Below are 144,179 nucleotides of genomic sequence, written 5' to 3'. Positions count from 1 at the left end.
AAAAATCAATCAGGGGATGCCAAAATATCTTAGTCAGCATGAATCATTGATATTTGCAGATTTTACTCATTCCAACTCTGATATGGGATTAGACAAGAGTTGGCTCTGAAAAGGGTCCAGGAAATGGCACAAACTTTATTGCATTTATAGACACAAATCCTTTCCATTTCCTTAAAATTCATCACATTGCCAAGAAAGAAAGTCTGTAAGAAAAGAGAACAATGCTGGTTCAAAATGTGTGTGCAGCCAGCCGCAGTGGCGCACACCTGTAATCTCAGTGGCTCTGGAGGCTGAGACAGGAAGATCGCAGGTTCAAAGCCAGCCTCAGCAAAAGTGGGTGTTGTCTGTAAATAAAATACAAAATAGGGCTGGGGATGTGGCTCAGTGATCAAGTGCCCCAGAGTTCAATCCCTGATCCCCCCGCAAATATATATATATATATATATATATATATATATATATATATATATATATATATATGCAGTGTTTTATTTTAGGCCATTATAGACTCATGAGATCTGAGATGAAGAGGTTATTGTTTCAATAATTGCCTACTCCATATACCTCTGGCAGAAACTAATGCTTGAAAAAATATAGGCAGAGAATTTGCCATCTTATAAATAAGGTAACCTCTTTCATATTTGATTTTTTTTTCAGGTGTACTAGCTAAACAATAGCACTTTAGTGAATGTCTGACACTGTTCTCACCCTCTTTGGAACTTTGATCTCACCTCTAAATATTTTATTATTATTTTAGAAATTCCCATGTGTTAACATGAAGGTGTTCTGAGGATTCTCTTCACAGCTACAATGTTTCAGTCAACATTGTCCCATCTTGCTCTTGCTTTTCATGGTGATGTCTAAGACTATGGTGGATATCCAATGTTGGAGACAAGCTAGGCATGGTGGCTCATACCTGTAATCCCAGCACCTCTGGAGGCTGAGCAGGAGGATTGTGATTTCAAAGCCAGCCTCAGGAGCTTAGCAAGGCCCTAAGCAACATAGTGAGACACTGTATGTAAATATAAAAAAAAAAAATGGGGATGTGGGTCTGTGGTTATACAGTCTTGGGTTCAATCCCTGGTACCAAAAAAAAAAAAAGTTGATGACATTCCAGTGACACTTGTCAAACTTCAAGGACTGAGCAGAGAACAACCTGAGTGAGAGATGACAGGCCATACTCATAGCCACCATTGTTCTGTGACACTTGGTGCACTATTTTGTTATTATTGACTTGTTGCCAAGTTTTCCCTATTGTAAGATGCTTGAAAGCAAGAACCATGATTTATTTGGTTTGGACTGCAATTATTTGTTGAATGAATGAGCAACTCTAAGCATATGTCTTCAGACAAAATTATGCAGTGTTCACTTTTCTTTTAGTAAGTTCTTTTCCCAGAGAAGGCTGCCTGATGAAACATGTAAATGGACCTCTTGCAGTTCAGTTCCTTATACTCATGGATGGCTCAAATTTGGGTGAAAAAATTTTAAGCTTAAATTAGAATACATGCTAGATTCGTGAATTAATTTCATTATAAAATGAGACTGTCTTCTGTGGACCTACTTTAGCACAGTGAAACTACATAAAATAATACTCCCTGTAGGGCATGGCTGCCTGCTTCCTTGTCTTGAGGCTGCACATGTGGCTGGGACAGCTCCTGGAGATCAGCCAGGAGGTGGTGCTATGGGCGGTGACGGAAGAGGCGGACCACCTCAGGATAGGTCCAGGGCTCTTCCGTCTTCATGGACAGCTTGTGCCTTCCCTTACAGACTATGGGATGGGTGTACATGTGAACTTGCTCCACTCCTCTGACCTGTATTCTGATTGGCTCCTGTATAAACTGTGTGTACTTCCTTATTAAATGAGATCCTGCTTTGACTGTTCTCCCTGGCACATCTGATTGTCCTCCCAGGAGGCAGCCAGTTGACCTTTACCTTTCTTGGCTCCTCTTGGTCTGGGTGTGCTTTTCCCGCTGGCCAGGAGGAGACATGGGCTAAAAACCCTGACAATTCCCCTTTCAGGTAAAGGATGGTTCTATTAGGGTCTCAAATATATAGCTTCAAATTACTCTTTCGAGATAAATTTTAAAAGAGACATGGAAAAAACAACTGTCAATAACTCCATTACTTGGAGAAAAATTTTAAAATAATAAAAGCTGCTAAGTTTTCAACTTTTATAAAAGAGTCCTTTGTGTTTTCTTGTGTGCTAGAAAAGAAGATAGGAAAAAAGTCATGAGAATGGAGACCTTTGAAGTGGAGATGTCAGGATGTTCAGGATTTATTTATTCATTAACGTCAGAATATTTATTGACTAAGGGCATACTGCTGTGACAGATGCTGACAGCAGTGAACTGGGTGGACAAATTCTCTTGACCTCAGTGAAGCTTATGGCCTAGTAGAGGACAGACAACAAGTGCAGTTACTCAAATTATTAGTGATAATTGTAAGTACAGAAGTGGTCATATGCCAACCTAACAACTTCATCCAAAATAATCACTTGGAACAGTGAGGGCATCATGCCAAGAAATCTTTTGGGTAAATAGAAATCAAATTCCAGGAGATATTAAGAAACTCTGAAATTTATTTATTTATTTATTTATTTATTTTTTTTTTTTTTTTTTACCTATTGGGACATGAACATATTAAAAAAAAACTTTGTAAAACATTTTTCAATTATTCTATGTAGATAATTTGTATATTCATTGCATTTTAATCTCTCTGGTGGAAAGATTATTCTCATTTATAGGGATAAAGTGACTAAAAGATTTATAAATGGAGACGAGTGATTACATGTCAAAAATTACTTAGACATGGTAGTTTGTCTAATGAAATCACCTTCCTGATGGTGTTTTAACCTTTGAACACACTCTTTTAGACAAAATTTTAGGTACCAGTCTCTAGTCACATGTTTAAGTAGAAATCAGAAATCAAACTCAACTCTGTTTAATTGTGTCTGATTCATCTCTTTTAAAAAATATTTATCTTGATAAATCATATTATTCTATATTTCACTTTTAGTTGTTATTGTTTTAACTTAGAACCCCAGAAATACTAGATAACCAGTGTAAATCCTTCAATTTTAAATAGGAGAAAATTGGAATACAGATAGACAATGTGACTTGCTCATAATGTCACTAAAATTAGGCCTTCATTATCATAATCTGCAGAAAGTACTACAAAATATATAATTCTTATATGTACTTATTTAAGCATATATTATAGTATATATGGCATCATTTTCCTGGAAATTTTATTACTAGACATCTTTAGGAAAAAGTTTTGAAGAGAACTTTAGATATGAAGATGATACCAACCAGTGAGCATCTGCAATTCTCTCTCTCTCCCCTCCACCTATTGACATGGATACAATGTTACAGAAGATAGGAAAATAAATTTTGGTGTTGTGTCTAATTTCAAGTCTTAGTGAAAATTATGCCAAACTCAGGGAGGAATTAAGGCTCTAATTTATACACCTAGAGGTTTTTGTCATGTGCAGACTTAGAGCTTATTTTCAGCAGCTACAATTATTCATTTGTAAATGTGGAATTTTGGTGTGAGAATAAAATTGGTCTTTATTCATGAATTTCTCTTTCCATCATATAAAATATATCTTGTAAATTGAGTTTTCAAGATCTATTATTGTGGTGTTCATTTGTTGTGAGTGAATTTTTTAAAAATTGTATTTGACATGTACCTAGTTAAGTACTTGTTTTCAGCTTTTAGTATAATAAGCATTATGTGCTATCATAGCTTCAATTTTCCTGCCAAGTAGAGAGTGACAGCTGTGTGGCAATATGTAATGCATATTTTCATCTACAGATAAATTGGAAGGAAGGAAAAACAGCTTCTGGGTGGGCAGGTCACCATCATTTAAATGAATCGTTAAAATTATATTTTTCCCTAGAAACAAAAATGTAATTGCTTTTCTGGTTAGATGCACACTGAAAGGTCTTATTTATATTATTGTAACATATTTTCTCTCAATTTACAACTTTCCCAAGATCCTTCAGATTTTTTCATTTCTGTTACTCTTTTCCATTCAAGAAATGTGCACTTATTTCTTTGTAAAATTCCATCATATTTGCAGAAATTTTCCCCTGAAGGACAGTCTTACTCAGTATGTAGCATTATGATACAGAGCAAGATTTCCACATTCATCTGATTGGTGAGGTAGGGATTGAAGCTTCCACTTAAGGAAAGTTCTCATGTTCACCTTGATTGAAAAAGGTTACAGCCCTGGGCTCAGACTTTTAACTGTACAATATTTTAACTCAATTTCAAAGCAAAATGTGAAATATCATTTATTTATTACTTTTTTTCTTTTTTGTATTTGACCATGAATACATTTGCCCATAATATATTTGCCCATATCCAGGATGGCTTTACAAGTGCTTCATTTCCAAATTGTGTATCAAACCTTAAAATTCAGTTAACAATCTGTGACTGTGGTATTCATTTCATGGTTGGCATGAATAGCAAGCAGAGGCAATCTTTCCTCCTCTCAGATGGCTTATATGTAAACAATATTTTGGTATTTTTATGTTCTGGCATGTTTCTAATTTGAAAATACAACAGAACAACTCTTCATGAATTATTTGATATTCTGAAGACATTTAATTACACTTTGGACTGGGATGATGTCATTTACACTTAAAAGAGTATTAGAGAAATAAATGTTATCCTTGATGATCATTAGTACAATATTTAGGCCTATCAGATGAATCACACATTTGGAGACATTACAGAGGGAAAGAAAAGCTAAGTGCTATTTCTTAAGAGTTTATTTAGTATTTGAGAATTTTATTGATTCAAAGCCAATAATAGTTTGTTTTCTCCCAAGTACATGAAGAAGTTAACTTTGTATGTAAATTTAATCAGTGCAGTCATACTATGTGGAAGTTGGGAGGGTTCTTCCAGCATAGTATAATGATTTAATAAATTTTTTGAATTTTTTTGCATAGAAAATATTTTATAAGTCTTTGTTCAACATTTAAAACAAGGACCTGTCTCATAGGTCTTAATGTATGTCCCTTTCAGTTCGTTTTTTTCCTTCTCTTAAAGTCTGCATTATGCTGATAAACCAGTCTCTGCCACACCAGTGCCATCACAATAACTGATAGGATGTCTCCAAATGCTCTTAATACATTAACTTGAGAATCATTGGTTGTTTCTGTCAAGTCAGACCTGCAATCTAAGAGTTCAACACCCAGATGTCTTTTCTAGCTTACTCTCTTTATACTTGCAGCATACCTGACTGAATTCTAGTTATTCGTTTCCTAAACAGCTATCAGTTGGAGCTGTGTCGGGCCTTATGAGGAACTACTACTGCTCCTTTCAAACTTAACCACGTCCTGTAGATGGTTATATTTCTACATTATTGTATCTGAAAAATTACCTGTATGTTGTTTTATTCCTTTGCTTCCATTTTATCCTATCTTAGGCTAGATTCTATAGAAAATAGGCCCTAGACCAGGATTTGCATTCAGGATACTTATGGAGGGGGTAGGGGTCCTCCTGTCAACAACAATTGAGACAGAGTAAAGAATACATAGCTGGGGAGAGTGAATTGAGATGCAGTTGCAGAAAGGGCTTCCCCTAACCCCACAGATTCTGCTGAAATTCAAATGTCTGTTCAGAAATGAGGCTGAGTGATCCTCTGAATCCCCTCATTGACAACTTATGGGTGTGATTTTTTGGTCAAGAGCAAGATCCAAGCAAATAGTTAGCTGTGTTCTCGGAGCAGCCAACATTGTAGCTGAGGGTAGTGAAGGCCTCAGTCCAAAGGGAATGGGGTTGATACTATAAAACATATACAAGAACCTTCCCTCCTTTTTTTCCTTTTCCACCTGGAAAATAATCTAATTCTCCATGGCTCACTCTCTCTCACCTCTTCTCTCTCATGACACTTAATTTGTATTTCTTTTCTTTCTCTTTTAATCTTTTAGTACTTTTTCTAGTGGATATGAGTTAGTTTCATAACTAGAAGGGCTGGGAAGTTAAACATAGAGACTCTATGCTGACTGTATTTCTTAACTATCTTGGACACAATGAGTTAACTCTTTTAAACAAATCTCTAGCAAGAATAATGGCCCATAAACTTACTCTTCATTATTCAGTTATAAAGAAAATAAACATAAAATAATATTTATGCATATGTAGAGTTATGAGAGATATAATGAGGAATTTAATAACTTTATTTTACTTATAGATTAATTGTACACAGTCTCTGGCTTCAGATATTGCATCTTTCACTTGGGATATCTTGGGACAGATGGCCAGTTCCTGATCAAGAGGAGGAGGCGATTACTACCTATAACACAACATCTGCGGCTATTAAGCTACTCACTCAGAATATATAAGTAAAACTTGAATCTAGCAAAAGTAGTATTATCATATCTCCATATCTCTAATCAGACACTGTTTATACCTTATATTCAGGAGAGCTTCTAATGATGATCAAACTTAATTTACATATAGAGAAATCTGAAGTTGTTGATACTAATCTTCTAAGAACAACAAATATCCACTTTGCAAAGAGTTATGGACAGTTTCTTACAGGAAAAGATTTTTAATTCCACTAATAAATGTGACTGCATGTACTACTATAGTGGATTTACCTGATTAATGCATCTTACCACTATAACACTACAATAAAATCTTATCACATATAAGCATCCACTATCTCAGCAGTTCTTTTTTACTATTTCATAACTTCAGAGTTTTATTTTTATTATTCTTGGTTAGATATCATCTTATTTTCAAATTGCTTCTTCCGGTGTATTTTGTAAACATGAATAAGTGATAAGCATTAGGCTCCTATAACTTCCTATTTGAGACATATGTAACATTCTTAGAATTCTGTAGTTTTCATAATTTCCTTCCTTGATTAAGTTCCAGTGAAAAGGAAAGATTCTCTTTCATTTCTGTGAACCAGCTCATTCATTCAAAAACCATATTAGCACTCCAGTTGTATACATAGAGGATATGAAAATGAATAAGTTGCTTTTGTTTCCCCTCTCAAAATTTTGTTTCCCCTCTCTAATTTCTGACAACAGATTTACTAGAAAATAAAGTTACTGAAGGAGTAATATTTGAACTAATTTTTGATGGTTGAGCCTGATTTCTCATGGGTATCATGAATGTACATGAAAAACACTTTCATTATTGCTAAAAAAGGGTGGGAGGGGGGTGATAGCAGAATGTAATAAATACAAAACTTAACGTCAGGTATCAAAGGGCCTTAAAATAATTCTACCCTATATTTAATGGATGGCCATTTAAGGATTTATTTTTCTTTTATTTTGTGAAAGGGAATAGATTAATTATATTATATCAGAAAGGAAGTTTTGGTTACATAATACAGGATGGATTATGAACAGAAGCCTAAATGGGAGCCTAAAGAATCTAGGCATGAAAGTGTTAAAGAATGAAGCAAAGACAACTACAAGAGGTAATTATTAATAGGGAGATGGAAAAACTTAGTAGAGGAGAGTTGGTGAATTGCTGTAGTGGGAGGTGGTAGAGTAGGATATGTAGAAGAATCAGAGCATGACAGGAAATACTAATTCACTGCAAAAATGTTGTCACCTTCTCTATGATTTTGGCACAACCCTTTATGTTTGTTCTATGTGTAACTCAGCCTCATAATGCATAGGCTTCATTACTGTAAAAAATATACATTTTATATTATTGAAGTTATTACAATTATTGAAATGAATGAGATGGGAAGAGAGAATGAGAATAGAGAAAATGGAAAAAAATGAGGTTGAAGAGAAAAAAAAATGAGATATCATTATATCCTATTCCTGGTTAAATGTTCCCTAGTGTACTTAAAATCAAATACACTATTTAACGTTATGCTCCAAGGACTTTCTCCATATCCTTGTGGGATGAAAAGTGTTTAGGATGTTGGAGTTAAGCATATTTTGAGGACACAAATAACATATGTGATATAATAATGAAACATTTCAATGTCATGGGAAAGATACTATGAAACGGCATCACCTTTATATTACCTAACTGACTGGAAAAGAATCCTAGTATTTATGGTCTAGTTTTCATAGGTGATAATTATTTAAACAGAATTTAGGCCCAAAGCTAAATGGAAGATGAGTTAGCAAAGAAAATTTTCTTCTTAGTGACCTACATTGCCTAAGGAGATTTTCTTTTAGAGCGAAAGTATATATGAGAAAGGGAAAAACAAAAAATGAAACAAAATCCCAAATTATCCACTTTTAAAATACTGGCTTATTTAAAATATTTTGGTTTAAACTAGAGGTTCATGTTCTCTTTACTTCCCCCAACATTATTAAGGTATAATCCACATGCAAAAAAATGTATGCTTTTACAGTGTATAGAGTGATGTTTGGATGTAGGTATACATTATGAAATGACTACTACAGTCAAGCCAATTAACACATCCTCAACTTCATATAATCATCTTTTTGGTATGTTTATGATAAGAACACTTAAGATCTATCCTTTTAGCAATTTCAAATATTTAATATAGAATTATTAACTTTACTCACCATGCTATTCAATAAATATCAAAAATGTATTTATCCTAATGAAACTAGATACCCTTAGTCTAACATCTCCCCATTTCACCTCTTCCCACACCCCCTGGTGACCACCGTTCTACTGGGTCTGTGAATTTGACTTTTTAATATCCCATGTACAAGTGAAATCATGCAGTTTTTGTCTTTTTGTGTCTGTTGTAGTCATTTAGCATAATTTCTCCAGGTTCATCCATGTTGTTGCAAATGCCAGGATTTCTCCTTTATTTAGACTGAGTGATATTCCATTTTATATATCTATAAACACACACACACACACACACACACACACACACATATATCTCCATGCAAACAAACATTGTTACACACTTACATTGATTCCACATCATGCGTATTATGAAAAGTGCTACAATAAACATGGGATTATAGATATCTTTTTGACATTAATTTCATTTCCTTTGCATATATACTCAGAAATAGGCCTGTTGGTGATATGGTAGTTTTTTAATTTTTTGAGGAATATTCATAATATTTTTCTTAATGTTTATATTAGTTTGAGTTCCACTGGTGTATAAGTGTTTCCTTATCTTCAAATCTGTTATGATTTGGATGTGAGGTATCCCTCAAAAGCTCCTGTGTTAAGACAGGAATGTTCACAAGTAAAGTCATTAGATTATGAGACCTGTAACCGGATTAGTCCATCCTAGTTTGAATGAACAAGCTGGATGGTAACTGTAGGAGGGTGGGTAGAACTAGAGGAGGTAATCACGGGAAACAGGGGGGGGCTTGCCCTGGAAGGGGTCTTCTTCCCTGCAGCACCCCCTGCTTCCTTCCTGTCATGAAGGGAGCAGCTTCCTGCTACCACATTCTTCATTCATGATGTTCTCCCTCACTTTGGTCCAAAGGGATAGAATTAACTGGATATGGACTGAGACCTCTGATATTATGAGCAAAAATGAACTTTCCCTCCTCTAAGTTGTTTTGATTGGGTATTTTGGTCACAGAAGCACAAAATCTGACCAAAACAACAATCTTACCAACTCTTATCTTTTCTCCTTTTGATAATAACAATTCCAACAATTGTTGAAGTGATGTCTTCATGGTTTTAATTGTATTTCCCTAATGACTAGTGATTTTGAGCACCTTTTAATATACCTGTTGGCCACTAATAAGTCTTTTGTAGAAAATTATCTTTTCAGGTCCTTTTTCCACTTTTTATTTGGATTTTTTCTTTTTTGGCTATTAGTCAGCTTTTCATTACTGTAACAAAATACCTGAGACAATAAACTTATAAGGAGGAAAGACTAATTTTGGCTCATGGTTTCATAGGTTTCAGTTCATGATTAGTTGGCTATCTTGTTTTTGAATCTGTGATGAGGCAAGGCATTATGTCAGGGAGTTGGGGGTGGGGAGAGTGAGAGGGAGGGAGCAAGGGACGGACAGGATCCTAATATCACCTTCATCTCTTCAGTGACCTAACTTTTGTTAGTTTCTGAAGGTTCTCTGACTTCCCAATAGTGCCACAGGTTTGAGGCTAAGTTTTTAATATATGGCCTTTGAGACACTTATCAAAACCATATGCTTACTATTGAGTCGTTTGAGTTGCCTATATATTTTGGATATTGGCCTTTTATCAAATGTATGGTTTTTCAAATTCTGTAGGTTGTCTCTCAACTGTTTTCTTGTTTCCTTTTCTGTGTAGAAGCTGATGAGTTTCACGCAATTCCACTTATCCATTTTGCTTTTATTGCATTTATTATTGGTTTTTGGAGTTCTATAAAATAATTATTGCTCACACCTATGCCAGGAAACTTTTCTTATATGTCTTCTTCCAGTAGTTTTACAGAATCAGGTCCTACATTTAAGAAATCAATCCACTTTGAGTTGATATTTGTATATGAGGTAATAAGAGTCTAGTTGCAATCTTATGCATATAAATATCCATTTTCCCAGCACTACTTATCAGATAGTATTTTCCCCATTCTGTATTCTTGGCACCCTTGTCAGAGATCACTTGACATTAAATGTACGAATTTATTTCTTATTTCTCTGTCCCATTTCAATGATCTGTATGTCTGTATTCATGCCAATATCATGTTGCTTTGATTCCTGTAGTTTTGAATCAAGATTCTGAGCTTCACTATGTTCATTTGACACAGACTATACATCTGAAAATCACAAGATTTCTTACATTAGAAATTAATTGGGTTATAAGGAAAAACCAGTATAATAACTGTTTCAGCAAAATCATTTTTTTTTTAAATAAACCAGATGTTGGACACAGTGTTGCACACCTGCTATCCCAGCAGATCAGGAAGCTGAGATAGGAGAATCACAAACTGAAGACTAGCCTAAGCAACTTAGTGATACCTGTTGCAAAAAAAAAAAAAAAAGGGGGGACTGGAGATGTGGCTCAATGGTAAAGCACCTCTAGGTTAAAAAAAAAAAGAAAGAGCATGTATTCCTTATATGTAGTCTGTAGTTACGTCACATAGGAAGAAGTATGTATTTTATATTTTTACATTCAACTCCTTGAATATCTGTTTTAGAATTTCCAATTAAAGGATAAAAAATTACAGTTTTAAAACTTCCTCATGATATCTGAATACTATATACAATAATAAGACTGCTGTGGGTTCAAATTCAGCAATTAGAATAAAATCATTAAAAGATTATACTGGATTAAGATGTACTTGCAAGTTACTGGAGCCAGAGAAATTTTATACGAAAAGGACTATTTCAAAGTCTTCTGGTTCTTTGAAACTTATTTTAGAGTATCTATCAACTTCCAATTCAGAGTGTTCAGTAGATTCTGTCTGGAATATTGCTTATCTTCTTTTCTCAAATTATGCTTTCTGATTCAGTTCTGGAACCTGTTCAATCATAAATATTCTAAAATCAAAGATTTTCTTTTAAATTTAAAAATACCTTAGAAGCTGCCTACTCAAATTAACTGACTCATGTGTAAAGTACATTTGACAAATATTGATTCAGCCTATTCTTAAACCTGCAGAGACTGGTAATTCCCTATCTTTTAACACATCCTATTATAAAGATCTTATCTAACATAAATCTTTTAAAGCTTAGTCTTAACACATTAGTTTCTTGTCCCAAGTTATTTCTTCCTCATATTCATTTCAGTTTGAGTACCTGGTAAGATCCATTTGTATAGGCTGAACTTGTCCATTTAAAAACACATAAGGACATGACAATGTTGTAAGTCCAGGCTTTAGAACCTATAGTCTTACTTAACTTCTATAACTTTTAGTTTTCTCATCAGTAAACTGGTTCTAGCAACAAATACCTTATAGAGGTTGCTACAAAAAAATAAGTAAAAAGGCACCTGAAAAAATACAATAGTTTAACACATTATTATTCTTTTCTCTGACTTTGGTGTGGTCAAAGTCAGACCACTGGCAGACTTACTGGCAGACTGACATGGTATCATCAAGTATTCTGCATGTTACTAAGTAATACAAAGATTTCATTCACTTTTTGGAAATCTTTTTGTGTTATTTACTTACAAGAAGCATTCAAGAAAAGTTAAAATCATTTTATACAAAAAATGCTAACCTTCATACATACACATTTTGAAATATTCTCTCTATATATATTTAATGATTCATGTCAGAATCTGTCTGTGGTCACCAGCTTGTTAAGCCATCTTTTGGAATTTTACCCAACTATCCATGTGTTCCAGGTTCCTAAATTTGTCTTCTGCCTATTTAATAATCATCCCACCTAGAATAGGTGCTAAAAAACAAAACAAAGTTGCTGGGCATTGTAGTTTAAATGTAAGATAAACCCCAAAAGCTTACGTTTAAAGAAATGGAAGAAAGTTTAGAGGTGAAGTGATTGGGTTCTGAGGGTTTAATCTAATCAGTGTATTAATTCACTCAGAGAGATTAACTGTGTGGTTAACCATAGGCAGATAGGATGTGGCTTGAGGATATGGGTTACTGGGGGCATGCCTTTGGAGTTTATGTTTTCTTCCTGGTGGGCAGAGCTCTCTCTCTGCTTCCTTTCTGCCATATCCTGAGCTGCTTTTATCCTCCTAACCTTTCTGCTATGATGTTCTGCCTCACCTGGGTCCCATAGCAATGAAGTTAGCCATCTGTGGACCAAGACTTCTGAAACTGTGAGCACCAAACAAACTTTTCCTCCTCTACATGGAAGCGAATGTGTTGAGCATATAACTCAGTAGTAGGGTACTTACCTAGCATGCACCAGGCCTGGGTTCAGTTCCTAACCACACACACACACACACACACACACACACACACACACATACACATACACACACACAGTAGGAGAGGGCAGACTTAAGCCAGCTTCCTAGGAAAGTATACACCGACCTGGAGCCAGTACTCAATACTCTACACCCTTCATTCATATACCCATTTTTAATCCATTTTGCCTTCTCAGGATCTAACAGACATTTCTCTAGCTGACTACTACCTACAAAGTTAGCTGACATAAAACTATCAAATGCAATCCTCAGATGCAGGGAACAGTTGTATTTGTTGATGAATCCAGGCATAGGTCAGTTAGGGCCATCAACTAGTTTGCTACTGACAGGTTGCAGGTTCTCATGGAAACCTGGAGTGATTAAAAAGCTGAACCCAGAACAAAGTCCTAATGAAGTGGCAGGAGTCAAAGCCATAGAAAATTAAGATATTAATTTTAAGAGCAGGTCTAAAATCTGAGGAGAAATCCAGCAGCTGCAAGGAAATGAAATGGAATTGGAGAGAAAAACAGAAGGATTCTGAGTGTCCATTATGAATGGAAAAGGGGGAGTATTTTTGCATTGCATATGTAAATGCAGTTATTCAAACTCATGGAAAGGGCCAAATAGAATGAACATATAAATTTGCCCACATTTTTGTATTACTTTCCTTTTGTACTTTCATGTTGAGTTGGGGAAAGGAATTGTTTAATGTCACGCAATTTATGGCAAGCCCATTGGGTGATTTTTTGTCTTCCCCTTTCCTTTAGAGCATTTCTGAAAATTAACTTATAGAATATAGTTTCATTTATTTTTTTTATTTTTTTTTAAAGGGAGAGAGAGAGAGAGAGAATTTTTTAATATTTAATTTTTAGTTTTCGGCGGACACAACATCTTTGTTTGTATGTGGTGTTGAGGATCGAACCCGGGCCGCACGCATGCCAGGCTAGCGCGCTACCGCTTGAGCCACATCCCCAGCCCAATAGTTTCATTTAGATCAACATAAAAAGTAGTTTGTTGTTTAAAGGACCTCTCTGTCTATGTCTCTGTCTCAGTCTCCCTATGTGTCTGTCTATCTCTCTCTCTCTCTCTCTGTTTTGAATGCTGAGATTCCTTCTCTAAATTCCAGGGTTGCAGCCTCATTTCCTGTCTCATTGTTTCCTAAAAGTTCAGTGATAAAATCATTGACTCACATGCAATTCTCCTTGTAGCACTGGAATGTAATTAGTCTTTAAAAAAAAAACTTGAACTAAATTACAAGATGTCTCCTTATCATCTCTTTCCCAACTGGAGCTCAAATTCATTTCTGTCAATGTCTTTGATCTGTCTCTTTGGTTCAACAATTATTGTTTCTGTTGACAAGCAACTTAACTTTTTTCACTACATAAGTATTAGCCCTTTGTTGAAATGTTTTATTTTTAGTTTATGATTTGTATTTTTTTCTTTCCTTTTTGTTTGTTTTAATTAGTTACACATGACAGTACAATGACTTGACATATCATACATTTGAATCACATGGGATACAATATCTCATTTTTCTGAGTATACAGGTTGCAGAATCACATTATTCATGCATTCATATATATACACACAGTAATAATAATGTTTGTTTCAGGAGAGATAGGAAGGATAATTTGTATATTTTTTTAAAAAAATCATCATAAATCTTGTTTTCCTAGAAATAGTGTTTCATTTTAAAAACTGAATACAAATGAATCTTATAAAATTTGGTGTGGAAATTTCATATGTTTTTATAAAAATATATAAAATTGTGTATATGTTGCTACTATGGTTGTCCACATGTACGATTAGGAAAATGAAGAAATTGAAAGTTAATTTCTGGCATTTTAGAAATACAAAATGATAATGAACAAACTCAAATATGCTACATAGTTGTAAATATAAGGAAAAGGTTTTAAAAACTGAAATGTCTGCATTAAAATTCAAGGTTGATTATATAAAAGTATTATTTATTTCCATGTATAGTTTAAAAAAAGTCGTTAGATTTTATTTTTTTTCATAATTCATCCTTAGCTGACCTAAAAAATTTTAAGGTGTTTAAGAAAATGCTATTTTATATATTAAACAACCTGACTCTGTGGTCTGGTAGAATATGTGAATATAATTATTATCACATACACATTATGATTTTCTTTTATGAACCACACAAATAGGGCTTTCAATATTCATGGCATGTTAAAAAGTGTAAACATATTTTATTTTGTTACCTGTTAAAAGTATTATAGCATTAACAAAAATATCCTATAATATGTGAAAGAATTAATCTAATATTGAGATGAGGAATACCTTATCTTAAGTGTTTATTATTTTGAGATTTTATAAGTGACCAAACAGATTCAGAAATATTACTTACTGCAAACATTACATATCTGTTGGGAGAAAAGTGATTTAAACCAAATTCCAAATTCTTTTCAATATAATAACCTGCTTCAAATGAAGATATATTCCTTTCTATCTTACTCCTGCCCCCAAAGTGTGAATGTCATACCCTAAGGGAGAAGTTTATGATTACTAAGATTTTAACCCTTCAGCGAATCTGATAACCAGCATGTACTTTTCTCTAGAAAAACTCACAAATGCACATTCAAGAGCCAGACTCAAGTAGTGGCCGTTGTCCGAAAGTTGAGATAGAGAAAATTTAATTACAGGAATTCTTAGGGATAATTTTTTATGTAGTTTTATTTTCATCAAGCTCATCAAAAGTTACCATTTTGTAACTCACTCAGCACTTTGGTATATGTTTCTGCTTCTATGTGGATTCAGTTGGACAACATGATGGACAGCTTCCAAATCCAAGCGCAAACTATTTTTTACATTCCTATGTGTTCCCTTGGTTGGGTGCCATTGTTTCTGTATCATAGAAACCTTGCTCAAAGACAGATGCTAAAGAAGCAACATAGGCTATATAACCACTCTCTTAAGAGGTGTTAGATCCAGTTTAATAGTGAAGTTCAATTTTTTGTCTGAAACAATTATGCTATTTAGGGTTGCAATTCAGGACAGAAGATAAAAAATAACTATTGCTGCCAGTACTCCATTTCTTTACTTTGCCTAAAGCAAAAATGATCTGATCTAGCTCAAAATAGTGCTGGTTAGAGATACTAAGATGATACTGAGGAGCCAGCCAGAGTTGGGGCTCAGTGGTAGAGCGCTTGCCTAGCATGTGTGAGGCACTGGGTTCAATCCTCAGCACCACATAAAAATAAATAAACAAAATAAAGTTATTATATCCATGTACAACTTAAAAAATATTTTTAAAAAACTATACTGAAGGACATCAAATCTTCATGTGTTCTGCTTTCAAACTGGGATGCTTAGGTGTTTTTGTCTGACCCTGCATTTACATTAACTATTTTTAGGGAATTTATAACCACTACTGTTTATAAATATTGCTATATATGTCTTTTTATCTATTTATTCAATGAAACCATACCATGCCAGGAAATAAACCTGTTTACAGATATGCCCTCAATATCAAGTAGAATAATTATCATATTTGATAATATTTATCTAGGTTATAATCTAGAAATTATTTTAAAATTCACACAAAATTGTATTTGGGGAGGAAAAACGAAAATTCACTTTGGTTCTCTCTCTTTGAACTATTCTCAGTTTCTTCTCTGATGTCACCAGGCTTTGTGCTTGATAGAGAAATCATCTTAAATTTTATATCTGTGTACTTAACAATATCACCCTGACATATAGTCATAAAGCAAAATGCCTATAGACTTCAATTGAATTTACACATATATTTTAGAAACCAGATTGTTTTAATGGATTTCAGAATCACCTGCTGTTATACATCATGTTGATTTGGTAAGCATGGAAATATATTGATTTTATGTGTTCCAATTTTCTACTGAGTGGTTAATCCTTTTATGAAACAAATGTATTTTAGTGGGAAGAAAGAAAATACTACAAATATATTTACCTGGATAAAAGTATCCTGGCATCAGAGAAATTGAGTGATTCATTATTAGCTTGCATCCATTGCATTGATGTATACTTAGCAATGAGAAAAAGCTGAAAATTTGTATCATCCACACAAAATGTGTGTTTTTGTCACTGAGAGCCTTAAAACCCACATATGAAGGCTGTTAATTGTATGAAAATCTTTACATATCAGCCTGTGAAAGTGGAAAACCCATAATATGATTATATATTTAATGATATCAGCCTGAGCCCATTTAGGTTTGTTAATGCAACAGTGGAATGCAGCCTCCAGGCCTTCCCATTCTTGCATTTGTCTGTATTGTCTTCATATTTGTTTAAATTAGAAAGTAATACATTTTTAACAGCATTGTTGAGGTATAATTTGTATACCATAACATTTCCCTTCTGTAAGAATAAAATTCATTGATTTTTGACACCTCTATAGAGTTTTGCATCTGTCATCAGTATACAAGTTCAGAACATTCCCATCACCTCCCAAAATTTCCTCAAGCCACATTTGCCATCAATCAAATGTGTATTTTCAAATATAGTGTGTTAATTGCTTCATATATTTCAAATAACTCATCATTAAAAGTAGCATAACACATTGATGAATAGAAACTTGAAAAACATCAACCAAAATCTTTTGTTAAATGTATTTTGAGGTTCTGTATACATACTTGATTAAAATCAGCTTATTTGCATCTGTTCTCTACTGGTAGTTTCAAAAAAGGGAACATACTGAACAGTTGATTTCTTCCTTCATATGTTCTTGGTGGGTGAATGTTGTCATGTTGTTCTGGGTGGGTTTTTAGTTTTAAAAATTTTAGTTGGTTTTGGAGGAAATGTTCAGTTATACAAATGGCACTTTTATATGGCAGTCTGTATAGTACTAATTTCTGAGAATAAATCATACAAAATAAAATGAAGAATAGAAGTTAGACTATATAGTTAAATTAAAACATAAATATCAAATTGTAAATTATTCTTTATTAGGAGTAACTAAAGGAAAGAATGTATTGATCAACTCTGATATTAAATGTCTCAGACTTTAGAACAGAATAACAAGTATTTTAAAAGCTTTTCTTGTCTTTGTTCTACCACTTCATATTAAGATGCTGAGTATAATATAGAAGTACATATGGAATATAAATATTATGTGAGCATATTATACTCTTATGTATAATTGGGCTTCCTCAAGTGATGTTTTTAACAAACTTTTATTATACATACTATACACTATTATTATAGAAATTATTATTTCTGCTTAAAGGTGATTGTATGGTTGGGAAATGCAGATATATTATGTGTAAAATTAAATATTTTTCTAAAAAAGTATAAATCAGATGTTCATGAATTTTGGAAATTAAAAATACATAATGCCTAGCTAGTTCTTAAGAGGTAGGCTATATCTTCTGTTTGTCAAAGTATTTACTCTGAATTATTGGTGGAGCTAACTTTTATTGAGGTTTCTCTGTTGCCAGGTACTTTATTACCAAGGTTGCCATCAGAACCAGAAATGACATTACTCACTATCAGGATTGAGAAAATTGATCTAAAAGACACTGGACAGTGCATCGATCCCTATATTACAGTTAGTGTAAAGGGTAAATAACTGGCAAATTGCATTATGTTTTTTCTTATATGGTGCTGGGAGCCATCATCCAAGTAGGTATGACAAATTCCTTGCCAGCTTACTCCCATGCTGTCTAGTGGAAGGACTTCTGAAAGGTGACCTTGCTCAAGGACCAGGGCGGTTTAGCATAATAGGAGATTAGGGTGTTCCCCCTTTAGAATAGGGCAGTTTAGCATAATAGGAGATTAGGGTGTTCCCCCTTTAGAATAGGGTGTATCCTGCTGCTGAGTTCCTCTTGAGTTCTTAGGGTCAGACAGTATATTTGGGAGACAGAAGCCCATGTGCAGTGGATTTGGGCAGAGTGTTGGATTTGGGCAGAGAAGTGGATTTTGGGAGAAGTGGATTTGGGCAGAGAACGTGGATTTCCCCAGAACGTGTTTGTAGACGGCCGGTGTGAGTTTGGGAATAAAGAATTGCTGTTTGAATCTACAAGCTGTGTGGAGACTCGTGATTTGTGCCCAGCCAGAGACTGCGGCAATATGGGACAAAGTTTTTGACAGGGGATGGTCTTGTATATGTGACATCTTACTTTAATGCATTCTATAATGAGGCAAAATCCTAGAAGAGATCATAACAGAACATAGTTCTGAAAGACTTACAAAATATATTTCCTACTTGCTTTTGAGTTTGTATAGATTTTTGCTCTTCAGATTCCAGCTAATGTGTGGACTAAACATACACATTGTCCTTAACAGCAGCTACAGCCTTCAGGATGTAGATTAACAACAGCACTCCTCACCTTCCATGGGTGTGTAGTTTTCTACACAAAGCCCCATGTCCTGTTTTCCCATCTCTCCTGCTTCAGCCCCTCTTCTTCCTGTGCTACTGAGGTATCTACATAGGTGAGTCCTACAGAGGCAGATGAAAATCAGGGGACAGGGAAGTAGGGTGCGTCCATAACATCCATGCCCTGAAAGCAATCCCGTGGGATGATGATGTGATTAAGGAATAAATTATACCATTTTACAGAAATAACTATAGTTAGTACAAATGGCTTATTTTAATCTGTAGTTTTGCAGCAAAGGAACAGATCGGTGCTGAAATTAAATGGAGGAACTTTTATCAATTGCAGAAATAAAGTCAGATCCATGGGTTCATTAGTGCTAATTAAAAGAAAAATATGACCACAAAGAAAAAGATTTATTTAAAGAACGTAATCCACAGCACTAATACTGGTACACTTTTAAATTCCGATGTTACCAGTTATCAAATATATAGTGTACTGGAAAATATTTACTTTGTTTGATAGACCATTTGTAAAACTGCATACTCATTCAGAAAGTATACTTAAAACACAAAAATATTTAATGATGTTGTAAATATTAAGTTACCTTTGCATATGTTAAACTGAAATATTTTTATGTAAATATTTTTTAATAATTAAATGTACTAAATTGTTTTTGAGCTTTTTTTTATGATTTTTTTTTTAATATTTCTTTATTTTTTTTTAGTTTTTCGGCAGGCACAACATCTTTGCTTGTATGTGGTGCTGAGGATCGAACCCGGGCCGCACGCATGCCAGGCGAGCGCGCCACTGCTTGAGCCACATCCCCAGCCCCCTGTTTTTGAGCTTTTTGAGACTCATAAATGAATAACACATAAACACTGAGGAGTTATTAAATGAGTCCATGTTGAATTTGATTAAACTGAGATTTTAAAACCCAGAAAATTAAAACTACATATAACGTACCATCTGGTTGTTGTAAATTCAGGGTATGTTGTAAACAGTATAATCAGAATTTAGAAAATATATATGAAAAATTATTCATTAACAAAAGGATTTTTGTTGGCTGTTCTCATCCATTTTGGGTTAACAGGGAAATTATGATAAGGTTAGGTTTAAAGACTTTTCTAAATAAGCCATATACTTGATCAAAGTTAGAAATTGGTAGCAGAGCTCCATTGTGGCAAATTATATACTCCAGATTTTTTTTTTTTTGCATAGAAAAATATAGTGGGCTATTCCCTAAGGAAAACATGTTTGTTCTTTTTACCACTTCACTATGAAGATCAAATTTTGTCCACTTGGCCATGTAAAGGCTTCCTTGTCCCCTTCATGAGGTCTCCTATCCAGTCGATATTCATTTCTCTCCACATACCCTATGAACTTCAACAACTCTCACATACTTGCTCACACCAAATAGGAATCTCTTAGCCTGAGAATCTCCTCTCAGCTCTTTCCATGCCTCTTTAGGAACTGTAACCTTTGCAGTTTCTAGATTTTCCATCTGAATATGTGAATGCTCATAAGCAGAAACTTATTTGTTTCTCCAGATCTGAATGGCATAGATTTAACTCTTGTGCCAGATACTCCTGTGGCCTCAAGAAAAGAAGATACATATGTTCATTTTAATGTGGACATTGAGCTCCAGAAGCATATTGAAAAATTAAACAAAGGTTTGTAATTATCAGTTACTGACTTCTTAAGGACTTCTTAAGGACAGTACTTATCTGGGTTTGTGTTGATAGTGTACTTAACACAAGATCTTATGTCACATAGTTATGAATATTGACTTAAAGAAAGTGAAATCAACAATTTTTTTTTAAATATGAGAAATAGCAGTTGCATTATCTAGTTGTGTAATAATGTGGTTAAATATTATTTGACAGGGAAGTTTTTCTCATAATACAGAGTTAAGGAAGCAGGTTCTCTAATAATTACCTTAAGTCCTTTTAGGAACCTAATGATTACTTTCTAACAGTTAAAGAATTATTATTATTTCTTTCAATAAGATGCATTGGGTAAAAAGATACTATAACTGGCAGTTAGTTTGTAAGAATATGGAAAGGAAAATCTGGGCATGGTGGTTTCAGGAGGGAGAGAAAATATCAAAGGAACTCTTAAATTTCTATTCTATCTAATAGAGGTGCTTATTGAAACCATTGCTATAGGTACTGCTGATACTTAAGTAACTTCTGTTTTTCTTGTGGTATTTAATATTTTATATTCTTTGGTAGTTTATGATTCTACCTGTGTACATAACTTACATTCTTGCTCTACAATTTTGTTGTACTTTGTAGAATTAAAATGATATGGAGAAATATCACTCAGACAAGGTAGAAGAGCTTGGAGTGACAGCCACAGTGAGTTATCAACAGTTATAAACAGTTATCAGACTGTTTGACATGTTACTTTGTAAAATCATAGGCTTCTGGTGACACATAAGAAATGTGTGGTCTCTGGCTTATGTGGTTTGTTTTAATTCCTTAGGTGCAGCTATCTTCTTTGAATTCAAACACTACAAGCCTAAAAAAAAGGGTTACCAGCACCAGGTGTTTTGCTTTCATGGAGATGGATGAGATTAAACCTGGGCCAATTGTAATAGAACTGTAAGTGATATACATATAGGATTCATACTGTTCTAATGGTTACTGGTTCATGTTTCTTCTTAGTCCCTCTTATCTAGAATGTAACATTGGAGTAAATCAATCATCAAAGTATTTTAAACAATCATCTTTCTATTGTGGTTACAGATACAAGAAACCCACTGACTTTAAAAGAAAGAAATTGCAGTTATTGACCAAGAAACCACTTTATCTTCATCTACATCAAACTTTGCACAAGGAATGATTCTGACATGAGTAATGTGGAATTTCTGTGAATTTTACCACTCAGTAGAAACCATCATAGCTCTGGGTAGCATATTCATCCTTCAGGAGTCAGGAAGTGAGCCGTACCTATAGGCCAGTGAGTCCTTTGCAAAGCTGTACCACAGAACTAAAGTCCAGCACCTCATTGTTATGACTCCTTTGGATACAAGGTTTATTGTAGATTTTGAAACATGTTTTTACTTTTCTATTAATTGTGCAATTAATAGTCTTTTTCCTAATTTACCACTGTTCCTACCCTGCTTCCTTGAACAATACTGCTGTGGTAGGTATGCTCATCTTCAAACTTTAAAATACAGCAATAAGAATGTGCTAGAGTTTACACATTTGCTCACTTTTGCTCCAATATGGTCTTTTGATTTGAATTAACTTCAAACTTTTGAATTGAAGTGGGTAGGATAGTACCAGATTGCTTTGAAAGGAAATTGGATCAGTTATGGTCTGTCTTATAGGCTGTTCCTTAGAGCTGGCCTAAATTCACCCTCATCTGATAGTTCTACTTAGAAATAGTGTGCCTTGACCAAATCAATATCTTATATGGGAGTGCCCCCCAGATGGTAGCTATGATTTTCTTCCAGATGACCAGATTGTTTTTCTGAAAGTGAGCATATTTTTAATCATGTTGATTAGTTGTTCTACATCACATTGCTATTGTTTCTAGGGTTAACATTAATGATTCTAGGGTTAACATTAAAACCATCTCTCTCAGAATAATTACAAATTTTTGGGTGGCTTTAAATCATGTCATCTAAAAATATATGAGTTAGATGCTAATGAGATACTGCAGGAACAACTGCTGTTTTTCTGACAACTGATTGTGAAACCTTAAAACCTGCATACCTTGTCTTTATAAAGTGATGAGTATGCAAAATCTGGAAAGATATTCTATTTTTTTAAATATAGGTAGATACAACTGCCATTTATATCCTATTTAGATATATTGACATTCATATGAAAATATGCAGGTCATTAGCCTATTATAATTTCACCATTTACATTACTTTTAACTTAATGATGAGACATAAATAAAACTTTCATAGTACACAAGGTGGATATTTGATACACAGAACATAAAAATTTGTGAGGAGGTTTTTTGTGGGTTACATGTAGAACCCATGTATTTTAATATTCACTATTTTAAAAGAACAATGCATAAAGGGAATGCAATACTTGGCCTATTTTTAAACTAGTGTAAACCCTAATCATACTATCTGTTTGCTTTTTAAACCGAATAACAGTTATTTTAGCCCTTGCACTTCAAGAGATCTAGTCTTTAATTTTTCAGTCGTCTGTTAGGTCAATTTTGTTTACTAGATGAATGTTAATAAAACTATATGAGCCTGAAAGAATTCTCAACCAAATTTAGTCTTTTCTTTCATCTGGATTGGGTTAATTTCATAAGTGCAAAAATAGTTCAGTCTACAGTAGTTCTAGGAAATGAAGAATTTGCCTTAATAAAATGTTCACTCAACTGAAACTCTGAGTAGTCAAAATTTCCAGACTGTAAACTTCTCAAGAGAAGGGCCTCATCTTCTCCATGTCATGTAAACTTTACAAGGTGCTTGGCAGCACTCTGTACCCTGTGGAGTACTCAGTACCTTTTTGTTTGATGTTACTGATGTTTGAAGTTGCTCCCTTAAAATCTACTATTAAAATGTAGCAAAACTGATACATTGTTATTTCTGTTTTTTCATAGACTATAAAACATGTATATCAAAGTGATAATTTAAAAAAAAAACAAACCTTTTTTTTTGGTTGTAGATGGACACAGTACCTTTATATTTATATGTGGTGCTGAGGATCAAACCCAGTGCCTCACACGCAACCCCAGCCCCTCAAAGTGATAATTTATATAAAGAAACATTTAGCATCCTTCACATAAGAATGCTTTTTTTTAACCTCTATTTATTTATGTGATGCTGAGGATTAAACCCAGGGCCTTGCCTGCGCTAGGCAAGTACTCTACCTCTGAGCCACAACCCCAGCTGCCACCAAAGAACAGGGTTATGTGAAAAAATAAGAGGATGCTTTGTATGAATGTCTTTCATCAGCATTAAACAAACTTAAATTGAACATTGTCATCAGCTTAGCTTTAATTCAGACCTGAATGACCAAACCTCCCCTGACAAAAAAGGTGGTTTTATCTTGAAGCAATTAACACAAAACAATCTGTATCTCACAAATTAGTTGTTTAAATTTACTTTCTAGTGTGGGAGGGGATGAGTCACTGGACAATAATTACAACTATAGCAGTAATACTTTCAGGTTGAAACACTACTGCTTCACAAATGAAATGATTTTAGTAACTAAACTCAAACACAATTTGCTGGAGAGGACTTCTAAAACTTTTGAGATACAAAAGTATAATTGAATCAAGAGACAGTATTCTCTCACAACTGGTATATGGGCAGCTACCTTGGGCTTTGCTACAGAAGTGGTACAATCAGATGGATGTAAGGAGAGGCAACTATGGGTGGGTTCAGAACTGCTCAGATAAACTACATAGAACGCATTATAGCTTACCAATAGAATAAATACAAAAAAGGCTTTAGAGGGAAAACTACTGTTGCTTTGAATAAAAAAATAAATCTGCCTTTCCTTGAAAATCTATCTTCCTAGCTGACATCACCTTTATTTAAATGCTATTTTAAAATTAGAAGTTTTAGTAACTTCAGCATTGCCTTGTGTCCTATAGAGGTTGAAAGATACATTCAAAATTGGTGTTTGTGACTTAAATTTTATTTTACATGGTTAAAAATGGCATAAGCTATTATATGGTTTTCCTCTTACACACAGCTGCTGCTTCTGATATTAAATGGAGGCTATGTAGATTGAATTCTTCCTAACGGACTCAAATTCTTTTTGATTCTGGGTCATCTTCAGTAGTTTAGAGATGTTGTTTCACAGAGATTTTGTTTCACACTGAAGCTTTTGCCTCTATTTTGAGAATACTTAGGGGACATAAAAAGAACAATGATATGTTCTAGGTTTCAACAATCCTATTACTTTCTAGAACTTTGAAGAATGGAAGAATATGTTCTAGCAGTAAACAAAAGTACCAGGCTTTTATAATTTTATTTAAATCTTAAACCTCTTAAAATGTACTGTTAAAATTGCTGTAATTAAAATTACAGCTCTGGAGAGCTAGTTCTTAGAAACATTGTTTTAAAGACAGTAGTTACAGATTCAGGACTTGCTTTAATTGATTTTTAAATAAAATATATTTGAGTATCTGTAAAAAAAAAAAAGAATTTAATTCAGCCCATAGTTGCTGATTAAAGACATTATAAGCCTTAGAGTTTCATTCATTCTTTCTCAGAGGATTATACTTTTCTAATTTTTTTATCATATTTCTTGAAAATCAGTGGCAAGGTATGGGAAAGAGAAGAGTGTGTGTGTACATTTTTTAAAAGAAATTTCCTTATTTTTTATAGACACAACATACCACCCTATATTTTACTGTTATAATGCAATAATGGCAAAAGCAGTAGAACTTCAGGTCAAACAACTCTTGCTACTAATGTAAACTCATTCTCAGAAAACTATTCTCACATGGACAGTGGTTAGAAAAAAGTACATGAATGTGCTACAAAAATAGAGCCACAAGACTTCTCACAAGTAAAATAAATTCCTCTGTATAAGTCCACAGTTGACCAAGGTCCAGCCTCCTTAACAGTGAGCAACAGGAAATATGCTGCCAAGTCACCATCTTCAGTTCTGAGAGTGAGTTTACATGCTTCCCCAATGGCACAAAGTCTCATGACAATCCAATGAATCAACAGACACTTGGGAAATATTAATAAACAATTTTTTTATGAACTATTACAACAGAGAACTTCAGCAAGAAGGAAAATGAAGTTTATGATCTTTGAGTAAACATTTTTAGCGTAACAGTCTCTGCGGCCAGATATTTAAAGAGAAAAATCAAGCTTATAAAACACCATTTCTCTGTTATCAACTGGAATACACTAAAAAGAGGATAATGGAAATACATGTTCTTAAAGCATTTCCACAGGAAATGTCCATAATTATGACATTCTAAATCATTTAGCAATTGTATATGCTACATTAACTAAAACAAAGGTATTCCTTATTGCACATTTTAAAGTTGGAAGGATACTCTAGTTTAAGTGGGGGATATTTAGGGGGAAAATATTTTGGCTCCAAATGTATACTGTGCCAAGGCAGCTTCATTCTAAAAACATAAACCATTTAAAAAAACTTTTATATTTTGAAGCCAATAATCCTTCAACACAATGAATAGTTCATAGTCCACTTTCTGACTAAGTGTCAGAGGTTAATTTTATGGGCCCTGTTTTAAGGCCTGTGAACAGCCCTCACTACTCTGAGAATCGGGTGTAGTTGGAGGCTCATCTTTAAAGCCTGAAGACATTAAGTCTTTTGCAGCAGGTGGTGGCCCATAGTCTTGGGGACCATGAGTTGGAGGTGGTAATGGGGCACCAGGAATGAAGTACTCTCTTGGGTCAAATGAGCCTAAAGGTCTAAATGGTGCAGGTCCTGGAAAAAAATCACGAGGGTCAAAAGGCAAATCCCGTTGTCCAGGTGGAACACCTGGTGCATATTCTCTGAAGCCTATTGGTGGATGCATATCAGGACCTGGAAAATAAAAAGGAAGTTATGTAAATACCCAGAAATTTCTGAACTTGGGTGATTTCAAGTATGTTAATATAGTCTTTAATTTCTCCCAAGCCTAGAACATCAACTGGTGAACACCCTGACTTGCCAGATGAGGCAAACTGAAATGGATCAGGTTTAGGTTATAGCCTGGCCAACCAGCCATGAAGCAACATATTAAGGATCTAAACATGGCTCTACCTAGCTCCAGGCTTATCTTTTTCTTTCCCTACTATATAATTGCAGAATTATTTCTATCTCACAAGAGCTCCATTTATATTTGGAAGTACTATATTACCATGACAAGATGATAGATTATGAAATAAGAACTTTGCTACATCAAAGAAATTTTGATAAAAGGAAATCCCACTATTTATTACTGTATCCATTAAAAATTCATGAAGTATTTCAGCATGGACTTTACACATGCCATCAGAATCAAGGTGCATGCCCTCCTGGAAAAGGCCTTCCACAGCCACCTAATTAAATCAGCAACATTTATTAGGTCACTGTTAAATCCTCCTCTTTAACACTTCCCTCTGACTTTTCTCAAGGTAAGGAGGGTTTGACTTTTCCTTTTCTATATTCTATAACCTACTGCTTATGCTTCCATTATGGGTGATTACAAACTTTATGCTATAGGATTTTCATATCTGTGACAAAATTTTAAGTTATGGCATGTGTCTCATCCACCTTTCCATCTATTGCAGTGCATATCAACATATTTTCAACAAACATCTGCAGAAGTAATATTTCTGGCTTTTCTCTATATAGCCCCTTATCCTTGTCAATGAGATAGCTATTGCCTATCTCAGTATAAGATTATGTAGTGTCCCATATGTCCCAGAAAACTGGAGGAAAAGTTAAAATGTACTCAGCTGTATCCTTTCATTGTTAAGACCTGAGATAGCAACCAACTGTTTTAGCAAGCAATAGAAATGAAAGATGAATGTGATTTATAAGTCAATCACTACTGTTCAGATCATCATACCAAATGGTGGAGGAATTGGCCGAGGCCCAAAAGGCCCACCGAGCTGAAATGGCGGTCCATACCAAAAGGGAGGTGGTGGAGGCCGTCCCATCGGGGGTCCCATAGGGGGGCCCATGAAGGGTACCCCTGAGAAAGGAGGGGGCCCTTTCATAGCCATATTAACCTGCAATTTAAGATTTGAAAGCAGTTAAAAGTTTTAAAATTCCTATGTATTAAGACAAAGTACCAACACCGATAAAAGCTAAAACCCAAAACAGGCACCTGTCCAGAGAACACCATCAGTGCAACAAAACTCTACCCACCCCTCCTGTGTATACCCACTGACAGCTTACAGAAGTTATAAGGATTCCACAAGAGGGAGCAGTTTGTTACTGATTATATCTGCACAGGAAAGGGAAAGGCAAGAGGACTGGCAGAGGTTATTAACAGAGGTGATTTCTGACCAGTATGTCATGCTGTATTCACTACAACCTATTTCAAAGGGAGTCCCCCCCTCCCCATCACTTCCCTTTCATCACAGTAGCTCATTACTTCCATATTAAGAATGAACAGAATAAAATGAAAAATCCATTCTCTACCCATGTAATAATAGCTACAATTCAGAGTATCTTCAGTACGTCTTTCATATATTATTCAACCTCTGAGATCTTTAAGTAGACTGTCTTGTTTTAAATAAGAGGGAACAAAAGCAAATGGATTATCATAATTTGTTGACGGCCACACTGCATATTAAAGGATCTCAATCCCAGGTTTGCCTCCAAGTCATGCTTTCCCACCTCTACTCCTCTCTAACAACAGGTCTTTGCTCTCTTTTAAATCTTCTACTACAAAGGGGTTTGGGGGTCTTATCTAAGCTGCCCTTAGATTGCTCCAGAGATGTATGTTCCTGGGATATGTATACACTGGAACTTGAGAAGTATTTTCCAACACAATGCTATATACACAAATTAGGAAGACAAGGCTTTAATATTTACTTTCATTTACTGTACACCATTTGAGATATTGATTTATCATTTCCTATGAGTAGTGGGTTTGAAACTAAACAATTAAAAATTTATTTTATTATAAAGCTGCAGAAGACCTACCAGATATAATAGCAACACAGTTACAAGAGAATGCACTTATGTGAACAAATGAGACCATTGCTTGGGACTGGCTCAAGAGGTCATTTCAGATTATCATTGTTGCACTGAAACAGTATTTCACTTTCAGAAAATCTGATACCAATCTAATTCAAATCACTCAAAATAGGGTTTGCTCAAATGGAGGAATTCTTAAATAGCATTCTTCCAAACAAAAATAAAAATGATGAATTATATAATTTATAATGAATTTAATTTGCCTTAGAACATTCAACACAAAACACCATATAAAGTTAGAGTGATAACTTTTCACATTCTGTAGTTCATTATAGTTGTACACACTTAAGCCACATTTCCAAGTTAAGGAGAAAAGTAAGCTCAAAATTGCATGCAGTTTAAAGCAAACAAGATCAGTGTCATGCTCTGAATATCCTTCCCAGAAATGCACAGAATAAAACCCAATTCAGTTCTCAACCTCTAAGTACTTACTCCAACTGGATGCTCAGTCAAAGAAGTAATGGTAGAAACTGAGTGGGTCTCAGGTTCTTGGGGAACAGCTTGCTTTTTAAAAAACAAATGGGATAGTACAAATAGAACACAAAGAAGGATAAAGCAAAGAGCAAGTACTGTAATAAAGCTACATGTTCCTCCATGACCACGTGATTCACAGTAACTACAGAACTTACCTTGCCCTCATCCGTCACCTTAGCTGGAGAAGAACTTCTGGAGCTGCTGTTCATGTGAGCTGGACCACATTCTGGGTCTGTTAGAGATCAAAGAATGGATTCAGACTTATGCTAACATGAAAAGAATAAAAATCCTGCATCCACAATTACAGATTCTTTGAAATTACTTGGTCTCTTTACCAGAGGCAATGGGTTTCCCAGATGCCTCAGAAGACCATTGAGTACGAGGTAAAGGTCCATCCATTGACCCTTGGGAAAGAAAGATCAGAGCCCTTGTATGTATTTTTCAGAAGAAATAAACCACTGGTGGACAGGTCAGGGTTCAACAATAACTAGAAAGCAACATTAAAAATGGGTTGCCCAGGGGTTGGGGTCGTAGCTCAGTTGTAGAGTGTTTGCCTAGCATGTGTGAGGCACTGGGTTTGATTCTCAGCACCACACCATCTACAATTAAAAATATTTTTTATAAAAAATGGGTTGCCCAATACGAAAATCACAATTTATGAAGAGACTTAAGTAAAATAAAGAACTGCCTTGGGTTGATAGAACAGCAAATTAATACGTACTGGTCCTAAACTTTAAGCTATAGACTTGAAGTATGTGTAGGTTGGCTTTTCTTTAGTCTATATAACCTGACTTCCAATCTTACCAAGACTACAGTCCTATTTAGAATTGGAAATAAGACTCAGTATTTCATATTGGAAATACGTATGCTACATAAAGTTTAAGGCTACTTTTATAATATTTGGGAAAGGAACACCATAGAGATTTAATTTAAAGATAAAGGTTTACACTTCACAGTGTAAAATTTAAAAGAAAAAAACAATACAGGGACCTCCAGGAAAAAAAAAATGTTTTCTATTCTAGAACAGATTTTACAGAAAACATTCACTAAGATAAAGTTAGAAATTATCTTCTATATATTGTACAGGCCCAAATTCTATGTTTTCATTAGAATATTCAAAAGGGAAAAAAAACAAAACCTTGAAGCAGTTTACTATAAAGCAACATGCGAATGCTCACCAAATCCATTTCTAGGCATATCTCTTTGATTAAGAGTAGCAGAAGGAGGTCTCCCAGCTGGCTCTGCTTTCAGTGGAGGGGAACATTCTCCACCACTCACGGGGGATAGACCAAAAGAGCCATTATGGCTCAGTGGACCTAAAGACAACAATGCCGTGTTACTACTTTAAGGCAGCCTTCTCCCTGACACCAACCCCCACACCTCCCGCTTTAGCAAATCATTCAGATTATTTCATAACCATTACACACAGAAATAAAAAGTAATTTACATACATTCTGCACCAAGAAATAAAATAGCTCCTTTTACAAAGTGCCCCCTACCTCTCTCAGGAGGATTTTGTAAATTTGGTCTCCCCGGCATTGGTTTTACAATCACAGGTTCATCTTGCCGCATTGCCATCTTTTGGGTCATTTCCAGTAGTCTTGAATATTGAGAAAGAATGGGCTGAATTATGAAACAGCAATCCTAAATAATATCTAGCATAACCTTAAAACACTATAAAACATACAGTAAGACACAAAAATCACATACTTCTGTCTCAAATTAGCAACTTCCCTTTTCTCTTCAGCTATAGCTCTTTCTGCAGAACGAGCTTTGAGCTATTAAAGAGAAAATATTCAAATTCAGTTGCGGTAGGCTATGCAAAAAATAAAGAAAAGGGGGAAAAAAATCTTACCCAATTATCATGAGCTTTCTTCTCATGCATAGCAATCTGAAAAAGACAACACATTAAAAAAATGTTTTTAGGGACTCATTATAATAGCCTATAATTGTCTGTATTAGATATCAAAGAATTCTGCAACTACAGGACAGTATTAATTACTACCTGGTTTTTAAATGAGTGCTCGGTTTTCTGTAATTCTTCTTCCATCTCTTCAATTCTCCGCCTAAGAATTACAACAATTGAATGAAATTTGAAACATTCTGACCATTTTCTCTTTATTCCATCAGCTATACTTTTTAAAGACTTTTATCATACATAAGAAAAACATTTCTGTAGTTATATGAATCCAGTGTGATCAAAACTAATACTACAGACCAGATGCAATGCCACATGCCAGTAATCCCATGCCAGATTAGGAAGCTGAGGCTGGAGGATCACAAGTTCGAGGTCAGTCTCAGCAATTAAGTGGGAACCTATGCAACTGAGACCCTGTCTCAAAGTAAAAAAAAAGGTCTAAGGATGTAGCTTAGTAGTAAAGCACCAAAAATAAATAAATAAATAAATAAATAAATAAATAAAATAAAAACCTAATACTAATAACTTCTTTATCATTTAATTGCTAGAGATTCTGAATTGATAAATTATAATTTCCTTAACTGCTCATCAGTGTGTTCTCAAGTAATTCTGCTAGAAATATCTTCCTCCTTAAAACTTTTTTTTTCTTTTTTTCAAATTATATCCATAGAAGATTTCCAAGGTCTATCAAATGCCACACTTTTGTGGGTCTTGATATAACACACAGCAAACTGATTTCTTAAGAATTACTATAACATAAAAAAACCCCAGAACTGTTTGCATTGACCAAGTTCCCTATGGTCTTGCCCATTGGGTACAAGTAAATTTTTGTTAACATTTTTTATTTGTTAAGTTGAAATTTATTTTTTCTCCTGTGTGAATTGAATGTGTTCATATCCTCTCGTTATTATACTTCCATGCTATTTTCTTTTATCTACATTATGTAAAAAAAGATTAAAAAGAAAGCTAACACTAATTCATTAGACATTGACACCCTCCTTTAGAAACTGAACTCACTTGTAATTTTTAACTTCCTGTACAGCGGAAACCACCTTTTCATCTGCAGCTGACAGCTGCTGCTCTTTTTCTAGTCTCTCACATTCTTCTTGACTCAGTTTCCTAAAATAAAGCCAGTTATCAAATCAAAAGTTTCTCTTTGTGAATATCACTTCCCACAATTCTATAAAATGCTTAGGCACATAAAATGGGAATTCAAACCTGCAATTTCATAAATCAAACTCTGGCAAATCACTTACATTTTCTAACTTCTCCTCTTAATTCTCTACTTACCAGTAAATAAAATAAATGTGAAAACAACATGTACCCCAAGGGCAAGTCTCCTGTGTGTAAGATAATAAAAACTCACTTTACTTCAATGTGGAAGATCAGGACTGATCAACCTAACATAATTAAACATATTAGGATAAAGCAGGGGATGATTCTTTTCTCGTTTCTGCCATGGGTAGGACACTAAGTATATCTTTGTCATGGAGGAACTCTTTTCTCAATCCAAGACTGGTACCATAATAAACATATAGTCAGTCAAAGAAAAAATCTTCTAGAATATGTCTTTTAGCTATGCAATTAACCACAGAACATTTTTCACACTTTAGAATTGTAAATTAAGCAAAAAGACAAATCTGAGTTTTGATAATGTCTATCACCCAGAAAAAGAAGCCAAACTGACCCACTATCAGAGTATTATCTACTGACAAGTTTTAACTCTGATCATGAAACTCAAGATGTTCATCTACTGACACAAAGGTAGCCACATTTAATGATTTTAAAAATACTATTTTCTGCTATCCTTGTACTACTTTAGCCATAGTTCCAATTCAAAAGATAATTAACTTGAAACTTAATTTCCATAAATCAGAAGAACTACAGTAAAAAAGGATTACTGATACCAAATAGAAAAAGGGGATTATATATTCTTATATAGCTTCTCATTTAATTCTTCAGCAAGTATTTTATGAGTGGCTATAATATACTAGTTACCTTGTAAGATGCTAAAGAATAAAAGAGCTCACTGTTTCAGGTATAAATGATGCCTAAAGGAATATAATAATTTTCCCCACTGGCTTAAGAAGGAATATGGAGAAAACTGAATCTTGAAGAACAGAGAGAATTTTGTTTCCAATTATCAAAGAGTTAGTCTGAGAGCACTAAGAACAATCAAAACATCTTTATAAGAATATAAAATTGTGTTTGAAGGGATCCAAGCTAAAAAGTCAGTGAAGATATATGTATGTGGCCAAGATCCATTAGAAAAAGGAATCTCAGAATTACAAGTAAGGCTGGCACTTTAAGGTACTTTTCTCCTATTAAAGATAACACAAAGATATGAGTCTGAACCAAGCCTTCATTAAATTCCTGGGCTTAGAGGAAAAAAGAGGCTACCAATAAAGGTACCCTTAATAAAAGCCCTAGTCTTTGAGTTTAGATTAGAAAGTACTGGACAGTTAAGTGATGAATAGGCAAAAAATCTAAAAGGAACAATACTGAAACATTGAAAAGACAAGTCATTTTTGAATTATCTTAATTGCTGACTAAGTTTAAAGTGACAATCTTACTCAAGTAACCTCAACACTTTTCTATAAGAAGATAACTTCATCTTAGTCCTCAAATTTCATCTATAATTATCACAACAATGTTGGCCAATCAAAACTGACTAGGCACTCCATAAGACAAAATTCTGTGAGAAAAAATCCCACAGAAAAGGAAACCAGCTAATGGGGTTATCTGCACATGTTTTAAAATCACTGTGCTTTATATAGTCAAAAAAGTAAAGTAAAGATTATGAATTTCAGGGCTGGGAATATAGTTTAGTTGGTAGAGTGCTGCCTTGCATGCACAAGGCTCTGGGTTCAAACCCCAGCACCACTAAAGAGGAAAAAAAAAAAGATTATGAATTTTGTCAAAGGATTAGAAACTATAACACCAAGAAATAGTTGGGTGTGGTGACCTTCCTACAGTCGAAGATACTCAGGAGGCAGAGGCAGAATTATGAGATTAAAGATAGCTTGGAAAGCAGTAAGACCCTAGTCCCTTATGAGAAAGAGCAAGGAGTCTGGAGAGGTAGCTCAATAGTAGAGCACATGGCTCAAGGTCCTGGGTTTGAGCTGTAGTACTGAAATAGGACTGGGGTTGTGGCTCAGTGGTGAAGCATGGGCCCCACATGTGTGGGGCACTGGGATCAGTCCTCAACACCACATAAAATAAATAAAATATTGTGTCGGGCTGGGGATGTGGCTCAAGCGGTAGCGTGCTCGCCTGGCATGCGTGCGGCCCGGGTTCAATCCTCAGCACCCCATGCAAACAAAGATGTTGTGTCTGCCAAAAACTAAAAAATAAATATTAAAATTCTCTTTCTCTCTCTCTTAAAAAATCCTATAAAAAATAAAATATTGTGTCCATCTACAACTAAAATAATATTTTAAACCCTGAATTTTTTAAAATCCTGAACTCAATGAATGATTTTAGCAGCAGATTTGGGAAGTAAAATAAATCCTCGCACTTTTAAGACAGGTCAGAAGAAAATATCCAGAAGAAGTAAATCCAGAATGTAGGAGGCAGGGGAAATCAAATTCTAATATGCATTATTATAATCACAAAAGAGAATGAGGTAAAATCAACATTTAGAAAAAGACTCGAAAATTCAAGAAGTGTTTAATGGTCCCAAGCAACATAACTGCAAGAGGAAAAGTGGGTGGGGTGGGGAAAACTACACCTAGGCACTTCCCAATACAACTGTTAAAAAAACAGAGAAAGGACTACAGAAACTAGGGGAGGGATAAGACCAAACAACAATGATAATGGACTCCTTAAAGAAAAAATTTAAAACAGATGGTAATTAATTGGATATTTTTAAATTGCTAAAACTAAGTAACAGTCAAAATTCAGTAGCCAAAAGAAAGATCCTTTAAAAATGGAAACTGGTTTTAACTCTAATCATGAAGTTCATGTCAACCTAATACGGATTATAAAGGTAGCAATATTTAGTGGATAAAATACTATTCTCTGTTTATCCTTGTACTACCTTTGATACACTAATCAAATCTATCATTAAAGGACAATGTTCAAATAGAATGAAAATAATTTCAAATAAGAAACCAACAGTGTAGAATGCAGAACTACAGAAACTTTAAATATGTGTATAAATTGAATGAATGTCTTGTGGAGTTCACAGTATATGAAGTACTAACATATAATGCCACAACAGTTATCTGATTCAGGAGCTACTTAAAGCCCATAAAAAATAATAATAAACCTATTAATCTATGTCAGGTTTTTATTAAATCCAGAATATATACCATGGCCTTTAAATTATGAGAAGATGAATAAAATTATAATTATATAATTATAATTCCATTATAATTTATGATTACATCAAGCATATACAGGGGATGAGGACAATAATTAAAAATATATAAACTATTAAAAAGATACAAGGAAGAAAAAAAGAACAGGTCATCAAATAGAAAGCAAATTCTTCATAAACCACAGGCACATATTGACATGGACAGACTTATATTTTAGAAAGTCCACTCAAGCGGCTTTAGAGAAAACTACTAAGAATTTGAAATAAGTTATATACAAATATAAAAAAATGGAGAATGAAGACAGATGATCTAGGTTAGAAACAGAAAAGATGACAGAGGCATGAACTGACATAGTACCTGGGGATGAGTAAAAAGAGTACAAACCACAGATGATGACTGAATTAATTTTGGAGGAGTTGAGAAAAATAGTGCTACAATTTAATTGCATTACAAAGAAAATTAATTGCCATTTAGGTCATTCAGATTACTAGTAGGGACAGAGAAAACAAGTGTTCTTTAAAAAAAAGTGATAAAATGAGAAATGTTTCTTTGAAACAGGCCAGGAATTTAGAACTGGCCTGAACAAAAATTTGAGATTCTAAAAAGGTCACTTGGAGATCACAGAATTTTAGAAAAGTTAATGGAAAGGTTTCAATATTTAATGCATTAATTAGGCAACAGAAGTCAAAATACCTAAAAATAGTTAGGTCTGTAAGAAGGTCTGTCTTTGCTTTACAAGATATATATATGCCGAAGAGTAAAATCAGGTGCAAACAAATAAAATCTGACACAACCTATTTTTAGAGAATTCAAGTATATTTGTGGATTAAAAACTTCAAATGAACTTTCAAAAAATAACTACCTCCACACTAAGAAGATTAATATATAAATATTTACTCCAAACAAGTACTTCTGTAATCATAACTCCTAAGGTCCTTGCCACAGTTCAATTTTGTGTGAACATCTGAGATATTCAAGTCCAAAACTTGTACCATCAATAAGTAAATATTATTCCTTTTTGAAGTTTTTATTCTACTAAAACATGTCATTCCAAATCACTCAGTATTTTTAAAGGTCCAGAGTTAGAGATACAAGTTCAAAACATTAGAATTACATAACTGATCACAATGAAAGGTAATTAAAATAAATAGGGGGATCATAGAAAGGGTCTAGAACTTTGAGAGGTATTTCCACAGTGAATGTTAATACCTTTTTACCACTTCCTGCCTTCATATGAATTTGACAATTGATTATGATGTCCTCACAGCCTTAGTTTATGGTTCCAACTACCTCAGGACTCTTAAGACTGACGATGGAAAGAAAAATGCAACTTATAGGAAACAAAACACAAAGGAAAAAAGACAAATCTCTACTTATTACAACTAGAAGAAATTGTAAATAATCTTAAGAAAACATAAAATTATCTATTAGTTCACACAGTGATAACAATAACAAGCAATGAAAATCTTACTTTTGTAGTGCCATCTCATTTTTCTGGTAGAGTTCATTTAAAATCTCCACTTTCTGCCTTAGAGTTTTGCATTCCTCTTCCAGTCCAACTTTAGAAGACTGTAGTGAATTGCAGTCACCTTCTAATTTCTTTATTTGGTCTGTAAAGGATAAAACAGCTTATCTCTATATGTGTACAAGGACTTAAGAACTTGTTTGAGGGAGTAGTGCCAAGAAAAGTAAGAAGCATGAAAGCAAGAAGCCATTCTTTATCTTTCCAATAAAATTTTAAGTCTTTCCAACATGGCAATTTCTTCTCAAGAAGAACCCACCTTCTAGATTACATTTTGTGGACATCGAGGCTCTTAGCATAAGTTGTAAAAGTTTTAGATCCTCTTCAACTACTGATATTGTAGTTTGTGTCTAAAAATTGCAGAAAAAAGAGGTATTCTTAAAAGTGAGGCACAGGAAGAATTCACAGGTACTATGGGACTCTTACAAAGAACTATACCTGAGAGACATCCATCATCTGCTTAATTTGATCTTTGATCTTCTCGTTCCGATCACCTAAAAAACAAAAGACTTTAGCTTTTTCTTTCCTTACTTTTAACTCTATATTCTCCTAACTTCCCCAAACCAAATATTGATTGTGTTCAAACACCAGAAGAAAAAAAAAATCAATTAAATAACTAAACTGATTAGACTAATGACTTTTAAGAGAATTGCAAGATTAGATTAAAAAAAAAAGAGAGAGAGAGAGGTGAATTTCAGGCTGGGGTTGTGGCTCAGTGGTAGAGTGCTCACCTAGCATGTGTGAGGCACTGAGTTTGATCCTCAGCATAAAAATAAATAAAAGTACTGTGTCTGTCTTAAAAACAAAACAAAAAAAAAGGTGAATTTCTAGTTTGCACAACTAAAATGTTATCTATGCTATTCTTGTAAGATAAAAGCTTTTCTTCTCTCTCAGATCTATTTTCACCTGGGCAAGTAAGTGTCTTATTTAGAAAGATTCAATCCTCTATTTTCTCCCTGAATCTACTACCAGGTGTGGTTTGAAATACTTGCTATGTAAGCAATATCCAACTTGGGAGAAAACATCTGGAAATATTTTCCTCATCAGTAAACACTGTTACACTCCCTCTCTCTAGTTTTCTGATAGTCTCTAGCCTCTGTTCTCACAGCCTTAGTTTATGGTTCCAACTACCTCCAGACTCTTAAGACTGACTGTGGACCTTAAAACCACAGACCCATAGAGATGATGAGTATCAAAATCAACTATCATCTGCATAAGTTAAGAAATAAATTTCTCTTACTGTACAATGTTCAATACTCTAAGTATTGTACAGGATGTGACTATTGTAGCTGCAGTGTACTTACTAGTTTTCAATGGGATAGAAAAAGTCAGTGTTCTTCACATGCCTATTGCTACATTATACCCCAGCAACCTACCTCTGCCAATGCAACAGACATATCTATAGATCCAGTGATATGTGTCTACAACCCTGAAGCTTAAGAAGAAAATCAGCCAGCTGAAAAGTGGCATCTGTATAAATACTTAATTAAAGACAGGAAAGCAAAAAAAAGGATTCAACCTCCCTGAGACTGATCTTACCTGCTACCTCTCCGTTGGTTAATTCATCTGACTCATCTTCTCTATTTTGATCCTCAGATTCAGATTCACATTGTAACCGATTCAACTGTGTGATATAATTAGTCAAAGCCTAGAAAAGAAGCAAAAGGTTGGAAGACTCTCGATTTTAATTCAGAAGATTTCAGGAGAAATCATGAGATGAAACATGTATTTGGAGTATAAACTTACATTAATAGTATCATCTTTGTGATTAAGAAATACAAGTAAATCTTTCTGGGACTTCTCAAATGATTTGATGTGTTCACTGAGCTCAGCATGTGATGTACACCAGTCTTTGACTTCCTGCTGCAACTGAAAAGTCAAAACACATGAATTCCTATGGGTTAGGGAGGGATTTCTGCACTGGATACATCAGGACTACAAGACTTAGACAAAGAAATACAGAACCATACTCCTTGGTGGCCTTCCTCAATCGAGGAGGTTGAGACCTTGGTTAAGGAAGAGGTCAGAGTGGCCCCAACTCTCAGAGCTGCAGTAAGAACATCAGAGCTCTCAGGAAGTTGACCCTGTTTATTACATTCCCCAGAAAATTGCTGCCAATTCAAATAATTTACCTCCAGCAGGAATGGCTGGGCACATATGACTGTCTCCTAAATTTAGACTCCTTATCATGTAATCTTCCCTTGGCCGGTGAATCAGTAACTACTCAAAAGAGGATCATAAAATACTTAATTTTCTGGTTTAAAAAGTTTCTTTGAGGCAATGCAAGTTAATAACTGATTGACATTTTAAGAAAATACACATATACAAGATAAAAATCAGGATGAATAAAGTTTATTACAGTTTAACAACCATTTTAATTGACTTTGCACTGAAAAAATACACATTTTGTATAGCTTTCACTGGACAGACTATCAGGAGGTACATCTTCAGGTTTTATGTCCATTTCCTTTTCTTTCAATGTCTGTTCTCAATTTCCCTTTGGTTTTCATTTTCATTTTGTTTAAGTTTGTGCAACGGCAGAGAGGACAAGACAGAAAGAAAACCTGTCATCTTAAAAACAGCATATCATTCTTCTGTACTGGTATGATGTGAACCAGAAAGTGCTTGAAATAATATTTAACTACAATTTATCAAGAGATCAGCAGTATCAAGAAAAGGATAAAATATTCAAGTGTAGAGATGAAAAATGTTTTAATGGCTTCAAACTAATATACTCTATATAGTGTGGCAATAAGGGTTGTCAATAAAGGTTGCTCCTTGGTAGAACAGTTTCTCCTACAGCAATGCCAAATTCAAATTATCTTAAACAGAAAGCAAGGCATTTTGACTCCACCTACCTTACATCTAAGTGATCACCAATATGTTAAGCTCAGTAACTATAAAAATACGTCACCAATCAACAACAAAGACAAACAAATCCTACTGCATTGTTGATCTACTGTTCCTAAATGCACCAAAGTCAATACTACCTGTGTTTGCGTACTGCTGCTGCGCAGCTCACAACACAGCTTCTCTCTTCCAGCAAAAGACAGCTGCTTTAGTGCTACCAACTCTTCTAAAAGCACCCTTTCTCTTTCTGAAACCAGGTTTTTGTTATTTAATGAGGATCTCTAAATAAGAAAAGAGGTCATGGAAGAATATTGATTGCGATAGAGGTAAAAAGCAGAAACATCAAGCAGATTTCTTTTAACCCCTTGGGACCAAGAGACCTTGTTTCTACCTTATGATTCATATTTCATTATTAGGGATTAAAAGGCACATATGAAGTTCAATGCAAAATTCGCAACTTTAGAAAAAAAGTTATTTAAACTTAAATATTCAGGAGTTTGTATAGTTCGAGTAATATTTTCTCTGTCAATTTTTGCATTGAAATTTTAGAAGAATAAATTCACAAAATGCAATGAAGAAAAGAAAAACTGATTTTTCTTTTTTTTTAAAGGAGAGAGAGAGAGAGAGAGAGAGAGAGAAAGAGAGAGAATTTTTTTTTTAATATTTATTTTTTAGTTCTCGGCGGACCCAACATCTTTGTATGTGGTGCTGAGGATCGAACCCGGGCCACACGCATGCCAGGCGAGCGCGCTACCGCCTGAGCCACATCCCCAGCCCCACAAAACTGATTTTTCAAATGATATATTTTATTCTCAAATATCAATTTCCCTATTATTTTATATTTAAAAAATACACGTTTTAGTTTTCAAAATTAAATTCAATAAATTTGTTTTCATAAGAACTTTCATGCAAATATTTCTTGCTTTTCTGCAATAATTTTGTGAGTATATTTTATATAGCAGTTGATAAGAATATAGCTCCCAAATACCATGAGATATTTAAATTTAGAAAAGAATGTTATATAAATTTGAATTTCTCTAATCAACAAGAGATGTGTCCTCTGAGAGAGTTCTAGAAACAGATTACTTCAGAAGATTTCCATTCATGATTAAAAAGATGGATTAAAGATAGCTAAAGATGGGCTGGGGATGTGGCTCAAGCGGTAGCGCGCTTGCCTGGCATGCGTGAGGCCCGGGTTCGATCCTCAGCACCACATACAAACAAAGATGCTGTGTCCGCCGAGAACTAAAAAAAAATAAATATTAAAAAATTCTCTCTCTTTCTCTCACTCTCTCACTCTTTCTTTAAAAAAAAAAAGATAGCTAAAGATAAACCTTGGAGATGGTAATTGATAGACTCACAGAACTACAAATGAACATTGAAAAAGTAAATGACAGCAACTGTATACTCAAGTACCTCAGTATAATATTTCCAAAACTCTCAAAGTGCTTTAGCTATGTATGGTCAATAGAATTTTTAAATTTATATTGTAGTCACATTTCCAGTGCCTGAAAGGCAGTTAAATAAAATGATAATGCACATTATATCAGTTGAGTTAGGTGTGCCTAACAAGGTCTAAAGTTGATCCCAGGAACTTCCTGATGTTAAGTATTTGTAATTTATTTGTATCTAGGAAAAATAATTTTGACTTAAAAAAAAGCCACATAAAAAATACCATTATTTCAATTGAGGAGAAAAGAGACTCTAAAGTTCCATACCTGGGCTAACTGTCTATTAAGTCTCTTAATCTCTTCTTGTAGCTGCTCCATGTGTCTCATGTGTGCCTGCCTCAACAGTTCTGTGGCCTGTTGATGTTCTTCATACTGTCGTACAAGTTCTTGCCTCATATCTTCCAACTGTTCTTCATTTGACATCATTTGTCTAGAAGCATCCATGCTTGATGTCAACATCTTACCATGAATCTTTGATAGGAAAAAACACAAGCAAAAAACTCAATCATAACATATTTTGTGGTAATTAGTCAGCACTGATACTTTAACTGAATATGAAAACAATTCTATTAACAACATAAAGCATCTGAGTTTTAGTTTTATTATTAAACAAAAGCATAAATCACTTTTTAAAAAAAATTCTTTTTTAGTTGTAGATGAACATAATACCTTTTTTCATTTATTTTATGTGGTGCTGAGGATCAAACCTAGTGTCTCACCCATGCAAGGCAAGCACTCTACCACTGAGCCACAACCCCAGCCCATAAATCACTTTTTTAAAAAAGTATTTTTCTTATTTATAATTCCAAAACAACATGAAGTTAATTTATTACCACCATACATGTTATTTTCCAAAAGGAAACAGCTACTTACAAGATAGTTTAGCTAAAATCTAATTCTAACAGAGAAAAACGAAATACTCAAGATTCTTTATCCACCCCCTCCAACCCCCACCCCATCCACTTTTTTTTCCGCCCATACTAGAGATTGATCCCAGGGCCTCACACATGCTGGGCAAGTGCTCTACCACCAAGCTACATCTCTAGCCCCTTCTCTTAATAAAGTTATAACTCCTTTATATCTCTTGATATTTTATAATGGGGAAATAATATAAACAACAACAAATACACACACACACACACACGCAAAGTTTATAGGGCCAGGGTTGTGCCTCAGTAGTAGAGCGCTTGCCTAGCATGCATGAGGCACTGGGTTCAATCCTGGGAACCACATAAAAATAAACAAATAAAATAAAGGTATTATGTCCATATACAACTAGAAAAATATTTTTAAAAATTAAGTTCACAAAATATAAGGAATTTTGCCTATTTAATTTTTATTCATTGGTCATCACCGTATTATAGAAAACTGCTTATTCAAAGAAAAATTATAATAAATTTTATTTGGAAATAAATGCTTTACATTTATGAGTTTCTCACACTCATGACAAGTCAATAGGTTCTATGAATACTTCAATCCCTTAAGATACTAATTAAAATCATTCTGCCTTGAACAGCTATAGCTAAATTAGTTTTCATAAACATTTCACAAGTTTTGCATTACATAAAAAGCTGACAGTTTTATTTGAATACTCCTCTGAACAAGATATATCTATCGTGAACACATAAAATAAATTTGAAATTCAGATAATTTTAAAAGAAATAGAATTTATTGTTTTCTAATAAAGGCTGCAATTCGTTGGGGTAACAGATCCTCAACTAACAAGAAAAAAGAATTAGTATAGAGATAATAAGATACTTTGAATTGTCTTCTTGAATTCGTAGCAATTTCCTTTTATGTTCTTACATTTAATTGAGCAAATCATTTGGCCACAGGTATTACCTAGTTATAATATAATTAATCTTCAATTAGTTTAAATAATACTAACACAGGTATAATTTACAATGAGAACTTAACATGTACTATGTCCATAAGACAACCAAGAATACTATGACCTGATTTATTTTATACTTCACACCAATATTGTTTCACTTAATCAAATACCTTATAATTAATAAAATACATTAAAGTCAAGACTGGACTTCATACTTTCATTCTCTATTAATCAGCATTATTGCTACTGTTTTAAACTGAAGATATTATTATAAGTTTTTCTTTTTTTATATTCAAAGAAGCATACTTACAGATTCGCTAACTATAAATGTTTTGTCTTTGGAGAACATTTCTTCTGAAATAGTTAGTTGGTGGACCTCTGATTCTGTTATATCATCAAGATGATCACTGTTTGGTAATAGAACTTCTCCATCTTCTCCTAACTCTTTACTAAGTGGCTTAAATTCTTCTTTAAATTTCATGTCCAATGCATCAGAGGTCTGAAGATTAATTTGATCCTGAGATAATTTCATTTCATTAAAATAATGTTTTTCATTTTGCTGACAGAAAGTAAGTGCTTGTTTTGATGACATAGTATTTTCTTTTCCCTTTGATAGTCTAGATAGTTCAGTTTGTTGAGCAAATGCAACGCTCATTGACACAATGACCTAAAGAAATCAATCAAACAAACAAAAAAGGATTAGATTTATAAATACCAGCTGGATTTAAAAAGTGGGTCATTACTCAAAATTATATGAATTAGAAAAAAGCCTGGCCTCATAGTTTTAAAAACAAAAATAAATCCTCTGATAAAATGATACAGAGATAGGCTATTTTTCAATAAATTTAACATCAAAGTGTTTTACTGCCTGCCTTTTAAAATAAAACAAGCAAAACTTTTCTAACTATAACATCAATAAATGCTCACTACAAAAATAAAAAAAAAAAATAAAAGTCTTTACATTTCTTCCTTCCAAGAAAATTCACTTGGCTATGAGTGATAATGTTCTGTGACAATCCTCCATCAGTATCTGTAGTTATTATCTAACATTACAATAATTTATCAGGGTAATACAACTACTTTTTCTCTTCATAACTTTTCCCTCATTTTTAGAATGCCAAACTCCTTCACAAGGTAACTATTTGCAATGTAACACATATATAAAAACTTGTGGCATTCTGAAAAATTGTAATTACTATTCTATATCAAGAAAAAATGTTCTTTTCAATGAAAAGCACCGCAAAACATTCTATGAAGCAGCAATTATAGTTGATGCTGTTACACAACTGTTTGATGGAATATATATGAAACTTACAAATAAAAACAAAGTACATACCATCAATAAAATCCATGCTTTTTTTGACAGTTCAAAGATCAAGAAAATCTATAAACCAAGAAAACCTTGCAGATAAACTATAAACTTACCTTAGCTATTTCTTCTTCTAATCTTTCTTGGTATTGTTTTTCCAAAAATTTAACCATGTTTGTTTCTTGTTTCATTCCACATTCCTTAGAAAACTAAATTGAAGGGTGAAATATGACAATTTACACTGATTTTATACCATTAATTTTAAGGATGTAGTCAATATTCCAAAAATATCACTATTTTTGGACACTTTCAAATAAAAATAAATTTCAGTTATCTTTAACTAAAAACATTTAATCTAATAATCCTACAAAATAATTACACTTAGTATAAACTTAAAGATGCAAAGAGAGAAATATATTTACATATCTGTAATTATTAGCATAAATTCTAGGGTGGGTTAAAGATACTTAAATATAATTAATAAGACATAGGTAAAATGTTAACAAATGGCTATGTTTGATAATGAAATCATGAGCAAATTTTCTTCTTGGTATTTATTAAAAGAACACAATTTTCCACATACAAATTATTTTTATCAATTAAAAAAATAAATCTTCTTTTAGAAATGTAGATATACAGTCAACATGAAAGTATTTGTTTATTTACCAATTATTTGAATTTCATCCAACAGACATTTAATAAGGGATGAGTGTGGCTCATATCTCTTCTTAATATCCAGAATGAGAATGGGCAATAGTCAGTGATTTTAATTTTTACTAGAATTTAGAATTATTTAGTGAAGATGAAGATGCAGTTGGGGGTTGAAAAAAGTTTTGAATAATACAATGTCGAGGACAGGCAGAGAGTGGTTCAGTGGCAAGCACGGTAAAAAAAGCGTTTTTCTATCATTATTTCTGTTGGAAGGTGGCCTGATCCATTATTCCAGCCCCAGCACCTTGGATTTTAGGGAATCCTATACACCATTCTGAAGATACCCTCCGCTTCCATAATGGGAAGAAAAGATTATGTTGGCCATGGTACTGAAGCTGATTTGTTACACAGTTCATAAAGAAATGTTACAAAGAAAAAATTTAAACTGTAACAGGGGAGGAAAATTCTCAAATTTAACTTTCTCTGTGTTTTTCCTATGCTATGAAAAATATTTCTATAGACATTCTGGATCTTTTACATAAGGTATTATCCTCATGATTTATGCTTAATCTTAGCCAAATATTTACTACATAATTACAAAACTGAAGACATAAAATTGATAGTAAGAAAAAGTATCAGTGTACATAACTGTTTAAAAATGAAGATTAAAAATAACATACCTCTATTGCATGATCAATATTCTTTTTTAGACAACTTCCAGGATGTACTACTGATTTCTGTACATCAGATTCTTTAATTACCACTGAATCAACAGAGAAGCTAAATATAAATTAAAAAGTATATAAAAAAATTAGTGTTGTGTGTTTTATCCAAAGTTTCTACCATGTATAACGTGTACTGAGGCAGTGGGGAGACAAAAATGATAGTTCCCCCAGGGTTACAAGTATTGTAACTTAAAACATTTTTGACTAAGTTTTCCAATTAAAAGTAACAATGAATATTATGTCATTTAATGAATTTCAGTATAAATGTATGATAAAAAATTTATTATGTAAAAAAAAAATTTAATAATTCTTTTAAAAATAACATCTTAGATATGCTTATATAGCAACAGTGTACATAACATACTATATACACTGATACTACACACTACTTATATACCTAAGATATATGATACATATTATTCATATATCATGGATATCTAAATTACAGACACAAAACATATAATAATATAGAATAGATTATATTGGATTAATATATTAAAAGAGCCAGGTACAGTGGTGTGTGCTTGCAACTCCAGAAATTTGGGAGGTTGAGGCAGGAGGATCAAAAATTCAGGATGAGCCTTAGCAATTTAGTGAGACTCTCTTTCAAAAAAAAAAAAAAAAAAAGGTTGGAAATGCAGGAAGATGGCTGAATAAAGTATTTGCTTCCCTGACAGATCTGTGGAGTGAACCAAGAAAAGCAAAAAGGTCACTTTTTTCAATAAGATGGGTGAATGGTCCAGAACTAGAAAGGACTTAACTGGAATTTAATACTGGATACTCAAAACAGATCATGGACTCAAGAGATCCTGTATAATAAAATAAGGGGGAAAGATCCCCAGCTCCAGAGCTGTAAAATAGCTGGAAGTACAAACCAGAATAATCCCTATGTGAATGTAGTAAAGCAATAAAGGAACCCCCAGTCCTAGGAAAACAGAGGTGTTTTGCGGTATGGAGAGCTTAAGAGCTCAGAGATACTGCTCAAACAACAACAACAACAACAACAAAAATCAGTAAGCTGTGCTGCACAGCATGTGTGTACAGGAGGGAAGCCACCAGCTTTCTTGGCGGCATGCATGGAGGACAGCAGAAAGAACCCTTGTGAAGCAGTGGCTGGGGGGCCTGAAGTTAGGTGAGTCAATTATTGGCAGATCGAAGTCTGGCCCCAAAAATGTGCAAGGCAAACCCATGCTGTGTGATAGAGAGTGTTCCAAAGTGACCGGAGAAAATCAAGCATGGAGGGACATTTACACAGGAGAATACTGATCAAGGAAACCCACCTGGCTTTCCCCTCCCCATCCAATCAGCTGCTTGCAGTACTGGCTGGAAGAGAAGTGCCTGACTGTGAATTTGAAAGGACAGGCAAAGAAAGAGATCAAGTTTGGAGACCAAATGACGACCAGGGTTCATGGGGTCTGCAAGCAAAGTTGTGGGCTAAGAACAGATTCCTACATCACATGTGTAGAACCTAAAGGAGATTCCCGAGGTACGGTCTTCCAATGTGGACAGACAATTGCTGAGCCTTGGAGGTGTGATGACTTAAAATCTTCAGACCAATAGGCACGCAGTGAAGAGATTGGAACATACCTAAGCCTACACCTTGGCTCTAGTAGTTCCGCTTCCAGGACTAACACTCTCACCCTAGCAACCCTAACTACCCTGAGGGTAGAGCTAACATCAAATTCCAGACAACATACCTAACTGCTCAGAAGAGAAGCTGAGAAACTTGAACTGTAATGGAAAAAAGTGTTCAATTTTTCATCCAGATTCCTTTTTTTTCTTCTCTCACATGTCTACCATTTTTGAAACCAAGTATTTTTCATGGATCATTTTATTGAGGACTGGGATATCTGAATAGTACATTACAGTTTTGTTATTATTTTCTTTTAAAAAATTATATATATATTCCCCTCTCATTTATCTGTTTCCTTGTATTCTCTTTCTCACTTTTCTCTTGCTAACACCCAACCTCTATTAAGTCCTCCCTTCATTCTTCCTATAATTTTTTAACTACTATCTTTTCTGATCCTTCCTCATAAACATCACACCCTACATGACTTTTGTTCTCTCTTTGTCCACCAATGGAAACTGTAAACTTTTTTGCAAACTTAATGTTTATATTGTAGACAATAATTGAACACATCATTTCAGTTTAATGGAATAAAACTGTGGATGCCTTAATAGGAGCTATTTGGTTTAAGGCTGTATATTATTTGTATTGGGTGCAGTTATTATTTGTCTCTTCCATAAAGGCGAGGTACTAGAAATCTTCAGGGACACTATTAATCTACAGGGTAGACACTGTACTGCTTGAAATCCACACTGCTAGAAGGACAGACATAAGAACAACATGAGAAAACAATGGAACAAAGTGGCCCAAACAAACCAAGATGATCCAATAATTAAACCCATAGACAACACAGTAAAAGAAATGTAGAAAAGGAATTTAGAAAGTACATATTAGACTGACCTGGTACATAAAGAATGATATAGGGAATAAAATCAGAGATAAATTTGAGGAGGTAAAAGATCATTGCAGAGGCAGAGATTCTCAGAAAATTACAACAACAACAACAACAACCCCAGAAATCCTCAAAATGAAACAATCAATAAACCAATTAAAAATTCAATGGAAATTATTATCAATAGACTAGACCATTTGGAAGACAGAACCTCAGGCAATGAAGACAAAATATATAATTTTGAAAATAAAGTTGACTACACAGGGAAGATGGTAAGAAACCATGAACAGAACTTCCAAGAATGATGAAATAACAAGACCAAATTAAGATTTATCGGGATAGGTGAAGGCATAGAGATACAAACCAAAGGAATGCCCAGTTTTTCAATGAAATAATATGAAAAAATTTCCAAAATCTGAAGAATGAAATGGAAAATCAAATACAAGAGGACCTCAAATGTACAAGATCACAACAGACCCACATCAAGACACATCATTAAAAAAAGGTCAAATATAGAAAATAATGATTGAATTTTAAAGGCTATGAGAGAAAAAATATCAGATTATATATAGAGGGAAACTAATTAGGATCTCAGGTGATTTTTCAACCCAGACCCTCAAAGCCAGGAGGTCCTGGAATAATATATACCTAGTTCTGAAGAAGATGGATGCCAACCAAGAATTTTATATCTAACAAAATAAAACTTCAGATTTAAAGATGAAAAAAAACCTTCCATAATAAAAAAAAGTTAAAAGAATTCATAACTAGAAAATCTGTGCTATAAAACATTATCAACAAAATATTCCATGAAGATGGAAAAAAAAGTCAAAAATCAACAAAGGGAGGAGCCATACAAAAGGAATAATCAATCAAAGGAGAAATTAATTCAAAGAAAAAAGTAGAAATAACCTAAAATGACTGGGAACACAAATCATATCTCAAAAATAATGTTAATGGTCTAAACTAATAAACCCAAAAGACATAGATTGGCAGATTGGATTAAAAAAACAAAACCCAAAAATCTGTTGTCTCCAAGAGACTCACCTCATAAGCAAAGACATCCACACAGTGAAAATGAAAGGACGGGAAAAAACATATCACTCACATGGACTGAATAAACAAACAGGGGTTTCTATACCCATGTCAGATAAAGTGTACTTCAAGCCAAAAGTTAATCAGAAGGGACAAAGAAGACATTTCATACTGCTAATGAAGACAGAAAACTCAAATCACTAAAATTCATAATCACAAAAAATATTACAACAGATACTGTTGAAATACAGTAGAGAATCAGAAGCTATTTTGAAAATTTATACTCCAATAAAAATGAAAAATTTAAAGACATCAACAAATTTCTAGAGACAAATGAGCTACTCAAATGGAATTAGGAGGACATACACAATTTAAACAGATCAATTTCAAGCAATAAAATAGAAGAAGGCATCAAAAGCCAACCATTTAATAACGCCCAGGATGAAAAAGATTCTTACCCAGTACTACAAGACCTTTGATGAATTAATACCAATAAGCCTCAAACTATTTCATGAAACAGAAAAGGAGGGAACTCTTCCAAACTCATTCTATGAAGCTAGTATCACCTGATATCAAAATCAAAGACACATCAAGGAAAGATAACTTCAGACCAATATCCCTAATGAACATAGATGCAAAACTTCTGTATACAATTCTGGCAACTCACATATAAAAACATTAAAAATATAGTTGTTATGTTTTGGTTGTGAAGTATCCCCCAAAAGTTCACATAAGACAATGCAAGAAGATTCAGAAGAGAAATGACTAACCTAATCAGTGAATTAATCCCCGATAGGAATTAAAAGAAGTGGCAGGGTATGGCTGGAGGAGATGGGAATTGGGGGGATGGCTATGGAGTATACATTTTTTATATGGAGAGTGGAGTCTCTATATGGGGTATATATTTTGTATCTGGAGAGTGAAGTCTCTGACTCTGTTTCCTGATCACTATGTGAACTCCTTCCCTCTGTCACACTCTTCTTCCAGATGTTCTGCCTTACCTCAAAGCCCAAGGGATGGAGCTGGCCTTCTATGGACTAAGACGTCTAAACACGATGAGCCCTCAAATAACACCATGAGTCCTTTTCCTCTCTTAAAATTGTTCTGGTCAGATCTTTTAGTAACAGAAATAAAAAAGCTGACTAAAACAATAGTGCATCATATTCAAGTGGGATTCAAGGTTGGTTCAACATACAGAAATAAATAAATGTAATTCATCACATCAATAGACTTCAAGAAGAATCATATGATCATTTCAATTGGAGCACAAAAAGCATTTGACAAAATAAAGCACCCTTTAATGTTTAAAATACTAGAAAAACTAGCGATAGTAGAAACAAATCTCAACACTGTAAAAGCTATACATGCTAAACCCAAGACCAAAATCATTCTAAATGGAGAAAAACTGAAGGCATTCCATCTACGAACTGTAGTAAGACAAGAATACCCTTTTTTTTTTTACCACTTTTATTCGATATAATCCTGGAAACTAGCCAGGGCAAGTAGACAGAAGAAAGAAATTAAAGGGATACGAATAGAAAAAGAACTCAAATTATTACTATTTGCCGACAATATGATTCTATATTTAGAAGACCTAAAAAATTCACCAGAAAACTTCTAGAATTAATGAATGAAATTCAGCAAAGTAGTAGGATATAAAATTAACAATTATACATCAAATGCATTCCTATATATCAGTGATAAAGCCACTGAAAAAGAAATTAGGAAAACTACCCCATTCACAATAGCGTAAAAAAATAAAATAGAATATTTGGAATCAATCTAACAAAAGAGGTGAAAGACCTCTACAGTGAAATCTACAGAAAACTAAAGAAAAAAACTGAAGACCTTAGAAGATGGAAATATCCCATATTCTTGGATAGGTAGAATTAACATTGTCAAAATGGCCATACTACCAAAAGCATTATATAGATTTGATGCAATTCCTATTAAAATTCCAATGACATTCTTTGTAAAACTAGAAAAAGCAATCATGAAATTCGTTTGGAAAAAAGAGACCCAGAATAGCCAAAACAATCCTTAGGAAGAAAAGTGAAGCAAGAGGCATCATAATACCAGAACTTAAATTATACTACAGAGCCATAACAGCAACAACAAAAAACAATGGGATGACACTGGCACCAAAACAGACACATAGACCAATGATACAGAATAGAAGACATAGAGACAAACCCATATAAATACAGTTATCTCATACTAGACAAAGGTAACAAAAATACTCACTGGAGAAAAGATAGCCTATTCAACAAATGGTGCTGGGAAAACTGAAAATCCACATGAAGCAAAATGCAATTAAACCTCTATCTCTAATCTTGCACAAAACTCAACTCAAAGTGGATCAAGGATTTAGGCACTAGAACAGAGACCATGCATTTAACAGAAGAAAAAGTAGGTCCAAACTCTACCATCTCAGCTTAGGAACTGACCTCCTTAACAAGATTTCTAGAGCACAAGAACTATAAGCAAGAATCAATAAAAAGATTCAAACTAAAATGGTTCTTCACATCAAACAATCAATAACATGAAGAGTGCCTACCGAATGGGAGAAAACCTTTACCACACATACACCTCAGAGCATTAATCCCCAGGATATATAAAAAACTCAAGAAACTTAACAACAGGGGCTGGGGTTGTGGCTCAGTGGTAGAGTGCTTGCCTGGCATGTGTGAGGGACCTAGGGTTTGATTCTCAGCACCACACATAAATAAATTTAAAAAATAAAGTTTCATCAACAACTAAAAAAAATTAAAAAACAATAAAAACACCAGAAAAACAAACCAATCAATAAATGGGCTAAGGAACTGAACAGACACTTCACAGAAGACATACAATTGATCAACAAATATGTGAAAATACATTCAACATCTCTAGCAATTAGAGAAATGCAAATCAAAACTCCAATGAGATTCTATCTCACTCCAGTTAGAATGGCAACTATCAAGAATACGAGCAACAGGCCTAGGGACATAGCTCACTTGGTAGACTGCTTGCCTCACATGACCAAGGCCCTAGTTCATTACTAAGCACCACAAAAAAAGAAAAAGAAAAAATATGCAACAATAAATGTTGGCAAGCATGTGGGGGTAAAGGTACACTCATACATTGCTGGTGGGACTGCAAATTGATGCAACTACTATAGAAAGCAGCATGGAGATTCATAAGAAAATGTGGAATGGAACCACCATTTGACCCAGTTATCCCACTCCTAGGTTTATACTCAAAGGGCTTTAAATAAGCATAATACAGTGATGCAGCCACATCATGTTTATAGCAGCTAAATTCACAATAGCTAAACTACGGAACCAACCCAGGTGTCCTTCAACAGATGAATGGATAAAGAAAGTGTGATATATATCTTCCCAATGAAGTATTACTCAGCCTTAAAGAAGAATGAAATTATGGCATTTGGTGGCAAATGGATGGACCTGGAGAATATCATGCTAAGCTAAATAAGCCAATTCCAAAGAACCAAAGACTGAATATTTTGTCTGATATGCAGATACTAATTCACAATGGGCTGGGGGGGTAGGGAAGAATAAACATATTTTGGATTAGACAAAGGGCATGAGGGGAGGGGAGGGTTATGAGGGAAGAAAGGATAGTACAATGAATCAGAAATTATTACCCCAAGTACATATATGATTACATCACATATTCTACATCATGCACAACCAAAGAATGAGAAGTTATACTTCATTTATGTATGATATGTCAAAATGCATCCTACTGTCTTAGATAACTAGTTAGGAGAAAAAAATAGTTAGAACTAAAAAATAATAATTAGTTATTGAAACTACATATATAGAAATAATAGTTCATTAAAATTGATTTGTCTAGAATCAAAGTGTGAAATATGATATATCAAGAACTATGTAATGTTTTGAACAACCTACAATAAAAATTAATTAAAAAAAAATTGATTTGTCTAACATTACCCAACTGGTATGTGGTAGATCTGAACATGAGTTATTTTAAATAAAAACAGTAGTTCTGAAAAAAAAAGAAGAGGGATGAGGATGTGGCTTGATGGTAAAGAGCCCCTGAATTCAATCCCTGATACAAAAAAAATTATATATATATATATATATATATATATATATATATATATATATATATATATATGTGTGTGTGTGTGTGTGTGTGTGTGTGTGTGTGCATGTATGTATGTATATATATAAAGATATACCTAAGATATATTACTGAGTTAAAAAAGCTTGTAAATTCTCACTTGCATTAAAAGCCTGTTTTAACATATATGTCTATATAAATAGGAAAATGTCTGAAAGAATACATATCAAAAGTAACAATGATTGCTTATATTGGAAATGAAGTGTGGCAACAGGAAACAGAAGGTTCTTAACTTACAGTTAGTTTAATTTTAACTTACAATCAGTTTAATTTTAATTTTATCTACCCACATATCTTTTGGTATGTATGTCCGAATTCTGTATTGTTATATAAGCATTCACTACTTTGTAACAATGTTTTCTTAAAATGTCTAATCTTATAACAATAAGGCAAGATTAGTATTTAGAAATCATGTGGATTTAGAATACATCAGTGACTTAAATAGACAACGATAAGCTTAAATTCCTAGGCTGGGTTTGTGGCTCAGTGGTAAAGTACTTGCCTAGTGTGTATGAGGCACTGGGTTCAATTCTTAGCACTGCATGTAAATAAATAAATAAATAAAATAACAACTAATAAAAATGTTTTTTAAAAAGGCTTAAATTCTTTAATTGAAAACAAACAAAATGAAACAATATTTCCTCTAAATTTATATATATTTGGATACATAAATTACATACATACATTATTTATATACACATATACATGCACACACACAATGATTATAATGTATTCGTACATATAAAACAAATAATTTTAAGAAAAAATGAAGTAGAAAAGTAAGACACAGACTCTTTGGGGATGATTTTAATTTATGTAGGAACATGACATCTAAGTAAACATCCAAAGGGGATGAGGGTATGGGCATACAAATACCTGCAGAATAATCATTCGAGGTAGAAGAAAAAGCCAATCAATCCCTAAAGCAGAAGCGTACTGATATGTGATATAATTGAGGATCACAGTGTGGATGTATGAGGTTTTTTTTTAATCTTTTAAAATTGTTTTTAGTTGTCAATGGACCTTTACTTTATTTATTGATATGTGGTGCTGAGAATTAAACCCAGGACCTCACACAAGCCAGGCAAGCGCTTTACCGCTGAGCTCCAACCCCAACCCCATGGGATTATATGGTTTGAGAACAGTAAGTGATAAGAAAGTCAGTAGGAAATGAAAGTCAAAGATGTCATGGTCCTCAGGACTAGTGAGACTGTAAAGAGCAGAAAAGGATTAGAGTAACATGATGTAACTGAAATTATAAAAGCAAAGGTTCTGGCACTTGTGTTGACTATATAGAGAATAGACTGTAAACAGAAGTTGAGTAATCCAGGTGAAACACAAAACAATGGCAGGGACCAGTGGAGCAGTAAGGAGTGGCACAGTTGTGATGTACTTTGAAGGTTAAAAAGAAAACAAGATTTTTTTCATAGAATGGCAGAGAGTTATGACAGAAAGGAGTCATGATGGATGAAGATGGCTACAGAAGGAGCAAATTTTAGAAGATCCTGATCCAAGAAAACATACATAGTGGTAATTGAAGATCATTTCTTCTCTCCTCATAGATCAGGGTTCTATTTGGGACATGATGAATTTGAGCATTAGACAATCAAATGGAGTATATTCAAGTCATAGTGGAATGATCATACTTAGACTATTTAAGTACTCACCACATCAACATATCAAAGCCTAGGCATAGAATAAACAAGTAAATGTCTACTACCTGACCTATTTTAATTCAGAAAATAGATTAATAATAACATCTTTAAAAAAGTATAAGTAAAATTCCTATAATAAAATGTCTTTGGTTTATACCAACATTTATTTCACACATTTCAAATACAGAATTATCTCCTGCTCTTATTTCTTAAAAAATGTTACATCCTATCTCTTTGTTAAAGTTATATTTTATTCTTAAAATAACCATTCCAGATGATACTATCATTGTTACTAAGCTACAAATACTGCTGAATGAAGTTTTAAGTAAATAGATACCTTGGGTCCACCGTGGTCTCACTAATGGCTTGAAGCTTCTCCTGCAGAGAATAAATTTCTGCCCTACGATTTTCTTCAGTTTCATTCAATTGTTTGCGCAAAAAGCATATGAAGTTTTCTAATTCTTGAATTTGTTCTTCAAGTTGTTTATTTTTTTTGGTATCTTTCAGAGAAGATAACAGGAAGAGAAGACAATACACATTTCAATACAAACTTCTCAGTGAAATAACAATCATTTTATTTCAATGTATAAAAATATTTATTCTTTGAAAAATGTTTTGAGTGAAACTCAGGTTTTAATTTGACTCATTCTGACTGATGAAAACAAGAAAACAGTGTGATTCAAGATCATTTCTCCTATCCTTATGGTATAGTATCTCTAAATTCAACAATTTTATATCTTTAAAACAATTCAGAAACATGAAACAAAAGAAGTGTTAAAAAGGGACCACAGGAGAGTAGTTAACACCTTTCACTTTCCTCTTTTATTTTTATTTCTTAAAAATGCTGATAATTAATCACTAAACTAACTTTTTTTGCCAATTAAATGAGCCATTAGTTAACATGCAATTTGGGAAATAGTGGACAGACTACCTCAAGAAGATATCAATTTAAAAAAATACAAACTTAAAATATTACTATATTCAAATAACCCCTGAAGTGAAAAAGCATGGTATTATCTGATATGCTTGAAATTCTATTCTGTTCACCAAAGCAATTACAATAATAAAACTCATTCCTAAAAGCAAAAGTGAAGGCTTAGAGATACCTTGAACACAAGAAGTCTAGTTAACTGGCCAAATAATCATGAAAGAAAAACATTAACTGTGACTAATTGTTTATGGTTCATTGTATGGTCCCTTAACACTGTTACTTCCCATTATGCCATCTTGGTCTTTTAACTCACTCTCTAGTTTCCCCTGATAACTCATTCTTGTCCTTGACCTCTTGTCCTTGACATTCATGCTGATTATAAATCTTTACCTCATAATTAAATTTTTCTCCCAGGTTTCAGACTTCTATTTTCAACTAACTCCTATATATTTTTTCAAAGTCAATAAGTATTCTATTCTTAACTCAATATATTTAAAACTGAATTATTATTTTTTTCACAAATTGGTTCCTTTCTATGACTAGAACCATACTCTAGTTTCTTAAGCTAGAAACTTGGGTATCATTCTTAGTTTCTGCTAACATTAACGACAAACTAGAACCAAACTCTAAGTGTTGAACTTAACTTTCTATCATACTCAATTCAATCTGGCTGGTCTTCCCATCAATAATTTCATCTCTTCCAACTGATCCTAATGGTATCAACTTAAAATAAAAATCTTATTGTTACTCCCACTATTTAAAATCCTGCTGTAGGTCTTATCACCAATAGCATAAAACATAAACATGTTTCATCAGAGTACATAAAACATTTCCTGATCAAGCTCCTTCCAATCTCTCCAGTTTTATCTAGCTAACACAACCTGAACTCCCAGTTCTCCCAAAAGGATGCAATCTTAGATAGAGCTCAATGCTTAAGACTCCATAGCCTTCCCCAAATTTCCAACCCAGTTACTCCTACCCATACCCTCATCCTACTCATCTCCCCAGGAAAGACAAAACTCTTTTTTCTCCCTCCATTCTTTACATTTCAGAAATTTTCAGTGTATTTTATATATGCTTTCCCAATGGATTATAATTTCCTATGGGAAAATGACTCAGTAATTTTAGTTTTCTCTAGCACTTGAATGAATATCCAATGTTTATATGAACAAATAAGACTAGGGCTTAGATACACAAGTCACCTTCCCCTGTGAGTTCTAAGGACAGAATTATGAAATGGTGGACTCTAAGTGATGCTTCATGGTAATTATAAGTCAGAAACTATTTACCTGTTTGTGTTTTTACATTCTGTAGTTCTAACTGGTATATTTTCTGAAGCTCCTTGATCTTTTCCTCTTGAGTAGAAATAAGCTCCTCTTTAAGATTGCAAAGAGCTTTATCTTTTTCATTTTCCATATATTCACGAACCTGATCCACGTCAGCTGAATAAACCACTGAAAGGCATATGTACTGAGCTTCCATCTGTAGCCTTAAATCATTCTGAAAGTGAATATATATTAGAAAAATTTAAAATAATTTACTATAAAATAATTTGCTTTTTGCATATACTAAAACAAGAGGAGAAATAATTTATAGTTTAAAACTTCATAAGAGAACCAATGACAATTTTTCTTCATTCTTCATTCAATTATACTTAGCTACTTCTTTTTTCAAGGAGAGTAGTATCATTACCTCAATTTTAGAGCAAATTCTGATATTTGGTATAGCTTATGATTTGTCCATATTGGAGAGTCTTTATTCTGACTGTCTGGGAATGCTCCCTACAGGAACAAGTTGTCTCTGCAGGAAACAGCCTAGAGCCTCAACATTTTAGGATATTTAAAGGCGAAAACCACATCCAGATTGACTTGGCAACCAGCAAGCAAGCAAGCAAGAAGTAGTACAGAAGCTGAATAAAGCCATTAGCGAAACAATGCAATGTCTTAATCAAATTTTCATTTCATTCATTTCTCCTGGGATTTTTTCATAATCATAATCAAAAGAGAAATGGATTAAAGTGACCCTAGTTGAATACAAATTAAAGAATGGCTACTAACATCTAATCAATTATTCCCCAGAAAGGTACACTGCCCAAGGAAAGTGGGAACAAAAGAGAACAATTTTACTTTGTGCAAGAATTGCTATTCTGTATTGCAAGTAGGCTATGCTAGGCAATTAGTAATGTGGTACAGTGATGGGACTTTCCTATGGGAGAAGCTCTTCTTACGTAATATGGAGTCTCAGGGTAAAATGAAGTCTGTTTGGTCATTGCTTATATAGCCTGGCCTATAACATTCCCCACTGGTTTTATGGAACTAATCAAATCATTAATTAATCATCATTGGTTTACAGCTACTGTAGTGAGTATGGAGGACCATCAGTTTTACAGAATGTATTTTTTGTTTTATATATCTTATTAAATAAACAGTTAAAGATGCAGGGTCCAATTAAAAACCCTAAGAGGACTAACAGCAATGGATCGGCTACAGCTGTGTAAGAGTAGTTAGCCAAGGAGACCAGGAGAACAAATTTTCATACCAATTTCTCTCATGTTGTCTTGGCTCTTCCTTATCTTTCTTTTTATTTTCACATAATATTTTATTTTCATGGCACTGGGAATTGAACCCAGGGGTGCTCTCCACCTGTGAGCTACATTTCCAGCCCCTTTTTTTTTTCAATATTTTCATTTTTATGTGGTACTGAGGATTGAACCCAGTGCTTCACATATGTGAGACAAACGCTCTGCCACTGACCCACAATCCCAATCCCAGCCCTTTTTGAGGCAAGGTCTCAACAAGTTGCCAAGGTTGGTCTTGAACTTAGAACCCTCCTCTGCCTTAGCCTCCCAAATAGCTGGAATTACAGGCATGCACCACCATGCCTGGATTTAAAATATTATTTTAAATATGGAAAAATGCAAGCAATAAACTCAAAACCCAAATTAACAAGTACTATAACATTTTCTCTATATTTTTCATTCCCTGTACTCCCCATAAACTTCTATGTTCTCATCACTCCTTTCTCACAGGCAACCATAATCATAGTTTGGTACAAATCCAGTCTAATTCTTACATTATCACTTCTCATTACAATACATTTTGCATTCTCAATGCACTGTATATTTTGTATTTTTATGGACTTACACAAATGATATTAATTTTACAAATTTATTTTCTCATTCAATATGTCTCTGGTATTATTCCATGTAGGTAATGGGGGGTTTAAAGTCCAGTACCACAAACAAACAAAAAATAAACAGCATGAAGGCAACAGGTTAATTCATTTTAACTGTGGTATTATGACTATACCAAAATTTGTCCATTTCCTTTCAGGAGATAAATTGGTTTATTCCTAATTTTTGGATAAATGTGCTAATTTCTTTCTAATTAGTGGTTCTCAAATGTAACATGCATCAGAATCACTTGGAATGCTTATTAAAACAGGTTACTTTAGGAACCTAACCCCATCCCCACAGTTTCTGATTCAGGAGAGGTCAAAGAGCTTTGAATTCTAACCCGTTACCAAGTAATGCTGTGCTTCTGGTCAGGAACCCCACTTTGAGAACTACTTAGAAATATAACTGCTAGGTCACAGATAGTGCATTTTTAACTGTGCTAGATTTGATCAAATTATTTTTATATAACAGTACTAATTTACAATGCTACCAGAAGGTTGAGTACTTATATACTCACATCCTCACCATTCTTTATATCAGACTAACTTCACCAACCTAAATGGGTATAAAATGTTATTTTATTTTTACACTGAATAGTAAGGTTGAAAGAATATTTTCATGTTTATTAGATACTTTGATTTCCTATTCAGGCACATGTCTTTCACATCTTTTGCCCATTATTATTTTGTTTTTGGACCTCTTGTTACATTAATTGTTCTTTCTATATTCTTGATAGCTTTTGTTTGCAACTTACATTCATGGCAAATATGTAGTCCCAGTCCTCAAATCTGTTTTACATCATTGTTTTTAAAAGATACAATAAAAATTTTAAATGTTTTCCCATGCTTTGTATTTATTAAAAGTTTTCCCTATCTTAAGATTCTATTTTCTTCTTATGTGTACATTTTTAACCAACCTGATTTTTTCCCCTAAAGTGACAATGATCTAATTCCCTAACTTCTAACCTCTAGTATCAAAAGTCAATTGTGCTCAAAACAATTTTGTTTTTTTTCCTCCCAAACAATTTTGAATACTCTAAGCTTCTGCTAATTTGGTTTATTTTTTGATTTCCTCTGTCTCTGCTCAAATATCATCTCACCAAAGTAGTCTTCCTTGACCTACCCTATGCAAAAAAAGCCCTACACTTAGGGAGATCTTCTTATCATACTGTAATTTTATTCATAGCACTTAAGACCACCAGAAATATTTGTCTGTATTTTCTAATGTTCATTTAAACCCTAAAAAGTAAACTTTATTCTTCCTTGACCATTTTCATTCACTGTTAAATTATGAATGACTTGAACAGTGCCTGGAATGTAGTAGAGATTCACTAAGTGATTCATTGACTTGTAGGGCCTTCTTGCTAAATTTTTACAAGATACAGATCTGTTCTGGGCTTTTCATTATATTCTACTGATCTACTTAACCATCCTGGCATTAAACCATATTGTTTATAATGATTTTGTAATAAGTTTTGATAACAAATACATACTTTTTAAGATTGTCTTGAGTATTCTTGGCTATTTACTCTTCTATATCAATTTTAGAATCAGTATTCCACATTCATTAAGAAACCTTATTGTAATTTTGACTAGAACTATTAATTAGGAGAGAACTGATATTTTTCTTTGTATCTTTCCATTATGGATATGATATGTATTAGCACACAGTCAGGTCTTTGTCTCTTCAATATTTTATAACTTTCTTAACAAAAACTCAAAACATCTTATTATCTTGGGTTTAAAGTTTTGCCTGATCTGTTCATATTTTTTCTCATTTCCTATTCTTGTCATATTGCAAGAACTGGAGAAGCATTCACTAAGAACTACAAAACCATGTTTCAATAGTAATGTTGACAATGGGTATGTATCCTAGTCCTATACTTGATTCTAATGGAAATGCTTCTAAATTTCACCATCAGAAATATAATCTGTCAACATTTTGATGAAAATCAGCATCATGACTAGAAAATTTCCGTGCTATTCCTGATTTCCTAAAGCTTTTTTTTTTTTACTTATAAATGGGTTGTCAATTTTTTTATGTATTTTTTTCTGAGATGCACTAAAATAATCATGGATTTTGTCCTGCTACATAAAAATGTAGAGATTACAGTCACAGATTTTTTTTTTCAAATGTTTAACTATTTGTCCACTCTTGGTATAACTTGCTAATATTTTATTTGGAATTTCTGCAACTACACTTACAAATTAGATTACTCTACAATTTTATTTTCTTTACAATTCCTATCAGGACTTCATATTAATATTGGCTTTCTAAGGTGAACTGGGTGGTTTTTCTTTCTTCAGTTTTTCTTCTTTCCTTTTTTCCCATTCTCTCTTTAATCCTACTTTAGTGGACACTTACACTTTTGTTCTTGGAGAGTTAATAACAATTACTTGTAAAATGGTCTTAAGTCTAGCATTTTGGTTTGAGATGAGGCAAAAGGGAAAACTTCTGACCACTACTTCAACTCTTTAATGATTACTGACTTATTCATTTCTATTTAATGGTTATTTGAACTTATTCATTTCTATTTGCATTAGTTCTGGTAGTTTATATTCTTCCAGAACACCATCTAGAGTTTGCTTATATTTTCAAATCTATTGGCAGAGATTATTTGTAGCATTTTTTATGACTTTTAAAATTTCTTGTGGTACCTGTACTTATGTCCTTATTTCATTCTTGATTTTGCTTATGTGTTTTTCCCCCCTTGGTCATATTTTCGGAGATCTAATACCTGTAAATAATCTTTTCAAATAATAAACCTCCAAAGTTCTTGAAAAATTTTCCCACTTGTTTATTACAAGTTCTCTTATTTTTGCTCTTTATTTCCTTCCTTCTACTTCCTTTGAATGTGGATATTCTCGACACTTTTCTACACTGTTTAATACTTAACTCATTTCAATATCTCATTTATTAAATTGATAGTATTCTAATTTTATTTATATTGGTCTTACACATTTTTGGCTAATTTTGACATTTATTTTACATTAGGATTTTTGGTTTCTTTGCTTAGATTATTTTTCTCAATTTCTTAATTACACCTGTGAATTATCTACTTCTATTTATGCCATGTATCTTTTTATCTTTGGAATGGTTAGGGCTTATAGAACAATGCTAAATAGCAAGCGACAAAAGCTATTCTGATTTTCATTCTAACATGAAGGCCTATCCTGATTCACAGCTGATTCTTGATAAAGCGGCTTTGTTTATTTCCCCTATTCACCCCTCATTCATCCATTTGTAAAACATTATTAACTGCTGATCATGTGCAAAACATTATTCTAGGTACTAGGGATATAGTAGCTGTCTATATAGCCTATATAGTAGTGTCTCTTCACTCACAGAACTGATATTATGGTTTCTCTTGAGGTTTCTAAGTTCCAGTAGATGTTTCTAAGCTCAGTATCTCTTCCAATACCAATAATTACCTCCAATTTTAAACACACACACTTGAATTTATGGCTTCTCTCAGCATCAATAACTAGCCAATATCTATAATGTTCCTGCCACTCCTTATTTCTTGCACCCCAATGTTGAAAAGACTCTTTGATAATATGGAATTATACTCCAAAACTATTCATTTCTTTCTTTTCAGTTAAAAAATTATTTTTTTCTTTTTCTTTTTTCTTTTTTGGTACTGGGGATTGAACTCAGGGCACTCGACCACTGAACCACATCTCATCCTTATTTTGTATTTTATTTAGAGAGAGGGTCTCACTGAGTTGCTTACTGCCTCACTGTTGCCAAGGATGGCTTTGAACTCACTAGCCTCCTGCCTCAGCCTCCCTCAGCTGGGATTATAGGCGTTTGCCACTGCAGCTGGCCAGTTAAAAATTTTTAACAGCCACATTTATTTTGGTTTCAGTGAGATATATCTGCTCTAATTACTAAGTTTAATACTGAGAGTAGGAGTATTTTGTTGCATCTGCAGTATTTCAGACAAGTAAACAGATTCACTATGTAAGTCACCGCTCAATTTCTTCTGTGAGCTTCCCTCCACCTGCATAAATACCTTACTCCCCCCTCTGTATCAATGATGGCATTTATTTTAATAATGATAAATGGGAGCAATTTACAGACTTGCTTTTCTTCACTTTGTTTAGTTAATTTCAAGGAGAGAGTATCTAAATACCATTGCAAGTATCTTCAATACAGAAACAAAATTCCTATTAAGAAAATTTCACCAATTTGACAAATGTGCTTCAAATTCAGGTCTTCTTCGAATAATGCTTTTTAATAAAATTTAAATTATGTCTGACATTTTTTAGGAGTAATTACCACCATTTATAGTTTTAAAAACAATTTGCAATATTTAACATAGCAAAAGTTGTTAAGCAATTTGAATTTCTTGGGTCTATTCAAGTTATTAAAAACGTAAAGTATGACCACATTTGATAAGATCATCAACATGAACATGTCATTAGAAATAAAAACAGAAAACTTTCCGATGACTTCCTATTGTACTTAGGGATAAAAATCTAAACTTACAAAGTCTATAAGGCTCCCTATGATTGAGTTTCTTCCTTCTTCAAACTCTTTCCAAACTCAACTACATAGGCCTTCAATTCGGTTCCTCAAATTTACTCATGGTACAACTGCTCTAATTTCCATAATGCAGCCTCTTCCCTCTCATTCGAATCTCAGTTCAAGTGTTAATTCCTCCAATCTCCAGACCACCACCCACCCCCACCCATCATTCTCAATTTTTTTTGTGAGCTTCCCTGTTTTATTTTATCACGATATCATGTTTTATTTCTTCATAGACTGTTAACAATATTTCTGTCTTATTTTCTCATTTATTACCTGTCTTCCTCACTGAAATATATACTCCTTAACTTCTTCTCTCTTTCAACACTAAACTCTTATATCTGCAAAAGATATTTATTACCTAAGTTTTAGAAACACATAAGTTTATTTAGCAGGCTACAGTTGTGGCTCAGTGGTAGAGAGCTTGACTAGCATGTGTGAAGCACTGGGTTAAATCCTCAGCACCATATTATAAAAAAATAAAATAAAGGTAAAATGTCCATCTACAGCTAAAAGTTGTTTTTAATTATAAAAAGTTTATTTAGCATTATCATACTGAAGATACACATCAGACTTTTCTGTTATTTCTAATATGAATAGCTGACATAAAAGGAAATAACCTATTATTTTATGTGTTTTATTTCTTTAGCTGTACAGAGAATTAATACTATTTTTTTTCCTCCTCAGGTATAAGACTCAAAAAACTCTAGGGCTTAAGTGTTTTTCTTGCACAAAGGAAAAAGAATTTATAACTATTGAACAACTGCATAAGGTTCTAAAACACTCAAAAGAGTTTGTTTACAATTGTGGAACCTTGAAAAAGACCAGTATGAAATAAAAACTCTAAAAGTCTTTGAAATTGCAACAAAATACTAAGTTATAAAATCAATAACTTTTGTAAAGTTGAGATTCTAAACAATATTATTTAAACTATTGTCTTTACAAAGAAAATATTGCTTTAATTTCTGAGCAGAATACATAATAGATTAGCTAAAAGAAAAACAGTTTAAGAAAAAAATAGGAAAATTAAATGATAAATGATAGATCCAAATGAGAATTACATAATTCACTTTCATTTTCTTTTATAAATTTGTTTTAAGAAGGTGAAAACTCTTTTTAGCATGAAATGTACATTTTCACTGTGCTATACCATATGTAAATAAGTAAACATACCTGTTCTGATTTAAGTACATAAAGTTCCTGATGGAGTTTATCGTTTTCACTTGATTGATCTGTCCCAGGTGAGGACTCATTTGTTACTGATGGTGAAAATAACTGTTCTTGCTTGCTTTCTCTTCTAATAGCCACATTTTCAAAAGAAATTTTCTCTTCCACTACTGTTTTTGATTCTTCTCCAAAATCTTCACATACATTAGATAATGATCCTTGAGAATCCTTGTTTATAATAGTTACTATTCCATCTTGTAAAGAACTTAAATGAACATCACACATGTTTATATTTTCTGCTCCATGATGGTTAATTAGGAGTTCTAGCTCTTGACATCTCAATAGAATTTTCTCTTTTTCTTGCTTTAAAGATTTGACTTCTTCACTGAGAAAATTAACCACACCATGTTTCTGTTTTAATTGTTCAAAGAGATCAGACAGTTTCTCTGACAATTCTAGCTTTTCTCGCTTGGTTACCTCAAGTTTTTCCATAAGTTCTGTTGTATCTTTCTCAACAACTTCACAGATTTCTAATGGCTCTTCGACAAAAGCTTTGTCAGTATCAAGCATGGCACTTTTCACTTTGATTGTAGCTGGATTTATTCTTTGTAAATGAAGCTCTTCATTAAGTGCTTTAAGTTTACTTTTATACTCTAATTCTTGTTTGTTTTTACTGTCTTCTAAATCATCTTTTACCTTGAGAAGGCAAGTATACTCCTCCTGTAACTCTTGATAGTTAGCTTCAAAATTTTTTTCAGCAAATGAAAATGTACTTCTTTGATTTTCAATTTCTTCATTTAGCTGAATACACTGTTGCTTGAGGGCCTCATTCTCTTTTGTAAGCATTTCCATTTCTTTTTGCCAGCTGCAATCTTTGGATATGGACTTGCTGGAGTCAATGAAAATCAATTTTTCTTCTTGTTCAGCAGGAACATAAATTTTCAACATGTCCTCAAAAGCTTTTTTCTCATTTTTAAGAATGTTATTTTCTGCTTCAAGTTGTGAAAACTTTTCTTTAAGGTCATCCTCTTTTTCCTTTATTTGTTTCTCCAATAATTCAATTTTAAGTTGTAATTCCTGAACTTCTTGTTCAAGCGTACCTTTTTCTTTTTTTTCTTGTCTTAATATTTCGATTTCCTCTTGGAGTTCATGCATCTGAAGGTTCATTTCTTCTGATTTTGAATCCATGATGGACTTCTGTAAATCTTTTAGTTTTGAAATTTCCAAAACCAACTGATTCTGCTTAGTTATCAAATTATCTTTTTCAAATTGCATTGTTTCCATCTTTTGACTCATTAAATTTTGTAAGCCATCTATCTGCTGTTTATAGTGAATGCCTAAGCTATCTTCAAGTTTTTCAATATTTATTCGATGTTCAAATTCTAAATCATCTTTTAGTTTCGAAAGTTCTTCTTCATGACTAAATAGGAGCTGTGTTCTCAGCCTCTCTAATTCAGCTTCTTGTGATTCAGCCATTCTGTCTAATACAGCATTTTTTTCTTTTTCCAACATTTCAAGTTTTATCTTGTAATTTGTAACTTTTGCTTCATGTTTTAACTCTAGTTCTTTCCTAGATTCAGATGCCAGAACAATCTCAGCTTTTAAAGTTTCCACTCTACTAAGGGACTTACGTGCTTCATTCAGTTGACTTTCTTGTTCAGCTATTATCATTCTAGCTCTCTGAATTTGGTCCCTTAAAAAGTTCAATTCTTCAAAAAGGTCATCAAGTTGTCTCTGCAGAGTAGATTTTTCTCCTGAAACTATTCCTAGTTCTTCTTGGAGTTTTTCCTTTTGCGCATTAGTATCTTGTAATTTCATATTCAGTTCATTTATTGCCACGTTCATTAACTTTATTTGATCTTCATTAATTGTAATATTTAAATGTGATTTTAAAACACTCTCAATTTCTTCCTTATGTTGTGCTTTAAGTTCCTCTATCTGTGACATGTGTTGCTTTATTAACTCTTGTTTCATCTGTACTATCTGTTGCCCATACATTTCATCCATCTCTGCTCGGAGTTGTTCTAATCTTTTCTGCATTTCTTGTTCCACCATTTTCTGTACCACATCAGATTCAAACTGGCTATCTGTGTAATGATGTCTTTTCTGAAGGTCTTCAACTGTACCCATTAATTGTTTAATTTCTTCAGAACATTGTCTTTCTTTTTGCTTAGAATTAGCCAGCTCTAATTTCATACTTGCAATTTGTTCTTGTAATTCTCTCATTAATTTTTCAGTGGCTGTGACTTGATCCTTTAGCTCAAGATTCTTTTTTTCTTCTTCTATTATTCTTATATTTAATGCCTGGATGATTGCCTCCTTTTCTTGTAATTCTTTTTTATTTGACTTTTCTACTTCATCTTGTTCCTTTAGAAAGAAAAGAAAATGAAAATATAAGAATGACATTTTTAGCTTCTGGCAACTTCTTATGGGTGTCTCCTTTTTATAAAATTCTATAAAAAGCAACTGTTGGGCCTGCCCCCCCCCCCCCCCGTTTTTCCCAGTACAAGGACACCTAGGACTCAGTACATATGAGCAAACAATATAACAGTTTTACCCTTCTTGGGAAGAAATTTCTCTTACACTGTGTGCTGTGATTAAATATTTAAATTTAAAAATGCAATCTAATTTGCCTAGCATGTGTGAGGCCTTGGGTTTGATTTCTAGCACCACCAAAAAAGCAAAACAAAACAAAAACCAGTCTGACTAAAATATCTATATAAACTATCACATTTTCATTTTTCTTATTAACTGGTCAATATTCTAAATATAAGTATTTCTGATGGCTAGTTATAGTACTACATACTATCTAGACACTCTCAGAAGACACAAAAATATAAAAACCTGTCCTCCCCTGGATTCCCATAAGAAACAAAAAAATAAATAAATAAATACCGGTCCTCCCCTGGATTCTAGTGATTTGAAGGTATTTCATGGACAAGTGCTATAAAATGAGAACAACAACAAGAACTAAAGTGGATTCCTTAAAGTCTTCCTTAACTTTATTCCTGGGGTTTTAAGTGAATCAGAAATTTAGGGATATGCAATGCTTAAGTGACTGAACATCAAGTGACACCTAAGACCACTACTGTATATTTACAGCATACCAACTTGGGCTTAGACCCACAGTTCACACAGAAAGATAAAAGACCATCAGATAATTTTCCCCAGTTCCTATCTTTGGAACTGGAGATTAGGCTAAGACAAGACATATTAACGCATATTCATTAAACAGTTAAGAGCTATAGTCCCAAAGCCAAGGAAATAAGTGAAATCCATATAACTGATGAAAATATAGGTAAGGAAGTAAAGTTATCTTAAGGAGACACGAGTCCTTGCCAAACAGGACTCTTAGGCGCCTTGAATAAATGTACTAAGAAAATGTAGGCATTGATCAATTGAGTATAGTTCTTGGAAGAAGACCAACGCACCATCAACCTTTTAGAAGTCTGATCCCTCTCGAAAAACCATACTGAATGCAGAAAACAATGTTGGGAGTTACAGCAAGGAGCATTTAAGAAGTTTAGTCTACAGACATGAACATTACTACTCTGAGATGGATGTAACAGGTTATCTCAACCTCATGCCACTGAACATCTGATTCCTCCAACACCCTTTCATCTAATACTTAATAAACAACTTTTTAAATTATTACCTGGCTTTTAAAATTCATCTGTCCATAGAAAGAATATAAAATCCAATGATCTTAAAATCTGAAGTTTGTGATAATTATTTCTCATTGTAAATTCACAGTCTTATATTTAGACTTAAACATTAACCTCTTGAACTAATTCACCTCTGATATAGCTCAAGAAAAAAAAAATATGACTTCTGAGCCTAACAAATAAAGGCCAAATTTTGCACTACATAAACCAAGGTTATCTTGTGCAGCCTCTTGAGTGAGACTATGAGCTGTTGTCTGAGTGTCACATATTCCTTTTCCAATTACATCAATTATTACCAAGTGCTGAGCCTTCTTAATTTCTACACTAGAATGCAACATTAGTAAATTAGTGTAATCTATTAATCCTGGTATTTCTATCTGTACAATAAAGATAAATTTCCTCTATCTCCCAGAATGTGTTTGAGGTTAAAATAAAATAATTAAGGTATTTTATTTTTACTGAGCTTTATACAAATATATTCATATACTAGAAAGAAATTTATAAATCATTTGGAACCTATATAAAATGTAAAATCAGGACTGGGGCTGGGTCTCAGAGGTAGAGTGTTTGCCTCACACACATGAGGCACTGGGTTCAATTCTCAGCACCACATAAAAATAAATGAATACATAAAGATATCTTGTTCATCTACAACTGAAAAAATTTTTAAAAAAGTAAAATCAGTTCATGATGGTCAATTTTAGCTAAACTGTTAAACAATAACTAGTTTTGAAAAATGTTAACATTGATATAAAAATCTGTTATAATTTTATTTCCTGATTTTCTATAAGATGAAAGGAAGACTCCTCATAAAAGAAAATAACTTAATTCAACACTGTCCAACACCTAATATGATAACCATAATTCTTCATTCAACTATTAAACACCACAAATTCACAGTTTTCTTTGTTTAGCTTTTTTCAAATTACATGGTTTTAAATCACTTGTTCTATGTTACAAAACTGAAAGCCCTTCAGTCAAGGAAACCTCTATTTTTAGAACTACACCTGAAAGAGTGGGGAATAATATACCTCCTGTTTGTGACTACTATAACACAGGAGGTTTGGAGGATTAGGATAATGAGCCTTTGACTATCAATATAGTTACTTCAGCTGCTCTGACAGAACTACTTCTCAAAGGGATTAAATTTTTTGAAAACTGAGAAATTAAAATATAATAATAAGAACAATAAAAGTAGTATTGCTAACATTCAAATAAACAGTTTATTTTCATTACTAAAATGAATTACATAAATTTTAGATTATCTGAAATTATACTGCCTAGTGACAATAAGAAATAATAAAATCCTAGATCCAGGCACTTTCAACTTAGGTCTCAATTGTCTTTCTACTCTTACCCTCCAGAAAGACACTTCCAAAGCCTATTGCTTTCTAAGTAAATTACTTTTTGCTCCCTATACATTTTCAACATTTCAGCCTGGGTCTTTATGCCCACTCCATACCCCACAAAGAATATCCTGCCTATCTCTATTTGTCATGAATTCATAAACAATTCTCTTGATTACCAAATAGGTATTGAATAGCTGTTCCATATATTATACCAATTTATGGGTAAACAAAATATAAATAACACATTATTCCAATTTATAGATCTATCTCAAATATTACTTCCCTGCTGATGTCTACCCTGAATCTTTTCCTCATAAATCAGACCTCGTCAAAACATTCATAACACTTGTTACCTGCACTTACTTTTTATTTTGTGGTAACTTGTGTACATGCCGCACCTCTCCATGGGTTCAGTGAAGAAAGGGGACATCTTAAGGTCCGTCATATATCTTTTGCAAGGGTTACTACAGAATAGGTATTCTGTAAACACTTGCATAATCTTTAAATTACCTTAGTTGAAAAGCATGCCCTTCTCATAATTTTAATTTGTACATTTCCTATTTTTCAAAGAGGAGTCTCTGGAGTCAGATAACTGAGCTTTGAAATCTGGCTCTATCAATACATCACTTCTGCACCTGGATTATCTCCTTCATCTTGCATTGTCTTGGTACCATCATTTGTAAATGATAAAGGTACCCTTATCTCATGGGGTTGTAGTGATAATTCAATGCATTAATATGTGTAAGAGGCTTTGAATACTGCCTGTTATAGAGTAAGTACTTAATAAGTGCTAGTTAAGGCTTTTGTTATCCAAACAATATTCTTGTCTTGGTAATTTCTAAACTTCCTGTAGAATCTTCTAAGTTTATAAAATATGCTGTATTATATATCTTCTCCATCTTCATTGTTCCCAGATTCTGTATTTGCCTACTTGCTCAAATTTATTTGAAACCCACAAATCCATACCAATGGTGCTTTCATAGACATTTGTAGACACACACAGAGTGATGGAAAGAAATTTGAGTTACTGTAAAATGATGTTCAGCTACATTCAAACACGGTGATCACACTGCCTTGTTTCAGCTCTCACAGAGCAAAAAAGAGGACAGAGATGGCAAGGATTAGAGTGCAGTGTAGTGCAAGGAGCTCAGAATTTCAACTCTGGCACCTATTAATGGGGAAGCTTCAGGCAAATCACATCTAAACTTCAACTTCTCAAAAAAACAAAAAAAAAATGGAATCTACTAGCATGAATTGCTTTTAAGATTAAAGATTACAATCCATGTGATACATTTCCTACCAGGAGCACTTATTGACTAAATAATTCCCCCAAACTGGAATATAACTCAAGTGAATAAAAAGAATCAACCACATTTTTTTCTAGTTTAAATTTACAAAATTTCTTTTTCAGAATTTTATAATCATGGCTAAAATAAGAAGAAATACATTTAGTTGGAGGAAAAAGGATAAAAATCCTAGTCATAAAAATAGATTCTCCTGAGACTTTAGTTTAACATAGGCAGATCACTTTTAAGGAGCAGAGTAATGAGTAGTGTCATCTTTAAAACTATTACTACGAAATTCTCAATGTTTTTGAAATATATTATTTTATATACTCAAAGAGTTTGTCTCAATTATGAAATTTTGGGTGCATATGCATAAAAAAAGATAAACACCTCCATTAAAAACTTTAACGTTAATTACAAAGCTGCTACAAGTAGGTTGACTTCCTTAAGACACACATACCATTTCATATACTTTAATTTTCTCCTGTAAGAAATTAATTTGCATTTTGAAGTCTTCTTTCTTTTTTTGATAATATTCTAATAGATGGTCTTGTTCTTCAAGCTGTTGTTGATGAGTGAGAATCTGTTGTTTGGCTTGCAGTAAATCTGCAGCTGTGTTACTGCGAGTGCTGTTTCGTAGAGTTTCACTAGCCTGTAACATGAAAATAGAAAGAAATCTCAAAATATTAAATTTTGAAGTGACACTTTATTGTACCCTCAGCCCACAGGGGTTCTCTGGAAACTATGCTCACTTCATAGGCTTACTATCTCAGTCAACATGTTTCCATGCTGTCAACATGCTGATAGGTCATGTGCACTTTGGGTAATGAGCCAAAGAATTTACCTTTCACATTATAAAGCTGAAAAAATAGGAGAAATAAGACAGGCAGACAGGCAGAGAAAAATGCGGACTGAAAGTTCTTCCTGGATTCTTGATGACTTTTCAAACTCTAGTTCCAATTTCTCTCAGAGTTCTGATTGTATTTCTGCCCTTAAGTTCTATAAACAAGCCTGTATTCTTACCTTAAATTCCTCCCTTTTGTTTAACGCAATTAGATTATAGTTCCAACTAAAGATAAATGGAATATATCCAGTTGTCAGTCTAGTTATAATTGAGAACCTAATTAACATAAAACCATACCAGGGTTGGAAAAAGTAGGGTGTAACTGCAGGTTAAATTTCTGCAAAAATACACCTGATAAGACTTTGTAGAATTTTTAAATAGAGACAGGGAAGAAGTACAAAGAAAACAACAGCAAGAAACTACCCAAGAAGTATAAATTAAATTCTTGATTAACGTAACACTTATTCACTAGTTTTTCCAGTATGAATAAACAAATGGCTTTATAACAGATTTGTCTAGAAAGTGAAAAAATTTAAAAATTCATTATAAAAATCGAGTAAGTCTTGTTCTACTTGTAATACTTACTTGTTGGAATTGAATCTGCAATTTTTGACTTTGCTCCTTCAACTCTAAACATTTTCTCACCGTTTCGTCCCTTTCCCTTCTTGCCTGTTGTAAATTGGCGGTGAGCTGTGTGATAATACTATCTCTTTGTTTAACTGCTGCTTCAAATTCTTGTAACTAAAGGAAATCAGTGAAAATAATTATATTCCAGGCTTATATTTTACATAAAACTGGTTATCATTGTTACAAGCAACTTTTTAAAAAATATGAGATTCAAAACACATCAGTGGAATTCTTACAATTTGTATGCTATCTCCCACATTTGAAAGCTATGAGCTTTAAGAAATTTGTTTTACTTCCAAATCAATCTGAAAGAAATTAATTTGCACATGCAAAAAATTTTCACTTGTTCTGGCTTTTCTATATATCTAATTCTAGAAGCAAATGCCTTTATATTGGGGAGCTCCCCCAATCTGTTACCGGGCAACACCACCAAATTGTTTTTGGAGAGGATGAAACTGAAATCTATTCTGTCATCCTCATTAATATCCCATTTTCATCTTGATTCATAACTGATTACTTAATACAAGAGATCTCACTCTAACTGCAGATAATATTTACAGGGACTTGCTGACATTCTTAATGGGTTTAAGTCATCATTTAAAAAAAAATATGATTTATACCACAATTTTCTTTCAGGCTCATTAGAAAAACATCTGTCCTGAAATCACTGAAGTTATTTTACTCTATCTTATTAAGGTAAATAAACAAAGTAACATACATGTTACCCCTATTAGTTGAATTCTAGGTGTAAAATGGGATTCTTAATACTATGTGCAAGAACCCCATTTTTCTCGTGAATGAGATAATCTTAAGTTAACACCTGTAATTCTCATTAAATAAAAAAAGTATCACTAAAATTTGCTGGAGGGCTGGGGATGTGGATCAAGTGGTAGTGCACTCGCCTAGCATGCATGAGGCATTGGGTTTGATTCTCAGCACCACATAAATGTAAAATAAAGATATTGTGTCCACCTAAAAAAAAAAATATTAAAAAAAAATTTCCTGTTTTTGTGTTTGTGAGTAGCAAACAAAGGCCACAGAAGGTAAATGTACCTGATGCAATCCGTCAGTCACATAGGTGGCCCTCATTTCTTCCAGTTCTCTGTTCAGTTCTTCGGGCTCATGTTCAGGTTTTCCAACTAATTCGTTTTCTATCAACTCTAGGCGAGTCTCACTATAGTGTGCGCCTTGTTCAGAATAAGAATCAACGACACCAAATTCTTCTTCCTAAATTAATCCAATATTTTTAATAATTCAGTACTAGCAACATTCCTGAGAGAGGAATTCGAATATTGAATTCCATAGCAAAATCCACTTTAAAACATCACTCTTCACTTTGAAGTTCACTTCTATGGTAATCTGGTTTGCTATTAATGTGATATTACCCCTAAACAGCATATCTGCAAATTTTGTTCCAATTCCATGTTATAATAGAAATGAGGTAACTTTGTTTTGTTAAGCAGTAAAGAAGATCTAGTAACTTTTAGAAATCACATACAGAAAGAATTACATACAGGAGAAAGCTTGGTTAGTAAGTCAAATGGTTTTAAATAATAAAAAAAAATATTAGTATCATGAGTAGTTTTATATACTGTACCATTAATAAATTGGTAGGCTTTCCTGTTTTCACCACATTACAGCAATCATTTACCTGTATAAAAACAATTTCCTGATATATTATGATAGACCAAATTTTATTTACCTAACAATAATATTTCTACTAACTGTGTATCTTTTACATCTAGGGAAAATGCCTTAATAGCAAAACAAATATGGTAATTATATTTAACTGAAGTATCTAAGAGGCATATCAAATGCCAATCATTCCTCAAACATCTAAGTTCTTACAATGCAAAAGACACTTTCATTTAAGTTAACTGAAGTTCTAAGTGCAGTTCCTATTTAGTCTTCAGAAAGAAAACTAAAAGCTTCAAGTTACTAGATCTTCTTTTACAAAATGCTTCCTTAAAATTAGCTAAATATATTTTTAAAATTAAGCCTTATTTATTTTCAAATAAAACCATTTACTGGTATAAATTTTATTAAAGGCTAGTGAGCAAGCCAAGGGAAATAAAGAGGTAAAGAACACTCCCCTAAAAACTTTCCTCTGGGGATAGTACTATTGCTAGTCATGCAAATCCAGACAGATGTGGGGGCTTTCTTTAACATATCACCACTTGGCTGTAGAACAGATATTTTGTAGTAAGAGAAAGGAGGATGATAGAATATGTATATAGGGTTTAAGGAGTGGGAAATTAATTTCTTATCAATTAATCATTTAATTGCCTTTTTACCACTAAGAATACAAAAACCAACTTCATTCCTGCCCACATTCCTGCCCATATCTTAAGCCTTCACAATTCTATGTTAATAGAACCCAGGAGAATGAAATTGTTAACATTGAAATATGTGGGACAGACTAGTCAGAATGTCTAGAGTTAGGATTAAGTCTGTATGAGCCATGACACATTAAAAAGTAAAAATCCTAGGACTGAAGATATAGCCCAGTTGTAGAGCATCTGTCTAGCATGAGCAAGGCCCAATACCCACAACTGCCAAATAAAAGGGGGAGAGGATCCTAACTAAGAGACTTTTAAAAAATCAGTTTGATTCCTCTACTTTTATTCTAAGAATAATCTCTGAGAAATAAAGCTAAAGGGAAGGCAAAAAAAACAAGTTTTGTTAACACATTATTGTAATTGGTGAAAAACCACAAGAATGTAGAATACTACTTCTAGATATAAAGTCACTTGTGATAATTTTCAAATTATAATACTTCTAAATTTCAATTAGTTTTTCATGACTCAGAAATGACACATTCTAATTTTAGTACACACTAAAATTTCTATTTTGAAGTAACAGTGTAATAAAATGAATATTTGTAAATATCATCAAAGATCATGTCAAATACCATGTTACCAGTATTACATAAATTATTTATCCCGTATAATAGTTATATCTAATACCTCTATAGCAAATATTCAGTTAGTTCTCCTCTAATTCAGTTTAAACATATTTATAATGCCCCACAATGAGTTGGTTAGGATCTATCTCCAAGTACTTTCTGGCCATCATGTTGCCCATTGTTAGTTCTCCTCTAATTCAGTTTAAACATATTTATAATGCCCCACAATGAGTTGGTTAGGATCTATCTCCAAGTACTTTCTGGCCATCATGTTGCCCATTGTAGAGTTGTCTTGAAGTGCCTGGACTGTTATGATCTGCTCTTAGTTCGCTGTTTAGCCCTGAGTGCTAGTCACAATGCAGCAGGTTGAAGACAGCCTACTGGAGGATTGTCACAACCTTCATAACTAAGATTCTCAACTTCTTATCTACGATTTTTTTCATAAGTTTGCAGAAGAGTTCTCAAACTTCACCTCACTCTCCTCCATTTCATTCTTCTCATCCTCATCTTTAGTTAGTTGCAGGTCTTCCCACCAAATTCCCCAAGCTACAGCATATAATACTCATCAATATACAAACTGAAAGCCCTGTTTCTCCACTCCACAAAAGCAGAGTTGCTATCTGATCTTTGCTCTCATCAGTGATGAGACCTGAGTCTCCTTCAGACAACAGACATTTTTGACAGAAAAGTGATCTCACCTCCAGACTGGGAGGTATGATAGTCAAGCAGCTCAGAAAGGCATCAGTAGTTATTGGGAGTCCTCAGAGCTTCTAGGTTTTAGAGAGTTTAAGAGAATGCCTCTGAAATTTTTTCCCTGTAGTTTTCTTTATTTTGTGCCAGCTCAGAAAAAAAGCTCAAGGCAAATTTTAACAATGTCTTTGTGAATGACTTTCAAGATTTTTCTCTGCTGGAGCATTTTCTTGGGAGATGTTCAGAGGCAGGTCCTCAGAGAACCACACCATGGAAAAAGTTGAGATAATTCTGGTTTGCAAGTACAAGGCTAGCCTGAGCAACTTAGCAAGTAAGTTTCAAATAAAAACAGCTGGGAATGTAGCTCAGTGGTAGAGCGTCCCTGGGTTCAATCCCCAGCAACAAACACACACCCACACTCAAACAACAAAAATAAAAACTAATATGTTAATTTAAGAACATAGTTTTTTGAGCTGGGATTGTGGCTCAGCGGTAGAGTGCTTGCCTAGCATGGGCAGGACCTGGGTTTGATTCTCAGCACCACATTAAAAAATAATAATAAAATAAAGGCATCGTGTTGTGTCCATCTACAAAAAAGATTCATATTCATTCTCATTCTCTCTCTCTCTTTCTCTCTCTCTCTCTCTTTTAAAAAAAAGAACATAGTTTTTCTATTAGAAGCCTACAATAAATTCAGACTTATGAAATATACTAAGTTGCGTAAACATTCAGAGTAAAGAATAATTTTCCATGTACTCTAAACTTGGGAGCAAAGAAATGACAATCATATCTAAAAAGAATAAGATAACAAAGTGATACTTATTGCAAACATATAAAGAAGGCAGGTATTTCTTAAGAGACCAATGCCTATTGTATAGTTTATCACCTAAAATAAAAATCATCATTGTCAGGCATGGTGATGCACACCGTTAATCCCATCTTCTCAGGAAGCTGAGACAGGAGGATCACAAGTTCAAAGATAGCCTGGGCAACTTAGTGAGAATCTATCTTAAAATAAAACTGAAAAAGGGCTGGGAATGTAGCTTGGTGACAAAGTGCTTTCCTAGCATGTACAAGGCCCTGAGTTCAATGCCCATGCACTCGCACAACACTACAGCAACATTAATTCCAATAAACATTTATATATATAAATGTGTATATATGTGTGTGTGTATATATATATATATATATATATATATATATACACATACATATATATACACACACTAGTATTCAAACATTTGTAAAAAGCATTACTATAAAAATCATACTAATTATAAAATTTTTAGTGTGTTAAATGGCTATCTTAAAATGGTCATGGATCGTAGAAATGCAGACTCACTTTCCTAAAAACCAAAATAGGGCTGCTATATAATTAAGGATTAAGCAATTCAAACAGTTAAGACTTTAGCTAACCACTGGAAAAAGATACAGCAGTAAAATATAATTTTCAGTTTTTCAATCCATTTATATTATATTATGTTACCTTAAATTATATTAAATATATACAGAAGCATATAAATTTATAAGAAATAAAGTACAAAAAATCAATAATTTCAAAAAAAATATCAATTTTATCTATGACATTTTTAATTGGGATATGTTAGTCTTACCTCCGAAGTGTAATCTTCTGCTGTGGTTGAAATCTCACTTTCCGGCTACAACAAAAGTAAAACATGATTACAATTATGACATTTTCCCCTGCTAAATATCATACTTTACAAAAAAAAAATAATCCTGCTTTACTAAGACGTTGCTGTTAGTAACAATGATATAAAATTCAAAAAAAATACTATTAAAAAACTAGTAAAAATTATCCAAATCTTTAAAAATTTCATTTCATTATGAATTATAATGACTTATAATAATGCATATAAAGTTTATAACAAGGCATTGTTATAAATACAAAAGTACCAAGAACTTTTACATATATAGTAGATATCATCTGTAAGCCAAAAGCATCAAAGACACCATTCCTCTAATTCATGTAACTCTATTAAATAAAAGTAAATCCTTAACATGCCATCATAAAAGTTCAAGTTCTTTAAAAGGATCATCAGTTCTTGATGCTAAAAAGTCAATGACTTTGTCAAGCTTCCCTCAGGTGGATGTTAATGACTTTTCACTGCCACTACTTTCTAATTAGAGGTAGAATGTTTTAAAATCTGGATGAATACTTACATCAATAGAAAAGACCTCCTCATGCTTAAGCATTTCTTCATTGTTTAGAGTTCTCATTATTGTGGATTCAGACATCACGGCTGATCCAACACCCTGAGAACTATTTGTGAACATCTCCTCACTCTTTGATTGATCAATATTCAAGCCATGAACATCATTTTTACTGCTTGAGGTTTTCTTCTTTTTTGGCTTCTTATGAGGGTTTTGTCCATCCAATCGAGCTCTTCTTTGTCGAAACTGGGCAAGCTACAGGAAAAAAGTATCATTATGATAATTTTTCTTTGGGATCACTTTATTTAAAAGATCAAACTATCACCAAATTAAAACGATGATAATAATATAGATGACTTCACAGTTTCAGAATAACTATTGGATTGAATATTCGGGTTGTAAAGGTTGTAAAACTAGGTACTTGTGAATGAACTTATTAAATATTGAGGGGTAAGAAATGAACATGTCAAGTCTAAAGAAGAGGAAATTAGCTGAGTTAGGGGAAAAACTATTCTATAACTAGAATAGGGGAATAGAGGGACTCTCATTCACAGTATAATCTCTGGATTTAAGATTATATGAAAATACACACAAAAACAAGGAGCTCCAAACACACTTGTTCTGGTCTACTACTTTATACAAAAGATATTGTCTATAATTATCTTTTATACAAAAAAGATAATTAGCCTATTAGCTATACAAATGCTCAATGCAACCATATTTATAGTGGGAAAAACCTTACAAGTAACTTAAAATTTTAAACAGCAGTGTTTTCTACCCTTTATCATTTGTCTGTCATCATCAGAATTTGTACCAAATCCTAGTTGTCGACACGTTATCATTTACTTAACATATTTTAAACAGTGTATTTTCTTTAAATTTATTTTAAAAGGAGATGTAATCTCTGGCATAAATTGAAAGTTAATATCGCTTGTTATTTCTTTTAAGAGATAAATTGAAAATAAAAGAAATGATAAATCTATTATTGAAATTTTAGTAAGAGGTTGCTGAAGGCTATGAAAAAAATGGACAAAATAAAAGACTGTTAAAGAGAGACAAGCATCAAACAGATTTTCATTATCATAAGCAGAAAGAAAACTGAAAAAGGTAAAAACTTTCTTACTATACTATCCAAAGTTTTTTAAGACCTAAAATATTTTCTTACCACCTAAAATCAGAAGTACACATTATATACCAGGTAACACTAGAACTAATTATGATGAACTTATATTAAAAATGCCAATGCAAGCAATTGCTATTAAAGACTTTGTGATATAATAGCAGGTATAAAGTAGTATTGTAGCATATCTATTTCTTTTGATGAAAGGAAAATTACACTTCATTTTTTAAAAGATAAGGCAAGTCTCAGGCTCATAGCTTTCAATGATTATATCCAGTATGAATTTAAACATCATTATATTCATAGGCATAGGTAAATTCTGGAAAACTACAACCTTAACAACTTTTGTTTACATTTGGAGTTCAGATTACAGGTATTTTTCCTATTGCTCACTTACATTTTATTTATTTATTCTTAAGAATTTTTTTTGATGGACACAATACCTTTATTTTATTTATTTTTATGTAGTACTGAGGATCAAACCCACAGCCTTGTATGTCCTTGGCAAAGGATATATTGCTGAGCTATTACTGTATTTTTTTAAATACAGTAAGTATTCTGATTTTTATATAAAGCAACTACTGACAAAGACTTAAATTTAATTTGAGCTCCTGAACACTCTTAAGAGGAGAAAAAAGAAGACCTCATGTAAGTTCCTTTCTGCCTTAAAAAGAGGAAATATATGCCTAGAATTACCATAACTCTTAACCAGACCAATTACAAAGACAGGAAATAAATTTCTTATTATCTAAAGTATTAAAGCAATCTTGCTAATGTTACTATCAAAATATGTGGCAAATACATTATTTATAAATAACATTTTATACTTAAATTATCTGCTGTAGATGAAGAAAAGCATATAAACAAGTTCTATTCCCTTAATAAAGATATTTAATTCATAAGTCAGAAATAGCTCATGATTATACTTACAGAGAATAAAAATATATGACATTTAATATTTTTCCCAGTTATTTAGTAACTACCCAGTGTGTTGAGGAACAGGTGCAAGACCAGTTGCCTCTATTTTCACATTATTAAGCTGCTGAAATGTACTTGAACTACTTGGAGCATAGCAGATCATTCTTAAAAATAAACTAACTAGAATATTGGCAAATACTTTATCTATAAATAGAATCAGAAATCCAGGAGCATTATTTAAAAACATCCCTTTGAGAGAATGCAATGCCAAAAAATAAATACTAATAATAACATTTATAATATTTATACTCAATTTCATAAACTTCTTGAAATATCACGTTTCTGCATCAGAATATATTTAGTCAGCAAAATTTATCAAGTCAAAGATGAAGATTTTGCTTAAAATTCCAAGTGTTAGATTATATCAATAATTTATATCTAATATTTATTCAAATATCAAATATATAACAAAGGAAAAAATTATTAACTTTGCATTATAGAAAGAATGACTTAGATCTGGGGATGTGGCTCAGTGGTAGAGTGCTTGCCTAGCAAGCACAGAGGGCCCAGGTTCAACCATCAGTACAAAATGAAAGATAGATAAATAAAGAATGGAAAGTTTGATTTAAACAACAACAACAACAACAAAATAACAAACAAAAAAAAACCCTCCAAAATACTAATATCTGTTACTAAATGCAAAAAGAAGCACACAGATATGGAATAAAAAGTAGAAATAGTTCCATTATAGTATTTAGAATGAATCACTTCTACAAACATAATTAAAGATACTGTTCTAGGCCTATACTACTCATTATATGAGTCATATTATTTTTTCAGAAAAACTAACCAGAAGGTAAACCCCATGAGGGCAAGGATTTTTTTCCTCCCTACTTCTATATATTAAAAGCCTAGAGCAATATTAAATAAATATATGTTGAATTTTTTATCTATTTTTTAAAAAAGATGTTAGAGTCTGTAAACAAGTCTGGATGGGTGCCTGGCATTTTGCCAGAGGGAGTGGTTTGTGAAATAACGCCAGTGAGCCATTAAATGTGGAGATTCCTGATTGGTTGACTGCTGTATATAGTTTATATTAATTAGATAAGCTGTGTGGAATGTATAAATACTGCTCCTGTCCTACAATAAACGGATCCCATTCCTGCTGTATCAACGTACACAAGTTGTTTGTCATCCCCCGGCTAGTTTGCTGCAGCCAGACTGCGGCAAAAAGAGAGAGAGAGAGAGAGAGAGAGAGAGAGAGAGAGAGAGAGAGAAATAGAGAGAGAGAATTTTAATATTTATTTTTTAGTTATCAGCAGACACAACATCTTTGTTTGTATGTGGTGTGGAGGATTGTACCCGGTCCGCATACATGCCAGGCAAGCACGCTACCACTTGAGCCACATCCCCAGCCCCTATGTTGAATTTTTGAAAAGGATAATTTATCTTTTATTGAAAAGTCACCACACTAAGCAAGATCATATAAAAGGCATACCTAATTCTACTTTATTAAAATGTTCCATGGTTTCAAAATTAAAATGAACAATTTTCAAATTACTTGAATCACTCTTAAGAGGTGAAGGATAAAAGAATGAGACTAAGTGAATTTCTTTGTTCCTTAAAAAGAGGAAATATATGATTGGAATTACTGTAACTATTAAATAGACCAACTACAAAAATGGCTAATAAATGAATAAGAACATAAAAAAATCCTTCTCACTATAACCTCCCTCCTCCACCAAGAAAACCAAAACAGAACAAAAAGTTTCTCATAAAAAATAATATCCATAATAGCTTTCTGGTAAGACTACTGTTTTATAAAAATGTGAGAGGAATAAGATTGTATCATGTATTCAATTATTTATAACTATTTAGTTTTATTTTAAATTTGAAAAATGGCAAGCTAGCAGATAAGCAAAAAAAATCTAAATCAATTAGATAACCATCTGATACTGAAATGATGCACTTTAAATTACTGAGAAAACATTTATTCTAAAACATGCTGAAAATTCAGACTACAGCCATCTGTGTTTGTCATTTGGAAGCCAATTATAAAAGTGTTAACATATGTAGTCACAGAAATAGTTGCAAGATTTACTGGAAAGATATTATGTTCACATATTTGTCTTTCAAAAGTAGACCAGATCACAAGTAAATGTCTTATCTTGACCAGAACATGAATAAAAAACTGAATATAAATATATTGAGTTCCTTAAACTCAATATTTATAATTTTATAAATGATCATTCTCAATAAAACAATACATTTTCAAAATGTTATATATAAAAATTTGCCAAGTTTTTATAATGTTCCTTCAAAAATAAATGACTAATTGAAGTCTGTTTAGGTTTTTGTGTGTACACTGACTATTTACTACATGCCAGGCACTGTGCTAGACATAAATGAAACACATGGCCCCAAAGGTAGAACTTCAGAGTATAATGCCAAACTCTATTATTAAATGGAGTGAGAAATAAGGGTTAGAGCACAATTTCTTAAGCCTGGAAATCGTTCCTATATACATATATGGACAGCGAGAAGAGAGAGAAGAGGTGTATTGTGTTATAGGAAACTGTACTGTCCTGATTTTCTTTAAAAAGGACTTCCGAAAGAGATGTGTTGTAGTTTTATGCCTGGAAAGCATAAAAATTGGATTTATGTCAGGTTGTAAGTATATAGTTCAGTTATTTAACAAATACTTATTGACTGCCTATCATGAGCTATGACAGAGCATGTAGTGATAAATAACACATATGAACTCTCATGAATTGTAATCCAGTAAGAAAGATAATATTAAACAAATAAAGAAATACGTACATCCAAGTTATAAAAAGTGCTTTGAAGAGAAAGTATATGCATTAAAGATAGCATACAATGGAAATTCAATTTGTGGGACTGTAGGGAGAGGTCAGAAAATATCTTACTGAGACAAAAATGTAGAAGCTGATATATAAAAATCAATTTGTTAGGGGCTGGGGTTGTGGTTCAGCGGTAGAGCGCTCACCTAGCACATGTGAGGCCCTCAGCACCACATAAAAGTAAATAAACAAAATAAATGTATTATGTAGAAATAAAAAATATTTTAAAAAATCAATGTTACCTGATCAATATTATAATCAGTGGCAAAACAAAACAGAACTAGAGTATCTGACTCCAAATCCAACCTTTCATTATACTAATTTGCTTTCTATGTATTCTTAGGTCCTTTTTCATTGTATTTCACAATCCTAGAACATTAATTTTAAAGCATGAACAAATGAAATTGCCAAACTGACAAGTGTTTTTTGATGACAGGAAAAACAAACGTGAGAATGCACATACCTCAAAGAGAATGTTACAAAAATATGTAATCTGGTAATCTCTATAGTATTTAAAAATAACTATAAAAAGTGATATTTATGTAGAAAATGGAAGAAATCCCAAATAATTCTAATTATGGTGACTATTTGTTCTTTGCAGGGATGTCATAAAGCCTTTTTAATATTTCTTTATGGATGATAAACAAGAAGCTATATAAACTATCACAGAAAAACTTTGGTGGCCTAACCATGGAAACAAAAAGATTATAACGACTAACCTAAAAACCAGCTGAAGAAGGGGAAATGAGAGCAAAGATAAAAGCAACATTTTAGGATGCTCTGAATCATATTTTCCAAAATAACAAAAAGGTACAAACCAGGCCTAGTAGAATGCCTGTAGTCCCAGCTATTTGAGAGGATGAGGCAGAAGGACCTCCTGAATGTAGGAGTTTGGGGTCAGCCTCAGAATCAGCAAGACACACCCCCCGTTCAAAAAAAAAAAAAACCTGTAAGAAAAAAATAGTGCTAAATAAAACTAAGGAAATCAAGAATGGAAAAGACCATAAGACTTTAAATCATTGAGCAACCAAACCTATTTATAGCCTATAATCTCATTCAATTCGATCACCTTCATGTTTAAAAAGAAAACAGATTCTGTAGCTTAAGGAATCATCTTAATTTTGTGTACTTCATGGCCTGGGTATACAGACAACCCAAATATTTCTTGAATTTCAAAACAATATGGACTACATATAATATAGTGCTGAGCTGTCACATAGTACTAGCTATGTGACAGTGGACAAGCCACTTAACATCAGGAGAATTCAGTTTCTTCAACTGTATAATGAAGAGATACATTAGAAGGATCATTTAAAATTTCCTCCAGGTCTTGGGTTTTTTTGAGAAAATTTTTCAATTATTTCCTTTCCTTTCTCCTTTCTTTACCTGCAATTCTAAGGAAACCAGCATTTTACTTATGAAAATTTGTAAACTGTTGCTTGAAAATACAAGCCAACAAAAAGTATATAGCTATTACTAAATAATCCCAACTGAAAAATGGTATAGGATACAGAAAAAGTGGGATGATTCAGTGTTCAGAACGAATCACATCTAACTACATAAAATTACCAAAACATTATTTTATTCTCATGTTATTAAGTATCATTCAGAACAAATTACTAGAAAGTTCCATAAAGGAGGGGATTTTTAATAAAAATCAATCATTATACACTCCAAGTCTAGAACAGTGACTGCATATTAGCTCTGAATAATTGCTGAATTTTTAAAAAAACTGATTTTTTTTTTGTGAAAGAGGCACCTCTAGGCATTAATAATAGGCATTATTTCTCAGAACTTCAGAACTCCTACATAGTTTCTTTAACCAAAAACAAACAAACTAACAACAACAACAAAAAAAAAAAACCCTAAGATGATACATTCAGGTCCATGGCTACACATGGCTATAATTACTTAATGCAATGTAATGTTATGCAGCTGTCAAAAAATATTTTCAAAAAATTCTAACGTGGGAAAATGTTCTCAGTATAAAGTTGGGTAAAATAAGAGCACAAAACTGCATAAAATGAATCAAGTGGAGTTTTTAAATATATTTGTCCATATAAACAAACTATTAAAAATTAAAACAAATTATTAAAAATAATTACTTGTAGATTATGAGACTACAGGTAATTTTTTCTTCTTTGAAAGATCTTTACTGCCTTCTACCCCTACATATCTTTAAAGAATATTCACTGATAATATTATCATGGCTCCATGTGTTACTATAACTATTTTTTATGGTGCCTATGTTTTCCATTTACATCTTCTTATTTTATACATATAGATGCATGTAAGTATATGTGCATACACAGAGAGATCTCTGTATCTAATATGCACATATAAACATATACAACAAAAAATTTAGGTCATTAAACAATCTTTTTAGTTTCTTCCATGAATCAATACAATGATATTAGCACTAGAATACCAAGACAGAGTGAGGAACAAAGTGATAAATGCTAAAGCAGTGGCTACAGTTTCATATTGGAGTCTCATTTCATTTTACTATCACATTGGTTCCTATGTTTATGATGAAAACCAAGAGTGTTTTCTTTTTAGCCTGAAGTCAACTGAATCCAGTACTCCTGGCTCTAGGGCAATCCAAATCAATGTGAGAGTTTCATTTCAGATGCTTGATAGAAAATGTCTAGCAAGAATATCATTTACAATTGCTGCTTGGGATAGTATACTCAGTCTTTGTATGCTTATGTCTCAGGCTGTCTTCTCCCGCCACTGTCATTCCACCACCATTCCACCACCATTCCACCTTCAATAATAACTATTTTCTTAAATAATAATAAAACTATATACCTACTAGAAATCACATCCAAAAGAGTATTATTCAGATACCACCTACCTCTGCTTCATTTCACTGTCATGCAGGCTATTTTATTATTTATTAATTTTTAAGTCTAGGTTATAAATGACTCCTTCTGGTAAGCATATAGTTTTGGCAGGCAATATCAACTCAAAAATACAAGAACTGGGCTGGGGTTGGCTCACTGGTAGAGCACTTGCCTTGCACGTGTGAGGCACTGTGTTTAATCCTCAGCACCAAAGGAAATAAATAAAGATATTATGTTCATCTACAACTAAAAAAAAATAGAAAAAAAAAATAAAAGAACTGCTACCTCTGTTCAGGTCAGTGATCCATGTTAATTGTCAATGGGTATCAAGTGTTCATCAATAGTTCCCAGGGATGTCTGTTTGATGATTTATATAATGAAACCATGTAGATAATATTAACAAATACAAGTTTTGCTTTTTTCATTTTTTTTATATTTTAGTGGTAGATAAACTCAATTCCCATTTTATTATTTTTATATGGTGCTGAGGACTAAACCCAGTGCCTCATATCTGCTAGCCAAGTGCTGTACTACTGAGATACAACCCCAGCCTCACCAGGTTGCTTTTGATTTCACTCCCTCTTTCTACCTCATTTTCAAAGACACTCTCTAGTACTCAAGGACTAAGGGAACACAGGATTCATGATTTCTATCCAACTCTAAACCCTTGGCACTTGCAGACAAAACCTAACACAATAGAAATATTTGTAACAGTAACAAAACTGGAAATGACCTAAATGCTCACTGATGAGAATGGACTCTGAGATAAATTTCTATAATGGAATACTATTGCAGGAGTGAAAATGCTCTAATGATATTGAACAAAAGGAAAATCACTGAAGATGTCACATAATGACACCACTAAGTTCAAAAACAGAAAACTAAGTATAGTTTATGTACACATATGTGGTATAAAAAGCAAGGTGATGATAAATTCAGAACTATAGTTAGCTCAGGTGCTAGGGGTGGAATTAGATAAAGATTTTATTGCATTGGTAGATGAATGTTTTTAATCTAAGTGACAGATGTAGAGGTCTTTTTTTTCACTTGTTTTAATATTATATATATATATATATTTACCTTGCATTCTTCTGTAGGTGAAACACTGAAGTACTTTAAAAGTATGTAGAACTTCCTTCTGAGGGAACTGGCCAGTACTTACAACTTCTACCATCCATGACATCTGTTTTCACCCTCTTTTGATAAGAGGAGTGAATCAATTAGATTCTTCTCTTGAAAGTAGGGAACAAGGAAGTAGCAGAGCTGTCCAGAAAGGTTATAGAGAAGAGATATCTTGTATGAAGGATTCTAAAATTAGTGCATAATTTGATCCTCATGTAATTACAGCCACACCACTAAAATGACCTCTAAATTACAGTACACATGATCATCCTACAGGATAAATTGCAGCCCAAGACACTTTTCTCTATATCCAATGCAGCCAGTTTTCTTTCTGGCATTAAATAATTCTTACAGAAGCACACCAAGTAAAGTACCTGGCTTATAAGAAGTCATAATATATAATCACTCAAGAATTGCAAAATCATGCTCTATCAATGGGTTTTAAACTTTTCTGCTCTTTGAAAATCTTTTTAAAATAGTGAGACGTTCTGATTTTGGCATGGGGTGTGTTCTAAACAGTAAAAAGAATTTTTAAAAAGCTTACCAGGAGCTTCGAGTATACAGCAAAATTTGGGAACCACCAGATAGTGGTTTATTTTATGAGATTTGCTTCCACTGTTTATATATTGGGGTTTTTTTTTTTGCCTTTTAAAAAAAATTTTAAATGTATTTAATGGGAAACCATTCCACTATATAGCATAGGTTTGAAAATTCATCCTCTAATTTTTGTTCATACACAAACTGATGTGTAAATAAAGGAAGTTAATATATAAAAATATGGAAATGAGATAAGAAATGGTGGCAAGAATGGCATCAATTTCCCATGGCTTTTCAGTTTCTCTGAGGCCCTACTACACTTCTCTGTCCTTCCTCTGAAATCTCTGCATTTTTACAACAACCCTCTCTTACCTCATCTTAACTAATCTTAGTTTTTGCTTTGAAACAAGGAAGTCCTACCAGAATTAGACTGTTTATATTCAGCGATCTTAACAAATCAATACTTCATTTTAAAAAAATGATAGTTTTATTGCTTCATTTGTACAACAGTAACACATACCTACCACCTGGTGGCAGCATACCTACCTAAAAATAATAAATTATTTGGAAAGAAGCCTTTCAGAGGTTAAGATATAACACACTTAAAAAAAAAGTTTTCTGCTATATTTAGGTTAAAATTCATACTACTTTTAAGTGATACATACAGTCCCTCATTATCTGATCCCAGCATATTTCTCTACTCTAGTTTTCTGCTATATAGCGTTAATCTTCTAAATTCCAACATGACAATGATTTTAAGAATGGCTAATAATTCTTTAAGACTTTTTACAGCCTGACAAAATTCTAAAGTATTTTATACTAAAAGGCTAAATCTTTACATCAACCCCAGTATCAACATTTACAGATGAGTTACTGAGTTACAGAGAGGATAAGTATAACTTCATAAAGACATATAGCCATAAATGACAAAGTCACACTTGATCCCAGACAATCTGGGTTAGCCACAATAGGTTATACTTTTCTCAACAAAATTTTTGAAAAATTCCACTCAGATGTCTCATAAGGAACTTCTAATACAAAATATTCCAAACTGATTTCCCAATCTTGCCTGAAGTCAACAACTGAAACTGTTCTTTTTCTCTTAGTGATAACACCAACCTTCTATCCATGTTCTCTCCTTTACCAACCAATCACATTCTGATTTTATCCTCTCTATATTTCTTGATTATCCCTACACTTTCACTCCTATTTCACTGTCTCAATTGTAGTTCAACAGCCTCTAAATAGTTTTACCCTCAAGTCTATCCTCCATACAGCTGCAAAATGGATCAATCTGAAACTCAATCTTTTTAAGTATCAGTTAAAAATAATTTTTAAATGCAAAAATTTAAATGAATGAATGTATATGTAACCATATTACTCCTTGTCTTAAAACCCATCAACATATCCCACAACCTTCAGGATAAAAATCTCCTTAACATGAAATTCAAGACCCTCAGGATAGAGCCCAGACCTACCTTCTTTAGCTTCATCTCTTGCCCTATCTTGCTTATACATTTATACTCCAATAATACCAAGCTCTTGTACACCTTCCCCCAAAGAAGTCAAACTGTTCCACACCGCGGTGCTTTACTCTTCCTGTCTAATTTTCCTGAAGTTTCTACCCACACCTCTCTCCTTTTTCACCAAGTTTTTCTCAAAACTTCAAGGCTTCATTCAGAGTTTATCCATGCAAGAAGCCTTCTCTAACTGCCAAATGGAATCAGATATTCCTCCCTTGTGTTTTTCATAGAGCCAGAATTATATTACATTCCTAAATTTATAAATATCTGTTTATATTTCTGCCTACTACTAACTAAATGAATCTTGTATTTAGCAGATTCCATGTCTTTCACATTCTACAGTCTAGCACAAGATATAACAAGCAATAAGTTCACAAATGTATTTATCAAATGAGTAAATAAATGATTATCTGCACTTCACTTACTGTATTGTGGTTGACTTTCTACTCTATTAGAATGTGAAAATATTAGGGGCAGGCCTGTGGGTTTTTTTATCTCTGAATCTACACCGACTTGCATGGAGGTCAAATAAATATTAAATAGATTAATAAGACTGAAAATACCTGAGTAACAAAATGAAAGGAACATTTTAAGATCAAGACAGTGACAATGTACAGAATCAACTTGAGAAAATTAACAGAGTCAAAAAAAAAAAGCACATAAAAGGTGAGTTAGGCCTGATTATTTTAGGGTGTGAGATAGGAATAGAATGAGGCAGATTTTGAATATAAAAAAAATAGGTTTGGGATTTGGCTATGAGTATAAAAAAATAATCCCATAATGTTCAAAGGATTTTTCAACCAAGATGCATCCCGAAATAGACACTACTGTGCATAGAAAATATGATGGTGTGTGAGACAGAGAAAACTTATAACATTAAAACAATTTAAGTTCATATCCTAGGAAAAAAATAAGTATAGATTCTTCTTTCATAAAATTAAAATCTTGAGGCCTATATAAAATATTATTTCATCCTTTTAATTTACAAAAAAATAAATATCATATACAAAAATAAATCTCAAATTAAACTTTTTCTGTCAAACTTTATTTTAAAAATTGGTATTGGTTGTTTGAAGCAGAAAAATGAAAGTCATTAGAAATACTCAGACATGTAGTTCACTAAAAAGGAATTTATGCAAGTCAAAAGTAAACATTAGTTTGACAAATATAAAAGATTTCACACCAAAAATATTTATCTATTAGTAGAATATAGAATTTCTGTGACTTTTAGCTAAAACCCATTATTTCATTTAAAAAATGTCCTCCTAGTGCACATTTGTTAATGCAGTTTTTACACCTTTTCTAATACCTTGATCTTTAGAGCATCTACTAATTTATTCAACTTTCAAGGAATCAACATATACACATGCACTCAATAAAATATCAATGATGCAGGAAGTTAACTGAGAATATTGACCACACCTATGGCAACAACAACCCCCCACATCTCCCTCACACACTTTTAACACATTAAATTTGATTCTTGAACTACTATTCCATTTATAATTGGTTCCTTTTTCTATCTTCCCTGGGGAAAACAACTAGTAAAGAAACACCAACTTGAATTAAACTGAGACCTCTGAGGAATAAATAAAACCTAATTACTGAACCCCCACAATGAACAATCCTTAGAAAACAACAAGGAATTTTATAGTAGATGCAATATCAAGAAATAGAAGGCCTAGCATGCATGAGCCTCTGGGCTCAATCCCAGGGTTGCTGAGGGGCTAGGGAGTGGCTAGAGAAAGAAACTGTAGATCTTGTTAGTTTTTCAGAAATCTGTGAGTCAGAAAATCTAATCAATCAATACAATTTATAAAGTCAAATTTTTAAATAGGACTTTGTATAATATATAGAGTAGTTCTGAATCATCAAAATAACTTGAGGCTCTAAAAATGATCTCTAAAAGGGGAAACACATCAACACACACAAAAAAAATCTTGGAATTACACAAAAAATTTAGATTACATAAAAATCAGAGCAAACAGTAACCCAAAAGAGGACAGCAACTGCAAACAAGAATTACATTGTTCTTGTAAGATAAAGGAATTTTACATAGAACAAAAGAATATAGATTTAAATAAATAACCTAGGCAAAACTACTCCTGGAACAATGCTAAATTTATGAACAGTCTTAACATTTAGCACTTTTGAACAGTGTATAACCCATGAACAAATTAACCAAGCTTTAGAAGGTGTACCTAAATGGGCATTAAATATCCTAAGTTCTATTTTGGTGAAAACTACCACAAAAAGTAAAAGGGGAGTCGATATGACAATAAAAATCCTTTGTACTAGGTAGAATACATACACATGTCTATCGTGTTCACACAGAAAAATGACAGGGCTTTTTGTTATGGAAGACTAAGACATTTTTCCCCCAAAACTGATATGTATTGGTAATGATCAAGCCAAAAGGCCAACAGGTGCCCATTTGACCAGCTGGTCAAGGAATGGAATGACTCACTGCACCACAAAAAAACTCAAACTTCACCATCACGCTGTAATCAATTCACCAACAGCTTATTCAAAGGAAGTACCAGTTTAAATTTTGGTGAGCCAAACAAGCTTTAAAAAAAAAGAAAAAGAGATGGAAGATAATCCCACTGGAAATGTGTATTTCTGTCTGCTCCTCTCTTGTACACACACACACACACACTCACACACACACACACATTAATAATAATATGTAAAACAAATTCCTAACAACCAAATTACAAGATAGGTAAAGGACTTGAATAGTCTGAAGATCTACAAATGGCCAAAAAGCATACAAAAATGACACTCAGTGTCATTAGTCATCAAGAAAACAAGAATTGGGGCTGGGGATGTGGCTCAAGCGGTAGCGCGCTCGTCTGGCATGCGTGCGGCCCGGGTTCGATTCTCAGCACCATGTACAAACAAAGATGTTGTGTCCGCTTATAACTAAAAAATAAATATCAAAAAATTAAAAAAAAAAGAAAACAAGAATTAAAACCACAGTGAGAAATCCCTTTATGCCCACTAGAATGGCTATGATTTAAAAAAAGAAAACAAATTTGTTGAGATACAGAGCAACTAGAATTATCATGCATTATCAGTGGGGATGTAAAATGAAATGGTACAGTAAAATGGTAAAGCCACTATGGTAAGCAATTTGGAGATTCTTCAAAATGTTTAATGGAATTACTATAAGACCCAGAATTATTAATCCTAAATATATGCCCAAGAGAAATGAAAACAGGTATTCAAATGCTTGTATACAAATGTTCAAAGCAGCACTATTCACAATAGACAATACATAAAAACAATCTAAATGCCGATCAATGGATTAAAGTGTGAACACATTGCTGTATATACACACACTGGAATATTATTCAGTCATAAAAGAGAATGAGGCATGGACACATGCTACACAATGGCTGAACCTCAAAACATTACACTAAGTGAAAACAGCCAAACATGTAAACACCACTGCACGTGGCCCTTTTTATTTATTATTTTGAGACAGGGTCTCACTACGTGAGCTAGGGTCTCACTAAATCGATGAGACTGGCCTAGAACTTGTGATCTTCCTTCCTCAGTCTACTGAATCACTGGATTACAGGCATGTATCACCATGCCTGGCTCCCAATTAAACGGATGCTAACCAATTAAATAGAATGCCTAATTTTAATTTTATAAAAATCTTACTAAGAAATAAAAATAATGTCCCTTATCACTAATGTTTCACAATTTACCAGAACTTTTTTCTATTTGTCATATTAGAAGAAATTAATTCACATTTTAATCATCAGCAGCCTAAATTAAATGTTTAATAGTCATAGTTTAGCTCTTTCTACAAACCTTTTTATTTAACAAAAATAAGAAATGTTTTTGTTTGAAAAATTTTTGTCCCACTCTTGTCATAGTCCAATCCTTTGGATGAATTCTATCTTTTTTGTTTCCTCGTTGCTGTGGGTTATCATTCAGTAAGGATGTCTGTGGTGTTCTGTCAATAAAACTGAAAAGTGAAAAGAGGAAGTAAAATAAAAGACACATCCAAGGGACTAGATGAGAACAGGAGTGGGATAAAAATTGTCCTCAAACAAAATTATCTCTTCATTGGATTTTACTGATGCTCTGTTTTCCTGCCTTAGAGAAATTTCTTTAACATACATTTCAAGAAGCCTGTCATGTCTATTCTTTCCTCTCAACACCATGTTTTCTTTTATTTCAGCAAAGCCCAAAAGTCATGAATTAGTTTTAAATCACAGGAACACACCAGTCTCTAATGGAGGCATCAAATTGATATATCCAGAAAAAGCTTAAAAAATTGTACGTTGTAAAACTGTTATCAAATGTAACTTTGAAAATTAAGTAAGACCTGTCACAAGTATAAAAAACTAGAAAGTTAAAAAGAAATCAGAGAGGGAGAATAGCTTTCTTCACTGTGGAGCAGAATATCTGAAAATGCAAGGAACAATTTTATACCATAACTAGCTTGCCTATCAGAGCAGCACAGTAATTGAAAAATCCTATCAATAACCTAATAAGAGAGCTTACACAGAACATTACAACACTGGCATTATTCTACAAACTAAAAATGCTTGTTAAACAACAACAACAAAGAACTCATATAATTCCAAGTTACTGAATGTAGTAAAAATTTTAATTATTCAATAAATAATGATAATTATATAAAATGCTATAGAAGTATAATACTTTGGTTTTGCTGAATTCTAATACATTTGAAGTACTTTTAAAAATATAGCAAAAGTGACTGTTAGGACTAATTTCATTCTAAATACACAACTGTCCTTTAATTTTGTTCACTAATAATTAACTACTTTATTTATATAATCATAAATAATTTTACTTGGAAAAAATTAAGTCATTTAAAATGGAGTTGAAATAGTTTGGTTGATTCACTACAAGGATAGCCTATGTGGGGCCATCTCTGTCAGGAACTTGTAAATGAGGTCAAGCCCAGCTCTGAAAATATTTAATAATGTAGTTAACATCTCCAAGTATTGGGCTTCTTGCAACATCAATACTGAGGAGATAGTTGAGGACCCAACAGCAAACCAAAGAACTACCTAGCATCAGAAAAACTGAATTGCCGCAAAGTCCTTTCTACTAAGTTCCATTAGCCCTTGATTCTTACAAATCATTCCATTAACCTCAGTTTCTGGGTTCTTTTGTTACAACAAATCTAAAGCAGCAAGTTAGGGGGAAAGGCAAATGAGAAAATACAAAGCTGGACAAGCAAGTTCATAGGAAAAACCAAAAAACTGACAGCAAGGAAAATGGATAAGAATGACAAAAACAAAAAGGCAATCCATAAATGTCCAATAATATAGAATTCTGACTACATAATACAAGCGGTACTGGAGTAAGAATTAGAGTTCCAGGACTACACTAATGTAGGAGACCTAGTTATTATGCATTTCATATTCTTGTTCTGTATGAGAGTCATACAACATTAACCTGTTTATCATACTGCATGTAATATCTTTTTCTTAAAAATGATACCTGGGGCTGGGATGTACCTCAGTGGCAAAGCGTCTGCCTTGCAGTCGCAAAGCCCTGGGTTCGACCCCCAGTTCCAAAAAAGACAAAAAAAAAAGAACCCCACCAAAAAAAAAAATGATACCTGAACATTGTACCTGATCATAAAAGAATAATGTTGTAGAGAATTTGTAAAATAAAGTATAAAAAAAATTAAAATACCTATAACCCACTACCCAGAGATAACCACAACTGACATCTTGGTGCATATTTTTCAGATGTCTTCATATATAAATACTTACACGTACCTTTTTTTTTTTTTTACCTGACATTATCTATAGGCATTTTCCCAACTTGAAAAGTGTTTGTAGAATTATTTTAATGGCTACATAAAATAATTCATTCTCCTATTACTGCAGATTTTGGTCAATATAAAATACTTTACAAAGTACACTTCTATACTGTAGGGGTTGGGGTTGTGGATCAGTGGTGGAGCACTTGTTTAGCAACATGTGCAGCTCTGGTTTCAATCCTCAGCACCACATAAAAATAAATAAATAAAATAAGGGTACTGTGTCCATTTACAACTAAAAATTTTTTTTAAATTATACTATACTGTATACATGAGAATTTTAAAATGATCATTTATTATAAGGTCTTGAAAAAGGAAATTTAGAGAAATCTAGAAAGAAAGAAACAGAAGACCAATTACCAAGAAAAAGATTAAAAAGTTGTATGTTGTAAAACTGTTATCAAATGTTAACACTTAAGTCTTAAGAGTAAATGAGATACTTGGAGAACCAAGTCTCTGAAGAAATTTTGGAAAATGATCATTTTAGGTGGTTTCTGATACCAGCAATAAGAGACATCTGATTAAGAAAATTCTGGATTACTCTTATTAAATTCCAACCTAGCTGGTAACACTACACTCATTAAGAACTTATTCTGTCATTCTGCTCGTTCATCCAAGAAGCAAATGTCAGGGACTGCCCTGTACGTGAGCTAAGCCCCTCCAAAAGCCTTGAGTAAAGGGGATATTGGATTGGCAACATACGCCACACCATGTGTTATACCAAGCAAGTGGCCTTTACCCCCACTCATCAAGGAAGAGCCTCAGCTCTGGGCTTGAGCAGTACCCAACAGGATTGGGCAACCCCTGCTGAAACACTATCCCCTGCCTTATTGGGGTGGAACATTCTATCAAATGTCTTTTCCCTAAAAGACAGAGGGGTTCCAAGTGCACTTGCCCTCTTGCCCTCTTGCCTTCCAGCATGGAAGAGGACCCTTGAGGTGGCAGAGCAGGCCCACCCTCCACCTGAGAAACTGGTGTCCATGGGTTGCATGATTCTTCGCTGTTTCCTTACTTTAATGTTGCAGCCAGCTCTTTTGACCAGCTCATCTTGCCAGCATGCACAGCTGGAGAGAAGCAAACACTTATTGAATACCTGCTATATGAAAAGCACTATGCTAGGTTGCATTTAATTGATATTGAGAGTTTTCCTTATAAAATATTCTAGAAAATGAGTCAGTAGAATTTTAAATATTTTAACAAAATGTTGTGGGGGGGTAAGATCCAAAATCCAACCTCTCACTGTACTTATTACCCAGGAGCATCTATCTCTCCTACTTTGGAAAGCAGAGACTGTTGCCATTTCTCTATTTCCACCTCTTGATCTAAGTTTGCTGATTATGTGTCTGTTCAAAGTTAACTATGTTTAGTAGAACTGCTTTATAAATTTTGTTTGGTGTTGGGGACTAAACCTAGGAACTTGTGCTCTACCATTGAGCTATATCCTAGCCCATGAATAACTATATTTATAATAGTTTTTCAATCCCATTCTAAAAGCACATGTTTATACAAATGAAATAATGTACATACTTTGTTTAGTTTTTTTTGCAGTAGTGGAGATAAAGAGCAGTAGTGCTCTACCTTTGAGCTATAATGAAAGCTCCCCCCCCCTTTTTTCCCCTCAGACAGGATCTTGCCTCAGCCTCCTGAGTAGCTGGGATTACAGGTGTATACCTCTGCAACATCTAAACTATTTTTGATAATGTTGTTTTCACTCTATTTACCATGTCCCTCTCAGCCTTAATCCTTTTAATGATTGTGTAATATTCCATTGCACTTACATGGCTGAGGAATCATGACCTCAGTAAAGTATTTTATACCAGATAGCTAATGTTACAGCAAACATATGTTGCCTTAAAGGCCTCAAGGATCTCTTACTGGAAACTGGGTTCATTTCTAGGGGAAAATAAACTACAATAAAAATTAACTTAAAATGATTTTTACCCCATAGGTAGACTTTTGAAAGATAAAGAAATATATACATAAAGAAATCAAAATTCTACTTTGCCAAATCTACTTAGAGCAAGCAATTTAATTATTATGAAATGTGACTGTTCAAAGTTAACTATGTTTAGTAGAACTGCTTTACATACATTTAAGAAAGATACATTTGGTAGAAGGCAGTAAACATTCTTAGGTAACAAATAAGATATCTAACCAGAACTTCCACGCTTTTGAAAAGGTACGCAAAATTACTTTCAATTCCTTAGATGCAGAGTGTTTGCTTAGTCCCTTGCTTAACCTTGGGCTGCTAACCCTTGGGTTGCACAACTGTAAGCAATTTTGGGCTTCTGAAAATGCAAATGTTCCTTCATTTATATATCCTAGAGTAAAAAACAAAATCTACCTGTTTACATACAAGCATTTAAGTCTTAACATTAAAAGGGGGAGATTATATAAAAGTCAATTATATTTTAGAAATATGAAGCTGGTTAACCTATACATTCCTTTAACACACTTCTGATGAACATCTACTACTGCATCTCTGCAGTAAGGCCTTTCTTTCATTGATTACTGAAATCATTGACCTGGTTTCCTTTGTTTATGTGGAAGAATGAAGAAAGAAAGGAAGAGAGGAAAAATAGTTAATTGTGTTTCAAGTATGATTGTTATCCATTAGCTCTAAAAAGAATATCACCTATAAAAAGTAACTCATTGTAGGGAGGAAGGGGGCCTTTCAGGCAAGCCTAAAGAGCTGCTAAAATGTGAATTTTTTTAAAAAATGCTATTCAATTTATATTTTGTCTACGTTAAATTTTTCATGATGCCCCAAGAAGGATATCTATGCATAATACAATTTTGTAATGTTTGCATTACAATTTCCATTCATATACACACGCACACACACATAAAATCAGAACTTCACTACACACACACACACACACACACACACACGTAAAACAAATTATTTAAAGCAGGAATTCTAAAGCTTTGTTCTGTGGAATCTTTCCGTCTTCAGAACTTCCAATCCACAGGATACAAAACCAACTGCCATGACAAAGACCTCCAAACAGGAACGTACAAAGACACGCTTTTAAAAAAACGCCCCTAAAGCCAAGTTCACAGCTGGCACTTGTGGCACACTCAGGCCACTTCTGAGGCAGCTGTCACAGGCCAATCTCACACACGTCCTCGAGTGCCAGCGTGCCACCTAAGGAAGACAAGCTGCTGATCAGCGCACAAATTCCCCACTGAATAAAAGGAAAGCTCTAAATCCCCACCCTGGAAAACACAATGCCTGCACCACCCATAAAACTCCCTTTAAAAGTGAAGAGCTGAAGTTTTAAAGGCTATTGATTACCACCTAATTATCAATACGGTTTAAAGAAAAGAGAGAGAGAGGTGTTTTATTGGGGCAGTCGTGAGAAAAGAGCCACACCATTCAGTCACCATCGAAGTCTCGTCAGCTAGGTAGCAGCACCGGGCTTTACAAGTCCTAGGAAAAGGGACAGGAGAGAGGGGAGGAAACCCAGACCCTGCAGTACCTCCCTCCGAGGGCAGCCCACCGCCGGGCGCAAACTCGTTCCCCAGGCCTCCTCCCACCCTTTCCAGGCCACCGCCTCCCACCTCTGGCCCAGCGGTCCTGGCTCTCCTACCTTCGCTCTGCCAGCTTCTACCTTTCTCCTTCTTTCTTCATCCTCCATGGCTTCTGTGGGGGAGGCAGGGAAAGAACACGGAGGGGGTCGGGGGTAGAAAGGAAAAATCGGTTGAGACCGAGGTGGGACGGCTAGCACCGCGACCCAGGCCGCAGGGCCCGGCCGGGAGCTGCCTTCCCCCCCGGAACACAACCAGTCAGTTGCTGCAATCACTGGCAAATCGTCCTCCTCCACAGGAGCACAGCGGTCGCCACTGCCATCTTCGTCTCCACATAAACAGAGAGTGAGGCGGGAGTCAAGACACGTCACAATGCGCAGGCGCCTCGAACGCCGCGTTGCCTGGCAGGTGCGCCCGCGGCCCAGCGCCGCCTGGCAGGTGCGCCCGCGGCCCCGCCCAGCCGGCCTCGCGGGGCGAACGTTGTAACCCAGTCCTCAGCTCTCGCCTGGGGCTCCAGCCTGCCGGGCGACCCCCACCGTGCAGGGGATTCAGTGCTTCAAGAACACTGAAAAACCCCATGGGAAAGATGGGAGGGAGGAAGCAGCGGGATGCTAGCTTTCAACCTGGACTGACTCCCCCTGGACTCAAAGGATTGGGGGGAAACAGCTCTGTTACTTCGTTAGCCTGAGAGTCCCGCCCTTTTTCCCCCACACTGGTTCCCGCCCAATTTCGGGTTTATCCTTCAAGGCCCACCCCAAGCGCCGCCCCCAGATCGCTCTGATTTCTTTGTTCTTTGCAGGGTGACTGGGAAGTGTCCAGTCAAAATTTACTCCCCTCGCACACCTCTTAGGGGTGTCCGTTCATCAACAGTGTTCTGAAAGAAGCCTGAACTTTGAAAAATAGGCAGGAAACAAAGCCGATCTATATTAAATTTCTAGCTTTAATGACTTAAAACAAGTTACCTATCATGTCTGACCTTACCTGAAATTTTTGGAAGGGTTGTTGGTGTACTTGACTGCCCTGGTATAGTAAAACATCTGACAATGTCAGATTTTTTTGTCTCTCCTTGTAGTTTCTTCATTTACTCTGCATGTTTTTAAATAATACTCCAGGACTCCCAGTTTCTTGACGACAGAGACTTATCCTGAGTCATTTCATTATTACTGAAATGATGAGCCTACTACTTTGCATGCAAGAGACACTTGTTGGCTTGAAATGAAACGTGTTTATAAATTGAGCATTACTCTTCACCTGATCCCTTAATCCTTCTGTTTTTCTCTGTACTCTCCAATCCTCAAATCCATTCCTAGGGTGATCTACACATTGCATTGTCTCAGGTTGATAGTTTCTCCTTTTTTGAATCATGAGTTCAATCATAGAAGTAGTGTGGAGTGAAAGTTGGATTTAAAAAAGAAAAAAGAAGAATTTAAAGAACTTAAATGTACATAAACAGAGCTATTCTGCAACAGTCCTAATTTTTAAAATTTTTAAATTTTAAGATTTTGTTTTCTCAAGCTCCCCCATTGCCAACTTGCCCTGTTATCTCAACCTGAATTGAGAATTGGATGAGGTTAGACAATTTACCATAGAGAACAAAGAATTGATACCAAAAAAAGAAGTTATTTACTCGGTCATATTTCAAACAGTGCAGAGATTTAAATACTGCCTAGACTAAAGGATTGTGTTTGTAGATTCTGATTTCCTAGACGGAGGAAGCCCCAGGATATTTGATAGGTATTCCTTTTTGTTAGTGAATACTGTTTTCTCAGTGGCTGAGGAAGTCAACTATTTGTTCTGGTGTGTGCTGAAAATATTCAAGAACATCTGCTAAAGCAACAAGTTTATTTCAATATTTCCCTTCACTAATAGCAATCAACCAAATACATTGTTTTACATGTAATGGGTGCTTAATAAATATTGAAAGTTGTGTGTTGACTTCTATTAAAAGAGGAAGCATATAAAATTGGTGCTCTCAGTCTTATTTATAGCATCTGTTCATTCATACCATGTTATACCATTCACACATTCGTGTCATGACACATCATTCTCTCAAGTCATTCCCTAAAAAGATGATATTTCATAAAGAACTTGGAAAAGATGAAAGAGCCCTGGAGATAAGTGAGGGAAGAGCAAATCCAAAAGCCCTAAGCTAGAGTATGACTGATATATTAAAGGAAAAGCAGGAGGCAAGGGTGGGTATAATGGAGTGAGCAAGAAGGAAAATAGTAGAACAGAGAGGAAACAGGGCCAGATCCTGTGTTATTCTGGAGGTTATTGTAAGAACTTTGGCTTTTACTGAGTGAGATCAGGAGCCATTGAAAAATTCGTAGCAGATAAGTGACCTGACCTGACTTATGTTATTAAAGGACATCTGGCAACTATTAAGAGAAAGGACTCTGAGGGATATATTTTGTTCTTATTGCAATAATTCAAACAAGAGATAATGGGAGTTTGAACCATAGTGTAGTAGTAGTAGTAGTAGAAGCAATGATATAGGATCAGATTCTGAATATAGAACTAACAGTGCCATAGAAGTTGTAGATTGAATGTGAGGTTTGAGAAAAGAAGAGTCAAGGATGACTCTGGTGTTTTGTGGTCTGAGCTACTAAAGTGATGTAGTTGCCAGTAACTTGGAGGAGGGCAAATTTGAAGATCAAGAATTCAGTTTTGATACAGCTTAGACATAAAAATTAGGCATCCAAGAAGTAATGTTACCCTTAGAAATCTGAGTTTGAAATTCAGGATGTACACACAAGGCGTAGTCTCTCTTCTGTGTGTTCAAGTGTTGTCCTTATCTTGTACTTTTAACTTTTTAAAAATGCACTGGGTTGGGGTTAAAAATCAACCACCAAATGGATCCCAACACTAATCTGTAGCCCAGGAGCTCCAGGATGCCAGGTGTTCACATGTCTAAATCCCTTCTCAGCACAGAGAGTGAGTCAATTATCTTTTTTATAATTAAAAAAGCACAAAATTGAGTAATATCGCATAAGAGTATCAGAAACTGCCTAAGTGGAAACCCACTATTTACATTTAAAACCTGTAGTTAAAGCTGCATCCATGACAATGGGGAGGTCCTGTTTGTTGGCAAACACTAGTAGGAGGTCCCTCCTAGACTAGCTTATCTTTGGTGTACTCTCAGGAGTTCCTATGGGCCTCTTTCACAAGTTGTCATTGCTGTCTACCACAAGATCAAGCCTTGGGTATCCTGGAAGTAGTGATGTGGTAGCAGGAGGGTCTTGCAGACCTCACATGCCCCTGTGGTGAAGCTGGTGTTCTAGTACTTATTGGTCTTCACATGAAAACCTAGGTGAGAATGGTGGTCACGATTTCACCAAGCTTCAGTTGGTACATAATTGTCATCTTCCCTCCAGCATCCAGACCCACCATGAGGATGCACATCGACTGGCAACTTCCCTTAGTAACTGATCTCAGCACAGTTGCTTCTCCAATACCAAGTAGCTACCCCAAAATCAAAGATTCTCATCCTCTGCCCTTTGATCTTTTTTCTTGCCAAACCATGTATTTCTATGAGCCAGGGTCATTCTAGCAAATTCCACTTCTGTGGCCCCAATTTTGAAAGAGATAGGGAAAATCCAAAGTCTTTTTTTCTATTCTCATACAACAAATCAACACTTATGGTCACCAAAATATATGGGAAAACGAGTTTTACTTAACCAGCAACCAATTTTTCAGCAGACAACAAATGGTGTTCCATAATCCATTTCAATTCTGATGTTCTACCTAGAGTTAAAGTGAGATCCCTCAGAGTAAGCCCTCAGTCCCACAAGACTTCTCCCCACACTAATTAGTCACTTGTCACCTATACTTCTGACTAACTATAAATTAGTGTTCCCACTAACCCATCCTTGGTTTCAATTAATATCCTAGGATAGCTCACAGAACTCAGGGAACACATTTTCAAGATTTTTTTTTATATAGCATATCACAAAAGATACATGAAATAGCTAGACAAGGAATGGTTAGGGCAAGGTAAGAGGGGACACAGAGCTTCTATGCCTCATATGGGGTGCCATACACCCAACATTTCCAAGCGTTCATCAAACCAGAAGCTTTCTAAACCCCACAGATATTTTTATAAACGTTTCATCACCTAAGTATGATGGATTACATCATTGACCATTGGTGGTGAACTTAACCTCAGCTCTTCTCCATTCCCTAGAAGTCAGGAAATAGGCTCAATGTTCCAACCTCCCATCACATGCTTGTTTCTCCTGGAAACCTGTGCTCATCCTTAATATATCCAGAGGTCTCCCTGTGTTGCCTAATTAGAACAAATGACATTCCTATCACTAAGAAAATTCCAATGGATTTAGGAACTGTGTCCTATCACTCAGGAAAGCACAAAGATCTTATGAACTCCATGTCAGGAACTGGGGTCAAACATCATATAGGAAAGCAAGTTCTCCTAATGCCCTATCTACTAGGATTCTAGGACCTCTATCTATGCCATGAACTGTGGGTAGACACCAAATACATATTTCTGCATCACAATATCATGCCAGCAAATGAGGTACATGGTTTATGGTCAAGGAAGCAGACAGTAGGTTAATTACCCTGGTTAATAAGAACTACTGGGTAGTGACAGGATTGTTTGGCTGTAAATTTAACCTCTTATCATGTACAAAAGTAGCTTCCTGAGTACAGGCGATGCAAAATCAACAGGGACTTCACCCTCTGAGGTGACCTGGAGCAACCTTCAAGAATACTAGAGGAAACTGAACCTCATCATTAGCCACAACTAGCAAGGGCAAGGGCACCCACCCCTGATCTGCAAAGAGCGGATCATAGGGAGAGTTTTTTTGTTTTGTTTTCTTATTTTATGGACCAATTTACTTTGAATGGTGCAGAGTAGTTAAGAACACCATTTCCTGGTACATAAAGATGACATTTCTTCATTGTTTTCCAAGTGTAGTTGCTTTCACTTTTGTAGCCTACACAGTATATTTTTGTCATTAGGTTATCAAATCACACAGGGCAGGGCTGAAGATTTGTTTGACCTAATCTCATGTATTGTTGATCTTCTTGTGCAATCATGATGCTACAAATAAATAAACCATGCTAATTATTAATATGATTTATTAGGAAGGCACAGGGAAGTCTTCCTTCCCGCATGTTTTAACCAAGTCCCCATTCGTCATGCACCCTAATGTAATGAACAGGGCAATTTCCAAATAAACAAGTATTGCTGTAACCATTGGAGAGGCAGCTGATATTATTATTAGGAACACACATGCTGAAGCCTGATTACCTAGTTACATCCAGTGTTACTGATTTACCTCCTTGTGACTCAATTTTCTCATGTGCAACTTAAGAACAATTGTAATACCTCTTCATGGAGGGCTTATGAGGATTAAAAGAGCAAATACATACAAAGTACTTCTAACAGTGCATGGCACATATGTTCTCCATAGGGGTATTAACTGTAACTGTATTTTATCAGGAACTAAAGGAAATGTTTCTGAAACCTTGATGAGGTAGGGAAGTGGGGGGTTGTTAGGAAGTTAGATCAATTGGCTTTCCTGCAGACTTTGAGATAAATAGATTTTAATAGGAATAGAATAGCATGGCTACTCAGATGATCTAATCACCAATGCTTGAACTCAGGGGCACTCAACCACTGAACCACTGAACCACTGAACCACAACTCCAGCCCTATTTTCTGTTCTATGTAAAAGCAGGGCTCCACTATTGCCTACTTCCTCACTTTTTCTGAGGCTGGCTTTGAACTCGCCCTCCTCCTGCCTTAGCCTCCCAAGCCACCGTGATTACAGGTATGCACCATTGCGCCTAGCTGTTTGTTTGTTTTTAAGACAGAGTCTCATTGATCTCAAACTCCTAGGCTCAAGCAATCCTGTCTGGGTCTCCTAGAACTATAGTTGCATGCTACCATGGATGGCTTTCAATCATCAAATTGTTTGCTACAAAATATGTTCTAGGAATTCTTCATTAAGCATTGGAGATACCTCAGTGAGTGAGAAAATCAGGCAATAGAAGATGTGGATGAATATTCTAATGGAGGGAGATCAGAAATAGCTACATAAATACCTCATTGACTGATTCAGTCAAAATACTGTTCCAGTCGCTGGGATTGACATACAGTCCCACCTTACAGGAAATTTAAGTCTCTGTGGGCAGCCTAGGAAGGTACAGGAAAAGCCATTCACTGAATGCCAGTATTACTTTGTGTGCTGGTGAAGGGACTGAAAAGGTTGAGAAGGAGCCTTCTGGATTCAAGAGGGTAGCACCTAGTGGGTTAACACGCTCCAGGGTGTGGTCCCCAACCTTACAGATTCAGAAGCTCAGTTTACTCATGAGCATCATCCCTGTTCAGAATCTGGACTCCCAGTAATCTTATTCACAAGAAAAAGACATGTAAGTCAGTATACCCAGTGTTTATGAGGGTATATTCTCTTTTTAAAATTTTTTTTATTTATATGTGACAGCAAAATGCATTACAATTCTGATTACACATATAGAGCACAATTTTTCAAATCTCTGGTTGTATACAAAGTGTAAGTGCCCTTGAGCCATGTTATTATCTCAAGGTATGTGAGAAGGTGAGGGAGGAAGAATGGAGCCTGAATTCAAAGTCAGGTGGGTACTTAATGAGGTGGAATCAGACAAAAATAGGTTATTTACAGGCCAAAAAGTTTGGAGAGTCTCAGGTGAAATTTCTGTACCATGGACCACTCCCTTCAAGAGCCTGTTATTTCCTATGTTCATCACATTCATATTCTGTCTTCCTGGGCTGAGCTAATATCCACTCTCCTAATTTTAATTCCTTCTTGTCTTTGCTACATGATGACCATTCTGTTTGTATTAGAAGATTCGTGATTTAATAGCTTTGACTAAGCAATTTTTGCCTGATTTCTGTTTCATACCTTTTTCTTTTTCTTTCCAGATCTCTCTCAAGGTAATGTCTGCTAATAGACAATATTACATCTTGGTGGTCTTTATGAGTTTAACATACAAAGAGGATACAATATAGACCCCTGTGAACTGCCCATCATGAGATAGTTTGGGAAATCACTGGCCTGGGACAGCCCTAGAAAAATGCCACAAAGGGCCTCTGTTGAGTGGGATCTAGACATAGACTGACATGAGTAAAGAGAAACTTGCATACAGGAGGAGCACTCTGAGGGAAGTTGGGGGACAGGAAAAGAGCATGACTCATTTCAAGAACAGAGTGAAGTAAATTTCTGACAGAGAACAGATCATAAAGGGAGTGTGACTCAGGATAAGAGGCAAATAGATAGGATCCCCAATGGTGGCTTGAACTTTGAGTCATAGAGTTGAGATTATACTTTAAGAGCAGAAGGAATTTACCAAAAATTGCAGAAGAGGAAAATGTGACATATTAAAAAAAAGTCCTTGGAAAATTAATTGGGGAATAAGGCATAGAGGAGTACAGAGTTAGATTTGGAGAAAAGAAGATATGGTAGCAAATGACTCTTCAGACCTAGAAAAAGGAGAAGGCAGGATAACAAAGCTCAAATCCATTCACAAGTCCTTATATACTTATCTCCCTAAATAATTATATTGACAGAAATGGGCAGCGATAATATTTAATTTAACACTTCTCCTAATTTTCACTTACCTAGAAATTATTAAGAGTCACTGAAAATTGGCCATTGACCAAACTGGGCCAAGCCCTCTCATTTTCAATTTCCTGTCCATAAAGTCTCTTTCTTACTCCCTTAAAAAGTTCTCAAACATACATAACATAACTCTTTTCCTTCCAGGTAAGTTCATGTGGAATAGACCATGATGTCTGGGAGAGAAAGAACTGAGTGAACAATCTATGAAAGGGTGAGGCATGTTGGTTATTTCCTGCTAAACTAATATACCAGAGCTAATCAGCATCTGGGTAGAAGTCATAGTCAGGAAAGTTAACTGAGTCATCAAGTTTTAGATCTCATTATGATTTTCCACATTAGTCCAATAAGAAATCTTTTAAAAGAATTTAACCCTTTTTAAAATTTTATTGATTTTTTATGTGGTGCTGAGGATCAAATCCAGTGCCCTATCTATGCTAGGCAAGAGCTCTACCTCAGCCTCAAAAATAAGAGATTTGAGGCCAATTTCTGGCATGTATATTCTAGATTCCATACATTTTAGGAATTTAGGCCACATCTTCAGAATGGGGTCAAAAATATACATTTATTCATCTGTTTATTGAACAAATGTTGTTGAGAGTCTACTATATACCAGACATTGGGTTGAGATTTGCGATGTATAAAGAAAACATTGTTCCTACCGTCATAGAATTTATAGTCTAGTGGGTGAGAAAAAAATAATAAACAAAACCTGCAAACGAAACAAATACCATATGATCAAGGTGAAGTTTGGGAAAGGATTATCTAGTTTAGGAAAGTAGTAATAAAACAACTCTTTGAAAATATAACATTAATCTGGAGGAGCTAGAAAAACAAATAGCAAAGGAAAGAGCTTTCTTGACATCTGAACACTACTACTAATGGCTTAAATTTAAAAAAAAAAGTGTAATAAAGAGGAAGATAAAAGGGGAGGAGGAGGTAATAATGACATTTACCAGACTCTCCACATCTTCTGCTGTAAGGTTTGAAAGCATGATCTCTTAGCTCTCACAATTTTCTTATAGGTAGGAAAATAATATTCCCATTTTGGAGAATAAAAAAAACTGAAGTAAAGAAGTGAAGTTCCTCTCTCATGGTCATATAGTAAATGCTGGGGCTGGAACTGGTCCCTGGAGCAGTGAATCTCATGCTCACACTCACAACCATGATGCTTGGGATCTGGAAGACAGCAGTATGGCTAGAGTACAGTACACCAGAATAATGGCAAGAGGTTAAACTGAAGAGATAAATAAGGGACAGGTCATGAAGAGACTGAAGGACTATAATAAATCATTTGATTAGGTGCAGTGTAAAATGAGAAGCACTAAAGAGTTCTATGTGGGAGATTGGTGTAGAAAATTTTGCCTATTAAAAGATCACTCTGATTGCAGGCCATAGAGGGGAAAAAGTCTGGCCTTGGACTAACAGCATGATCATCACATGAAAATTTATTAGATATGCAGGATCACAAGCTCCAAACCAAGCACATTGAAGCAGAAGTAAGTGCTCACCTGAGAGTGCATGCTCATGAAAATTTGAGAAAAACTGGATTAAAGCAGTGATTCTTAATCCTAGAGATACATTTGAATCATTTCCAGAATAATTCCCATGAGATTTCAAGATATTTTCCATTCAAACTTTGAATCAAAATTTCTGGGAGTTGGGACCCAGATATTTATAGGTGGTTCAATGTGCAATTTAGGTTGAGAGTTAGTAGACTAAAGGACACAAGAGGAAGAAGAAAGACCAATTAAGAGGCTCTTGCACTAGCAAAAGGGTTGGCGTTCTTGCAAATGGATAGAAGTAGCTATGCTTACGATTTCTTTTGGAAGCAGAATTATTGGAATATGTTGTGCACTACATATGAGGATTAATGAGAGAGAGGGATGAAGAATCAGAAACTTAATCTATGATTCTCAATTGAGTGGTGAGCATGATAGGGATGACTTTTGGTAAAATGGAATAGATATAGAAGAAAGGTTTGAGGAGAGAAAGGAAGAGCCTGGATGGAGTCCTGCACCACTCCAGCTTGTAATGACTAGAGAGAAAAGAATAAGCCCATAAGGAAGACTGAGAAAGTGTAGCCAGCCATTAAGGAAGGAGAGAAATCAGGAGAAGGCAGAATCACAGAAGCCAAGAGAGGAAAATATCTCGAAAGGAAAAGAGGTATATGTTGATGAGTGCTTCTGAGGTAACAAATAAGCTAGACAAAGATCAAGTGGATTTGGCAACAGGCAGTGTCTTAGTTTGCTGCCAAAACAAAATACCTTAGACTGGGTAATTTATAGATTATAGAAATTCATTTTGCACTTCTGAAGACCAAGATCAAGGTGCATCTGATTCTGTGGTAAGGTCTGCCCTCTGATCTGCTGATGTCACATACTAGTTGCATCCTCTAGAGGGGGCAAATACCATGTCCTCACTTAGGAAGAAGAAATGGAAGGATAAAAGAGCTAGGCAGCTTTTCAAAGCCTCTTGAAGAGGGGCATTATTCATACTCACAAAGGTCTTATCACCTTCCAAAGTCCCCAACTTTCATTATCATAATCTTGGACACTTTAGGTTCCAAGATGAATTTTGTAGGAACACATACATTCCAGTCATAGCAAGAAGGCCCTGGTGACTGAGAAAGAATAGGTGCAATGGACCATGGGGGCATGTACAAATCGGACTGCACTCTTGGGTGCAGGAGAAAAGATCTCTGGGAAGCAGTCAGGGATTCTGAAGGCTTCAGCTCAGCTGGCATAGTAAGGTCAGAAAGAGCAGAGATTTGAGGAGGGAAAAGGGAAACCCACCACATCAGGATAAGGGTGTAAAAGTGGAGTGAGAGTTCCGAGAAACAAGCCCTTATCCACAAAAGATCATTTGAGGCTGTTAAGCACCTGCTATTTTCTCCACCTCTCTGGATCCGTGTACAGGGCAATGCTACCTACTCCTCAGCAGATACAAACTAATCACAAAGTCACCATCATTGGGAATGACCCAAAGGATTTATTTATTCACTTATTACCTTCCAGGAACTGGTTTACAGACTGTGAATAAAACAGTAAACAAGAGAATTATCTCTAGTTCCTGTCTTTGGTATCTTACTCTGGGGGTGGGGAGAGGGAACAGAGGATATTCAGGGTAAGAGAATGGAAAATAAGCAAAAGGATATTTTAAAAAAATGTCAAGAGGTACTGTGAATCAAACTAGACCAGACTGAAAGGTAGAGAGGAATGGGGCCTGTTGTTTTGGATAGAACAGGCTAAGAAGTCTTACCTCCCTAGGGTAGTGACATTTGAGCAGAGATCTGAGTAAAGAGGGAATTAGGACGCAACAGCAACAAGATTTGTTTTAAAACACCTGCCTGTAAAGAATGACCTTATACAGATTGTCTTGGAAATGCCAGCTTTGTTCATTCAGCATGCCCTCTTCCACATTGATAATTATCTATAATAAATAACTAAGGAACAGGCCTCTAAGAAATTGCAACAGGCCCTCCGGGGCAGTAGCTTAAAGCTCTGTCTTTCTGTGCATTGTCTGCAAGACCCAGGCAGGCTGAAAATGGCTGTCTGAGCCATCAATCAGCTTAGTCTAGACAGTGCTGGGTTCTGGGATACAGCGATGCTGCAAGCCCTAGCTCAATCCTACTCCCATAAAACCATTCTCTCCTTTCCCTCTAACTCATCATTATACCATTTTCTCCTAGTGAGTTTTCAGAACCACAGCCCTGGTACAGCCCTGGGACAGCAGTTCTCTCAGCAACAGTTTCCTTATCACACCATCAACCTCCCAAAAGAACCCAACCAGACAAGGAAGGACAGGACCCAGCCTCTTTTAGAGGTTGTCTTTTTACATCTATTGAATAAAAACTTCTCTACCAGAAGACCCAGACCTAAAAATATAAATGCCTCCATTTAATGGGAGCTGAATTTTCCTCATGGAAATGTTTTTCCACTGTTAATTTTGAGTACACCTGAAAGCTCTGTTGGAAATTAGAATTCAAAGCCATTTGTTTCTTTCCCATCATGCTCCAGTGAAAATCTATTACAGGAAAATTTATTCCCATTTTGTGGACTTTGAAGGCCAGTAAGGGAGTTTTGGTTTTCTAAATTACATACCTCTATTTGGCTTTTTGAAAGTATTCTTTTCCAGAATTATACCTAATTTTGAACAAGTATCCTTCATTCAGTTCATTATAACATTAGCCCAAATTTAGCTAATAGATCCTTGGTGCCCCTCTTAGATGTAAGAGGCATACATGTCTTATTTAATAAAGTTGAAGGTCTGCTAGTGGGTCTTTTTTTCTTGAAAAAAAATGCTATGCCTCTGCTGAGTGCAACACATTTCCACAAACTTTCCTATTTTAACCAGTAGAGATTTGTCCTGATGTGACACGCTGTACATTTCCTTATAGTGTTTCAAGACCATCTGAAAAATATATCACTTCAATTAGGTGTGTCAAACCATCTGCCACAAGAAAATGCAAAGTACCCTCACTGCCACATGATGGAACATAGCTGATTAATTCAGAAGGTGACTGGAAACCTGGCAAAGACTCAGCTTTTCGTGGAGGGAGAAAGAGTTGCTGTCATGAGACACCAAAACAAAAACCTCACTCGTAATAAAAAGGGAAGGCCTGCTGAAGGCCACAGGAGAGAGAATGCAACAGATGCCCTTCTTAAATTAGTTTAGCTTACAATAGATTGAAGATACCACGTTGGCTTAATATGAATAAATCTCAACATGATCCCTGGAACTTGGAAACTCGATCAGTTATTCTGCAGCTGTTTTGCCATACCATCTGCATATTTTGGATACAGATGATTTGCAGCTCCTACAAGTTTCTCATTAAAGGTTGACATGAAAATTGCCAAATATGTACCCTCTACAACCCCTTATTATGGGTTGAAGTGCATAGGAATATCGTGGGAGTATGACATGTCAGTAATTGCTCTGATTTACTTTCTCTCTGCAGGACTATCAAGAAGTAAGGAAGGAAATGCTGAATTCCTTATTTTAGACAAATTAGTAATGAGGTGTGAGCAATATAAATGTAATTTCAAGAGGAGATTGGAATCCTTGTCTTTCACATAACAGGATTTCTCTAAATCATACATTATTACCACCAACTCTGACTTTTAAAAAATAACCTACTTGGTAGGATCTGACCCAAGCTTGTTGTTCAGTCTCTCTTCCTTCTGCCAACTGTCTCCTTGCAAGAGGCTGCTTTGTGCACTGTAGGATGTTTAGCAGCATCTCTGCCCTCTATCTCCTAGATACAAATAGCACTTCTACTATGATAATAAGGAATGTCTTTAGGCATTTTCAAGTGTCCCTGGAGTATGAGGACCACTCTTATAAAGGTTTTGGGAAAGTGGTGCCGGAGCTCCCCATAAAGTCACATGACAATTCTCAACCAGTTACAGCCTGTTGGCCCTGTCAAGATGGCAGCTCCTTCAATTGCTAAGGAATCTCCACTGTTTCTTCACACCAGTAATGGAACTGCCAATGATACCCACTTCTTGGGCTTAATGATGTGTGACTATAGCAATACTAAAACCCTGTTTCCTAGCAGTCATGATAGGTAAACACACTGCTTATGTAAGCTGGATTAAAATGTCCAAGGTGATGAAGTTATTTTATGGTCTTCTAAGCCAATCCATGGCACAGCAAATCAAGAACTCATAACCTTCATTTCTCATTATCTAGTCAACCACAACAAAAGTAAAGCATTATTCAGGCAGATAAGATAACAGCTCAGATTTCAGGAGGAGTATGTTTGGAAGCAGTAAGATGCACTAAAGATGTGGATTATAAATATTATAACACTCAGGATAATAATAATGTAGCATTGCCAAGTGACATAATAATCTAACAAGTGAAAAGAATACACTTTTAAACAAGAAATACATTACAAATAATAAAGTTAGTTAAATATATATTAGGAGTGTTTTTAAAAAATCTTTCCCATCTTCTTGTGCGTGCGTGTACACACACACACACACACACACACACACACACACACACACACACACACGTGCATTTGCTCCATGAAATATTTTAACTTAAGATTTGGATTCTGCTTGACCCTGGAAAGAATATGCTTCAGAACCTAGATCCATGGTGTCCAGTGAAGTTATCTTTTCTTTCTTATGCATAAAACTGATTTAAAATTTGTTCAGACCTCAAGAAACCTTTTCTAATATTTCATTGTAATCTCTAGTGTAAGACATATTCCTCCAGTGAAAGGGAGTCCATTACTTATATACTGATAGATGTGGTTTGTCCTGCAAGGGCTATGTGTTGGAGGCTTGGTCTTAAGTGTGGTAGGGTTGAGTTGGTAGGACCTTTGAGAATTGGGGCCTACTGGGAGATCCTTAAATTATTGGAGGCATTTCCCTTGGTCACCTGAAGAGAGTTCTTGAGAAAATGATTGTGATAAAAACCATATGCCTGAATCTCTTTTTAGTTTATGGTCTAGTATGTAAACACTTGTTCTTACATGTAATCCCACCATTGAAATTCACCATAAGGTGACATAGACAACCTGGGAGCCCTCACCAGATCCTATACCATGTTGTTGAGTCTTCTAGCCTCTAAAACTGTGAGTTAAATGAATCTTCTTTTTTTTTTTTTAAGTTAGCCTGCCTCAAGCGTTTTTTTTTTTTTTTTAATAGAAATTAAAATGACTGATACACATGCCTATTAAGTGCTCCTTAGTTCCTGGCTGGTTCTCCTAACACCAGAATATAACTACTGTCAGATAATAACAGCAAAATCTTGCATTTTTAAGCATTGTTCCCCATAACACTTAGAACTTTCCTACATATCATCTCAATTGATCCTTGCTAGTACAGCTATCTTCATTTGACAATTGGGAAAACTAAAACTGATTTTTTAGGACCATCTGGAAAGAAGAGGAAGGAGGAAGATTAAACACTGCTCCTCTGGTTTTCATCAAAAACATCTTTAACCACCTGCATTTTTTGGAACATAAAAGAACATATTGGTTGCTAAAACTGTTCAATGCTGTAAGCTTAGATGTTTGGATCTGAATGATAAAAGATGAGACTTTAAAAGAAAAAAAATGGTTAAAAATATAAAGTACTATTATATTGTAAGTGACTACATGGACTCTTTGAGAAATTATCTTTGAATTATATTTGATTGATCCTATTCTTTAAGGAAAGCAATACCAACGGTCAGGCACAAAGAGATACAGAGTCAAAGCACACCATGTGATGTGTATAAATTTCTTTCTTCCATATATTTACTCAAGTAAAATCAGGTTAACATAAACACCAAAGGTAGCCCTGCAGGTAAAGGAAAAATATAAAAAGAAAAGAAAGATATGTCATTTGGCTAAAGAAGAAGGCAATTTCCATTATTGTATCTTGGTGATAATAGGAGGAATGGTAGACACAATATGCTATGGAATCTCTCAGTAGTTTTTAGCACCAACTGACAGCTATCTTCTTATTTTATCTCAAACAAACTCCTAAACATTTTCTCTTTAGCAGCATGCTCAGGCCAACCCCTGAGCTTATCAACCCAACCTCTTCTGAACCACTGGATCTGAGATCAGCGCTCTTACATTGGGATGGTTATTGTTATTGGGAGGCTTCCTAGTTTGGTGCTTAGGAAAGAGTGAGCAGAGTTTTGTGGTGTCATACCTTAAGCTTCTGAATCAGTTTACCCTAGATATATTTTCATGTTTAGTGACTTATAAGAAAAATTGAGGCACATGATATAAGCTAGTCTCCCTCTGGTATTGTGAATAACTCATAAGAAAACAATCTGACTCAGCCAATGATTAGGAGACAGCCATAAAGAAGAAGGTGATGCAAACTGCATAAAACTAACCAAATAGGATTAACAATCAAAGTATTGGGAGGTTTCCAACATATCTCACATACTAAGATGTGGTCTGGACAAATGGTGTTGTGGATGCTTGTTGTCTTTCTGCAGTCACCATGCACCAATTATCTCTGCACAATATTCCCATTATCTTTGATTATAGTCAGAAGAATCTAAACTTTCCCATAAACTTATTTTCTGATGTAACGGAGGAACATTAACTCTTTCAGGTCTTTAGGGTGTCATCAAAAGCACTGCAATAATCTGCCAAAAGGTGACTACTGTCCAGAAAAAAAAATCCACCCTTTTTAGTGCCTAATACAAAACTATAAGTTCAGTGCTGGTAATGACAGTACCCCAAAATAAATATGCCACATAAAATAATGACATAAAAAGTAATCCTAATCTAAGCATTGAGTTATGATGAAAAGTACCTATAGTGTTTAAGGGTCTCTTCTTGCCTACAAAGATTTCATTTCTCCTGAAGAGTATTTATAACACATAGTCAAACAGAAACTGGCTTTTATACTCAAATTCCATGGTTTTTGCTAAAAAATAAAGGCTTGTGTTTTATTATATGATCTATCTTGATTGTATATCTCCTAAAACACATTTTAAAGAGTTTAAGACCTTTGAGAAAGTAACCAAAGGAAGCAAAGCCACTATAATTAAGAGACATAGAATAATATCTTGGTATGGGTGAAGAAATTGGCTTCTCCTCAGTGAAAACAAAGCTGAAAACCACTTGTCCTTCCAAAGATGTCTTCTCTAACCAGTCCAACTTGTTTCTCTGTGCAGGAATCTCAGCATCTACAAAAACCCAGCTTTTAAGATGGAAGCCTCTGTGTTCAATGCCCAAACCCTTAAACATAAAAATGGCATTGCAATGTACCCAGAACACATAATTATATATCAACTGATAAACTTTTAAACGACAGGATGGGGATTCTCAGCTTTTCTTCAATTCACTTTCTGACCATAGTGTTAATATAAAGAATTATATCCTCACTGTTGTTGAATAAACTTGAACAAAAATAATGTAATTTTTACTTACATTAGTGAATTTTTTTCTCATTCTCATTGCAGCAAAAACTTGTATTTCTCTGGATATCACCTCACATTTCAATTTTCACATTTCATAAGTTGAGGTGCTCACCTGTCATATGCACACAGGGTCATCTCTATAAGAGAATTTTGCTCTCTTTAATCTTTTTGTGTATCATTTTTAAACGTAAATTATCTGGTTGGTTGATTGCTTAAGTGATAGGCCAAAAAATGGAATTCACTAAAGATGTGCATAACATTGTGGTTTGATATCCTTAAAAATGAAAGAATGTTCAATAATAGTCCAGTTTTTCATTATCTTGTAGCTTTGTTCTATTCTTTCTCATAGCTTTAACCTCTGCACTGTTTAAAAAACAAAAAACAAATAATAAATTCTTTAAAAGCTGAGCCTGCCATCAAGGTGGTTAGTTTCCCATCTCTTTCATCTCGTCTTATTGTAGCAGCTAAAATGGGGCTCTGGAGAACTTAACAGTCCTGAAGCTGCTTCTTGAACCGAGAGTCACCAGGTTACTTGAAGAATTCTTGACAGATTTTGATGGAGAAAAAATCCGCTTCATGAAACATATCATATACTTTCAATCTAGATATCCATGGAATTCTGTTCCAAAGCTTATTTGTGTGGTGAGTTTCTTTTGACAGTTGCAACTCCAAAGAACTCATCCCCCTCATTTCCACTCCCCCCATGCATCCTGTCTTTCCCAGCTGTCCCCTCTTCCATCGAAACCATAGAGAACAAGCCCTCCTGAAGCTTTCTTCCTGCTGCTCTCCTACTATACCTGTGCCTACCTTCACAGTCATCTGAGAAATCTCTGTATGTAATGTGACTGAGTTTCCCAAGCTCTTCTACAAAAATAGGCTCAAAGACTCTGGAATTCTTAAACTTCTTTTGTCAATTCCTTTCCCATAATTGCACAAGAAATTTTCCTGTCCTCCTTTAGAGAGATCCATATATCACAACAGTTTTAGAGAAAAAAAATAGATTTCCAATAATAGGAATAAATTATCTGTATCACAAACCTTACACTTAAATAAAAGTTAAAAACTCATTGTCACTTAGGATCCCATGCTCAGCACATCATTATCTTCAACATCCAGATCTATAACCAACACCATTGAGGCCCCCCCAAAATGCTGCTTCTCATCTTTTTCCTAAGTCCTGGAAACAAAATACTATATTCAAGTACCACGAATATTTCGGATTATGTCCCTGTTGACACTGAAAATGGACACAGTGATGTAATCAGAAGAGGATTTAGATAGCAAATGTACTTACAAAAAAGGAGGAATGAAAAAAGGAAAGTAGAAAAGGAAAGAAGGAAAGAAACAAATGACGTGTGAATAAATCATGGCTTGGATATGATGTATTCCCTCAAAAATCTCAGGGTAATGCAGGAATTTTCAGTAGTGAAATGATTATGAGAGCTTGAGCCCAATTAGTGGGTTAATCCATTTGATGGTTTAGTAATTTGAATGAATTACTGGGCAGGTAGGGAATAGCTGGAGGAGAAAAGTCACTAGAGGCATGCCACGTAGAGATTATGTATCTTGTCTCTGGCTCCTCCTGCTGCCTTGCAGCTTTCTGGTTGCTACTAGCTGAGAAACTTTCCTCTGCAATGCCCTCCTGCCATGACGTTCTGGAGCCTAGAGCAATGGAGTCTGCTGATCATGCTCTGAGACCTCAGAGACCTCTGACTGTGAGCACATAATAAATTTTTCCTCCTGTAAGTTGCTTTTGTCAGGTCTTGTAGTCACAGAAAAGCACAGATGAAAAGGAAGAAAAGAAAGAAAGTAAAATTTGCCAAATTCTTCTACTCAGCACGAATGCAAGATTCTTGGGTAATGAAGCATTGTTTCCTAGTAATTTCATTAGGAAAATGTTTTTTTTTTTTTCATTTTGTATTCCAGATATTCATAAATTTTGGAGATATTCATGAATAATGAAATACAACAGTTGAACTAGGATTAAAAGCAAAATAAAATAAAATAAAGATATTGTGTCCACCTAAAACTAAAAAAAAATATTAAAAAAGGAATATTTAATAAAATTGAACTAAATTTTAAAATATATATAATATCAGATTTTTTTTAAAGATTTCTAAAATTAAATTTTTCTTTAACTGATAATTGTGAATGTTGTTGTATAAAGCCATGTGAAAATAATAACTTTAACATTAATTTTTATATTTGACGTCATAAAAGTTAGATTTGAAAGTTGGAAGACAGAGAAAATTTTAATTACCATTTTGTCAATTTATTTATAATTTATAAATACTCAGACCACACAAATGTTGGGGGTGGACCTATTCTTTTCCTTTCATCAAGAATTCCCAATTTTGCATTCAGTTCTACATTTCTTGGAAGTCCGCTCGCCAAGCCCTGCTCTCTAAATTATTATTCTGGAGTTTTCTTGGATTCTCAGACAGGAATGTAGATAGAATATTCTCCACTTTCTTCAAGCATCATAGATACACCTTTGTCTCAAAGCTTTAGGGAAATAAAAGCTATAAAATTCTCACAGAAAATCTGGGAAACTCCTCTTCAAATAAATTCTAGGTTGTGTCCAATGAACAGAATGAAAGGAATTTCCTTCTTGCCCTTCATCTTGAAACTGTCTGACCCATTTGAAAACTACACATGATTTATTTCCATTGAAGTATGTAATGCATGCTTCTGTATACAAAGGGAGATTTTTTGATCAGTGAGTCATTCCCTCAGAAAAAGAAAAGAGAAAAATTACTCACATGGGCTACGATCACTTGGTGACAGTTTCTGTAGCGTTACTTTTTAACACTCCTCATTATATTTTTAGATCTTTCTTCTTGATCTAAATTTGAGGAGCCAAACATCCCTTTGAACTGTATTTGGAATAAACCACTATCTAACAGGGGAGAAGGCAGTTTCACCAATCATGGTTTAAAATCTGCAGGGTTCCATCTCTCAAGATGTGTAATATATTGTGTAAGCTGCTATTAATAATAATTTGTCATGATTAGGGGAAAAATTAGGTAGTCCTTTGACTGTCAGGTTGTTATCCTAATGAAAAGCTGTCAAGATAATTTTATTTTACTCTGAAATCTCTCCATCAATTAACTTCAGTTGATTGCTAGGATTTTAACCTTGGTTTGCCTTTCAGATCTGCTAGTCTCAGAACGGTATGTAAATATAAACATGATATCTTAAAATTGGTTTGATGGATTTTTTTCCTATTCTATATAAATAAAATCTAACATTCTAATGATGAAAAATGTACTAAATATTATCCTGGGATTACAAAGGTATACCTAAAAGTGCCAAATTATAAATCTTAAGATAGAAGTCCTATTCAATTTTTTCAATGTCCATGGAACTATTGTATGATCACATGAACTATTCAACCAAAGAAAGTCATGGCCATTCATTGTTTTTGTTATTGTTTGCAGTGCTGGGGATGGAATCCAGGCTCCCTACATGCTAACACATGCTCTACTTGGGCTACATGCCCAGCCCACCTCCATTGTTATGACTGCTAGAAGTGACACCCATAAGCCATCCTTGTCAATGTTGAGGAGTGCAGGCTTCCCAGGAAGGAGCCTGGGTCACACATATTTCACATGCAAGGAGCAGGTTAAGAAAGCAGAAGAGAATGGACTATAACAGCCTTTTAATAGCTCTAAGAGAACAGGATGTAAGCAGATCTTAATATTTTCAGAACTCCTATCTTCATCCACTTCTGTTTCTGAGTCCCCTTCTACTGCTGTTCTGTTCCCTTACAGGAACCCAGACAAAATGTGGTGTTGATGCAAAGAACTTTTGCCACAGACTGATTTCTCAGTTACTCCAATAAGCAGTATTGAACTTTGTAGTTCAATGAAATTTTAATTAAAAGAGTCTTTATGTACTTCCTCCTGTACTTGATTATAAGCTTCTCATGGCAGAAATAGCATCCATTGTATAACTGTGTATCCCAAATATCCTGCACAGTAGTAGATGTTCAATAATCATCTGCTGATTGACAGATTATGAATGGCCTTCTGCTCCTGATGAAATATTTGGACAGGTACTCAAATGGAAATGACTGGGAAAAACATAGAGAAGTATTGCAAGTCTTCTTAATTTCACTGAAGAATTGCCAGACTGTTAGGCTAATTCTCCCTGCAAGAGAAAACTCAGAGAACCATTGTTTTTCATGAAAGCATTTGTTGAATACTGGCAAACTTGAACTTTGGTTTTCCTGACCTTGCTGCTAAAAGAACAGAAGCCAAGCTCTTAGCCAAGTGAGGAGTAAACTAGGAAACCCTCCCCTTCATACAACTCCATTCTCAGTTTGTCATAGCTCATCTGAGTAATTATTCTCTTTCTTTTCTTTCTTTTTTTTAAGGGAATGACTCACTGACCAAAAAAAAGAAAAAAAAATCTTCCTTTAAAGGGACTAAATCTTTTGCAGTTTTTGAAATGGGTCATAAAGTCTTAAGATGAAGGGAAAGAGGAAATTGTTTTTGTTAAACAGATATCCTGGGATCCATTTGAAAGGAGTTTCCCCAACATTCTGGTGAGAATTTTATAGTTTTCTTTCACTATAGCCTTCTCCCAACATGAGGGCACTTCAAAGAAAGTTGCTTTGGTTCTTAACATAGAAGGAGGGAATATCCCTAAAAAAAATTATAAACAAAAGCTGGTCATGCAAACTTGCAAATTCAACTTAAATTCACTAGGGGACTCTAACAAATGGACCACAGGGGTATATGAGGTTGATGGTGGGAAGGCTTGATCTGGAGGTAGGAAGATATGAGAACTCTGTATATTTCACCTAACTTTGCCATGACCCCAAAACCACCTAAATAATAAAATCAACATTAAAAATTAATTAGAGGGCATCCTCAAAAACCTAATAATTTAAGAGTTCTAGATTAGTGATGCTTCATCCTCTATAAGGAAATGTAAGTCCTTGCTGAAGAACTGCACCTCCAGGGTAGGCCTAGAAAACTTCCACAAATGCTTATGTAACCATGGAGCTTGTGTGAGTCATCTTTTCTTTGCTGTGACAAATACGTGAGAACATCAACTTAGAGGAGGGAAAATTAATTTTGTCCTATGGCCTCAGATGTTTTAGTCTGTGGTCAGCTGGCTCCTTGCTTTGAGCCTGAAGTGAGGCAGAGTAGCGTCTCAGAAGGACAAGTGGGGACAAAGCTGCTTACCTCACTGCATCTGGAAAGGAGAGAGAAAGCAAGGGGACCAGGGACAGGAAATATCTTCCAGGACATGTTCCATGGGACCTACTTCCCCCAACCTGGTCCCACTTCCTATAGTATTCATCCCACTTGTGTCATGACATTAATTCATTGATGATATCAGAACCCTTATAATCCAATTAATTACCCAAAGCACCGCCTCTGAGCATTGCTGCATTGGAAAACAGGCCTTAAACACCAGAAACATTCCCGATCCCAAACCACAATAATGAATAAATTCAAAAACCAAAAACAAGGTCAGAAGACTTTTTGTGTAAAATCCAGAACAAATGGATCTTTTAAAATTTCAAATAATGAAATAGGAAGACTCAGTATTTAAATTAACTCAAACACAGTTTTGAAAATATTTTCAGGGACTATGAAATGCAAAATATAGTGCAAAAGGTTTGAACAGCAAAGAGATTTTATTTTTAGAAATCATAAATGTAATAATTGAAATAGAAAACTTAATAAATGGATTCATCTGCAGATTAGATGTAGCTGACCAAAGACATTGTAAAGTTTAAAATAGGCCAAATAAAATGTTTCAAAATGCAACACAGAAAAAAAAGAGGGAAAGAGAGAATGAGCTGCTAAGATGATACACATATAACTGGGATTCCAGGAGCAAGAGAAAAAAGCAAGGATGGGGACAGTATTTAAAGAGATAATGGTGATATTCCCCACAACTGATAAAAGACATTGATGCCTAAGTTCAGAAATCATAATAAATCTCCAGGATACATATATAGGGACTTGTATCATAAAAGAACACATGCATTCTGATCCCACTTACATGGAGTTCCACAAGAGGAGAAAGAAAAGGAGACAGTCCCTGATTTATGATGACCCAACTTAACACTTTATTTTCTTTTACTTTAAAATGATGCAAAATCAATAATCATTCAGTAGAAATAATACTTTGAATTTTGAATTTTGATCCTTTCCTGAGCCATCAATATACCCTACTGTAGTCTCTTGAGATGCTGGGCAGGGTTAGCCAACTCTACCAGCCACATGTCCAGGAGGCAAAACCATCAATACTCTATAATATACTGTGTGGCTAAATCATTGATATTCATCAGGTTAGATGTGTTTCCAATTAAGATAGTTTCAACTTAAGATGAGCTTACAAAGAGGTAATCCCATCATTAGCCAATGAGTATCTGTGTATATAGTTTAGTAATGCATGCATAGGTGACAGTGAACCAAAACTCTTGAGACAGAGGGATCTCTGACATGGGTTTACTGAGTATTTACAGATCCTATCTAGAAAAGGACCCAGTCCTAGCACAAATTCCCATGATAACCAGCAACAGGGATAAATGGCAGTTTGAAAGAAATGACCACTGGACTTAGAGCTAAACAACACTTTTATAATTGAAGTTTGGGGAATGGAAAGTGTAAGTTGTTGCTACTGAACAGCGGAAAAGAGAGTTACAAATAATTAAGAGTGCTATAAATTAAAGGGATAGGATAATGCAAATGAGGGGAAGCTTTGGGATAGGACAGTTCACAGGAGGAAGAATCCTTGCTTCTGGGTTGTTGGGGTGTAAAAAGAATGCAGTGAGCTAGAGGATCTCCATAGATGTGCTAAGGTTTTCAAAGCTTTTCCTTGTTTTCAGTATGACTGTGAACTAATACCTCCCCCATCTCTCCTCCTTTATCCTTAGGGACTTGTAATTACATTTAAGACATATCAGAATTGTTCTCTTTCCACTGTGGGGTGGGGTCAGAAAATAGCTAGGTAATACCTAGGGAGAAGGGGGACATGCTGGGGAAGGATTCAGGACCTATCATCTAATGAACTGGTAATTGTTGTATTCCTTATATAATGTGGGTGTTTGATTTATAATCATTCTTTTAAATCAGTTTATATAGTTAATTCACTCATTTGTAGGGTTCAGTAATGAAGAACACTGAATGAATGAATGACTAATGACCTTTGATTGGCAATTGCCTTTTCTAGTCCTGTTACAGTTTGGATATGTGGTACCCCCCAAAGCTCCTGTGTTAATGCAAGGAATACACCTGGAAGGGTTTATCTTCCCCGTGGTCCCCCTTTCTCAGCCTACCTGCTTTGCTCTGCTTCCCAGCTACTATGAGATGAGTAGCTTTACTCTCCCCAACCCTTCAGCTGTGATGCTCCACCTCACCTTGGCCCAGAGCAATGAACTGAACCTCTGAGACTATATGAGCCCAAAATAAACTTTTCCTCCTCTAAATTGTTCTTGTCAGGTATTTTGGTCACAGCAATGAAAACCTGACTAACACACATTGTGTTTTTTAAAAGAACATAAAATTTTCTGGGGTTATATGTCAGTGATAGAGCTTTTTCCTGGTGTATGCAAGGCCTTGGGCTCTATCCCAGCACAGAAGAAAAAAATTACTAATTTTTTTCATTTAAAATCTAACAACAGCCATTTTTTGGAAACTCATTTGACAGCTTTTAAACAACCATGTGTTCCTTTTTTAAAGCTTTTAATCTTCAAAGTCCCCTCTGAAACTTTGGGTTTTGTTTGCTTTTTGTTGCTAAGCCAGACAATCTGCATAACAACTGTATTTCATTTGAAGCTTCCATATAGTGGCTGGAAACTGGCTGCTCACCTCTTGCAGCACAGTACTGGTGCAGCTGAGGATTAGCCCACTGAGGTGATCGTTTTCATTATTAATGCTTCATTTAATTCCTACTCCTTTCTCAAGTTGATGGACAGGTTTCAGGACTGTACATGCCTATGATTGAATTCTACCTTGCCACTAACTCATTGTATAACCTTGAGCAAGACTATGCACTTCTCTTTAACCCTGAATGGCTGATGAAAAAATACAAAATAAGACTGTAAGAAATCTCTTATCAATATCTGATACATAATATATATTCACTAACTGGAAATAGTTGTTAAACTAGACTTCACTGAACAGATTCAAAGAGATGAAGAATATGAGAAAGTGAATACAAGGAAGAGCCTAGGAGAAACAATAGAGTCCATTTCTTCTAGCAAAAGCTTTTTACAAAATGTAGGTACCAGCCAGATTATTAGCCAGCTTTTGAAGATGTCAGTGATTCATCAATGATGACAGCTCATGGGAGCTAAGATAGGAATGCAGGGACTGACACTCACACCAACAGTCTTGGACTAAGCTTCCATGGCTCCAAAGAGAACTAGTCATATTCTAGAACCTCTAAAGAAATGAATTGTGCTTCTCTCAGTCCCAACTAGCAACTGTACCTAGCATATAGGGCTTTAAAAATTGCTCCATATCCCCTATGAAGACTTCATTGATTCCTTTAGCCTAATTTCCTCATTGACTCCAATCATCCATCATGGTTATAGTTTCCTAGAGAACCCCAAAGTTCCCGTGAAGTGAGATTCTGAAACCAGGAGGTGAATCAACTGTGGAGTGATTCTTGGTTCTTGGATATAATGCCTAACAATAAGGTACTTACCTCAGTTCAGAGGCAGAAGTACAGCAAATCAGAGAGAGCAATTAGAGCAGATTATTGCAAGGCAAAGGAAAGTCAAGACAAAGTGATATGCACACCAGAGAGAGGGACAGGTAGATCAGCTAGGGACTAAAATGGACTGAGATGATATAGGCTTTGGGCTTTTGTTGGGATAAGGGGTGGGAATTTGCAGTACAGCAAATTAGTTGTACCTCTTCAATCTGCTGCCCATTTGAAGGAAGCCATTCACCTGCACTATGTGAAAACTGAAGGTATCTGTGTACTAGGGTCACTTTTCTTTCTCTGGCCTGATCCACCATCAGAAGGTCACTTAATGGTCAACTGACCCTCAGAGCAGTTTGTGGGCATATGTAACATTGGAAACAGGATGTGTGCCCTTAAATCTCAAGAAAGGAGAGTTGCATCCACTTAATGGAAGGTAAGGGGGAGACTGGTGGTGCCATTCAGTGGCTCTGAGTAGTCCTCCCATCTTCCTAACATGGATTTCTTCTATAGTCCACCCACACAAGAAAGGGGGAATTTATGTCCTTATGTCATCTCTCTGGGTCAGTTGACAGTCAGAGGCCCTCTTCTAGTCACCTTTCTGCTTTGTCTCCCGTTCTCCCATTTCTGCTCATTTCTAGCTAGCTAATTATGCTAATGGTTCCTTAGACTACAGTTCTCTCAGCTACTGGAAATTCCTCAGTTTTGGTCTTAGGTTAGTTCTTTGTTCCCTCACACACCTGTGTATTTACAAATTGGTTCTGTTTGGCCCTCTTTGCCTGCCCATCAATTTAACCTCAGAGCTCATACAAATTAATAAGGAAATGAATAGGATGAGCATGATCATTCAAGGTAGGTCTCTGAATAAAACTGTGCTGATAATTTTCCCTTTCTCTTAGTTTTTCCTAAATTTTATTTTCGAAATCTATTTTTTAAACTTCGCTAGGAGAAATAAGACCAGAATTATTTCATGGTATATACAGTAGATCATGCCTCATGGTAAGAGTTTAGCATATTTAGCATACGGAGGGATAAACTTGCAGATCATAGAAGAAATTTAGAGCAGTGAAACTAATCTGTGTGATACTATAATTGTGAATACCTGCCATTATATATTTTTCAAAACCCATAAAATGTTCACAAAATCAAGAGTGACCTCTAATATAACTATAGACTTATAGAGTGTCAATGTAAGCTCAACAGTTATAACAAACATACAATCAAGGTACAAGATGCGGATAGTGAAAAAGACTAGGTTTGTGGAGATAGGATTTACAGGTACTCTCTGTACTTCTACTCAATTTTGCTGTGAATCCAAAACTGCTTTTTAAAAACTAAAGACTACTAAAAATAAAACATAAAAAAAATAATTACTATCACTGGTGATCAGAAATGAAGTGACTGGTTGAGGTAAGAGATTAGATCAAGAGCCCAATTTCCATGTCACCAACAAAATTATTCTCTAGATTTATAAAATTTCAAGAAAGAAAGTATATTTTACTTTGATTTCCACTAAAATTGTTTTTGGCTGGCTATGCTAACACTTCTTTTGCAAAGAGAGAAAACAATTTATTTGTGGAACTGTCTAAATTCTAAAGTCCAGTTGATAGTTTTTCCCTCACAAAATTTTATACAAAAATGTCCTATACTTATCTTAAGGAGTGACATCCTTCTCACACCTTGTCCATTCCCCTACCACAGACCAGCACAATCAACCTAATGATAGGATGCACTCTGTATTCCTTTCCTAGTTTCCTAGGGACCTGATCTTAACTATATGGTATGAATGTCATCTCCCTAGAATTCTCATAGATGAGATTTCTAAATAAACACAGATAAGGTTAGGATTATACAATTATTATAAGCAACAGAAGAGTATACTTGAGAATTTAAAGGACAGAATGTCCTTAATATGTACCCATAAGAGACTTCCATTTGCCCCTGGAATAATAAACAAACACATATAAGGACTCAGCAGAGGAGGACATGGCCTCCTATTTCACTAAGGAGGCTCAATTGTGCTGGCTCTTCAAGGATAGGAAGGATTTAAATGAGTAGAAAAACATCCCAGATGGGGAAAAAAAGTTAAAAAGTGAGCAAAACGTGGTAAGTGGGAAGGGAAAAGGCCATATGACTACCAGCAAGGAGTTCAATTGTCCTGCTGTCTAATGATTCCTCAGCAAGCAAAACAAAATATATACTTCCAGAACAGTTTTTCTTCCCATGGATTTACCTATGATGTCCAAGTCATAGCACGTTAGGAAATCACCATATCAGTGAAAAATATAATTGCTGTATCTACTGTTAAGTAGTGAAAGAAAGTCTTTTTCCATCATTTCTACACACAACCTTTACTCCCCTTTGCTAATATCTTCCCTGATACAGCAGAGATCTTTTCTCTTAGCTGCAACACAGCCCAATTTTCTGTGCAGAATATTTAATTATCTGAACATTTTAGCAACTAAGAATGCCTGATCCAAACTAGGCACAGTGATGCAAGCCTGTAATCCCAGCAACATGGGACACTGAGGCAGGAGGATCACAAGTTCTAAGCTAGCCTCAGCAACTTAGCAAGGCCTTGTGCAACTTAGCCAGACCCTGTCTTAAAATAAATTTTTTTTAAAAAAGGACTGGGGATGTGGCTTGGTGTTAACACCACTGATTACAAAAGTACCAAAAAAAGAGAATGCCTGATCCAGTCTACAACAGCATGATGTCCATTGTACTTTAGGATGTGTGAATATATTCAAAAATAAGCTAAATTTGTTATGGAGGGTCTCAGCTATCTAAGATGTGCAGTTTCCTTGGTCCAGCTGGGCAGCTCTCTGATATTAAACATTATGTCTCTACTATTCTCTAATGCATCTCCAGTTTCTAGCTCAATGTCTGTTGTATTGATTGAATACACAAAACATTTACCAGCCAGGTTGTCTCTTGTGGATTTGGTTTCTGTACATGTAACATGAGGACCTGGAGACAATCAGTTGTGATCTTGTTTCTCATAATGCTTTTTTGATGGCACATTTATAATAGAGCTCATGTGGTGACCCACAGATAGGCTGCATTTGACCTGCACAGTGATCTGAAGTTTTTTAAATTAAATTCCCCAAATCTGGAAATTCACATATAAAACCTACTTGAAAAACAACAGGCATGACAACATTGTTCCAAGCAATTTGCCAGATTGATATGAGTCAGTGGTTTAAATGGATTGCAATATCTCCAATGATCTATGTTCCCTGCCATTCTTTATTACTTACTACAATACATTTTATAGATTTATTTTAACTCTCTACTCCCTGTAGACATTTGATCTCTTGATCTTCTAGATTTTTTATAATACATAATAACCTCCTCCCCATCTAATAGAAGGAAATATAGATACACAAAAATATTTTGTGTGATTATATTCAGGTTCCTATTAAGAATAAAAATCTGAAAATTCAAGTTAGGTCTATGGAAATGCACCATATCCAAACCATCATATACTTCTAGCTTTGGATTTCCCCTCACTGCCGAAACTTTGCCCTCTTTCATGTAAAATCCTTCTCTGACTTATTTGGGAAAGAAAAAAACTCTATACAATGGTAGATTACCTTTGGAGAAACCAAAGTAACAACTACAGTTTTGAACCCATGATGTCAAAAATAATAATTTTTTTTTCATTAAGCATTAATTAGAGCTTGTTATGCTATTAAAACAATTTCCCTCTTTCTGATCCTATAGAAAGTTCTTTCTTGCGTTGTTTGGAATAACCACTGTTGAGGCTCTGAGAAGGTCTTCTTGACCATCTTCAAAGCCATATTCTATTATCTACAAGAAAAGCTGTCTCCAGAACATGGTGAATATCTACATTTCTTTGACAGAATAGGAAAGCAAGACTCCCAAGACATGGCCCTTGCCCTAGGCCACAGAACAGGTAAGTTGCAGACCTAAAAAAATAACACCCTAATCTATTTAAACTCTTTTTCTAAAGTATTTTCATCTTTCTGCTCCCATTTCCACAATTTCCCTTGATGTTGCAACAAGCATTGTTACCCTCTGGAACAATAAGAATAATAAATTTAATCAGTGCTCTTTCTAATAAGCTTATAGATGTCAACAAACTTGTGATATTTCACAGTTTAAATGTCCTTTTGCTTATTTCTCTAGAAGCCCTCCTGCCTAAAAACTAAATAGTCGGTCATTCGTTGAACAAATCGTGGTTAAAATGGAATTTCACTGGAAAATTCTACTTTTTAAAAAATGTTGTTTATAGGCTAAATTTGTTTTCTAGTTGGAGAATGGGTCAAATCGTCTGAGAAACTAATAACTCTACTATCAATGTTAATTAAGATTAACCACCCAATAATGAACTCCTAGTTGTGTGTACACAGGGGAGGGGTCGATGTATGATATCTAAAACAAAGAAACAAAAAAAGGCCTAGGAAACAATTATTTTATGGTAAAGGTGAGACTAGTTAATTATTACAGTAGGATTCAGTGAAGAGATTGATGAAGCAATCTGAACTGACTTGAGCAGAGTGCTTAAAGGAGATGAGATTCTATCTGGGTCTGTAGAAGTGCATGACAGGTAACTGAAGAAAGAAAGGTAGTGAAATGTATTATTTATGCTAAAATTAGAGCAAACAGAGTATCTGTTGTTTTCAAAATGGTTCCATGAGCTGGTTGTAGCTCAGTGGTAGAGCACTTGCCTAGCATGTGCAAGGCCCTGGGTTCAATTCTCAGCAGTGCATATAACTAAATAAATAAAACAAAATAAAGATCCATCAACAACTAAAAAAAAAAAATCAAGTGGTTTTACCTAATTACTGAAGAAGGACTGTGTAGAGAATAGTGAGAAAAATGTAGTAGGTAGGGTAGAATTAGACATTCAAAAGGGTGACTGTTATGAAAAAAACTAAACTGAATATGAAAATAAAAATAATGAAATTTTATATTTGTTAAAAAATTAAAATATAAAAAATTATCAAGTAGTCAAAATCTAAAATAATCATTGTTTGTTCATTCAGTTTAATGATGGATTTCCTGTTGTAAAAATTGTATTTTATTTTAGAAAAATCACTCTCTAACAGGATTACACACAAATACACATTATTTTTGCCATTACTCATCTCAATAATGTCCATCTAAAAGAACTTGCATTCCCATATAAATTTTATTTACTTTCCACTTGGGAAAACAGGATCAGGGATTTTATCCTGAGGTCCTTTTCATTCTTAAATTCCTTTAAATTCCATATAATGTTTCACCTTCTGTAGACTAGGGAATGGTGAAAAGTGACCCTTATCCCATTTCAAGTAAATTAGCTTTGCAGACTTGTTTCTGAGAGGAAAACTGTCTAATTTAATAGCAAAACAAAATCTAATTAGTGCTTAATGCAAAAATTATTATTTTTAAAATCATGGGCTCAAAACTGTAGTTGCTATTTTGGTTTCTACAAAAACTAACCTACAATTGTATAGAGTTTATAGTTTTTTCTTTTGCAAATGAGTCATGAGAAGGATTTTACATTTGATATATTTGTAAAGTTTTTTTATTTTGTATATTTGTAAAGATTTATGATTTATGTTTATCAGTCCTGAAATTTTCTAGATAGGAGAAAACCAAATGGTATATTTAAAAAGGATGATAATGGTAAACAGATATTAAGTAGTTAGCCAACTTCCTGTCTCTTCACCCCTTTTTCCTTCCTATCTAACATATCTTTGTAGCTATCTATGTATTAACTTAATTCTTCTACTTATACCACAATTTATGATAGTTACTTCATTTACCCTTGGGAGATTACATGGCTCTTTGCTTGAGCAAATAGAGTAGTCCTTCTTTATGTGTGAAAGATGCATTACAAGATCCTCAGTGGATGCCTAAAGCCATGAACATTACCAATGACTATATATCCCATGTGTTTTTTCCTATTGTGCATTCTTATGATAATATTTATCAATCAGGTACAGTAAGAATTTATAAATCAGGTATAGTAAGAGATGAACAATAGTAACTAATAAAATAGAACAACTTTAACAATGTGCTATCATAAAAGTTATTTAAAACTTATAAATTATTAATTTCTGGAATTTCCTATTTAAGCGGGGTTGGCCAAGTGACTTTTAAACATTGCTGAGTACCTTCCCTGTCATTCCAAACCCCAGATAAGTTTCTGCACACAAAAATTACTCATGGGATGGTGATGTAAGGAAACTAAGGAAGGCAAACTATTCCATAAATGTGCCAATAGAGTGAAGAGAACAAGAGAGTGGACATGAGGCATGAGTGAGATGAAGAGTTTGAAAGGAACCAAAAGCTGGAGCATAGCACAACCATGAAAATGTAAGCTCTCAGGAATCTGAAGAAGTTTTGAGAGAACGCTGCAATTTCCATTGGGTAGAAATAGAGAGTTAAAGCAAATTAATGTACCTCTCAGGTTAAAATAATATCATTATTATAATAATAATAACATAATGTGCATTATTGGTGGGAATAAACATTAAGGAAATTTCCCCCAAAATCAAAAGTAGAATCATCATATGATTCCACGATTCTACTTTTGAATACATAATCAAAAAATTTAAAAGAGATAATTATAATTGTATATCCATGCTCTTTTGCAGCATTATTCATAATATTCAAGAAGTAGAAGCAATTCAAATGTCTACCAAGAAATTAGTTGATAAAGTGTGGGATCTACCCACATGGAAAAGGCAAGCTTTGAAAAAGTTAATCCTGTTACATCTACAACAGGGACGAACCTCAAACCTGACATATGCAAGCTAAATAAGCCAGTCAACAAAGGGAAAATACTGTACTGGTTCACTCACAAGAAGTATCTGAAGAAGTCAAAACTATAGAAACAAAGTGGAACGGATGGTCAAGAGCTGGAGAGAGTGAAGAGAGGGAAGTGGTGCAGAGTGGAATAGAGTTCAGTGTTCCAAGATGAAAAAGTTCTAGATCTGCTATGTACCCATGTGCATACATTTACTACTACTGGGCTGCATACTTAAACATGATTAAGACAATAAATTTTATGTAATATGTTTTTTCTAATCACCATTAAAGAAAAAGAAAGATAGAAAGGCATGACAGAATGCCACCACAATCAAGCATTTGTGGAGCATGAATGGGTGCCCATGGCTCTACCATTCAACAGCACTGAGGTAGAGCATCTATTCCCTTCCTGTCTCATTTCCTGCCCATTAATTAACACCCTGGCCTCTAGTATGTCCCCAGGGACTTAGATGGAAATGAACTGCAGCCTTTCAAATTCACTCTGACTCCTCTTCCTTGGGATCAGCCTTCATGTGGGGAGCACATGCTGTTTTGCTTTTGGCCATGTGGAAGGAAGCTCAGCAGTAAGTCTCCTCAGGTATAGGAGGCCTGTGGTTTTCTCACTCGGGCCTATACACAGGAGCCAAAGCCTCTCCACCACTGGGGTTTGTACATGGGAAGTCCACTGTGGCTGTTCACCTAAGCCACATCCTTCACCCTAGCCTCTATAATGATGATGACATTTTACATTTGTCCGACAAGCTCCACTATCTCTCTCAATGGATTCAGAACTCAATACCTAAAAACACAGAGGAGCGTCTCTTTCCTCACAGCAATTACACATTGAGGGAGAGTGATCATATGGAAGCAGATCTCTGTCCATCGAGGGGTGCATCCTCTAGCTGTGAATCACCCTTTTACCATGTAAGATTATTTTTGGAGTGTACTGAAGGTTCCAGAAAGAGAGTCAATATTTGCATTTCTATGACTAAATTTACACAGCCTCCTTTGGAGTTCATTGTAACTTTAGATATGTTCCCTGTTAGCTTTCTGTCACCGTGACCAAACACCTGAGATAAACAACTTCAAAGGAGGAAATGTTTATTTTGGCTCATGGTGTCAGCGGTTTAGCCCAGTCACTTGGTCTTGTTGCTTTTTGGGCCTATCACCAGGCAGTGCATCAAGGCAGAAGCACATGGCTCCTGGTGGCCAGGAAGCACAGAAAGTGAGATCAAGAAGTCAGGGTCTCAGTGTTCTCTTCAGGTGTACACCCGCAATGAACTACTTCTTCCAACTAGGACCCATCTCCTAGTTCCATCAGCTGGGGACCAAGAGGTTGGGCGGGGTGCATTTATAATCCAAAGTGTGATGGTCATTACAGACTTTTTTAGGAGAAGCTATTTCATGTGGCATTTAAAGAACTAATCACATTATGATAAATTGGAAAAGTTCTTTTTTTAAAATGCCCAAATATTCATCATAATCATTCTTTTTTAATAACCTGAAACCATATTTTTGTCAGGTCCTATTATATAATGCTGGCATATTTCAGATTCTCAGTATTTTCTCAATCAGCCCCATATTCTGTATCTTTTGCCCATTCACTTGCCTGTATTGTTAGGTCTGCAGACATTTTACAACACATTTTAAATTGCTTTGCACTAGATCTTCACCTTTTTCTTTATTAGGCAATAACCAGACTAATCATTCCCTTCTAGAATCTTCACTGCCAGGTGCACATTGAAAGCTGAGCTATTGGGTCTTTTCTTAAACATAATTCTTTTCTGTATATGCTGGGGACTGAACCCAGGGCCTCACTTTATCATTAAACTACATCCAAAGCCCTCAAAGAAAAATGAGGAACTGATAGAGTCACATAGAATATAATGCTACCTACATAGTGAAAAGCACCTCTTCTGAATTATGGCACGCAATATTTTCTGGATTATCACAAAAGAAATATTATCCTCAATGTGATTTTTATTATTAAATATACCCTTATTGATAATCCAGCTATTATGCTTTTTATTAAAAGAGCCCTGGAGTCTCTAGCCTCATGGAGAAACCACCTGCTCTCTGTGATTTCCTGTCAGGGTCTAAAGAGATGCCATCCATCATCAGATCCCCAAAAGCTAGTTCTTCTGTCTGGATGGGTCAGCTGATGTCACACCTTTAAATTGCTGGGACAACAGTGACATCCAAACTAACACTTCATCTCAACAGCCTAATTCGATGGACACAAGATTGCATGTCACTGTTGAAAGGAAAGATGGGATTGGGAGGAAGATGGTGGGTACAGAGACACTCCAGAGATCACCTCCTCACAGAGAAACTGATTTGGCAGTTTTCCACACACCAAACTACCTTCAGAAGAGCTCAGGAAGCCGGCGTTAGACAACATAATGCCTAATTTTAGCATAATGAATGAGAAAAGATGCACTGAAGAAGGCAGGAAGGAAAAAGTGGCCCATATCTCTGCTTCTCCAACTTTACACAGCACAGCAAGAAAAGAGATGTCTCCCCCTTGGGGACAGGGGTGGGTGGGACAGGCACAGACTGAGACCAGGCCTTAGACTTGAAGCCCAGCAACAGGCTCACTGTGGGAAAACCCAGTGGTAGCCTCAGGATTCCTGCTCTAGGCCAGTACCTGCAAACTGAACCTCTGGCCCCTCCTCTACCAGATGGCCACAGGGCTGCCTCCACCACGTTAGGTACAGAGAGGAGCAAGATTCTCCCCAGCAGGTAGGGCAGGGAAGTGAGCACAGGGTTGTGTCCTGAAACTGAGGGTTGGGCTGGTTGAAACCTAACACCTGGCAGATCCTAGCAGTCTCTGTCCCCTGGCCAGGGCCCACAGCCAGAGCTGTGGCATTTGATAAAATTCAGCATTCCTTCATGATAAAAACAAAAGAGGAAGAAATGTACCTCAACATAATACTGGACATATATAATAAGCCAGCAGCTAACATCATACTTATAGGGAAAAGTCTTTCTCTCTAAGATCTGGAACAAGACGAGAAAGCTCAATTTAACCAGTTTTGCTTAACAGCATTGATGTCCTAGTTAGAGCAATCAAACAAGACAAAGAAATAGAGGGCATCCAAATTGGGAAGGAGTAGCCAAATTGTCATTGTTTCTATATGGCTTTATATAGACAACCCAAAAGATTTTTCCAAATAATACTATTAAAGCTAATAAATGATTCAGTAAAGTTGCAGGATAAAAATTCAACATATGAAAATCAATAACCTTACTATACACCAATAGTAAATTATCTGAAAAGAAGCCAAGAAAGCAATCCCAATTTTAATAGCTACACAGAAACAAACAATCAAACAACAACAACAACAAAAACCTAGGAATAAATTTAGCCAAAAAAAGTAAAAAATCTCTCCAATGAAAATTATAAAACATCGATGAAAGGATTTGAAGAGGATAAAAAGAAAATTTTGTGTTCATGAATTGGAAGAATCAATATTGTTAAAATGTTCATACTACCCCATAGTGATCATACTATCAAAGTGATCAATGCAATCTCTATCAACACAATAAGCACTTTCTTCACAGAATAAAGAAAAAAGTCCTAAAATTCGTACAGTACCACAAAAAACTTCAAGTAGCCAAACCACCATAAGCAAAAAGAACAAAGCAACTGTAGATCATCATATTAAGCAAAATAAACCAAAGAAAGATAAGAACTGCACATTTTCTCTCATATATGGAATCTGATGCAGGGGTAGGGACAGAAAACGTGAAAATAGAAGCGAGATTATCAAAGAAGAGGAAAGGGATCAGCGAGTGGGGTAAAGAGAGTAGGAAGGGCTTCAGGGGGTGGAAATGATTCAAGTTATATGCATGTATGAACATACCATGATGAATCCCCCTGTTCTGCATTGTCAACATGCACTAATAAAAAATGTACCATCTAATTCAGTTTCACACATTTTCCTTGCCAACTCCTTAAACTGTCAGGATGAGAATTCAGTCTCTAGGACTCTTACTGAAATTACCAAAGTACAGAATAAGTTTGCTCAGAAGCATAATTTTAGTGAGGACGTTTTCATGCTCCCTAAAGGATGACAATTCATTCAAGTACAAATAAAATTGGTCATGAAGTATTTCTGGAGTATTGTTCTTGATGTAAAAATAAAAGCATCCAATTGCTTGGAAGACAACCTGACAATGTTACCTTTTAGCACTAATGGATAACTTAGCAGTGGTTTTGCTAGAGAGTTTGGTGCTCTTCTTCTGATGGGTGGCAGAAGGTTCTTTCTTCATGATCTTCAGGCTCTGGAGCAGCAGGGTCTTGCTGGTCCAAATCTGAACAACCACTGCTGGTGCTGGGGCTGTCATCATCATCGGACATTTGCTTATCACTGGCCATCTTCATGAAGTTATCACCTGGAAAACTTTTTTAAAGAGAAAAGGGAAGAAATGTTAATCTAAGAAATCAATCAACAGCTTTTCCTTATATTAATATCATTCCCAAATTGTATCTTTATAAAAAGGCTTCAAAAGTGTTCCCATTTATTGTATGAAAATGTTACTGGGGATAGGATGAGTCTTAAATGCCAGCTCTCAGGGATTGTCCAAAATCACCCACTCACACTTTTTTTCCATTCCTTAGATAATCTATCAATTTTCTACTTTCTCAGAAGGCATGAAAAAGATTTGCCGGGGAACTTAAGGGAAGGAGTATTAACAACATATGACACACTATAAATAACAGATTCTTATGAAAAATGTTAAAAAGTCACTACAGGTCTAAATATTCACAGACTGACATGGGTCAGAGCTACCAAATTCCCTTTCCCAGAGGAAAACATTCCCTGTTAATTACTCACATGCTTATTTAAGGTGAACATTCCTCTTCTATGTACGTAAAACCTTTAAACACAATACTGGGAAATTTAAAACTCAACTAACAAGCTTCCCTAGCCTTTTCCAGGGCCAGCAGTGAAGATTCATCCAGCTGCCACCATGGGAAAAGCAGAATCCAAACTGCACTTTCTGCAAAGCTCCCCATGTCACCAAGGTTCCTTGCTCAATCTTTACATCACGGGGGACATTTTATCCAAAATTAACGAAAAGAAGGGTAAAAGCCCAAGGAAAAACAACAAAGCCCCAAGAACTACAACAAATGACTGCGCCCTCATAGGAGAGCTGCTGCTGCTATCGCTGCTGCTGCCGGTGTCCACGCAGCTCCGTGGCCCTTTGTGGGGAAGGCTGCCCACGGACAGCTCGCCGCCCCAGCCGCCAAATAATAGGAGCAGCCAAAAGGCCCCGCACCTCGTGGACACCGGTGGCGGGGATGCCTGGCGGAAACGTAGCTGCCGCTGCCACCGCAGCCCTAACTGCACACCCCGCAGGACCCGAGCCCCGCCGCCCTACCTTGCCACCTGAAGGAAGCTGCTGCCGCCCCTACTGCCCCACACGCGGACCCCAGCCCCGCCGCCTTACCTCGCAGCGGGAATGAAGCTGTGCTGCCACCGCCCTGGCTGAAGCCCACGCGGACACCATCCCTGCTGCCCTACTTCCTGGCCGTGACAAAGCTGCCGCCACCCCTACCACAGCCCTAGCTGCCCCCAAAGCCGACCTTAGTCCCGCCACCTGAGGAGGAGGAACGAGGTGGCGGCGGCAGGAAGGAGAAGGCGGCGTCGGCGGTAGGAAGGAGAAGGCGGCGTCGGCGGCGTCGGCGGCGTCGGCGGCAGGGAGGAGAAGGCGGCGTCGGCGTCGGCGGCGGCAGGGAGGAGAAGGCGGCGTTGGCGGTGGCGGCAGGGAGGAGAAGGCGGCGTCGGCGGCGGCGTCTGCGGCAGTAGGGAGGAGAAGGCGGCGTCGGCGGCGGCAGGAAGGAGAAGTCGGCGTCGGCGGCGGCAGGAAGGAGAAGTCGGCGGCGGCGTCGGCGGCGGCAGGGAGGAGAAGGCGGCGGCGGCGGCGTCTGCGGCAGCAGGGAGGAGAAGGCGGCGTCGGCGGCGGCAGAGAGGAGAAGGCGGTGTCGGCGTCGGCGTCGGCGGCGGCAGGGAGGAGAAGGCGGCGGCGGCGGCAGGAAGGAGAAGTCGGCGGCGGCGGCAGGAAGGAGAAGTCGGCGGCGGCGGCAGGGAGGAGGAGGCGGCGGCGGCGGCGGCGGCAGGGAGGAGAAGGCGGCGTCGGCGTCGGCGGCAGGAAGGAGAAGGCGGCGGCGGCGGCAGGAAGGAGAAGGCGGCGGCGGCGGTGGCAGGAAGGAGAAGGCGGCGTCGGCGGCGGTGGCAGGAAGGAGAAGGCGGCGGCGGCGGCAGGAAGGAGAAGGCGTCGGCGGCGGCGGCAGGAAGGAGAAGGCGGCGTCGGCGGCGGCGGCAGGAAGGAGAAGGCGGCGTCGGCGGCGGCGGCAGGAAGGAGAAGGCGGCGTCAGCGGCGGCGGCGGCGGCAGGAAGGAGAAGGCGGCGTCAGCGGCGGCGGCGGCGGCAGGAAGGAGAAGGCGGCGTCGGCGGCATCGGCAGGAAGGAGAAGGCGGTGTCGGCAGGAAGGAGAAGGCGGCGTCGGCGGCGTCGGAGGCAGGAAGGAGAAGGCGGCGGCGGCGGCAGGAATCAGAAGGCGGCGTCGGCGGCGGCGGCAGGAAGGAGAAGGCGGCGTCGGCGGCGGCAGGAAAAAGAAGGCGGCGTCGGTGGCGTCGGCAGGAAGGAGAAGGCGGCGTCGGCGGCGGCAGGGAGGAGAAGGCGGCGTCGGCGGCGGCAGGGAGGAGAAGGCGTTGGCGGCGGCGGCAGGGAGGAGAAGGCGGCGTCGGCGGCAGCGGCAGGAAGGAGGCGGCGTGGGCGGCAGCGGCAGGAAGGAGAAGGCGTCGGCGGCAGGAAGGAGAAGGCGGCGTCGGCGGCGGCAGGGAGGAGAAGGCGTCGGCGGCAGCGGCAGGAAGGAGAAGGCGGCGTTGGCGGCGTCGGCAGGAAGAAGAAGGCGTCGGCAGGAACGAGGCGGAAGTTGCTGGCGCCGACCCCCGCGCCCCCGTTGCCTTACCTCCCAGCAAGAAGGAAGCAGCCGCTGCCACCGCCCACAGGAGCCCAGATCCGCTGCCTTACCTCGAGGTGGAACGAAGCTGCTGCTGCCGCTGCCGACCTTGCAGACCCCAGCCTCCTGCCTTACCTCGCCGCCTGAAGGAAGCTGCCGCCGACCCCCTCCACTGCCCCCACGCGGACTCCAGCCCTCTTACATTGCGGTGGGAAGGAAGCTGCCGCCGCCATCCCCGGCTGCCCGCCACGCGGACCCCAGCCCCAACGCCTTACCTCGCCGCCAGAATGAAGCTGCAGCCGCCGCCCTGGCTGGTGCCCACCGGACCCAAGCCCCACCAACTTACCTCGCTGTGGGAAGGAAGGTTCGGCTGCGCTGCCCTAGCTGTCTACCATGCAGACTCCAGGCTCCTCCTCCCCTTACCTCGGGGCAGAAGGAAACTGCCGCCGCCTGGCTCCGCCGGCCCCCTCCCTGCCGCCGGCTGCCCTCCACGCGGACCCCAGCCTGGTTACCTTACCTCGCTGCTTCAAGGAGGCTGCCTCCGCTGCCCAGGCTGCCCCTCAGGTGGACCTCAGCCTTCTGCCTTACCTTGCCACGTGAACTATGCTGTTGCTGCTGCAGTCGCCTTCGCCATCGCCCCTTCAGCGCCCTGTAAGCGTACCCCAGCCCTGCTTCCTTACCTCGCCGGGTGAGTAGTTTTGCTTGTGTATAACTACCCCACAGTAGACTTTTGTCATTTAAGAGGGCTGCAGGAAATCTTTGCATTTATGTGGGTTTTCCTCTGTGTCTTCTGTTCTTTACCATTGTTCTGTGTGTATGTTTTGGTGCCAATACCATGCTGTTTTTGTTACCATGGCTTGGTGGTGTAAGTTTAAGATCTGGTATTGATTTTGTTGCCTCCTGCATCACTTTTCTTGCTAATGACTGCTTTGGATATTATGGTTTTCTAATATTTCCAAATGTATTTTATGGATGACTTTTCTAGCTCTACACAGGAAGTCATTGGTATTTTTATAGGAATTGTATTGAATCTGTATAGCACTTTGGGTAATATGGTTAATTTGACAATGTTAATTCTGCCTATTAAAGAAGACCTTAGAAGATGGAAATATCAAGGACATGGGAGATATTTCCATCTTCTAAGGTCTTCTTTAATTTCTTCAGTGTTCTGTAGTTTTCATTGTAAAAGTATTTCACATTATTTGTTCTATATATTCCCAAGTATTTTCTTGTTTTCTGAGGCTATTGTGAATGGGATAGTTTTCCTACTTTCTCTTTCATTTCATTTGCCATTGATATATAGGTACATAATTGATTTATGGTGTTAATTACCCAATAGATTTTGATGTGTTTTATCCCTATTCCCATTTATTGCTGAAAGTTTTTCTCCCCTAATTTTATCTGTGATCCAATCCTAATCTAGAGTTATATATTTTAACCTCCAGGCGTTAAATGGTTTCTAATTGTTATCTTGTCATTAACTTCTTATTTCTTTCTTTTATGATCATATTGGGTGCAAGAAATTACCTCTATTTTTTGTATTTACCTTGTACCCCAAAATATGATTTTTTTTGGTTGTGTGTTTGTTACCAGAGATTAAACTCAGAGGCACTTGACAATTGAGCCACCTCTCCAGCCCTATTAAGATACAGGGTCTCACTGAATTGCTTAGCACCTTGCCTTTACTGAGGCTGGCTTTGAACTTGCAATCCTCCTGCTTTAGCTTCCCGAACTGCTGGGATTACAGGTATTCTCCACCACCCCTGGCAATATGAACTATTTTAAAGAATACTCATTGTTTCATGGAGAAGCAAGCAGTCCACAGATATCTATTTGGTCTATCTGATTAATACTATTTATATAGTTCTGAAGAAGCCAGGCTGGCAGGGTTTCCTTTTTGGATGGGCATGGTACCAAATGTCTCCCTAAACCTCAGCAGTGTGCAGAGCATGGAGTGTGGTCCTCACAAGGCCTTTCATCTGCTACCACAAACTCTATCTTACATCTGCTACCACAAACTCTGTCTTACATCTGTGACTTCCTCCAATTATCACCTCCTCAAACCCCCATCAACACCACACCATTTTATAGTAATCTTATTTTGTTTAAAAACATTGACACAGGTGTTGGGTATATGGTCTGTGTAAATTACATAAACTAGGTGTTCAGTGTGCAGGGGTCCAAGACTGGCTTGCTTCTGTGTGAGGCTTCATTATCCTGTGATGGCAAGAAGAATAGGTCCAAACCTTTAACGAGCAAGGTGTTACCAGAGGCATTCGAGCAGGTGCAGGGATATGAAATAAAGTCACAGGCCCTAAGGGGAGGGAGCAAGGTCAAGAGAAGATACAAAAAGATTAGGGAGATCACTGACTGGCCATGGGTACTATGGGCCATGGTGAGTATTTTGAGCTTTATTCTAAGAGGAGTAGGAAGTTATCTGTGCCTGAAGCAGGGTGAGTGTCATGGGTTGGCTCCTGGTGTAGACTTTCTTCATTGAACTGATTTTGTTTTAACCCAGATGTTATGTTGTGCTTCCATTTTCATTATATCAAGTTCTCTAATTTTGTTGGACCATTCATTTACTGAAGGCTTTTAGTTTTCCTTGTGTTACCACATTTCTCTGCTTCTTCTTGAGCCTAGTAGCTTAAGTAATGACTTACTTAATGACTTATTTTAGGATGGGAGGGATTTTGCCTGCAGAAAAGTATGGGAGGATATACTGACCGGGTATAGGTCTGGTCTAGTGGCATGGAGCACTAAATTTGTTATATGAGGTTGAATGAAGCATTGCTTCTCTTTTATTTGGCACAACTGTTGGTGACATGAGAACCTTCATGGTCATTGGTGGCTAGAGCTATGGGAAATCTAGAGTTGCTATGAGGACTAGCTGGCACATTGTAGTGCCTCTAGGTGAATGCAGAGGGGACTAGAAAAGGTGAGAGATGTATGGGCCAGGCATTATGAATAATTTGGTGCAGTGTCAGCTGCAGGCATGTGCATTGCAGATAAGAGTATCTGTTGGCAGAGAAGTGGTAAGGAATAATTAGGACCAAGGATGAAATCCAGGGCTGGCAGAGTGCCTATGAGGTGGGACCTAGTTTTGTTAATGCACCTGGCAATAAATCAGGTCTGATTTTAGACACATAAGCCTTCAGGGAAGCAGTCAGAAGCAGAGCTTTATCTGGCTGCTCTGTATCTACATCTCTGGGGCCTAATCATGGATGCATAAAGCTACAAACCTCAGCTGTAAATTCAAGTATGGTGGCAGGGACATGCAGGTGTTGAGCATGGCTATAAACATGCATTATTTTTGGTGAGTGGAGCTGAGGAGAAACACGTGTGCAGTGGCACAGAGCAACTGTTTTCTGGCAAACCTACATGGTGGTGGGTACAGTTAATGGGACTCTGGATGCTGTACATATGTTCATATCACCATGAAACAGAGCTGGTGATACACAAGTATGTAACTGAATAGGCTGCTAAATATGTTGAGCAGTGGCTTATGACAGTTGTTGGAAGTGGTGTTGTGCATGTGCAGCTGTCAGTCCAGCATTTGGTGTGGTACATGGATCTGGCTGCAGGGGTCAGTCACAGGTGTACGCCCATGGCAATTCCCCCGTGGTGGCTCTTCTAGTGAAGAGGAAATGTAACATTAACCTGTGTGACAGTGATGGCAACACACCCTTGATGAAGGTAGATGTAGCCATTGGTTTTGTAGGAAATGAATTTGATTAAATGCTTAGAAGGAAAAATGATTAATGCCATTTAGTTATATCTATTGAGTAAAATGTGAAATATTTTTCTTGGATTTCCCAAATTTACAATCTGTTTTCTTGGTTAAAACTGAACAGGCCCTACAATATGAAGAAGAGGATTGTGAAATTATTCTTATATAAAATGGTGCTAATACAAATATTCACAACAACAAAGGTAAAACTTTTCTCCACTATGAATCATTTATAATAACAAATAAGTAACAACAAACCTGCTTTCATTAAATGCAGATATTGAAGACAAAAACATGGTATATACATCAATCACCATTATTTCCAAAATATTTGAAATGTTTCCTTAAAATTAACAGTGGTGTATGTTAATAAACACTGATTATAAGCAGATTTTTTTTTATTACAATAGTAGCAAATGTTGGAAGTTTTCCTTGTATTCCTAGTCCATCTTTTGTAGCTCATTTGTATGTTTAGTTTGCCTTCATGAATTGGGTACATATTTAGAATTCAAGAGACTTATACAGGAATCTGAAGTTCAAGCTTCTGTGAGGGAACCTGTTGTGGTCCCCCTTGAGCCATTGTACTGTGCTGTGGGGTCTGCAGGGTTTGCCTCCCACATACTGGGCACACATGTTCTTCAGTTTGCTACTGGCAACTGCAACATTCACTCAATTCATCTACTTTGCTTCTATAAATCAGGTTACAACTCCTCTTTTATAATGTTTTTATAAAGATTTAATGGTGATTTCTACTGATATACAAGAATATGGGCTACATAATATATTAAGAATCTCTTTTAAATGGAATTAAATTTTTGAATTTAGAATTTGGCATTTAAATAGTTTTCTTACTATATTCAATAAAGGTTCATCTTTATTGTACCTTGTGTCAAAATGACCTTCCTTTTCAAAGCTGAATGATATTCCATTGCATGTATATGCCAAATTTTGTTTACTCATTCATCTGTTGATATACACTTGGGTAATTATACTTTTTGAATATAGTATGCTTTTGAAGATAGGCCATCCAATAAATATATTATAATATACTTAGAAGAATTCCTGCCTTCTAAGATCTTATATCTAGGCAGCGTGTGGTGGGTCACACCTGTAATCCCAGCTACTCAGGAGGCTAAGGCAGGAGGATTATGAGTTTGAGGCCAGCCTAGGTGACATAGTGAGACCCTGTCTCAAACAACAACAAAAAACCCAAGTGGGCTGGAGTTGTAGCTCAGTGGTAGAGCACTTGCCTAGCACACATGAGGCACTGGGTTTGATCCCCAGCACCCCATTAAAAAAATAAATAAACAAAATAAAGGTATTGAGTCCATCTACAACTAAAAATAATTTAAAAAATAAACAAAGTAAGCACTCTCTTGCTGTACCAGCAAGTCACACCCAGTTAGAAACCAAAGCAACTTGATGTTAAGAGAAGTCAGCATGGGCTTGTATAGAGTAATCAAAGCCAGACTCATGTCTCTTTCAGATGTCATTAGGCTGAGGCAGGAAAGGCCATAACAAGGTCTTCATTTGGTTTTCTGGTCTCTTCCCTTCTGCCTCTGTGTGCTCTCAGCCAGCTAGTGGCCATGTCATGGTGAGTCTTGCAGATTGTTAGGGGATTTCATTGCTTTGCTGAGGCAGTCTGCACAGTCCCCAGGTGTGTGGCATTGACTGGAGTGTTGCCCCTTTTCTCTTTTGTTCCCTTGCCAGTGTGTCAAGCTTCCAGTTCCTCACTGGTCCTGCAACCAGCCTTTGCCAGAGCCCTGTGGCTGAGGGGAGTGCAGTTGCCTTATCTGACTGCTTTAGGGCTGTTTGGTACTTTTCTATCACTATATTCCCATCTGTTCCATGTCTTTTTTCCTAAATATTTTTATTTTATTTATTTTTATGTGTTGCTGAGGATCAAACCAGGGCCTCATATGTGCTAGGCAAGCGCTCTACCACTGAACCACAACCCCAGTCCCTGTTCCCTGTCTTTTAGAAGGACCCATCAATGGTACTTATCTATTTTCTGCAGTTCTTCTTTAAATTGTTCTGATTTCATTAACTTTGATATTTGATCATTTTTATGGGTATTTGGGAGAGGGACCAAGTAAACACTTGGGCTCATTTATTATCTTCAATTTATTCTTGTGTATTACTTAGTTCATTTCACTGCTATAACAAAGTATCTTAGAGTAGATAGTTTATAAATAATAGAAAGTTATTGCTAATGGACTCTGGTGAGTTCTAGAATAGTGTCTGATGAGGGCTTTCTTGCTGTTTCCTCACATAGCAGAAGTGGGCAGGGAGCTCACTGTCTCTTTTATAAGGGGGCATTAATCCCATTCATGAGGAAAGCCCTCATGATTTAATAATTTTCCAAAGGCCTCACCTCTTATACTATTTCGTTGCATGTTCGGTTCAGACATTTTAGGGGATACCAACCTTTACACCATAGTAATTATGTTTTCCCATTTTTCTAAACTCTCTTTAATTGTTCTGATTTCATTAAATTCTTTTGGAGTTTCCAGATGGAAAATTGTAGCACTTGTAAATAAGGGTAATTTGGGTAGTTTTTGACTTTTTCAATTTTTATGACTTTTTTGTGTCATAATCTACTGACTGGAATTTCTATAATGTAAGCATCTTTGGCTCAGTCCTCCTTTTAGCTATGAGCACTGTTGGTTTTAGTCACTTTCTGCATATTGCCAAACTGCCTTCTCCAGGACTAGAATTATAGAGTGCTTGTCACCTTGCTGAATGACTGGAGTATTGCAAAGGTGCTTCCAAGTCTGTGGCTCTATCATTTAAAATTAAATCTGAGTTTAGTTATTTGTTATTTTCTTAGAAATTCTGGAGTCTGAGAATAGTCAGAG

General features: G+C 35.4%; 2 protein-coding genes across 2 annotated transcripts; both read right to left on the bottom strand.

Annotated features, from left to right (window-relative positions):
• Positions 1 to 25,901: 25,901 nt before the first annotated feature.
• Positions 25,902 to 39,128, bottom strand: LOC143639871 (transport and Golgi organization protein 1 homolog). The gene is made up of 17 exons (XM_077107910.1): positions 39,071 to 39,128; positions 38,909 to 38,985; positions 38,685 to 38,807; positions 38,478 to 38,586; positions 37,377 to 37,432; positions 37,198 to 37,288; positions 36,888 to 37,026; positions 32,112 to 32,213; positions 31,182 to 31,242; positions 31,032 to 31,067; positions 30,887 to 30,954; positions 30,676 to 30,776; positions 30,355 to 30,492; positions 29,512 to 29,580; positions 29,332 to 29,408; positions 27,564 to 27,726; positions 25,902 to 26,554 (listed from the first exon to the last, which is right to left on the bottom strand). The coding sequence occupies exons 1-17, from the start codon at positions 39,126 to 39,128 to the stop codon at positions 26,241 to 26,243; spliced, it is 1,782 nt and encodes a 593-aa protein (XP_076964025.1). The 3' UTR covers positions 25,902 to 26,240.
• Positions 39,129 to 39,312: 184 nt separating this feature from the next.
• Positions 39,313 to 99,255, bottom strand: LOC143385984 (A-kinase anchor protein 9-like). Its single transcript, XM_077107909.1, is given in 16 exon segments — positions 39,313 to 39,435; positions 39,926 to 40,069; positions 41,507 to 41,710; positions 43,384 to 43,740; positions 44,499 to 44,591; positions 45,714 to 45,813; positions 55,394 to 55,571; positions 57,277 to 57,487; positions 64,866 to 67,226; positions 71,620 to 71,811; positions 72,589 to 72,744; positions 73,684 to 73,857; positions 77,839 to 77,883; positions 78,407 to 78,652; positions 98,628 to 99,004; positions 99,048 to 99,255. Coding segments are annotated over 16 exon segments (5,169 nt in total).
• Positions 99,256 to 144,179: the final 44,924 nt, after the last annotated feature.

Source organism: Callospermophilus lateralis (assembly GCF_048772815.1).
Source record: "Callospermophilus lateralis isolate mCalLat2 chromosome 11 unlocalized genomic scaffold, mCalLat2.hap1 SUPER_11_unloc_3, whole genome shotgun sequence".
Taxonomy (NCBI): domain Eukaryota; kingdom Metazoa; phylum Chordata; class Mammalia; order Rodentia; family Sciuridae; genus Callospermophilus; species Callospermophilus lateralis.
Note: the sequence above shows the minus strand (reverse complement) of the source record. Positions and strands in the feature narration are given on the sequence as shown.

What these genes read in the sequence shown, in the direction of transcription:
- LOC143639871 (XM_077107910.1), bottom strand. Translation starts at nt 39,128, where the DNA reads ATGATAAGGAGTCTAAATTTAGGAGACAGTCATATGTGCCCAGCCATT. An exon ending in ACAAAGATGATACTATTAAT is followed by an intron (nt 38,587 to 38,684) that starts GTAAGTTTATAC and finishes CTTCTTTTCTAG; the next exon opens with GCTTTGACTAATTATATCAC. An exon ending in TGGGAAACCCATTGCCTCTG is followed by an intron (nt 29,409 to 29,511) that starts GTAAAGAGACCA and finishes GATCTCTAACAG; the next exon opens with ACCCAGAATGTGGTCCAGCT.